This window comes from Schistocerca piceifrons, chromosome 1 (assembly GCF_021461385.2).
Source record: "Schistocerca piceifrons isolate TAMUIC-IGC-003096 chromosome 1, iqSchPice1.1, whole genome shotgun sequence".
In the NCBI taxonomy this organism is placed as follows: Eukaryota; Metazoa; Arthropoda; class Insecta; order Orthoptera; family Acrididae; genus Schistocerca; species Schistocerca piceifrons.
The window spans coordinates 157,188,852-157,320,857 of record NC_060138.1 but is presented as its reverse complement, the minus strand read 5'-3'; the positions used below and the strand labels follow the sequence as shown (position 1 = coordinate 157,320,857).

At 42.1% G+C, this 132,006-nt stretch overlaps 3 protein-coding genes across 3 annotated transcripts; all 3 read left to right on the top strand.

Moving 5' to 3' along the window:
- Positions 1-11,280: 11,280 nt before the first annotated feature.
- Positions 11,281-24,896, top strand: LOC124793298 (trypsin alpha-like). Its single transcript, XM_047258012.1, has 7 exons — positions 11,281-11,379; positions 15,903-16,032; positions 19,580-19,719; positions 22,582-22,670; positions 23,091-23,197; positions 23,432-23,625; positions 24,753-24,896. Exons 1-7 carry the CDS (start codon positions 11,281-11,283, stop codon positions 24,894-24,896), a joined length of 903 nt encoding a protein of 300 aa, XP_047113968.1.
- A 14,014-nt stretch (positions 24,897-38,910) lies between these two features.
- On the top strand, positions 38,911-79,888 carry LOC124793141 (trypsin-1-like). Its single transcript, XM_047258000.1, has 8 exons — positions 38,911-38,959; positions 45,157-45,326; positions 72,745-72,874; positions 75,862-76,001; positions 77,529-77,617; positions 78,038-78,154; positions 78,395-78,572; positions 79,745-79,888. Exons 1-8 carry the CDS (start codon positions 38,911-38,913, stop codon positions 79,886-79,888), a joined length of 1,017 nt encoding a protein of 338 aa, XP_047113956.1.
- Positions 79,889-101,008: 21,120 nt separating this feature from the next.
- On the top strand, positions 101,009-116,871 carry LOC124792984 (trypsin-1-like). The gene is made up of 7 exons (XM_047257989.1): positions 101,009-101,071; positions 109,736-109,865; positions 112,843-112,982; positions 114,515-114,603; positions 115,024-115,130; positions 115,364-115,557; positions 116,728-116,871. Exons 1-7 carry the CDS (start codon positions 101,009-101,011, stop codon positions 116,869-116,871), a joined length of 867 nt encoding a protein of 288 aa, XP_047113945.1.
- Positions 116,872-132,006: the final 15,135 nt, after the last annotated feature.

Below are 132,006 nucleotides of genomic sequence, written 5' to 3'. Positions count from 1 at the left end.
TGTTCCACTCGCGAATAGTGAGTGGGAAGAATGATTGTCGGTAAGCCTCTGTGTTGGCTCTAATTTCTCGAATTTTCTCCTCGTGGTCAAAACGCGAGATGTATGTGGGAGGAGGGGTGGGGTGGGGGGAAGTAACATTTCGTCTGACTCCTCCTGAAATGTGCTATCCCGAAATTTCAGTAGTAAATCTCTCCGTGATGCACAACGTCTCTCTTGTAACGTCTGCCAGTGGAGTTTGTTTAGCATCTCCGTAACGCTCTCTCGCCAGCTAAATGATCTCGTGACAAAACGCGCCGCTTTTCGTTGGATCTTCTCTATCTCCTCTATTAGTCCTAACTGATAGGGATCCCAAATAGATGAACAATACTCATGAATCGGGCAAACAAGCGCCTTACAAGCCACTTCTTTTGTCGATGAGTTATATTTCCTTAAGATTCTTCCGATGAATCTGAGTCTAGCGTCAGCTTTTCCCACTATCTGTTTTATATGGTCCTTCCACTTAAGGTCGCTCTGGATATTTACGCCTAGATATTTTACGGCAGACACTGTCTCCAGCTGTTTGTCATAAACAGTGTAGCTGTACAGTACTGGATTTTTTTCCCTATGTATGCGCAATATGTTACATTTATTTACGTTCAGGGTCGAACGCCAGAATCTGCACCATTCTTCAATTCTCTGCAAGTCGTACTGGAAATTCTTACTATCTTCTGGCGTTGCTACTTTGGTATAGACAACTGCATCATCTGCAATTAGCCTTAAAGTGTATCCGACGCTATCTGCTAGATCATTTATATACATTGTAAACAGCAACGGTCCTATCACACTTACATGTGGTACTCCGGATATTAGGTTTACATCTGTCGATTAGTCCGCCCCGGTAGCTGAGTGGTCAGCGTGACAGACTGTCAATCCCAAGGGCCCGGGTTCGATTCCTGACTGGGTCGGAGATTTTCTCCGCTCAGGGACTGGGTGTTGTGTTGTCCTAATCATCATCATTTCATCCCCATCGACGCGCAGGTCGCCGAAGTGGCGTCAAATCGAAAGACCTGCACCAGGCGAACGGTCTACCCGACGGGAGGCCCTAGCCACACGACATTTCCATTTTTTTATCTGTCGATTTAGTTCCGTTAAGAGCGACGTGTTGAGTTCTATCCACAAGAAAGTCTAGAATCCAGTCGGAGGCTGCTCCGATAGTCAGTAAGCTCGTACTCTTTTCTTAAAGGGCGATGCGGGATGCTGTCAAACGCCTTGCCGAAACCAAGGAACACGGCATCAACCTGAGCGTCGTGAAATTCACGGAGGAACAGACCGAGCTGGGTTTCGTAGGATCTCTGTTAGCGGAATCAATGTTGATCTTTGTAGATATGTTAGTTTTTCAAGAAAGTCATAATTCTTGAGCCTAAAACATGTTAAATAATTCTACAACAGAATGACGTCAACGATATAGGTTTTGAATTGTGTGGATCTGTCTTACGGCCTTCCTTAAAAACGAGAATGGCTTGTGCTTTTTTCCAGTCGTTAGGTATCTTACGTTGCTCAAGCTATCTATAATAAATTATTGCTAGAAGGGGAGCAAGTTCTTTCACATAATCTTTATAGAATTTTACATGTACGTCACCTGGTCCTGAAGCCTCTCCACTACTAAGCGATTGTAGCTGCTTTTCAATTCCGCGATCGGTTATCTCAATATATGATATTTCGGAGTTCGTGCGACGATTGGAAGGGGGGACAGTGTTACGATCTTCCGCGGTGAAAAAATCTTCGGAAGATCGAATTCAGTATTTCGGCCTTCTCTCTGTTATCTTCCGTTTCGATGCCGGTGTTCCCGCTAAGAGACAACAGATGATTTTGACCCACTTACTGGTTTTACATACGACCAAAATCTCCCAGTGCTTTTACTCATATCGGTTAGCAACGTCTTACTTTTAAAATCAATGAACGCTTCTCGTATTGATCTTCTTACGCTTATTTTCGCTTCATTCAGCTTTTGTTCGTCAGCTAGGTTTTTCTTGAATCTGAGATGAAGTGCTCTTTGTTTACGTAGTGTTTTTTAACACGGCTATTAAACCATGGTGGATCTTTCCCATCCCTTAAAACCTTACTTGGAACTTGCTTGTCCAGCGCATATTGAACGATGCTTTTGAATTTTTCCATTTGTTCTTCACATCTTCGTCCTTATCGCCGAATATTTGATGCTGGCTGCTGAGACATTTTGAAGTTTGTATCCTGTCATCCTTCCTAAGCAAATATATGTTGCTACCTTTCGTAACGTTCCTTGTAGGACCCGTCGTCATAGATGCTGTAACAGCCTTACGATCACTGATACCGTCCTCTACATTAACTGATTCGGTAAGTTCAGGTCTGTTTGTTGCCAGGAGGTCTAAGACGTTACCCTCACGAGTTGGTTCTCTAACTATCTGCTCAAGGTAATTTTCGGACAAGACATCCAGAACAACTCCACGCGATTCCCTGTCTCTGGCACCAGTTTTGATAGCATGATACTCCCAGTCCATACCTGGCAACTTGAAATCACCCTCTATTATAACGACGTGAGCAAGAAAATTACTAGCGATATTTTGCACGTTCTGTCAACCACATTATATGTATATACCGTATATTTTGCACGTTCTGTCAACCACATTATATGTATAGAATGTGGTTGACAGAACGTGCAAAATATCACTAGTAATTTTCTTGCTCATATATATATATATATATATATATATATATATATATATATATATATATATATATATATATATATATATATATATAATGCTAAAGTGGCCTAAGTAAAAAAAAATTAGTTTTTGAATTATACCACTCAGTTTACTCACAATGCAAGGAAATTTGAAATTTGTTGCGGAAAAATGGTAAACGATGAGCTCCAAGTACATTCTTCCTCTCAAGCCAGAGTGAAATACGTTCTCGGTAACAGTGATGTAAATCTAGCAGCAAGCCCACGTGGTTTTGTTGTTTTGCATTGTTTATTTAAGTTCTAAAATCAAAAAGGCGTTGTAACAGTGGTAGTAAGTATTAGCACTGTTTTCTTTCTTTAGATTTGTAATATCCAGATGTTATTAAAGCAGAAATTGTGTTGCACTCCATGTTTAAGTCTACGTTAAAACATACACCAATCGAGCAGTGATGTGCCATATTAGATATATAAACCATAAAACTCACCCCTCTCAACAATGCTTCGTGACATGTGACCCAGGCAAAAAGGAACGACGTGATAATCTCCCGTACATCCCTTTGGTGCACCACGCTTTTGTCAACCATCTGACTACTGCAAGTTCGGCTTAGGGATCTGGACATGTTGACTCCTTGGCAGAGGAAGATGATGTGGACGGTGAAGTCAAGTAATGAAACATGCTCCATCACAAAGCCTCTTGAAACAGGAGTAACACAAGAATCACGCTTTAAGAAATTTCAACACTTAGAAACAACCATTTATTTACAATCCGTAGATGTACGCACTTGTGAACTATTAGACAGCTTCAGTACGTAGCGTTATAGCAGATACCAGTAATAATGTAATTATTTTATCTTAACTTGTGCGAGAAAAGTGCATAGCGGAAGCAATAAGAGCAGAGTCGCATATATTGTATCACAATATGTTCATGATTTATAAATAAACTGCAATTATGGGACCGTATTCCAACTCTGGTATTCAACTTCACCAAAACATTTATAAGAAGACTTGTACAACTGATTTATACCACTTTATCTTACACAATGGGTAAAGTTCTGAGAAGAAAAGTGATACTCCAACTTTCAGGGACTATAACAAGGAACTTAAGGTACAAATGACTAAAATGTATGCAGTAAACGTCATTATAACATTTCATTTGTACATTTCATCAAATGAATCACGAATTACTATAAAGCACGAATTTGCACATTAAGAGACATCGGAAATATAATACATTACATAGAGAATGTAGGAGAGCAAACGAAACGAAACAAAAATACTATAGATATTAATTTTATTGTATGAGGACCAAAAAAAGGAAGCATCATTGAGGAATTACCCGAATGCGACGGAATTTGGTAGATGTGACGTTCATTTACAAACAGACAAATGATTGCAATTAAAAAAAGAATGATTTATTCAAGAGACAGAGTTTCACAAACTGAATACGGCAAGAACACGTTGGTCCGCCTCTGGCCCTTATGCTACCAGTTACTCGGCTTGACACTGATTGAAAGAGTTGTTGGACGTCTTCCAGAGGGAAATCGGGAGATCCGGAAATCTTGTTGGCGAAGATAGGATTTGACAAGCAGTAGAAACTCTTGGCGTGTGCGGGCGGGGATTATCTTGCTAAAGTGTAAGCATGCTGCGGCTGACAACCGAAGGTGTCCTGCTATGAAAAGGAATGGCACTCCAGACCATAACTCATGGTTGTCGGCCTGTATGCTGGGCGACAGTCAGGTTGATGTCCCACCACTGTTTGGAGTGTCTCAAAACACTCTTCGGCCTGGAATATCACTTATTGGACTAGTGAGTCCCACTTCGAACTGAGTCCAAATCATCATTCATGGCGCTCTTACATAACAGTTATATGTCGACGATATTTTAAACCCCACTTTATCACCTGCCATGACAAGCCATCCCGAGCTCACATTTCAGCAATATAATGCCCACCTGTCTTCGTGCTTGCCAAATCACTCCTTGGCCAGCAAGGTCGCCATATGGGTCACCAGTTGTGAATGTATGGTGCATTATGGCCAGAACTCTCCAACCAGCTCAAGGTTTTGGTGATATAACGTGCCAGTTGGACATAATTTGGCATAATATCCCTCAGGAAGGCATCCAATAACTCCTTCAATCAGTTCTAAGATCAATAAATACTTGCATAAAAGACAGAGATGGACCAATACTTTACTAACTTGCCCACTATGTAAAGCTCTTTCCCTTCAATAAATCATGAAATATTTCTGAAATTATAATCATTTGTTTGTCTCACATGTACATCACATCTACGGATTTCCGTCCCTCTCGGATAATTCCTTCGTCAGACGTCGTTTTTATTGTCTTCTGAATGTGTAATTGTGTGTATACAATGTAAGTTCGAACATAAATTGTAGCTTGGGGCTACTACCAAATTAAAATATAATTTGTGACGGAGGTGAATTCACGTACTCATGTGGAAGTAATTCTTTCTGATAAACTGGACTTAACTTTCAGTCTCCACAAAGACGTGTTGTCATTATCTTGAGTTCTTCTCATTTCTGTAATGATGTACGGTTTATGAGAGTCCATTTCAAAAGATTAAGGGACTCGAAAAATCAGCAATTTAAATAATTTAATTTAACTTCTTTCTCACTGTCTGTCATCACGGGTTCACCTACACTCATGAGCAAACAAATGACCATCATAATTGGTCAGATAGTAAAAATGTAGTTTGTAACTAATTTAAGTGTAAGCATGAAAAATGTAAAACTATGGAATCTGATTTTCAAAAATTAGGAGTGTGGCTTGCAGAAACATTATACATTTAAACTCAGAATATCCAACTTGAGTATATGCCATAGCCTTTGCTGAGCAGTATATGTAATTGTGTGCAGTGAAGCAAGTGTGTCTAACTTTTTTTTGCAATGTAATAATTGATTTATGAAAAAAACTTTATGTCAGGAATATTTTTGTGTAACTTTCACTCGGTAATATACTATAGTGTCTGAACTTGATGCAAGTAAGCATTACAGAGAGAGAGAGAGAGAGAGAGAGAGAGAGAGGTGGAATTTTATGTAATATTAGTTGGAAATGACATGTGTCATTTCTTAGCAGATGACTGGCCATGTAATGAAACACCCAAGCACACTGACATTAGCTCTCTCTCTCTCTCTGTCTCTCTCTCTCTCTCTCTCAGGCTAGCTGGAGGTCCCTGCTCATGGCCATAGAGCCAGTAGCTGCACTGAAGTCCTCAATACGTTTCTCAGGCGTATGTGTGTTACTAACGATGATGCTTTTATATTTATGCTGTTTCGAATATGACGCAAAAAGTCAGATCGAAATTTTTGAACATACTGTAATATCCATGCTGGTGTAGGTGTGTGTGTGTGTGTGTGTGTGTGTGTGAGACAGAGAGAGAGAGAGAGAGAGAGAGAGAGAGAGAGAGAGAGTGAGAGATAGAGAGAGCGCCAATTAACGCAATTCCGTTGAAGAATCTTACATCACTTATTTTCTGGAAATACTGTAGTACTGTTCATTACTTTTTTAGAATATCACAACAGTTTTGTACGTGTGTGTGTGTGTGTGTGTGTGTGTGTGTGTGTGTGTGTGAGATGGCGCAGTTTACGCAGTTCAGGTGAAAATGTTTTGGAAATACTGTATCACCGACATCACTTTCTACAGCTTATACAATTAAAGTGAAGATGACATATTTTTTTGAAATTGACATCATTTTAGGCCATTATAGTGGAGGCTACGAATTTTTTCGATGAGGACATTTTATGCAATTCAATTGAAGCTTAAGTAGTCTGACAGCTACATTGTGATTGTCTGTCTCATTTTAATGTGATTGGCTGAAGAGAAGAGGGGGAGGGAAGAGAGGAGGGACAAGGTTAGGAGGTTAGACAGTACGAAGCACAACCGGGCTAGTTCTGCCATTTTCTGTGTTTCAATTTCCCACGACAACCACCTTGAATTTTTTAAATTTCCCACCACCGCCATTAGACATTTTTCAGTTTCTCGCCTCTGCCATATTGCATTTTTTTAAAATTTCCCTCCACCGCTACCGTCCACTTTAAAATTTCTTGCCGCCGCCATCTTAGATATTTAGCGATTGCCACTGCTTTAACTGCGGTTCATAGATTTGGTAGGCATACCACTGTCACCTGGCAGTATGGCATCGAAGGCAAGTGTGCCTTCTCTTCAACGCCCAGTGTAAAATGCCTTAGAAATTCCATTTACTTAGCGTCATGCTGTCCTTCTTCACTGTGTATGATGACATATTTCCCATAAATCTGTGGTTTTGCATTCTGCTAAATGGTGTGATCTCGTTTTATCTTAACTGTTAACAAAGTTGATTTCTGTGGAGTCGATGTCTGCTTAAACAATTCACTATAAATATCTCACTGTTAGGTAGAAGTATAGAAATTACAAAGCTACGTTTTGCTAGAAGTAAAATAACATCAAAACTTCGTAAAAATATTGTTTTATTAGTGGATTAACGTCAATGTGGGACAAAGCTGCTTACTGAGTGCATTCCATATTATAAGGCTAATTTTAGGAAGACAACCATTATCACGTCGACGTAATATCCAAAACTGAAACAGGGTGTATACGGGGACAAGGAAAACAAATCGCAGGTTTTTCCCGGATTTCCCGGACAAAAGTAAACCTTCTCCCGGCTGAAAATACCGATCTTCTTTGTTTAAGTGACAGTAACCTTTACCTCGGAACCGTAAAACTTATCAATCTTTGAATGGTTTAGGTTTTACAGACCGGCGTAGAAGTTCCGGGCACTTTAGAAAACGAACACACACCGAAAAAAGAAGGAAAACCACACACACACACACACACACACACACACAGGCGCTTTTGGGACAAGCTTCTATGTGCAGCTACATGTACGCTGCCTATTTTCGTATTACGAAAGTATACATTCGAGTTCCACCAATCACAGCAATTTAGTGAAATCGAGATTGCGATGCTTTTGTAAGCCAGTCGCAGCTCGTAACACGTGATCTCGCCAGCCGCAACATCAATCACTGTTATGAAGCGTTAACACACAAATAGGAAAAATCAATGGTTTTAATTAACGTACATAGTGTAGCTACAAGAAAAATTAAGTTTTCGCTTATAGTATTTGTCTTTTTTGCGTGTGTCACACTTTAAGATACATCACCCAAATGTGCCAGTAAAATTTTAAATAATGACGTAATTGTCTGGTCTTCAAAGTGCTAAGCTTTAAGCGAGAGTGAAACACTCTGTAATTTAAGAAATTCAAAGGACATTCTCGTACGTAACATAATTCACGCTTTTCAAAACACCATTCGCAATGTTTTCCCGCGACCTGTTAGAATTTGTTTCACCAATTATCAGACAACACCAGAAAACAGGCGTTACTGCCCATGCGCAACTACGATGACGTAGTAAGCCCGTATGTTCGTATGTACACAGCATTTACAGATCTTGCATAGCAATCAAGAGATCTTATATTACGTCATAAACGAAACAGGACATCACAAGATACTCCGAAAACATCGGAGTTTGGCAAATAATACTAAAATACATAATTCGGCTTAAAGTGTGTCCAGATTCACAAAGATGTAGGCCCCAAACTGATATAAAGTTTTCGGGACGGAAATTTTCTTGGGGTAGCGGTACTGTATAATCTCATGTTTGGTTCTTTATTATGGCGTAATTCCATAAGTGCCGGAGGATGAAAACGTGCATTTGAAATTTGGCAAATAGTTGAAACTAGCCAATGGTGCAGAATAAAACACTTCGTTTCAAATAAATTTACTGCCACTGCGAAAAAGCCTAATAAAGGCAAGTTTCTTTAGCAGATCGAAAAAAATAACTTCATTGTTCTGCAAGGTGATTAACGCTTGATGTCAAAAACGTGAACATAAAATAAAATCAGAGAACTGAAACTACTAACATATTTTAGCCTTCCGTAATTATGTGAATTATTTTAATTCACTTGATAGCTCCCGGCCACAGAATTATATATATATATATTTTTTTTCATTTAACATGAGAGCTGTAAATAAAGAGTAAATAGCAGAATCACTTAAAGTGGAGACTATTCCCCTCCACACTTCAACTTAGACTGCTCTGCGCGCCAGAAAAATTTTACCGGGTAGCATCTGACTGCTTGTTGGTACTGCTGATACAGCTAACAGTCACACTACTAGTAGGCTGAAGCGGTAGAAGGTACTGCTCATACGCCACTCAACAGCGCACTCGCAAGAGCCCGCTAGCGACTCTTCAAACGAACCTGATGTGAATAGTTGAGACGTCATGGTAATCGGAAGCAGTTTGTTGTTATGAATAATTGCATAATTTTCGTCCTATAGCCTGTAACGCGTTTCGCTGTTGGCAGACGTTTGAGTGTGCACTGTTATCCGTTGTTGTAAATGGCACATATTCTTTGCAACTTAAGTTTTCTTTTTTTGTCTCGTTTGTGTTTTATGGCGGCAGTATTGTTCTGCATTGGCGGGATATAGTAAAATTCTTTGTCAGAGTATCAGTTCTTACCAGTCAAAACTACAAAAATTTAACTAAAAACTAGAGCAATGAAAAATTCCCGGAATTCTAAAAAATTCCCGGAATTCTAAAAAATTCCCGGGTTTTTCCCGGTTTTCTCCCGGATATCCCAGTTGTGCCGGGACGTATACACCCTGTGAAAAGAATTTATTAGCTTATTATCTCAGTTAAATAGTAGAGTACATTAGTTAAGCACCTCATGGTGTTTCCATAAACAATCTGCGACGACTGCTGATGAAAGCTGTTTCATTAATTTCGATGGCGTGCAGGTAAGTACTTATTCCTTCCAAGAACCTGATACAGATTCTTCCTGCTAATTGCTAACGCTCGAAACTACTTCAGATTATGTTGAAACGGTAATCTTCATATCGCCAAGTAGTTGACAGTTTGGGACAAGTCTGATAAATTACTTATAGTTGTTGCGTAACGTAGATGGACTTCAGTTTCAAGGCTTCTTACTAATGCTTGTTTGGACGTCCATGTACCAGTGGCTGCTATGTAACTGCTGTTCATTTTTTCGCATTAAGTGTAGCTTTATTTAGCAAACAGCTCAGGAAATTTGGGCGAACAAGTAAATCAGATCGTTTTAGTACAGAAAGGAAAGCTATAACAGGGAGCTAAACAACATCAGTCTATGTCTCGGAAGGTTTCAAATAATACTACTGTGTCTTCACTTCTTGTCTGCAAGGCTGAGAGTTGCATATGTATATAAATTCAAAGAAGTAGGAAAGCCACATGAGAGAAACTGCTCTTCTAACAACACAATAAAATGTAAAGACACCACAGAAAGCCACAAACAAAGTGCAGTCTTGCGATACACGTCACTTTAACCCAAACACATTACATTTACCCAAGACTGGTAAAACTTCGCCAACTCGGTGTTGCACGAAAAAAATATAAAAATTGCTTGTAAAAGGATTGAACCACAAGTTAAAGAAACAAACAGATGAAGAATACACTTATAACTTTATAGTATGATTATATTATGATACATCACTGTGAAAATGAAACAAGCGAGGTGAATACAGTGCGAACATTAATAAACCTGACAAACTCCAGGGTAGAATTCCTAACTGGAAATGGAAGAAAAAAGGTCCTATGAACATGTATCCGGAAATGCAAGATGCGCGTGCAACGACAACAAATTGTCCTGGAACACTGTACAGAGCTGCATCGCATCCACGTGACAACAGATGTTCTAAATAGCCTCCATAGGGTGCAATGGACGCTTTCGCACGATGCTTTGTGGATTGCCTCAGTCCTTCGCACGTTTCGACCTCTCTCACTATAGCGTCACAAGCATCGTGAACACGCTGTTGAAACGTCTGCACATCAGGAACCGATTCTTCACACACAACGCTTTCCAAATGACCCCTAGAGGTCAAAATCCAGGGGTTTAAGGCCAGTGATCTAACAGGCTCTCCGCTTCCTGTGCAACATCCGGGGAAGCTGTTGTTGATGTGTCCGCGAACTGTAATGCGAAAGTGGTGTAGTACTCCAAACCTGTATATGCACATTTCGCCACCTCCCCGCAGTTCGTCTCCCTGAAAGGAGTCCAAAAAGGGCTTCAGATGTTGTGTGATGTGGTTGGTGTCTTGAGGGTATTTGTTTCGGTATAGCCATGCTGCCTCTCGATCGTATCCACCTGCTTGGCCATTCACACTGACCATATCGTCTTGTTCCTGACGTGCTTATCGGACCGTTATGCTGCTTATAGTACACTGCGTCAACCACGCAGCCTGCAGCACACGAGGAACACACGGCACTTGGCTTCAGGAACTGTCATTCGTCGGCGTCATCTACTGTCGTAAGAAATTCAGTTCTGGAGACATGTTCACAGGACCTTTTTCCCTCCATTTCCAGTCAGGAATTCGCCTCTACAGTTCGTCGGTTTTGTTAATGTTCTCCCTGTATAGGCGTATCGTGAGAGTGGGTAGTGAAGGAAATGAAAAAAATAATATCGTAGATGAAAGAAAATGGTGGAAATTAATATAAACTCCATAACACTGAAAAGAAAACTGCGAATACTGAGATCTAGTGGAGTCATCTGTAGCGCTGAGATGGCTGAGACTCAGCTGTACGGCCGAGATGGACGAGATGTGTTCCTGGTGAACGCAGCTGGCCAGTACTTTTCGGCCGCCTGTCACGATATTCAAGAGGCAAGTGCGGTCTATAATAGGTATGCTGCTAGAATTTCACACGAAAACGCAAAGTGCTGTTCAGGAGCAGGCACGCAGTATCGCGACATTAAGTCACGGAAACCAACGCAAACTGCTACTCTAGAGCAAGTACGCAGTACAGCGACTTTAAGACTAAGGACGCAATGCATACAGTTTCTCACACGTGACTCGTCTAAACGCTCAGTTTTAATGTTCGAGGGTGGTCAGACTGTGAATGATGTTATAAATTGTTGAGTCTGAGGATAAATGGAAGCCTTCTTGGAAGTATTACGTAGAAGATATTGTGTAGAAACTGAATTTTATGAATTTTACTATCTTCACTATAAAATTAATCTTCACTCTCTGTGTCAAACGCGAAACCATATTTATTTCCATTACCTTCACTCTGTTACGTGGTATCATACTGTATTTTGGGGCCACTGTGTGCAATCACAAAGCAGATTGCCAGTTCAAAAAAGGACAGTCATACTGATCTGCTGCGACAGTTCGTGAACTTTTTGTTCCTGGACTGTAAATATATTCCGTTATAAGATTTGTTGTTAATAATATTGTCCCATTGAGAAGTAACTGAAACATTCATACAGTGATCATCAGGCGGAAATACGAACTACTCTTGGATAATACTTCCTGCAGGTTTATACAGAAAGGTTTCCCTATACAGCGTGTATTATTTTCAATAGACTTCCAGCAGAATTCAAAAAAGTAATGCTATACGCCAAGTAGTTAAATCCAAGTTGAAAACTTTCCTTGTGGCGCACTCATTCTATACAAGAGTTGCTCATAGTAGTTGAGAAGTTTTCTCCGTAGAGTTTCATTTACTGGTATACTCTGTCATCGCGGCCTGTTAACCTTGTAATTGAAGTTCATACTGACTGTGAAAGAGTACATTGTATAATAGACTTTTTTGTGTTTTTTAATTCTGTAATTCTTTCGTTTGCAGATTTTCTAATCATAATTCTGTAATATAACGACGCATTTCGTAACAGAGTTACTATAGATCCCTTGAACCTGACAGATAAATAAATAAACAAGTTTTCTGCGTGGTACTTGGAAAGAAGGTAATGTTAAGACGTTTCGACTGATATGCATCGATCGATCTTATCACGTGCCGTAAAGTTCCTGATATTTCACAACCATTTGCGAAAGATTCATTAAGCGCACCAGTGACAATGGGAGCTTTTGCCCTAAGGAATATTTTAACCTGTAGTAATAAAATGGATGTTATGATAGTAGTTCAATTTTCTATTTATAGGAGTTTGTTAGGTGTCTTGGTCGTGACTCATAGTTTCGCCACAGGAAAAAGTCACAAAATTTCGTACAAATGTCTGTCAGCATTTTCATCTGAAGGAACTCTGGGGATATAATTTAAGAGCATTAGCCAGGGAACAGAATATTTTCGCGATCACTACTCTGGGAGCTGTCCAGTGTCCTGATTGGACAACACAGTCATTTTACTGGGTGTTTGATTCTCAGCTTGTTTTGAAGTAAAGATCATTGTACCGAAATAGAGTGAAAAAGAATTTATAGGTGAAGCGCTTTTTTTCTCGCAGGGCTGACTCCTATAGCACGAAAAGAGACGACTGATGAGAATCTTTTGCTCCCATGGTGTAATTTCTTTCCTTTTAATGCTACGTGGCCAGTGTTGCGCTCAGTAGATCCCTGTAAGGAGTTCGTTAGATCTAAGCATCCACGACCCAAACATTTCATTCATTTCCTACTCCAGCATATCTAAAATAAGTGTTTTGCTGCCAATCTGTTGGAAGGCAAATCACACCAATGTCCAACAATATCCTATAAGGAGCGGAAACAGACAGAAATGAAGTCACTCTAAGTGGACACTGAGCTGTTTGGGACTGTGTTGCCGTACGAGTGACAGCACGCTTTCCTATCACATGTTTTACATTGAAATTTACCTATATTCAGGACCCCATGGTAATACTATGAGACGATACAATGACCATAGTAAACTTCAGATACAGATAATCATTATTAATGCGTGTACATGAAAAGAGTTTGCAAAAGATCGCGAATGCTGATGCCAAATAGTCGATAAGGCTTTTAGTGCCATTGAAAGAAATATCAGACACATAAAGACGACGGGAAACGGAGAATGAATGTTCAGTAACCTCTAAGATAGTTACCCCACATTGCAGAACGGTTTTCGCTTGATTATTGACTGCGCCTAGTGAAAATTAATTAAATATTTTTTCCCCTTTGAGAGTTTTCACTGTAAATTTCGGCCTATTCTACGTCAGCGGTTGCGACTGTAATTCTGAATGTCAGGAGCACAAACTTTTACCGTCGATTTCCAACTTTCATACGAGTACTTTCCTCGAACGTTGGAAAGGGATAGCCCTTGTTTTCTCTACTTCTTTCCCGACCTCATGTTTTACTGTGGTAGAATGTATTCCGATTTCTCTAACTTCTCTTAAGTTTCCAGTGGTTCTAGTTTAGAGGGAGTGAAATGGAGAAATAGGTTTGGAATCATATTTTTTCATATATTTTAGTATATATTTTACAGTTTATCTTTTCTGTATTTCTTTTTCTGTACGGGCATGACATGTTCGTCTCTCATTATGTACCATTTTCTGAATGGTTCGAATGGCTCTGAGCACTATGGGACTTAACATCTGAGGTCATCAGTCCCCTAGAACTTAGAACTACTTAAACCTAACTAACCTAAGGACATCACACACATCCATGCCCGAGGCAGGATTCGAACCTGCGCGCTGCAGTCCGGAACCGCGGGACTGCTACGGTCGCAGGTTCGAATACTGCCTCGGGCATGGGTGTGTGTGATGTCCTTAGATTAGTTAGGTTTAAGTAGTTCTAAGATCTAGGGGACTTATGACCTAAGATGTTGAGTCCCATAGTGCTCAGAGCCATTTTTCGAACCTGCGACCGTAACGGTCGCGCGGCCATTTTCTGATTTCAGCAGTAATTTATAATAGATCAGAAGAGCTCGAGACCTGAATTTTTGATTTACGAAAGGTTTAAATTCTTGTCCCTTTCGGATTTCGACAAATAATAATATAAATGTTGTACAACGTTGGTTGTTTTCAGGAGGTTTATATAAAGTTTCCAAATTTAATTAGGTGGATGACTCCTTCCCATGTTATCCAAATAACAATCAGTTTCATATCGTAAATAAACTTAAATTCAGTGTATACACAATTCAGAATATGGAACCACCAGCCGTATAATAAAATGCCGACAGTGAAAATTTTCTGCAGACCGGACCTCGAACCCTGATTTTCCGCTTAATGGCTATCCGTGCACGACTCCGGGGCAGACCAAAAATTCCATATGTCGTCAGCCATGCATGTACAACCTGTACTCGTACATTCACTGTGTATATTTCCGTACAGGCCTAATGGTAAGGCAACCGCTAGCGATGAGCGGGAAATCCAGGTTCGTGTCTCTTTCCGACACAAATTTTCATGGTTGTCAGTCAATTCTACAGCTGATGGTTGCCCATATTCGCAACTACGAATGCATTTTAAGTGTTTCATAAAGGATGTACTCACTGCAGCGCCCGTTGCTTCGGGCATGCACGCAGGTCCAAAGTCCAAAGGATCATTTCATCGTAATTCAGAATAATACAGGCTCTGCAGTATGGTATTAATAAATTTGTTCCCTTTTTGTTATCTATCATACTGATCGTGGTCACTCTCTGATCCAATGATTTTTTGTTATTCTCTTCAGTTAGCGTAAACATTTCATGAAAAATTTAATCTTTAGCTACACTAATTCCCTGTGTTTTGTACTTTTTTTACTATCGTAGTTGTTTGTAACATTTCGAGGCACACTTCCATTCCTCGCTGTAAGTGTAGATAATTTTTTCATTTATTGTTACACTATTTACTGCTGTCCGTTTCCCACACTTCGTTCCTTTTCACTTGCAGGGTTACCAAATGTGTAACTTTATATCATTTATTACATCAGCAGTAGAAATCTCGTGATCACTTCATCCACGGCTACAGGGTCGAGGATGCTGATATGAATGTGTGTTGCGATACTTATCGACAAATACTGGGTTGTCGAGGTCGCCAAGTTGCCACTTGTAATCTAAGCCCTGCGTCACGCTATCAAGTATTTCGATTTCCTGAATTTCGCCATCCCTGGATCAAAAGTGCAAAACTGGGCCCCTGGCACTTAGCGGACCGGTATATAAGGCCGTGTGGTCGCACTACGGGGCATCTCCTCTCCAGACAACAACAGTCGAACATGATGAGGCAGGCCGTTCTGGTGCTGGCGCTCGCTGCCTGCGTGTTGGGTGAGTGGCGTCGCTGCTGTACGATGTCAGGGCACGCAGCCATTCATACAGCTTCTGCTGCTCTGCCTGTGTCGCGAGCTAACGTAGGGAAATCATGAAACAACCGAAACAGTGTTTTTGCAGTATAGGACCTAAGGTTTCTTCTACTTCCACAGTTTCTATTTTCCGCTTGAAGAACGTTTATACTTATTTGTGTTTATTCATGAGAGATGGGCGGTGCCCACAGGTCACTGAGAGTGGTTTTAATTCTGTTTCAGCTGCTGAGCTGCCAGTCCGCCGTATTCCACACAGCGGACCCCACAGGAAGTTCGGCCTGAAGCACGGTCGCATTACCGGTGGCTCAGATGCCTCCCTAGGTAAGTCGCTCCTTCATGCTGTGATGCGTACTCCATAAATAAGAGCGAGCGATGTGGCGCACTTGCTGGCACACTGGACTCACATCTACGTCCAGTTATTAAGACTTATTCTTTCCGCAATTTCTCTGAATCCTTTATGGAAAATGCTCCTTTGAAAACGAACATCGGATTTGCTTCCCCATACTTGATAAATTCCGAGCCTGTGCTTCGTCTCTAACCATCTTAATGTGAGTGAGACCTTAACCTCCAGTCTTCTTTCCTTCCTTCTGATAATGGTACCTGTCAGTCTTCTTATGTGCTAAATCATCAGCCATCACCTCCAACACATGTTATATACTTTAGTCCGTGGACAGTCACTCGTAATAAGCTGCTGTTTTTTTTTTTTTTCGTCTGTCTTCTGAGTTGTCTGATCTGTCCCCTTAGGATTTGCACCAACCTCCTCGTCTAAGTGTAGCACTTACACATAATGTCCTAGTTTACATGTTGGATATATTCAAATCCCCGTTTCTCCCAATAGTTTTGGCCGTAGAAGATATTTCGTAATGTCTTAACACACGTCTTGTCACCGTGTCCCTTCTTCTACTCATTGTTTTTCACATGTGTCGCTCCTCATCAGTTCAGTGGAGAACCTTCTCATTTCCCTTTCAGCCCAGGCCAATCGGTTGAATGCAGTCTGCACTGTAAGTTGGGTTGACGTACAGATTTGGTACGGTGCATGAAGGAGCTACCATGTTTGGACGTTCCTCTGATCACATCGTGAAAGAAGTTGCCCGATCTGTTGATGTATCAGTGCGGACTGTCCTGAGTGTCTACAAGGAATGTGCATTACTATCAGTCACGTAACATGGCGTAACAACAGTGTCACGTAAAATATTCTAACCCACACAGAGCAGAGACAAGGTCGCGACTTGTCAGTAACAATCTGTTTCATACCCAACAGGAATAAATTGCACCTGTCACTAAATGTAGGCTCATCTCAACCAGATTCGAAAAAGAGGAGACTACACGAAATGCATATTCTGAGTCGGCAACTCCACGAATGGTGGCACATAAGATTGTACATCTTGAGTGGGCAGTAGCTGACTGGAACCGTGTAGTGTGATTCGACGAGATGTGATTTCTCGCGTTTTCAAATGATGCAAAGCATCGAGTGCAGCAACAGCCCATTGAGGAATGACAGGGGCCGTGTGTCGAGAATATAGTTTAGCCCGAGGTGGTCCTGTGCAGCTTTTGGGATGTATTTCGTATCTTGTCTTCGGCCACTTACCTAGGTTACAGCGAACGTAAACGGAGATGTTTGTTTCGACACACTTGGTAACAAGGGGTTGCCTTTTCTCGTACATCTTCCTGTTGAGTATCTTGTGTACACTCGATACTCTTGAAAAGACGGCAATCGTATTCACAGGGGTGCACACATACGTTCCTGGCGAACACTCGGGGTTTAAATCAGATCTCGAATGAATCTGTTCATCATTTAATCGCTTCAGATACATGTGGCAAATGTGAAGAAACTTCGGAACTACTTTCCTAGCCTAACCGAGGTAATTATCAAGGCTAGAGGCCGTGCTACATGATATAACGTGAAGACTCCTGATGGTGATAAAGTTTTTGCCCATTATTCTTATATTAAATTGCTAGACACTGGTCTCCTGTATGACTCAGTTTTCATTATACAAACCTACATGAAAACCACTCAGTGCATCAATGTTGACTGTTGCTGGCACCAAACGATTAGCTCTACAATATTACTTTCTATCGTGAGAAAATACCTCCACCTGTGCTTTACCGGAGAGAAAGCTTTTCTGGATATTGCTGTTACATCTTAAGTACCAAGCCTGGTTTGATGCAGCTTTCCATGCTACTGTATCCTGTGCAAGCCTTTGGACCTCCGAATAACTACTGCAACCTACATCCTTCTGAATATGCTTACTGCATTCATCTCTTAGTTTCCCTCAACAATTTTTATCCTCCTTCCCCCCCATCAACACACAAACACACACACACTCATACTTCCCTCGAATACTAAATTGATGATTCCTTGTTGATATCTCAAAATGTCACCTATTGAACGATCCCTTCATTTAGTGAGATTGTGCCACTTGTCTTCCAGTTCCATTCAGTACTTCCATACTCATCTAATCTTCAACATTCTGCTATAGCGCCACATTTCAAAAGCCTGTATTCTCTTCTCGTCTAGACCGTTTATCGTCCATGTTTCACTTTCATTTATGCCTGCATTTCAAATACCTTCTGGAAAGACGTCTTAACACGCAGATCTACATTCGATAGAAACAAACTTCTTTTGTTTAGAAATGCCTACCTTGCTATTGCCAGTCTACATTTCATATCCTCTCTACTTCGGCCATCTTCAGTTATTTTGCTGCCCAAATAACAAATCCCATCTACTGCCTTTAGTGTCTCGTTTCCTTACGTAATTCTCTCAGCGTCACCTGACTTAATTCGAATACATTCCATCAACTTAGTCTTGTTTCTGTTGGTGTTCATATTATATCCTCCTTTCAAGTCACTGTCCTTTCCGATCAACTGCTCTTGCAAGTCCTTTGCTGTCTCTGACAGAATGACGATGTCATAGAAAGACCTCAAAGCTTTTATTTCTTCTCCATGAACTTTAATTCCTCGTAGAAATTTTTCTTTTGTTCCTATCGCAGCTTGCTCATTGTATAGATTGATTAACACCGAGATTAGACTACAGCACTGTCTCACTCCCTTCTCAATCACTGCTTCCAGTTCATGCCCTTCAACTCTTACAACTGCCATCTGGGTTATTTACAAGTTATAAGTAGCCTTTTGCTCACAGTATTTTACCCCTGGTACCTTCAGAATATCAAATAAACTATTACAGTCAATATATCGGAAAGCTTTCTTCACGTCTACAAATTCTATAAACGTATGTGTGCCTCTCCATAACCTATCTTCTACGAGAAGTAGTAGGTTAACCACTGCCTGCCGTGTTCCTACATTTTTAAACAACTTTAGTCTTTTGTAACGAAGTACTGATTACCATGACATTCATAATACAAAATATAACCGAATACAGTCAATCTTCTATCTCTCATAGCAGCTGCGCCCGTAGAGAAACAGTATATCATGCTTATCAGTACATACATGTACTAATCAGTACATGTATGACCGAAAAAGCGGATACCATCTTCATACAGTTAAGGTTGACCGGCCAATGATCTTCTTGAGTGCGGGTGCACCCACGTTACTCAAACTCTTAAGGGAATCGGTAGATTGAGTATGGTGGACAGTAAGTTGGAAGTGTGGGTCTCACGGGGAAAGTGCCAGAGATAAGTCCCTGAAATCGCAGTATCTTCTGTGTCCTCGGTGGCTCAGTCGGACAAAGGATCTGCCATGTAAGCAGGAGGTCCTGAATTCGAGTTGTAAGCAGCTAATGGTCTGGCTTTCATTGTAATGTAATTCTTCGAGAGCTGCAAGATTTTCATACCACGCTTTTATTGCCGATATTGTTGACGTTGCTTCCTGGTTCTGGTAGACGCGCTGAGCCGGCGTTCTGTGTGTGCAGGCCAGTTCCCGTACCAGGTGTCCCTGCAGTGGGTGCAGCTGGGGCTGGCGTCCCACACGTGTGGCGGCTCCATCGTGAGCGCCAGCGCCGTCGTCACCGCAGGCCACTGCGCCGACCCCGCCTTCATCGGGCACTACGAGGTGAGCACGAGGCTGCCTGACGTTTATCAAAACGGAAGGCAGCAAGTAATGACGAAAATATCATTAATGTAGTTAAGTAACTGCAGCCAATCCCAATATATTGTACTGCGGCGAAGAAGGATGTCAGTACATACCCTGAGGTGAAAACAGTCATAGGATAGCTCCTAATACCGTGTCGGGCCTCCTTTTGGCAGGCGTAGTGCCGCAACTGGACGTGGCATGAGCTCAACAAGTCGCTGGAAGTCCCTGCAGAAACACTGATCAAGTATAGCAATCCATAGTGGCGAAAGTGTTGCGGTGCACGACTTTGTGCACGAACTGACCTCTCGGTTATGTCCCACAGATATTCGAAGGGATTAATGTCGGGCAATATGGGTTGCCGAATTATTCGCGCCAGTTGTCCAAAGTGTTCTTCAAAGCAATCACGAACATCTGCGGCCGAGTGACACGGCGTATCTTTGTTTGGGAAGATGAAATCCATGAACGGCTCCAAGCGATCTCCAAGTAACCGAACATAATCATTTCCCATCAGTGATCGGCTGAGTTGGGTTAGAGAACGCAGTCAATTCCATGTAAACACAGACCATTATGGAGCCACCAGCAGTTTGTCCAGTGCGTTATTAACAACTTGGGTCCGTGGCTCGGTGGTTCTGTGCCACACTCGAAATCTACCACTACCAGCTGAATTCGGAACTCATCTGCTCTGGCTATGGTTTTCCGTCGGTCTAGCCTGATCCACCCAGGAGAGGCGCTGTGGGCGATGTCATGCTGTTAGCAAAGGCACTTGATTGATGCGTATCTTGCCACAGACAGTAAATGGCAAGTTTTGCTGCTCTGTCTGCTGCGCGGCACGTTACTTTTTTACCGCCCTGACAGTGTCCAGCAATGTTCATTTGTCTAGCTAAAAGCTGTAGTAGAAAATACTAGACCACTACTGTCTACTGCAGGTCGCAACATACATAGAATTGTCCGGTAAAAGGGATGTGGCTAGCTACTGAAATAAAAGTTTTAACTTGGCAATGTAAATTTTCAGGTGTATTTTTTACGATAAAAATCACAGTTAATACTGCCAAGTCCGTACTAAGCGGCAACACACCGCACAGTTCACACGCACACCACAATCACACACGTAGCCAGTTTATGGTATTTACACCCGTTACCGTAGTTAATAGAGTTCACCGGATCGTTTAATTATGAAAATGCTCGCTCAAATGTTGTGCACTCTGCTTTACACGTAATGCCTGTTCCAGTCTTAGATCGCACAATACGGCACGCGGCTTTAACTAACGGTAAAAGCAATAATTTGATATTCCATCCGAAATTCCACACCGCTTCTACTATACCGTTCACTTAAATACACTTTGTGCTACTTCACGAACTCGTAATTAGCATTTTTCCGCGATTTTACAGTACTTTCGACGGAGCTGCTTTCAATGAGATGTTACTAGTTTGAACCCTCAGCCCCCCGACTGACTTAGATCACACCAAAGGCTTTGTTCCCAGCATAGATTGGCACGAGCCTGCATTTTTCTAATTAGCTGATATCACAAACAGCAAATCAGGTTGCGGTATTATCCCGCGCTAACCCGCGCTTCACTTCAATGACCAATCACAGTAAAACATTTCTTTCTATGGCAATTGTTAAATAAATAAATTTAGAAAAGTATCAAATATAAAATTAATCCTTCTGAAATTTCCGATTAATCTGTGTTCTACTCACGATTTGTTAGTACCATAAACTGACTGCACATTTAATTACAGTAAATCCCCTGTATAGTTTAACTGGTACTTCGTGAATAAACAAAACAATTTTCATTTACTTCTGTTCTTCTTCACTCATACAACACTCACACTGCTAATTACTACACATATAAAACAACTATAATTATGCAAATACATTAAATATTAATCAAACATAACTTTACAATATTGTTTTGACTACGACTGCTAGCACTGCCCGTCAACTGCTGACCTCTGCCGCCTACTAGTACAACTACGTGCAGCTCTGTAACTCAGGTCCATGTCAGCTGGTGACATCTGTCGATGACTCATGCCTATAACGATATCGTCCTAACAAGTGACAGGAGCGATGCGAAGGCGCTACGCCTCGTGTCCTAACGGATACGTTCGTCGTGCGTCCCACATTGATTTCTGCGGCTACTTCATGCCGTGTTGCTTGTCTTCTACCACTACAACTCTCCGCTGTTCTCGGTCGTTACTGAAGTTTCGTCGGCCGCTCCGTTGTCCCTGGTGAGAGGTAAAGTTAGAAATTTGGTATTCTGGGCACACTCTTGACCCTGTGTATCTTGGAATATTGAATTTCCCAAGTGGAACATCCCATGTGTCTAACTCCAGCTACGATTACACGTTCAAAGTCTTTTAATTCTCGTCGTGCGGCCGTAATCACGTCGGAAATCTTTTCACATGGATCACATGAGTTCAAATCAGATGTTGTAGGCGATAGCACCTCCGTCTACATATGTGCATATAGGTATCCCCTGACTTCTGTCACCTCATTGACAACTGTTGGAATAATTTTCGTTTGGGCTATTGGGAATGAATAAGCTAGCCTTAGGTTTTTCGTTAGAGAACAGATTTTACGGCCTCATATTAAGCAACACAGTATATCCAAATTATATTTTGTATTGTGTGTATGATTCATATGAGTGAGAGCACTTACAGTGCGGTTAAGTAATTGTTGCGTCGAACCATTGCATATAGTTCCTGAGAGGGTAGATATGTGTTAGATAGTATAACATAACTCTAGTCCCCTAGTACGTTCGAATGCCCTGACAGCTAACACTGTGCGAAGAAACAGAAATAACTCTCTCTGACTGCGTTGTCTCCTGTCGTGTGTTTCAGGCCGTGGCTGGTATCAACTCCCTGAACTCCAACGGCCAGAGGGTGCGCGTATCCCAGCAGGTAGTGCACCCAGACTACGCGGACGTTGAGTAAGTGTCACACACAAATTCTATATTAAGTGTGGTCTAAACTTGTGTGGAATGGATACGTTACAGCCCGTTATTCTTGGCGGTACTGTTCTTGAAAATGTGACTAAGAGTTATAGTAAAGAGTTGGTTCTGATTACTCAGTGGTATCCATGTGTGGAGTTTGCAAACGGTTTTCATTCTTCCGTAGAGTTTTATTCTCCAGTGCCGCCGGCGAGTACCCAATCATTTAGTCTTATAACAATCGTTAATAACGAATGTCGAGATTATCGCTCTGTCTTTCAGGTTACAGGACTATTCTTGTGGTACACTGTATGACCATTAGTTACTTACCAATATGATATATGTACTGCATATATGCCTGCAATAATGGTTTTTGAACTGACGATGGGTGTTTAATTTAATTTGTCGTTTGTTCTACAGTAATGTCGCCATCAACGACATCGCCGTCTTCCTGCTGCAGTCCAGCTTTTCTCTGAGCGGCAACGTACAGGCCATCTCGCTGCCCACCGCTGGATCCGTCCCCAGTGGTAAGTCAATCACCTCTTCCGGCATGATGGCTATTTATAAAAAAAATGTGTGGACGCTCGAAATTCGTGATTATTTTACTCGTTTTCTCGTTACTTCATCTCATGAATTAGTAACCATCAACAGGAATCAGAATTTTTCGTCCTCTTCTGCTAAAGCTGATTAAAGTATACGGAAACCCGTCATTCGATCACGTGGCGCACTACAGGAGGGTTTACGGCTATTGTTTTTTACAGCTGGTTCGACGGCGACTCTGTCCGGCTGGGGCAGCGTCAGCACGGGTATCATACCCAACTACCCCGACATCCTGCAGTGGGTCGACGTCAGCATCATCAGCAACACCGAGTGCGCGCAGCTGCTGGGCAACAGCCCGCTCAACGATGAGAACATCTGCACCGGCCCCGTCAACGACGGCATCTCCGCCTGCTCGGTACGTAGCAGACCACTGCAAGTCACATGAACAGTTGTGAGCTAAGCGTATTAACCCTTTCGCGTTACATTTGCATTATACGTGCCTGGCCGGCCGCGGTGGTCTAGCGGTTCTAGGCGCGCAGTCCGGAACCGCGCGATTGCTACGGTCGCAGGTTCGAATCTTGCCTCGGGCATGGATGTGTGTGATGTCCTTAGGTTAGTTAGGTTTAAGTAGTTCTAAGTTCTAGGGGACTGATGACCACAGATGTTAAGTCCCATAGTGCTCAGAGCCATTTGAACCATTTTTATACGTGCCTGTAATCTATTTTTACAACATCGGTGGAAACATCTGATACGTCACTTGCGTAGGATAATTTATGCCGTGTCACGTTATATCTGTTTGTATCATGTGTACTTTGTAGATTAGAAAATCAAATATTAGTTACTTGGTCGAGCATGCCGTTTTCTGTTCCGTGTGCCCGAGAATGTACGTTTTTTGGTAATTCATGCTCTTCGAATAATATATGTTTGTGTAATCAAATCGTATGTGATCGATCGACTCATATGCAAAAAAGGACCACGAGCAGGTAAAGCTGTAGTGCTTTCCGACGTAACAAACAAGAGCGGTTAACGACGGTGTTGGCAGCAATGATGGAATGCGGTCAACAGGAGTCGCCATTGTGTATGTTTACCTGCTCGTGCACTGAACCGTCAGTTCTTTATGCGTGATGAGAGTAAGTGAATGCCCTTAGTGATATGGCCCTCCTGCCTGCCAGGCCTACAAATATACCCATAAACTCAAAATGGTTAATATTTCTTATTCACTTGGTGGTGGCACAGTATTAATCTACCTTAGCAGGCGCCATAATAAGAACATGGGTTTGTTCACTATTTCGTCTGCATACGCTAGAGTTTCAACAAGGGACTTCTTTGTGGTAATTCTGGGTAAAACGAATGATCAGTTTGAGAGGAGCCTTACAAACCGCCTGAAATGATGAAGTTTCACTCTCTCCGCAACAAATGAACGTTCGGAGATCTATAAATGTGGAACAACTAATAATAAAGAAGTTAGGACTCATTGTAGAGCGTAGTGTGTGTCGTAGAACGAGAGTGGGTGTGCTGACCACGTGGCTTGGTTTTCTGCAGGGAGACTCCGGCGGACCGCTGGCCCAGGACGGAGCCCTCATCGGAGTCGTGTCTTGGGGCATCGTGCCCTGCGGCTCTGCTGGAGCGCCTTCCGTCTTCACCAGGGTGTCTGCTTTCTTGGACTTTGTCAACCAGTACGCCTGAATACGTCGTGCTGCAATTGTCAACTGATCTCAGACTAGGGTAATAAAAATACTCTAAAAATTTATCTGCGTTCTTCGTTATTGTGTGCCGTTTAATCCACAATTCTCCTAAGTTGTTGGTTGAAACCGGGAAACACATCCGGTTTCAGAATAAGCTTGCATACTTCAGTTTTACTGAAACTGCAAACTCGCATTATAATATTCTCTGCTGGCGTTTTCTTCCCGTTTCCATTCCTTTCAATTCACGCTGCAAAACAAGTTTGCCATGACTCATCTAAAACACATTTCTTATATGCACTAATGGCGGGGAACGCAGCCAGCAACAAAAACCTTTACAAAAGCTTTATTGCACTGCCACGAGAGGTTTCTGAAAGGTATAACCATTTTCGGACGCTACATATGTTTTCTGCTGTGACAGCACAACAAACGTTCTTATGCAGGGCAGGAGCCAATGACGGGCTGCTGACGAACGTAATACTGTAGTAACACAAGGTTAGCCAGCCAGAAACGGTCACGGTAATAAGATAAAGCTTTCTTAAAACCTGCCTGTTCTCCATTAACAACACTTAACTAAATAGCAGCCACGGAATGCAACAAGGTGTAGCGTGGATATAATAAGACTGATATTTATGTTGTACTTGGCCCTGAAAGAGAAGCAACGAAATTGAATTTACGAATCTGAAGCGAAAGTTTTAATCTGTTTTACAAGGGCGTGCTGAAAAGTAATAAATGCGAATATTTTATGTGAAAACTCTTTTAAAGAAAACAAATGTTATTAACATTCTGCATCATCATTCTTAATGTCTACCTATTTATTTCAAAGCATAGACAAATTCCTCCCAACTAGAAACCGGTTTCTCGATGCCGCCACTGTCGAATGTCTGTCTTTGTTGGTAGAGCCACTACTGCACCTTCTGTTGCATCGAATCGTCGCTATTAAACTGAATTCATCGGAGGTGATCTTTAAGTTTTGAAAAGAGAAGAAAATCGGATGGGGTCAAGCCGAGATTGTATGGGAGATGATCGATGTCAGTGAACCCAAGGCGACGGGTTGTTGTACATGTAGCGCTCGTGTGTGGTCTGACATTGTCATGTTAGAGGAGGGAGGGACTCGTGTGTAGATGAACTCTTCAAATTCCATAATCGATTCCGAAACTCGTTTACAGCACTCGGTTTCTCACACACCAACATAGCTAAGTTAAATATGAGTATGTCCATAGGACACGCTACAATTCGAATACCTCTAGTGACAAAGACTGCAAATACGTATGCAGACATGAAGAATATATATATGTAGAATATTAATGACACTTGTTCTATTGAAAAAGCTTTAGGAGGTTTCACATAAATTTGGTGGGACTTTTGTTCAGCATGTTCTCGTAAATTATTGTCATGATAATCAACTGACACATCAATTATTAGTACGCTATTTAAAACAATAACAACACCATGAAGGCATACAGTATACAGAATTCACCTTATCATATAAGTGCACTCTGCAAGGAAACATGATTTTTTTTGTTTGCATTTCACGAAAACACCGTTCGAAAGCAGAGAAACCAAAGAAATGCACATAACTTCGTTTCCGTACCGAAATGAAACGTAATTTAAGTAAAATGTTTTCAAACAAGTTAGGGAAAGAGGCAGTCGACGTTAATTTCTTGTTTTTTCGTTTTTCATGCCGCAAACGGGTACGTGGGCTTTCCAACAGTGGCGTTTCTGACCCAGTTGTAGACGCCGACCGAGCTGAGGTTTCCCTACCACTGTGTCCCCCACTGCTGACGTACGCCAGTCGTTCATCAGCAGTGGATGTGTTCCGTGTACTGAAGGGTGTTGGTGGTGGCAGTACCCAAGCTACTTAAGTTCTTTACACTGTGAGTAATGAAAATTATTACAACAAGTGGTTGCTTAGAAAACATGATGAGTATACGAACTGGAGTGCATGAATACCGAACGAAGCAAGTGCCGAGACCGTCTAAAAATGGCAAACGGCAGACTCGTGGCTCAACAGAAACACTCTTGTACATCTGAATAAGCAGATGTGCAGATTAGGAACAGAATGCGTAACTGCAGGGAAATAGTCGACGAAGAAAGGGCAGAAAGCCCAGAACCCTGCCACTAGTTCATAGATTCAACTGAACGAAGACAGCCGCGCTGGGTTACCTTGCGGCCTGCGGTCCTTGCTATTATTCGCTCGGCTACCCTCATCGGAGGTTCGTGTCCTTTCTTGGGCATGGGTTGTGTTGCCCTTAGCGTGAGTTAGTTTAAGTTAGGTTAAGTAGTGTGTGAGCCAAGGGACCGATGACCTCAGTAGCTTGGTCCCATAGGAACTTACCATAAATTTCCAATTTGAGCGAAGACATTTGAGGGAAATTAACTGAAGGTAGTAGTTTTATTGAAAATTGATAATGTTACTGTTGTCGAAAAAGGAATACTAGTGTTCGGTTGCGTAAATCATATGTCCAGGAAATCCAATGGTTAAATGGAAGTGTACTTATGGACGGGACAGGTTTCACTTCGGCCAAAATCTGCAGAAGCAAATACAAGAACTGCGAGTAACGGAGGAATACAGGCATACGGGAGAAGTCCGGCTGTGTCTCCGCATGTGTGCTGGAGTGGCACAACTGCCACTTAATGGTGTTGATGAAGGGTGCATGTGAATAATGTCCGGCTGGAGTGGCCGAGTGGTTCTAGGCGCTACAGTCTGGAGTTTCGCGACCGCTACGTTCGCAGGTTCGAATCCTGCCTGGGGTATGAATGTGTATGATGTCCTTAGGTTAGTTAGGTTTAAGTAGTTCTAAGTTCTGGGCTCTGATGACCTCACATGTTAAGTCCCATAGTGCTCAGAGCCATCTCAACCATTTTTTGTGAATAATGGAGGAAATGTCCAGCGGAGGAAATTCACAGACTTAATAGTCAATTAAGGGATGGAAAATTCTAGTTTACCAATTTAACTTGAACCGATTTTATGTAGTGGCTTAGGAACACGCACGCGGTCGAAGGATGGCATGGGAATTAAACTCTTCAACAAATCGAGAGCAACTGAATGCGTACTTTCTGCTAAATAAGCTGAAGGAGGATTGCTATATTTGAAATAAAAAAAAAGATTCCACAGGCTTGTCTCTTCAAAAGACAAGAAAAAGAGACATAAGTCAAAATGTTCATTCATTTGCTGAATATTTTACAAAATTGACAGATTTTCTGCTCCTTGGAAGTGAGAGGTTTCTGATTTCGTGACTTTGTCTAGTAACAGTAAATGTCATATTTTATCTCGACCTACACAGGGATTCATTAGCTATTACAGAACAGCAAAAGTTCAGGAATTTATTCAGGCCCCTCTGCTGCAGTGTCTCCCTGAGTCGATAACTCTGACCAAATGCACTCAGGTTTTGCTGGGCCAATTGGTAGATCTTCCATCATAATCCCTACATAGGAAGTCCGACACACTGCCAACCATTTAAGCCAGGATCTGATAGCTGATATTAGTTGAGAGAGTGTAGAAGAAGTGATAGGTTCTCTTCGGTGGTGCGGCGAGTATGATCGACAATTTGCAACATGTGGCATGCCTCAATGCACTGTGGGCGCTGTCAGTGCATTCCAGTAGGAGTCTGGAACTGGCATCGCTGTTCCGAGGGCAGCAGGCAGCATGAGCTGCCACTGCAGAAGTTGGAGACGGCAGCAGGACAGGCGAACCGCAGACGGTGCGTCTGTGGTATCCACGAGACGGGCGACAGCAGACGAACTCACTTGGTAGTCCTTGGCGGACTGCTCAACTCTGTTCAGCCTCGTATATAGCCAACGGGTATGAGGGCTGCAATACATTTTAACAGGTGCCGTCGTGGGTGAACGGCAGCTGTGACAGCGGGCAGTCGCGCCATACAGCCACCAGCAACAGCTTTTGTGGCTGCGTGGCAGTCCACAGGTGCACACAGTACTTCGCACCGTTCAACGTTGGCCAGCAGAAACCGAGACTCGCTGGTTCCAGGTCGCTGTTCAAGTGTTTGTGGGTTCTTCAGTAGAACGTGGCACATCATGCTGGAAGACTATACTCCATCGACCATACGCCACTACAGTTGTAAAGTAAGTAAATAAACATTGAGGGGAAGGACAGAGATTACCCAGGCATGGTTGATATTCCTCGTGAGACTAGAGGTGGTAACATGGGCAATCAAACTGTGTTAGCGCCACATACATGGACGTAAGTGACACCATATTCAGGAAGGAGGAAAGAGTAATAAGAGTGATTTCGGCGTCATGTGTATTGAGTCAAATGACTTCACGCTAGTTCAGAAACTATAGGTGGTGGGAGTGACATACGTTCTGCTGACAAGTGGTCTCTGGACTCCTGCAACGAGGAGGCGTGTGGTAAAGGGGGAATTGTCCCTTTAGAGGGATAAGCGAGATGGTTTATTAATCATAGAAAGTATATTTAAGAGCTTGCGTGCTGAGTATCAAAAATTAGAACCTAAAATTGAAAAGAGTATTAACGACTTATTAAAGCTGAGTTATTTATGATGAGTCGCTAGTCTCGATTAATACATGGTCCAGTCGCATTAATGTGACCACAGCCTAAGTTATGTATCAATGTAATATTACTACTCACAGATGAAAGACAGTAGCTCCAGCAATGGAGGATATCAAGCTTCTGGGTGGATGTGGAAAATGGTACAATCTTTGTCGTAATACGGCAGTGAAGAGATTTATCTGACGTCCAAATGGGCATGATCATTCGCTTTTGGGCCAAGAGAATAAGCATTTCCGAAACGGCTAAATTTGTAAACTGTTCATTCTCCACCGTGGTTGAAGTATGCCTTGCATGGCAAAATGGCTCTATCCATACCAGCACCACGGCAACTGAGATGCCTCGTGGGTTATATATGATGGCTGTGGAGTTGAATAACGCCAATAGACTAGCAACTGTTCAGCAACTCACCAACCGGGTGATCAAGAGTTTAACAACAGTGTCTCCTCAACGACCATTGTGCGAATGTTTTTGTATATGGGCGTCCACAGCAGAGGCCTGGCTCATGGACCCATGCTGACTACTGTTCATCTGTTATCAAGGCTGTAATTTCCACGCCAATACCGCAAATGAACATTCACTGAGTAGCCTGTTCACAGGAATAACGTCCCATGCTCCATCGGACAGAAGCTGTTGTCATGTACAGCGTGAAACGTCTGAAAGCCAAGTGTAGACTGGAAGGGGACGTATTATGGTCTGAGGAATCTTTTTGTGGCATTCTCTGGGTTATCTCGTCCTTCTGGAAGGCACAACGGATCAACACAGTATGCGTCTCTCCTTAGGGAACATGTCCGCTCCTATATTCAGTTTGTTTTTCCTTGGCACTAAGACATCTACAGTACAGCAATGAAGTGTGTCAGATGGCTTGCAATGTTCACGTGTGGTTTGAAGAAGATAAGGATGAATTTACAGTATTCCCCCAGCTACCAAACTCCCCGGATTTAAATACAATCGAAAATTTGTGGGATCATCTGGAACAGACTGTTCACGCATAAAAGGGAAAATTTGATTCGTTGCAATATACAGGGTGAGTCACCAACTTTACCGCTGGATATATTTCGTAAACCACATCAAATACTGACGAACCGATTCCACAGACCGAACGTGAGGAGAGGGGGTAGTGTAATTGTTTAATACAAACCATACAAAAATGTGCGTAAGTATGTTTTTTAACACAAACCTACGTTTTTTTTAAAATGAAACCACGTTATTTTTGTTAGAACATATAAACAAATACGTAATCAGTGCCGTTTGTTGCATTGTAAAATGTTAATTACATCCGGAGATATTGTAACCTAAAGTTGACGCTTGAAACCTCCGACGTTCAGTTGCGTGTTGTAACAAACACGGGCCACGGTCGGCGAGCAGCATCTGCAGGGACATGTTTACGATGACGACCGTGTTTACGAGTGTGGCTATAATGCACTGTTGTGGTTTGGTCTAGCTGTCGCAGTGTCCGCATGTAGCGCTTGCTGCTATTGTTATTCTGCATTCGTCTCCGCACGCAGACCAACTGTAGTACACCGTGTTACCAGACGCCTGTGATAGTGTAGTGTTGTAGGAACTGTGACCATGGTTTATTCGAACTCTGAAAAGGTGGAGATGCTACTCATCTATGGCGAGTGTCGACGAAATGCAGCTGAAGCCTGCCGGATGTATGCAGAACGGTACCCGGACAGAGAGCATCTAACGTGCCGCACATTGCAAAACATCTACCGCCAACTGTATGCAACAGGTATGGTCGTAGCACGCAAACGGGTCCGTAACAGGCCCGTCACAGGAGAAGCGGGTGCAGTTGGTGTGTTAGCTGCTGTTGCCATGAACCCACACATGAGTACACGGGACATTGCGAGAGCCGGTGGACTGAGTCAAACTAGAGTCATGCGCATACTGCATCGTCACCGCTTTCACCTGTTTCATGTGTCGCTACATCAGCAATTACATGGTGATGACTTTAATCATCGAGTGCAATTCTGTCAATGGGCCTTAACAGAGAAAGCGTTGCAGTTCTACCTGTTTACCGATGAAGCGAGTTTCACAACCACGGGGCAGAGAATCTACGGAACCTGCATTACTGGTCCGTGGACAATCCTCGCCGGCTCATACAGGTAGAGCGACAGCGACCGTCGACTTTAAATGTATGGTGCGGAATCATTGGCGACCACCTCATTGGTCCTCACTTATTTGCAGGGGCCCAAACAGCTGCAACATACATCGCGTTTCTACAGAATGATCTGCCAACGTTGCTCGAAAATGTCCCACTGGAAACGCGTCGACGTATGTGGTATCAGCATGATGGTGCACCTGCACATTCCGCAATTAACACTAGGCTGACCCTTGACAGGATGTTCGACGGGCGTTTCATAGGACGTGGAGGACGCATAAATTGGGCAGCCCATTCTCCTGATCTTACACCTCTGGACTTCTTTCTGTGGCGTACGTTAAAGGAGAATGTGTACCGTGATGTGCCTACAACCCCAGAGGATATGAAACAACGTATTGTGGCAGCCTGCGGCGACATTGCACCAGATGTACTGCGGCGTTACGACATTCATTACGCCAGAGACTGCAATTTTGTGCAGCAAATGATGGCCACCACATTGAACATCTATTGGCCTGACATGTCGGGACACACTCCATTCCACTCCGGAATTGAAAACGGAAAACACGTGTATACGTGTACCTCACCCCTCATGGTAATGTACATGTGCGTCAATGAAAAAGACCAATAAAAAGGTGGTAGCATGTGGACGTAATGTGCTGTTCCAGTCTCTTCTGTGCCTAAGGTCCATCACCGTTCCCTTTGGATGCCTACGTAATTCGGTGCTCTCCGATACACACGATCGAACAGCGGAGGAGTGGTACTCAAGCGTCAACTTTAGGTTACAATATCTCCGGATGTAATTAACATTTTACAATGCAACAAACGGCACTGATTACGTATTTGTTTAAATGTTCAGATGTGCTAACAAAACTAACGGGGTTCCATTTAAAAAAACGTAGGTTTGTGTTAAAAAAACATAATTCCGTGGATATTTTTACGGTTTGTATTAACCAATTACACTAGCCTGTCTCCTCACGTTCGGTCTGTGGAATCGATCCGTCAGTATTTGATGTGGTTTACGAAATATATCCAGCGGTAGTGTTAGGTGACTCACCCTGTATAGTTGATGCGGACTGACAATAAATATAAAATAATGCCAAGGACATTTTATTAAATTTAAGGAAGAGATATCTAATTTCATACGTAGTTTAAGTAATGAAAACACGAACGAAATCGAAACCGAAGAAAGGAGAAAAATGAGCCTTTGAAAGCCATTAACATTAAAGTATCAGAACTTACGGGCTTTGATGAGATGGTGTGAAATAAGCAAGCAAAAGCCAGTCTCTTGACAGAAAATAGAGAAGCAGCAAGGCAAGAAGTAATAAGAGCATTTAAGGTTATCCATGCAGAAGAACTACGAAATTAGCAGTACAGAATTAGCTACATATGATCCAAAGGATACCATACACCCTACGGTACTTTTAGAATCGTTTGATGGATTATTACCGCAAGATTGTCATTGCATTAATTTCACTGCAGTTTAAACATCTTATGACTTAGAAATGTCATCTATGATGTTAAACATTGAAGAGCAGACGCGTAGGAATGGGGTACGAGATACAAGAGAGAACAGAAGACATTGTTTCAGCTTAAAGTATCCTTTCAACACAGGATATTCATATCCAGGTGAGCTAACCAGGATCTTTGATGACCGATGCACTAACTTCATAAAGTATTTAAATTATAAAGAATACACTGAGGACGATTTGAGCTTTATAAGTTGTGTATCGAGAGGAAAAGTGATAAGCGGTTGCAGCATTAACGTGTTATAGGGGCTTAATTGTAATGATATTTAAAGTGGTAACTGAAGTGAATACTGGACCACAGTGCTATGGTCTAATTACGTAGTATAAAAACTAGTGTTTGCACTTCTGTCCATCAAAGAAAGAAAGTTTGGTCATAGTGTGTTGTGCAAGGTATTACGGATGCTGTGTGTGGTAGGTGTGTTGTGTTCTGTAACGAGGGGAGCATTGCTTGTCAAAGGAACAGGAGAAAGAGATTCAAAAGGGGCTTATGCTCACGCCCCGTGAGAAGGTTACAGTATTTAGTCTAGGGGAAAATATTGATAATGACGGATGCAATGTCAAACGTGCATACTTCTACTTATTTTAGCAGTGTTATACAAATACTCTTTTTATATTTACACTACTGGCCATTAAAATTGCTACACCAAGAAGAAATGCACATCATAAACGGGTATTCATTGGACAAATATATTACACTACAAGTGACATGTGATTACATTTTCACGCAATTTAGATGCATAGATCCTGAGAAATCGGTACCGAGAACAACCACCTCTGGCCATAATAACGGTCTCGATACGCCTGGGTATTGAGTGAAACAGAGCTTGGCTGGGGTGTACAGGTGCAGCTGCCCATGCAGCTTCAACACGATACCACAGTTCATGAAGAGTAGTGACTGGCGTATTGTGACTAGCGAGTTGCTCGGCCGCCGTTGACCTGACATTTCCAATTGGTGAGAGATCTGGAGAATGTGCTGGCCAGGGCAGCAGTCGAACATTTTCTGCATCCAGAAAGGCCCGTTAGGACCTGCGACATGTGGTCGTGCACTATCCTGCTGAAGTGTAGGGTTTCGCAGGGATTGAATGAAGGGTAGAGCCACGGGTTGTAACACATCTGAAATGTAACGTCCATTGTTCAAAGTGCCGACAATGCAAACAAGAGGTGACCGAGACGTGTAACCAATGGCACCCCATACCATCACGCCGGGTGATACGCCAGTATGGCGATGACGAATACACGCTTCCAATGAGCGTTCACCGCTATGTCGCCAAACACGGATGCGACCATCATGATGCTGTAAACGGGACCTGGATTCATCCGAAAAAATGACCTTTCGCCATTCGTGCACCCAGGTTCGTCGGTGGGTACACCATCGCAGGCTGATAGTCCATGCTGCTGCAAACGTCGTCGAACTGTTCGTGCAGATGGTTGTTGTCTTGCAAACGTCCCTATCTGTTGACTCAGGGATCGAGACGTGGCTGCACGATCCGTTACAGCCATGCGGATAAGATGCCTGTCATCTCGACTGTTAGTGATATGAGGCCGTTGGGATCCAGCGCGGCGTTCAGTAGTACCCTCCTGAACCAACCGATTGCATATTCTGCTAACAGTCATTGGATCTCGAGCAACGTGAGCAGCAATGTTACGATACGATAAACCGCAATCGCGATAGGCTACAATCCAACCTTTATCAAAGTCGGAAACGTGATGGTACGCATTTCTCCTCCTTACACGAGGCATCACAACAACGTTTCACCAGGCAACGCCAGTCAGCTTCTGTTTGTGTATGACAAATCGGCTGGAAACTTTCCTCATGTCAGCACGTTGTAGGTGTCTCCACCGGGGCCAACCTTGTGTGAATGCTCTGAAAAGCTAATCATTTGCATATCACAGCATCTTTTTCCTGTCGGTTAAATTTCACGTCTGTAGCACGTCATCTTCGTGGTGTAGCAATTTTAATGGCCAGTAGTGTATTTAGCTTTATTTACTTACCTGAAGTGACATTGCCGTTTAATTCATTATTTACTAAATGTGAAAAAGAAAGCCGCCTGTTTCATTGGTGGAGAATATTCTCTTACTGATCGATGAACTTACACATTCTATTGTCTAAAATGACCTGATATAATAAGATGAAGGTAAAAAAAATTAGCCTTCTAATAAAAGGCAAGTTAAAAAATATCGGTGGAGAAATGACAGTAGCGTATGAGTGTTACCGAAACTCTGACAGAAAGGAAATAGCAAAGACAGCATGCTTAGAGAGGCTGTGGTCATAGAGTTAACAAAAGAAGGATGATGGCACCATAGACTTTCGGTGTACGTTGTTTTGAAGCTAAAGTGAGCGTGGCCTGCCGCCATCTTAAATAAAACAAAACATTAGCAGGCTACTGTTTACGATTGCGTCTTGTTCATTATTTCTGTCGTGTTCAAGCAACAGTTGTTTTAAATACTAAAATTACGGTGTCTACATGAATAACATAATGTAAGGAAGGCAGTTTCGAATGTTTCTCTGTACTTAAAAGAGTTTGTGCTCTAGTAATACGACTCATTTATCCTCGTAACTTGTTCCTTTTTTTGTTGTTGTTGTTGATATGTTTTGTATAACCAATGATAGCTTAACCTCTGCAACATGTAGGCCTATCTTTCCAACTGTAGCATATTTGCTTCTTTTCCTGGAATATTTCTCACCAGTAAGTCTGTTAGTTTTTGAGGAATGATCAAACATATCGCAGCTCTAATGTACATCTACTTTGATCATCTGATTGGTTTTACATTCGAATTCCATTTTGAGGTTTTCAGTGTATATAATCCTATACCATGCTTTGTGATATAACAATAGTTAGCTACTAGTTAGTTAATTTGATGTTCCATGTACCACTGGCACAATAAATCGTAATGATATAGAATGAGTCACGTTATACTAACACCATTTTTTTTGGATGTGTACCTCAATGCTGCTCATTTATTAGATCTTTGTTTTTTAATTAAAAAGTAATAGGTTTTCGTACTTCATGTCCCTCACCATTTATGCATTACAGTAACAGATAGGCTTCTTCAGAATAGGAGGAGTTATCAGAGAGGAACGTTTTCTGTTTAGTTTCAAATTTAATTTCGCTTTCTGTCGGGCATTTTAAATCAATGAGTAAGTGATCACGGCTTTTCAGGCAGCATTTTGAAACCCTGCTAATGCTACAGACAATGAATGTAGTTTTTTCTTCTGGTGTTGCAAATATGTACATCATTGTTCCTGTTGATGAGAATGGGCTAGTTGTATTAAACTTCATCAGTGATTAACAATATTGTGAAGACTGCTACTGATGCGCCGAGCAGCAGACAGGCACGACGAAAAGAGGTTTAACGTAACTTTTCGGCCAAACCTTTCTTCGGAAGGGAACCAAAGCAAGCGCGCGCCCACACACACACACACACACACACACACACACACACACACACACACACACACACATTCTAATAAACACACACCAAAAAAACACACACATAACCGCTGTCTCCGGCTGTTCCAGCCATAATTTCTTTGCAATAGGAAGGAAAGATGAAGAATAAATAATTATCGACGGGAGTAATTTGGGTCATGACATGCTGCACCAACAACCAGAGCCATTACGTAGCCGTGTGTACAGACAACACCTTTGATACAGCGTGAGTCTTATGTCGGAGCGTTTGCTGTTGGGAAGGCTATGAAAAACACAGGAAAGGAGAGAAAGAACTGACACTAAGTAAAGTCGAGGAAATTTAAAGTCAAATGACAGAAATAAAAACACTACAATAAAAGTAAACAGCACAAACATAATTCATGTCTACAAAAGAAAATGTTCCTTGTATGGCTCAACTTACGAACGAAATGTGGTCCTTTAAACTTTAGATTACGATCGGATCGATTGGCACACCCCTAAACGACGCAAGCTGGTATGTTTAACGAAACAACTACGTCTCCGCACAATCAAAGCACGCAACACGGTCGAAAGTGGACACTGGCACATCAGAATGAGTGCAGCTGGTGTTCCTTCCTGTCCCTCGCTGCTATTTCCCTGAGGGATACCACGTGCCTCTGATATGTAGTGCACACCTTACCAATTTAGGGAGACCCTACAGTTCTCAACACCATCACCCATGTCCATGAAGTCGCAGCGTGCCTTGTCACAGAACATTCCAAGTCTCTGGTTCAATGCATCCACTTGACTGAGCATCAGGGGCCACCATTAGTTCTGGGGACAATGCTGCAAATTGTAAGCTTCAGTGAAACACCATGGGCAAGGCTGGTCTACGCAACCTCCTCTGCAAGTCGCTAGAATGATTCAAGTATGATTTCTGAGCCAAGTCGGCAGGCATCTTTTTTCCAATGCACTTCACGGCGGCCAGGGTGGCCGAGCGGTTCTAGGCGCTACAGTCTGGAACCGCGCGAAAACTAGGTCGCAGGTTCGAATCCTGCCTCGGGTATGGATGTGTGTGATGTCTTTAGGTTAGTTAGGTTTAAGTAGCTCTAAATTCTAGGGGACTGATGACCTTAGAAGTGAAGTCCCGTAGCGCTCAGAGCCATTTGAACCATTTGTTCTGTTTGGGTCAAGCATTCCTTTCTTTTCCTTACTTTAGCACAAGGACGCCTCCTCACGTCACCAGTAACAATACAGGATAGGAATGATCGGTTTTGTTCACAAGGCAACTAACGATGAGAAAGCAGAGATGCGCATCTGGCCACCCTCTGTCTTTTGCGATTCTGGCTTATAGCATGCGGTACCTGTTCATCAGGTTTTGAACCTTTCGCGTTACATACAGATGTTGCACGACGGAGGAGTGACCACTTAACACCGCATTTGCGAGTTCTCGAGTACAGTGATGTGGATCATTGTGGATTAGCGCGTTAAACGATATTCATGAAACCTCCTGAACGAAGAGTGTCACAAATGTGAAGTGATCCTCCTTAAATGAGAAAACCGTTATCTTGCCGTGCTCTGTCCAGTAGTATTTTCCTCATACACAATGCAAATGTTTTTGGCTGCCTCTGCTGCTGTCATCCCTCTATTGAATTCAACACAAGAATATGTCTGAAATGTTGCGATTTCTCTACTTGGCACTCCACTCACACTCACTATCTCCATGTTCGTCAGGATAGAAGTCAGGAGCGGAGGGCGTTGTAAAATGACAATTAATTGAGTGGAATGGACCCAATTTACTCTGGTAATGATGGTACAGTGGTGCCTACGTAGGGCTGAGCAGCCCCAAGAGGGGTTGCCGTCTGTTCATCAGTGAGGCAGAGGCTAGAGGAGCGACTACTTGGGCCGAGGTCAGAAGCTAAGAGAGCGAGGAGCTGTTTCCAAGCCGCCCTCGCCGCTCCCGGCCGCGTCCCCACGTGATCACACGATTAGTCTCTGATTGGAGGGTTGATTCCGCCAACGCGCCTTGCTAGTAGCGTACCCCCATCAGCGCAACCAATCCGTGGGACTTGAGTCTAACCGAGGAGCACGTGGCAGGAATGTGCCGACCATGGTCTTCCGGCCAGCACCTTCCACCACAGTATGCCTAAGCCGGCTACGGCCGAACATTGTGCATTGAAAATTTACTTAATAAAATTTTGTCGGCAATGATCCCTCTTGGGGGGTCTCTTCCCTGCACATCCTTTCCCCTTCCGAAGAAGGCTCCCTGAATGAAAATGAATGAGCCTATTCTAGTTGATTATTCCATTTAAAAAAATATATGATCAATATGTGCAAAAGTACAAAGTGGCCTGAAGGGCCTGAAGGAAGGCTCTTGAATAACAAACTTGTGAAGTTGGTGCTACGGCAGTGGGGCGTCGCCATGATGTGAGTGTGTGCCGGCGGTATCAGTGGTGGTGGGTACCCAGGCGATGATGAGGGGCACCGGAGCACAGCACACTGAAACACTCCACCCTCGTGGGGGTGAGAGAATGCTCCCAGGCCTAACATTCACAAAGGGGTTTTCCCCCGTAATATTACTTTGAGTTCTTAAATCTAGGATTACAATGGTAATTGCCCAAGTGGGTGAATGAGAACTTTACAAAATGACAAAAATTTAAAGGAAAACAAAATGACTTACATGAGGGTTAAGACTCAACAGTTAAATTATGATTCCATAGACTTTACATAGAAATACAAATCCATTACAAAATTAGTTCATTGACCTGACACCTAGACTACAACTTAATTCCAAGGGGGGGGGGGGGCATGCCTGATCGCATGCACCAAGGTTGGCAGGTAGTTTCAGGTGTGATATTCACCTTCAGGTTGTGGGGGTGGTACTACTTCTCGGAAGGAAGTGAAACATTTGCAAAATCCTCTTTTACAGAGTATCCAGGATACTATAATCAGAATCATTACAATGATGATTATCGAACCAGCGCTGGGTAATACAACGGTGGTTAATCGCTTGGTTTGGTGCCAATCAGCAATATGTGAGGCTACTCGGTCAAGAGCAACTTGGTTGTGTTCCTGGGTAAGGGGATGATTGATCGATTGGAGTAGATCTGAATCATTGGTATTCGGTAAATTCTTTAGCTTCTCATGGTGATCGAGTTTAAAAGAGAGTTCAGGAAGGTATAAGGTAAATGTGGGAATGGTGACATGAAAGGTGGAGTGCAATTGAGCTGATATCCTCATAGAAGCAGCATATACGTCACATCTTGAACTATTATACACTAGGCCACTATTATTCAGTGTTACCCGGTACGATTCAGTCTCTGACATTGAACGGTGGCACACCAGGGTGGCGGTGACAGTCTGTGGAACAGCGAACAGAAAACTGTTGCCAACAGGCTGAATTATTGGTTGACGAAGTGAGACTAGAACACGAGGACATGGAGGTGTAGTAGTTTCAGCTAAAAACAGTGACATCTCGCACTCAGTAGTGTTAGTGTGTAAAATTAGCGTGGAGCATAAGTAATGTGTTGTATGGAAGCAACTGGATAGTTCAGCGCGAGTGAGAGTGGCGTGAGTTTGTCGATCCCGACTAACTATTAAAAATTCTTGAGTCTGCCAAACAACATGGTGGTGAAGGGTAGCCCAAGAGACTGGAAAAGTGTATATCTGATAGCACTCGTATTCGCAATTTGCGCACGTGATTGACAAACTCATTCGCATCCGAATACCGTCCGAATTACGGGTAAGTCGGACCTCCAACGCAGCATAGTAAAAGAGGAGGTTGCTTTCAGCTTCCAATGTTGATAACGGTCGACTGCGAGAGAAAGTATTAGTGACCCTAGAAGTAAAAATTTCCTGGCTTACTTGAATAATTCAGAGATGACAGAGGGGGTACAACGCTGTAGCAATAATTACCTGGCAAGTAGCGACGATGGACCCGTTAAGTCACGCTTACTGCTGAAGAAGGCCACGAAGTAGAACCACGGCAGGCAACCAACAGTTTGGCAGCCGTGGGAGTAGCAAGGCGGCAAGAGAATGGTGTAATTCAACACTGAGTATCCGCTGATCAATCACGCGTCAGCAAAAAAGACGCTGAACGCGGTGGCAGTACTACGCAGCGCAGACTAAGCGTAACTCGCTGGAAAAATTTTTCAACCTGCTACGGGACGAAGGCCAAGTGTCGTTAATTAACTTGAGATTTTGTACGAAGAAAGTTTTTATTTTTTTATTAAATGAATAAAATGAGAAGGAATCCTGTGATCGCGGTGTAAACCTGCACAGCCTAGGTACCTCCCATGCATTGGCCACTACGCAGGGGCACCCACCCCGCTAAGGCTCGACACGGCGAGACAGGTGAAGTACTTCATAAATTTCAGAAATAATATTGAGTGGTTTTTCAGCTGTGGAAAACCCGAATGAGGGTAGGACAACTCAAGTTAACTCAATAATCATAGGATCTTTACTTACAGAAGTGGTCAATAGAGAGATTAACTGTACTGAAGTCGGAAATGAATGCTAGCGAGAGCGAGTCTGTTGCTCGTGAATACAGAGGCTGGGCGTGAATCAGTGGAGGCGGCGCAGCGCAGCTTTATCAGCGCTGAGCCGGCAGAGTGCTGAGCTCAGATAACAGCGTCGGAGAGCGCTAGTGGCTCTGCGTCCGAGACTAAGACATTGTAAGTGCAACTTAAAAGTAACAGTCTATTGCAAAGCAATAATAAAAGAATAGCTGATGTCACAAAGACGTTTGATTCCATTTTAACAGAACAACTTAAGTGTTCAACAGGTAAATTGATTACGTCGTTGAGTAAAAGAAACTGCTACTGAACATAATGTACATACGTATGTACTTTCCTTTCCCCTTCCGAAGAGCGGAGGGCATAAACGATAAAAGCCTTGTTTATGTACTTAGTATATGACAATAGAGGTCTGGTAACATCAACAAGTTACACCAAGGTAGTGTGGATATGAACAGTGTGAGTGTGTTGTAAGTTGTTATTGGGCGTATGAAGTGTTGTGTAAATGTGTGACTAATGGTAGCTGATGGCGGATACGAATTGAAGGCCAATAGGTGCTATCAGAGATACTTCCAGTCGAGAAACAATGGAAGTTAAAATGGAATACCGAATATGACACAAAAATAAAGTATAACCATAAAGTGTAGTAACATTAATAATAACTATAAATTGATAACAATAAAACATGACATTGAAGTAGTAATAATTGACAAGAAATAAAATAAAGGGAATATTCCCCGAACATAACTTCCGAATCGGATACGAAATCCGTCAGGGGATGTTTTTTTTTTTTTAGTCGGTTGACGAAGTGCATAAGGTACTAGGGTCAGTAGAATCCGACAGTGTGTGTATATAACAACATTGTTCTTGAAAGTGCAGTTTGCACTGTCAGTTGGTGAAAAGCAACTAATCCGTTCAGCAACGGAAAAGGCTGCCATCTGGGAAACGGTATCTGAATCTTTGGCAGAATCCGATGATTTTGCAATGGAATTGCCATCTAGAAGCAAGTGGCGTTGTATAAAATGTAATAAAAGAGCGTCTGGGGCTCAGTTCATTTGTGGTTGAGTGCCAAAGGCGTAGTGTGAGTGCAGATTATCTCACGGTAATTAATGTATAAATTGTTTTGTGGTCAACCGAGGAGCCTAGGATTCGGTGACGTGTAAGTACAAGTTCGAGGTGCGTATGAGCTACCTGCGAGTGACTCGACTATTAAGTTCAGCAGTGCATTAGTGCAATCTGCAGACTTGGATTGATGATTATATAATTTGCAGGGCAATGGAGCAACCTGCGGACAGTGCTAAGGCAACCTGTCTAATAATTGAGGGGTAGGCAGTGCATTGGAGCTATCTGCGATACCGTGGTTCAGCGGGCCTAAGGGCGTCCGTCTGACTTAATAAGAATTAGTGTAGGCACATGGGTTTCCTGCGATACATGTAATAAAAGTATCAGCGGCGTTATTAGCGACCTGCTGTACTAGGAAAATGTCGACTGTTCAAGCAATAAAAATAGCTCTGAAGCTAGAATAGCATACATGCATAAATAGCGTCACTTTTAGTGCGCGCAGTATATAACACTACATAAAATGAAAATCATGAACTATAAATCACTAGCGCTAGCATAATGACGTAATTAAACACAATGACATACACTCCTGGAAATGGAAAAAAGAACACATTGACACCGGTGTGTCAGACCCACCATACTTGCTCCGGACACTGCGAGAGGGCTGTACAAGCAATGATCACACGCACGGCACAGCGGACACACCAGGAACCGCGGTGTTGGCCGTCGAATGGCGCTAGCTGCGCAGCATTTGTGCACCGCCGCCGTCAGTGTCAGCCAGTTTGCCGTGCCATACGGAGCTCCATCGCAGTCTTTAACACTGGTAGCATGCCGCGACAGCGTGGACGTGAACCGTATGTGCAGTTGACGGACTTTGAGCGAGGGCGTATAGTGGGCATGCGGGAGGCCGGGTGGACGTACCGCCGAATTGCTCAACACGTGGGGCGTGAGGTCTCCACAGTACATCGATGTTGTCGCCAGTGGTCGGCGGAAGGTGCACGTGCCCGTCGACCTGGGACCGGACCGCAGCGACGCACGGATGCACGCCAAGACCGTAGGATCCTACGCAGTGCCGTAGGGGACCGCACCGCCACTTCCCAGCAAATTAGGGACACTGTTGCTCCTGGGGTGTCGGCGAGGACCATTCGCAACCGTCTCCATGAAGCTGGGCTACGGTCCAGCACACCGTTAGGCCGTCTTCCGCTCACGCCCCAACATCGTGCAGCCCGCCTCCAGTGGTGTCGCGACAGGCGTGAATGGAGGGACGAATGGAGACGTGTCGTCTTCAGCGATGAGAGTCGCTTCTGCCTTGGTGCCAATGATGGTCGTATGCGTGTTTGGCGCCGTGCAGGTGAGCGCCACAATCAGGACTGCATACGACCGAGGCACACAGGGCCAACACCCGGCATCATGGTGTGGGGAGCGATCTCCTACACTGGCCGTACACCACTGGTGATCGTCGAGGGGACACTGAATAGTGCACGGTACATCCAAACCGTCATCGAACCCATCGTTCTACCATTCCTAGACCGGCAAGGGAACTTGCAGTTCCAACAGGACAACGCACGTCCGCATGTATCCCGTGCCACCCAACGTTCTCTAGAAGGTGTAAGTCAACTACCCTGGCCAGCAAGATCTCCGGATCTGTCCCCCATTGAGCATGTTTGGGACTGGATGAAGCGTCGTCTCACGCGGTCTGCACGTCCAGCACGAACGCTGGTCCAACTGAGGCGCCAGGTGGAAATGGGATGGCAAGCCGTTCCACAGGACTACATCCAGCATCTCTACGATCGTCTCCATGGGAGAATAGCAGCCTGCATTGCTGCGAAAGGTGGATATACACTGTACTAGTGCCGACATTGTGCATGCTCTGTTGCCTGTGTCTATGTGCCTGTGGGTCTGTCAGTGTGATCATGTGATGTATCTGACCCCAGGAATGTGTCAATAAAGTTTCCCCTTCCTGGGACAATGAATTCACGGTGTTCTTATTTCAATTTCCAGGAGTGTATATTGACAGGAAAATAAAAACACAATGATGTATAATAATAACGCTGTAAGTAGTCGGAACGCTCAACGTTAACATGTAACACTGACCATATGGGGCTGGCTGCTAGGCTTCGTGTGCGTTAGTTTTAAAACTGACGACAACAAATTGAACTGGAAGGACAACTAGGCACAGTTAGGCTTACATCACCGGCTAATTAAAGGCCAAGTACGTATCTCACAATGGATCATCGGCCGTAATTTTGGGGCAAGACTGCAACAAGGGAGAGCAATATCTCGGTGTAAATAGGTGGTAAGATTAAAAGACCGGTACTGTCGGAAGAGGGTACCTAACATGTTGTAGGGGCCTCCTCATCGACAGAAGATGGAAAACAGGATAGAACAATGACCACGGCGATAGAGTAAAATAAATGGGGAGGGCAAAATAACTGCGTAGCAACCAAGGAACAATCGCCCACCGATATACGGCAGCCCGGACGATTGGTCGTTTGTGCCTCGTCAGTAGCGTGAAAAACTCGTGGCATTGCATTGGTTTGCCCATATCTGGCCTTGTCCAGGGCAGATAACGTTAAATGTCCTCATAGTTCGTTGTGTAAGAGGATTAGGGCTGTAGTTTGTACCTTATACAATGAACCAAAGCAGTAGTGAAACTTCACTTATAGGATTGGCAGACTAAGGTATGCAGAATAATGTAAATCGTTAAGAACTTCGTGTGATTTATCCAGCTAATGTGAAACAAAACGAGGAAAAGAATTTAAACAATGAATCACATCTACTTAATATTTATGTTAAGATTTATTGGGATGTTTGAATGAATTTTGTTTGCCGTGTCTTCCGGCTGCATGAAAGAAACCAGCTTGGAGCTGTTAGCGAGCGCGCAGCGCACGCGTAGGTGCGGAGTAGGCACCGGCACGTCAGCGGTCACGTGAGACGGCGTGTAGCCGCGAGACACCGGCCGCTACTGCAGCCACAAATATCACGCGCTTAGCGTGTACCAGAAATAACGATGAATTATAAATTGCTAATTATCTAGAATAAGAGTTTTTTAAAAAGGCTGTTAGTTATATAAAATGATGGTAAATGCATTGTAGTCTGTCATACACGGAAGATAGGGCAGTAATTTGTGGCTTGTTTTTACAGCTACGGACAGCGGCGGCGGCGGCGGCGAGCGTGACTGCATCGCGGACCCTCCTCGGCTCGCGTCCGGCGGCGAACTGCGTCACGCTTGTGGCGCGCTAGTGCGCGGCCACGCACATTCTGCAACGCAGGCGACCGGCTGGCACGCGCATGGCGCGCTGCAGCCTCGCCACGTTCGGTCTAGTTTCCTTTACTTGCTCAGACTCGGCCCCTTTGTAGCACTCATAACTGATGAGTTAATTTTACAACCGTAAGGTGGGTCGCATCCCACTTCTGACACCAATTGTTCGTCAGGATAGAAGTCAGGAGCGGAGGGCGTTGTAAAATGACAATTAATTGAGTGGAATGGACCCAATTTATTCTGGTAATGATGGTACAGGGGTGCCTACGTAGGGCTGAGCAGCCCCAAGAGGGGTTGCCGTCTGCTCATCAGTGAGGCAGAGGCTAGAAGAGCGACTACTCGGGGCCGAGGTCAGAAGCTAAGAGAGCGCGGAGCTGTTTCCAAGCCGCCCTCGCCGCTCCCGGCCGCGTCCCCACGTGATCACACGATTAGTCTCTGATTGGAGGATTGATTCCGCCAACGCGCCTTGCTAGTAGCGAACCCCCGTCAGCGCAACCAACCCGTGGGACTTGAGTCTAACCGAGGAGCACGTGGCAGGAATGTGCTGACCATGGTCTTCCGGCCAGCACCTTCCACCACAGTATGCCTAAGCCGGCTACGGCCGAACATTGTGCATTGAAAATTTACTTAATAAAATTTTGTCGGCAATGATCCCTCTTGGGGGGTCTCTTCCCTGCACATCCAAACGACAAAATGACAATTGTAAACTCAAACAGCAACAGTGAATTTAAATTTAAAAAATGGCAGACGATAAATCAACCCGAAGTAACCGGAACACCGGCATGCAAAATAAAAAGCCACAAACCATAAAATTACAGATTTATTACTAAATTACAGGTTTAGTTATTTTATAACAAACCAAATAGTAACTCAGTACCCACGAACTTCCCCCGTAAAAAGTGACTCTCTCTCTCTCTCTCTCTCTCTCTCTCTCTTTCACTCTCACACACACATACGCACATACACGCAAAAGAATATTAAACTACAAACAGACACCACAACACAAAGAAGAGGCAAACGAGAAACATAGAGCGACAATTGTCAGCATGGCGTAATGTGTTCATAAATACTAAAAATCAGCAAATCTTCCTTACATAGATGGTCCACCCTACTAACATGCAATGACCTAAAATCATAGTATTTGATTTAATTGTTGACGTAGCAAAACGTGCAACTAATATTTCATGTTGCGTTACAAATAATCTGGACGAGACATTGATGTGTGTAAACTATAACAGTAACGTTTTCAGTTGATCTGAAATTTGATCTGAAGATAGCTTATTTTCTCTGCCTCGTGATGACTGGGTGTTGTGTGATGTCCTTAGGTTAGTTAGGTTTAAGTAGTTCTAAGTTCTAGGGGACTGATGACCAGAGATGTTAAGTCCCATAGTGCTCAGAGCCATTTGAACCATTTTTTTGAAGATAGCGTTAGCCGCTGTAAGCCGCTGTAAGTGGTTTGAAAAAGTGTCCAAGCGTATCTTCACACGTGGAAAAGATGTTGTGGCGTTGCAAGACAGCCACGCCACTCGGAAGTAGCCGAAATGCACGCGTTACACACGCCGGCTGGCGTGAGGTCTGAAACAGGATACGTATTGAATGCTATAAAGAAAAATACGTAGCTTCTATCATACTTAATTTTAATCCATCATTGTGGTACATCGCTCTTGACGATACAAATGAGACTCTTTAAATACAAGCACTGTAAGGCTAATGGCGCCTTGCTAGGTCGTAGCCATGGACTTAGCTGAAGGCTATTCTAACTGTCTCTCGGCAAATGAGAGAAAGGCTTCGTCAGTGTAGTCGCTAGCAAAGTCGTCGTACAACGGGGGCGAGTGCTAGTCCGTCTCTCTAGACCTGCCGTGTGGTGGCGCTCGGTCTGCGATCACTGACAGTGGCGACACGCGGGTCCGACATGTACTAATGGTCCGCGGCCGATTTAAAGCTACCACCTAGCAAGTGTGGTGTCTGGCGGTGACACCACAAAAGAAATGCATCAGCTGAACATGCTTGCACACTGACCGACCAGCACGTGTGGGTCAGTAGCCCGGCCACGTGTGTCGCTTAAGTGAGCACCTTTTGGTGTGGTAGCTCTCCTCATTTTCCAAGCTTGCTCGGAAATATTGCAGGATAGCTCCGCCTTATGCGAGACACCGGTGTCGTACATTTGGCGAAATTTCTCTCCAACCAACTATGGCCTCTTAGTTGGCTACTTGGCTGGGTTTTTTGTGGCAATTATCATACGTCAGATTAGATTAGCACTGGAAGGATAGCTTTCCAAGTTCAATCTGAATGGTCTACCTCCTGGGCGTGACCTTGGCGATATGGTGTGGTTTTCTGCTGCCAGTTTTCAAATCAAATATTTTCTTCGTTGACGCGGATCAATGTACTGCGATAGCAGTGTCATTAGAGACAAAGCTTCCATTTCATACACTGTCAAAATATCTTTCTTTTCGAAGAATTTGGATGATATAAAAGTTAAAAAGAAGCCTATATGCGAAACTGTTTGTTACCGACGAGTGAAACGTATTTCGTCTTTTGAAACCCATCGGCGTCATTCACTGAAGTACCTAAAACCACAGAATTTATGTTCTTGTGTTTTCTGAAGTACTTTTTAATCTTTTATCAGATTCTGGAAATACAAGCGCTTCTAAATATCAGATGTAGACAACGCGCCTGTCTACTTCACAGTAGGGTGAAGTTACTGTTTCGCTATAGTGACGGCGGTGACTGGACATGGTATGCTCTGCACAAAATACCGTTAGCGATGGTGGGCTCTACTCATGCATGGCTGTTCAACAGCCGCTTACAATTCATCGACATGAGGTGGGATTGGGGCTAGGAAGTTGTATGTCGCGCTAAAATTACTTTTCTTGCACGGAAAACAAAATATTGAGCATTACCTGCCTAGTAGTGTTCCTTTAGCTTTCGCCTTCGAGGATAATCACGGATATACGAAGGGTCTTATTTATCGCGCCTATACATTTCCAACATGAGAATACCATGATTGTCCTCAGATGGTAAGAAAAATCCGTTGTCTCATCTGAGTTCCGACGTACTCTTTACTGGCCAAATATACATCGACTAATCAGCTGCACATACCTACTTCTAACCTAGGAAGGGAAGTGCACAGGTTCTTGCTCATGTGTTAATCTCTGTGGCTTGTGATGTGTAGTCAAGAGAGGTACTGTATCACACAGTAGTTTTTGCACACGCACCGAAGAAATGGTTCTATGTTGTGTAACTGTTAGTGCATACCAGTAGTCCTGCACTGAAATGACGAATATGCTGAGGTACTATGGCGCGTCTAAAGCTATTACAATACAGGAAAGACGGCGCGGAGAGGTATAACCATTCTTCTCTCAAAGCGACGCGCGACAGATAACATCGCTGGTTGTTATTGTAACCACCGGCGGCGTCAGTTTAAACAAAATAAAAGTATTCCCCATAAACAATTTTCACTTCGCATTATGGATAGCCCTGTACCTATATGGTTTGGAGTGCTTCAGACGTAAGATATTTTTATGAGGTTTACTTATCAGAACAAGAAAAGAGCCACCGATACATCACTTACTATCTATCTATCCGTGCTACGTTTTAGTGGAATCAGTGTTTGTATAGTAATTAAAGTTGAAGTCATAACTAGTACCTGTTGGACTGAACGAACTTTACATTTGTGTATATACCAGGAGGAGGAGGAGGATAATGGTGTTTAACGTCCCGTCGACAACGAGGTCGTTAGAGACGGTGCGCAAGCTCGTGAGGGGGAAGGATGGAGAAGGAAATCGGCCGTGCCCTTTCACAGAAACCATCCCGGCATTTGCCTGAAGCGATTTAGGGAAATCACGGAAAACCTAAATCAGGATGGCCGGCGACGGGATTGAACCGTCGTCCTCCCGAATGCGAGTCCAGTGTGTTTATACCAGGAAACTATGTTTAGAAAACTATGGTCAACAGCAGTATTGGACTGACGAACTATAACGTTCAAAATAAAGATAGCACATATGTACATAAGCTAATTTTAGATTAGACAAAGTTACATCGATAAACAAGGTTATATCACAGTTTGTTTCCTACTGCGGAGTGGAAGTATTCATTGAGGAGTGATAACGATACATGTTACACTTGATACAACTAACACTGTACGTTTACTTGGTACAGAAAAGTTTTTCTACTGTCCATTAGCGGTTATATTGAATCGATTGATCAGAATTTCTGATCTATTTGTCGAGGACGTAGAAATCAATGTATGGGAACAAGACAGAATAAACTTTTCTTATAACGAACAACTTGGATATCAGGCTATAGTTTTATTTCACAATTTCAAGTCAATGTAAGCCTCTTTGTTTTCAACTACGCTGCCGCTGCTCAGACATCAATATTTCCCTATTGTTAGGGCTCCGGATACAGATAAATGAATTTCAATGTTTTCTGATTTGGAAGTGTGCAAAACTTGAATACGTGAACAGGGTTCCGTAATGCTTAAAGGCTTAACGCGCTAAGTTCGATAAATTCTTGAAGGATATAAACAAGCAAGAAAAAAGCGTTAATACTTTTATTTGTCCTTGCTGGGTAGTGCTACCATTAGTTTCTGAATGTTTCATAACTTCGAATTTTACAGATTCTGTTGTGTAAATACAACAATGTAGAACACGGGAGAGTCCAGGTGTGGGCTGATGATGTGCAAAGTAACAAGTAACGGTTTAAATACAGCTGCCCAAGATGGCAGATAGGTTAAGAGAGTAGAATAGTATTCGGGAGCAACGCGTTTCTGGTTTCCATCTTGTCATCCATGGTTTCTCCAAATCTGTGTAGCGCGCGCAAATGGTGGTTGGCCTACGTAGAAAAGGTGGAACTGATAGCCAGTCGGAGACGAGCTACGAGTCGGAGACGAGCTACAAGTCCGTGCACTGCCATGTAACAGATGCATTTTGTGCTGGTTCCGAGAGAGGCTTTTCCTGCCGCTTTCCAATGCCTCGGAAGAATGGATAAATAGCTGGAAATATTCTGGAATTTGTATCAATGATCGCCACCAAGAAATGACACAGTCCAGCAATTCTACCTGCAATTCCACCTAACAACATGCAGTGGCCACCACATTGCGCAATCATTACATCGGAATACTACAATGATGTACAGTGAAGGATCAGCTTAATGGATGTGTTAGTGTGCTCAAATATAAGGTAATTTATATCTGAATTTATGTACCAACCCTGATTTTTCTCCTCATAATAACACCTCTCAGGTTCCTCTCCGTTTGAGCTAAAGTGATATCCGAGTGTCCTTACTAAAAGAACATTAAAGCCCAGTATTTTGCTCATAAATGCCTCTTCAACATAGTAAAAAGAAAGTTAAAGTTAATGTGGCAAGAGAGTGAGTTAAAGTAAATGTTGTTTGCTGAAAATATTCCTATTAAAACTGCTTATTAAAGTGCTGTTGCCAACTTCAAAATTAAAAGTTCTTAAGACTGAGGCTTATAAAGTAAATGATCACATGGTTGTCTGTAGTAAATTCAAAAAGGTGAGTCAGTTTCTTGCAAATTTGGTCAACATTGTGTTTCGCTGTAGTAAAATTGCGAAACTGCAATAGTAGAAAACTATATGTTCATGATTGCTAAGTGTTTGTTTCTCTTGTGTGTTAGAAGTGCATATTAATAGTAATGTTATAAAGACCATTCACTTTGTGTAAGCCCTGAAAGTAATAGTGTGTTTCGGTATATGTTATAATTTTGCAAATAGTTTGTGCTGCTCTAACTGTTGGCTTCAATCTTAAAACATATGTGTGTGTCAGAGTTCATTGCACTCGCGTGTGGTTAAGTCTAGGTTGTGTTTGTCCATTATAGTTACTTATACCTACTTTCTTAAACGAGAACGTTAATCTTTCTCTTGCCTAATTAGGCTGGCGACCGTTTCCCTTATTCTATAAACAGTATAGCTAGGCAAAATTTTTTTTGTTACTGTTCAAATATTTACGTAATTCTGACTTTCATTTCCGATAAGCCACCTCCGTTAGGAACAACACGGTCAACCTAGCAAAATTCCTCTCACTGTTCTGTTGCTTTATACCATTATTAACTAACAAAATAATTCTGTTTTGCAAATTGCCTCTAGTTTTGAGATTATGGTATAACAGTAGCAAACAGGAGTGTTATAAGTGGGCAGTATTAACTAGCATGGCCTTGGGCGCGAATGTGTCTCTTTTCTTAGCTCACCATGGAGCCTTTCAATACGGCCATAAATTAGCTGGTGTTAGGATGTCAGACACAGTGATGATGGGTGCGGATTGTGTGCATGTTTTATAATCCGCCTTTGTTAATAAAACTGTTTAAACTAACTTCTCGTGTTCGCGTATTGGTGTACCTCAAGGACCACCGCTTACAAATCCTTACAAAATATTCATGTAATCATCATCTGGGGTAACAACACAGACTACCCCCTTATACAGTAAGCCACTGTTTAAGAAGGGAGATAAAGAAATAGCATCAAATTTCCGTCCAATTTCACTGTTGCCAGCATTCTCAAAAATTTTCGAAAAAGTAATGTACAGTCGTTCATAACCATCTTATCTCAAATAACATACTGTCAAAGTCACAGTTTGGATTTCTAAAAGGTTCTGATATTGAGAAGGCTATCTACACTTACAGTGAAAATGTGCTTAATTCATTAGACAAAAGATTGCAGGCAACTGGTATATTTTGTGATATGTCAAAGGCATTTGACTGTGTAAATCACAATATCCTTTTAAGTAAACTAGAATATTATAGTGTAACAGGAAATGCTGCAAAATGGTTCAAATCTTATATCTCTGGCAGGAAACAAAGGGTGTTATTAGGAAAGAGACATGTATCAAGCTATCAAGCATAATCCAACTGGGAACTAATTACATTTGGGGTCCCACAAGGTTCCATTTTGGGGCCCTGACTTTTTCTTGTGTATATCAATGACCTTTCATCAGTAACATTACCAGATGCCAAGTTTGTTTTGTTTGCCGATGATACAAACATTGCAATAAATAGCAAATAAAGTGTAGTCTTAGAAAGATCAGCCAATAAAATATTTGTGGACATTAATCACTGGTTCCTAACCAATTCTTTGTCACTAAACTTTGCAAAAACACCCTACATGCGGTTCAGAACTCGTAATGGGTGTCCCAAGAGTATATGTCTAACATGCGATGACAAGAAGATGGAAGAAGTGAACAGTGTTAAATTCTTGGGATTACAGCTTGATAATAAATTCAACTGGGAGGAGCACACCACAGAACTGCTGAAGCGTCTTAACAAATCTCTGTTTGCAATGCGAATTTTGTCAGACATAGGGGATATAAAAATGAAAAAGCTGGCATACTATGCTTACTTTCATTCCATAATGTCATATAGGATTATTTTTTGGGGTAATTCATCAAGCCAAGCTAAAGTTTTCTGGGCACAAAAACGTGCAGTAAGAATTATATGTGGTGTGAACTCAATAACATCCTGCAGAAGCCTGTTTAGGGAACTAAGGATACTAACTACTGCTTCCCAATATATTTATTCCTTAATGAAATTTGTCATTAAAAATATATCACTTTTACAAACCAACAGCTCAATTCATGGAATCAATACTAGAAATAAGAATAATCTTCACAAGAATTTAAAGTCACTTAGTCTTGTACAAAAGGTGTGCATTATTCAGGAACACACATTTTCAATAACTTGCCAGCAGCCATAAAAAGCTTAACAACCAATGAAATTCAGTTTAAGAGAAGCCTAAAGGATTTATTGGTGGCCACCTCCTTCTGCTCCATTGATGAATTTCTTAGAAATACCAACTGATTTGTATATAAGTGCAACATAACTTCTGCACAATTTCAGTGCAGTAATGTGTTCATTGAAAATTTGTGTGTGTGTGTGTGTGTGTGTGTGTGTGTGTGTGTGTGTGTGTGTGAGTGTGTGTGTGTGTGTGTGTGTGTGTGTGTGTGTGTGTAAGTATAATCTATCTTCTGCACCATATCAGTGCAGTAATGTGTTCATTGTAAATAAGTATTACAGTAGTTGTATTACATGTTTATTACCTTACAAATAAATAAAACAACTTTTTTATTTTAAATTCAGTGCATTATTATTTGTAAAATCACTCTTAGTGTTAATTAAAGAATGACAATCATTCAACATGGGACCTGTGGAATGGTACATTAGCTTATTTGTTTTAGTTGTAAATATTTGTCATGTATTGTTGTTTTTCTGACATGTTCCACAACCTGGAGGACCTCACTATGGATCAATTGGAATGAAAGTAAATCTAATCTAAATCTAATCTAAGTATTAGCACTGTTATCCTTCTTTAGATTTGTAAGTTTCAGATGTTATTAAAACAGATTGTCTTCATAAGGGAACTATGCACGCCATGTTTAAGTCTATTTTAAAGACTACACGAATATTGCGGTTATGTCCCATTTAAATACGTCAACCATAAAACTCAACCGTTTCTACACTGCTGTGTGACCTGTATCCAAGGCAAAAAGGAAAGACATGATGACCTCTCGTACATCCCTTGATGCACCAATGCTGTTTTCAACCAACTGACTATTGCACGTTATGCTCAGGAATCTGCACCTGGATATGTTGACCCTTTGGGAGAGGAAGATGATGTGGACGGTGAAAACCAGTAAACAGACATGCTCCACCATGAATTCTCTTGGAAAACGAGTAGTACAAGAATAACGCTTTATGAAATTTCGACATTTAGAAACAACAATTTACTTACAATCCGTATTTGAACGCACTGCTGAAATATTAGTCCGACTCTATAGGTAGCATTCTAGTATCAAAGAGTAATAATGCAATTATTTTAGCTCAAATTGCGAGAGAAAAGTGCATAATGGAAGCAATAAGTGTAGACCCACATACACTGCATCACATTAAGTTTATGATTTACAAATAAATTACAGTTATGGAGATTAAAAGACAGCGTATTCCTACTTAGGTATTAAACTTCACCAAAACGTTTATAAGAAGAGTGGTCCACCTTACCACTTTACCTTTCACTATGACTAAATTCCTGAGGGAATGTGATACTCCAACTTTTAAGGACTACAAGAAGGAATGTAAGGTACAAATAACTAAAATTCATATAGTAAACGTAATTATAATATTACATTTGTACATTTTATCAAATTACTCATGAACTGTTGTAAAGCACGAATTTATATTAAACGGAACGCAAAAATTTCATTTCTTAGATGTGGGAAAAATTATACAACTTTGGCTCTCATTGGCTCGTATATATTAAGAGACTCGGACAATATCATACATTACAGAGAGAATAGGAGGAGAAAAGACGAAACGAAACAGAAATCCTACACATATTAAAACGACATATTATTAACATAAATGTGATGTTTATTTACAAACACACAAATGATTGCAATTAAAAAAAAGAATGATTTATTCAAGGAAAAGAGGTTCACAAATTGAGCAAGGCAATAACACGCTGGTCCACCTCTGGCCCTTATGCTACCAGTTATTCGGCTTCTCATTGGCTGTACTGCCTGCCTTCATGCTTGTCAAATCACATCTTCACCAACAAGGTCGCCAAATCTGTCCCCAATTGCGAATGTCTAGAGCATAATCGGCAGGACTCTCCAACCCGCTCAAGGGTTTGGTCATCTAACGTGCCAGAATGAGATTTTCACTCTTCAGCGGAGTGTGCACTGATACGAAAGTTCCTGACGCATTAAAACTGTGTGTCAGACAGAGACTCGAACTCGGGATCTTTGCCTTTCGCGGGAAAGTGCTCTACCGAAGGTACCGAGTTGAAGACTCGGTCTGACACACAGTTTCAATCTGCCCAGAAGTTTCACATCAACGTACACTCCGCTGCAGTGTGAAAATCACATTCTGGAAACATCCCCCAGGCTGTGGCTAAGCCATGTCTCCACAATATCCTTTCTTCTAGGTGTGCTAGTTCTGCAAGGTTTGCAGGAGAGGATCTGTTAAGTTTGGAGGTTAGGAGACGAGACACTGGCAAAAGTAAAGGTGTGAGGTGGGGGGATGAGTGAGTCGTGCTTGCGTAGCTCAGACGGTAGAACACTTGCCCGCGAAAGGCAGAGGTCCGAGTTCGAGTCTCGGTCCGGCACACAGTTTTAATCCGCCAGAAGTTTCATCTAACGTGCCAGTTGGAGAGAATTTGGCATGATATATCCCAGGTGGAGATTCAAAAACTCCATCAATCAGTGCCAAGATGAGTAACTGCTTTCATAAAGGGCAGAGGTGGACGAACGCATTGCAGACTTGCTCAACTTGCGAAGCTCTTTCTCTTCAGTAATTCATGAAATATATCTGAAATTGTAATCATTTTATTTCTGACGTGTACATCAGATCTACTGATTTCCATCCCTTTTGTATAATTCCTTTGTGATGTGTCTTTTGTCTTGTCTTAGACTGTATGTTAAGTGTGAAAAATCTGAAATGTGTAGTTGTGTGTGAAGAATGTAAATTGTAACTGTAAATTGTAGCTTGGGATTGATACCACCTGAAAATATAAGTGTAATTTGTAATGGAGGTGAATTCACGTACTCACACATAAATAATTCTTCCTAACCGACTGGACGCAACTTTGTCTTCACAAAGGGGTGTTCTCACTCTCTTGAGTTCTTCTGATTTCAGTAATAATGTAGACTTCATGAGAGTGCATGACAAAAGGTTAAGGGACGCGAAAAATTAACAATTTAAATAATTTAACTTCTTTCTCACTGTCTGTCACCACGTGTTCATCTATATCCGTGATCAACAAATAACCATCATAATTGATCATATAGTAAAAATGTAGATTGTAATTAATTTTAGCGTAACATGAAAAATGTAAAACTATGGAATTTGATTTAAAAAAATTAGCAATATGATGTGCAGAAACATTGTACATTTAACCTCAGAATATCCAACTTGCGCATCTGTATATGTAATAGGTTTTGCTGAGCAGTATATGTAATTGTATGCAGTGAAGGAAGTGTGCCTAGCTTTTTTATGTGGTGTAATAAACTTTTTTAAAAAAGTTTGTCTAGAGTATTTTTGTGTGACTTTCACACGGTAATACACTATAGTGTTTGAACTTGATGCAAGTAAGCATTACAGGTAGAATTTTACGTAATATCAGTTGGAATTGACATATGTCATTTCCTAGCGAATGGTTGGACATCAAATGAAACACTCATGCCTACTAACATGAGCTCTCTCTCTCTCTCTTTCTTTCTCCCTCCCTCCCTGTCTCTCTTTTTCCCTCACTCTCTCTCTCTCTCTCTTTCCCCCTCTCCACCTCTCTCTCTTTCCCACTCTGTGTCTTTTTCCCTCTCTCTATCTCTCTTTCCCCCCTCTCTCTTTCCCTCTGTCTCCCCCCCTCTCTCTCTTTCTCTCTCTCTTTCTCTCTCTCACTCTCTTATGGCCATCGAAACAGCAATGAAGCTCGTAATATGTTTCTCAGGCGTATGTGTGTGCGTGTTCGTGCGTGTGTGTGTGTGTGTATATCTGTGTGTGTTTGTGGTGGCAACTCTTTACACAATTCAGGTGAAAATATTTCGGAAATACTGTAGCACTGATAATACTTTCTACAAGTTACATAATTAAAGTGAAGTGACGTTTTTTCTTTAACATGACGTCATGTTAGGCAATTATAGTGAGGTTACATATTTTTTCGATGAGGACATACCTTATATCTTTGAAAATCACGCCATTTTATGCAATTCCAGTGAAGCTTAAGTGGTCTGATAACTACATTGCGACTGGCTGTCTCATTTTAATATGGTTGCCTGAAAAGAAGAGAGGTGGCAAGAGGAGGGGAAGAGGTTAGGAGGTTAGACAGTACGAAGCACAACTGGGCTAGTTCTACCATCTTCTATTTTTAAATTTCCACCACAACCACCTTGAATCCTTTAAATTTACCACCACCGCCATCGGCCATTTTTTAGTTTCCCGCCACTGCCATACTCCATTTTTAAAAATGTCCCACCATCGCTGCCGACCACTTTAAAATTTCGCACCGCCGCCGTCTTAGATATTTAGCGACTGTAGCTGCTTCAACTGAGGATGAAAGATTTGGTAGCCATACTACTGTCGTGACAAGTGTGTCTTCTCTTCAACGCCATGTGTGAAATGCCTTAGAAATCCATTGTGTCGTATTGTCCTTCTTCAATTCATAAGAAGACATATTTCCGACAAGTCTGCGGTTTTGCATTCTGCTAAATGGTGCGATATCGTTTTATCTTAACTGTTGACAAAGTTGATTCCTGTGGAGTCGATGTCTGGATAAACAGTTCACTGTAATTATTTCACTGAAATGTACAAGTATAGAAACTGCAAATCTACATTTTACAAGAAGTAAAATAACACCAAGACTTCTTAAAATACTGTTTTATTAAAGGAGTAACGTCACTGTGGGGTAAAGTTAGCTACTTACTGAATGCATTCCCCATTATAAGGCTAATTTTAATAAGACAACCATTATCATGTCGACGTAATATCCAAAACTGAAAAGAATTTCTTAGCTTATTATCTTAGTTAAACAGTGGAATACATTAGTTAAGAACCTCATGGTATTTCAGGATGATAAACCGGCGCACGACTGCTCATGTAAGCTGCTTCATTAATTTCTCTGTCGAACAGGTGAGTAATTATTCTTTCTGACAGACTGGTGCAGATTTTCCGACTAATTGCTAACTCTCGAAACTACATAAAATTATGTTGAAACTGTAGTCTTTACGTCGACACGTTGTTGACAGTTTCGGACCCGTCTGATAAGTTAATTACACTGCGTAACGTAGATGAACTTCAGCTCAAAGGCCCCTTACTTATGCTTGTCTGGACGACCAGTTACCACAGTGGGTGCTAGGCAACTTTTGTTCATTTTTCCGCATTAACTGTACTTTCATTTAGCGAAGAGCTCAGAAAATTTGGGTGAACAAGTAAAACAAATCGTTGTAGTTCAGAAAGGAAAGCTGTAATAGGGAGCTAAACAAAATCAGTCTTTATTTCGAAAGGTTCTGAATAATACTTCCCTTCTTGTCAGCAAGGCTGTGAGTTGCATATTTAGGTTCAAAGAGAAACATAGGAAAGCCACTTGAGAGAAAGTACCCTTCGAACAACACAATAACATGTAAACACACCACAGAAAACCACAAATAAAGTGCAGTTGTGCGTTAGACGTCACTTTTACCACTCACATTATTTTTACCCAAGACTGGTAAAACTTCGCCGACTCGGTGTTGCATGATAAATATAAAAATTGCTTGTAAAAGGACTGAACCACAAGCTGAAGAAACAAACAGATAAAGAATACACTGAAACTTCATAGTTACATTATGATACATCAATGTGAAAATGAAACAAGAAAGATGCATACAGTGTGAACATTAATAAAACCGACAAACTGAACGGAAGGATTCCTGACTGGAAATGGAAGAAACAAGGTCCTATGAACATATATCCGGACATGCAAGATGCGCGTGCAACGGCAACAAATTGCCCTGGAACACTGTACAGAGCTTCATAGCATCCACGTGACGACAGATGATCTAAATGGCCTCCATAGGATGCAATGGACGCGTTCGCACGATGCATCGCGGATTGCTGCAGTCCTTCGCACGTTCGGATCTCTCTCAGTACAGCGTCACAGGCATCGTGAACACGCTGTTGAAGCGTCTGCACATCAGGAATTGGTTCTGCATACACAACGCTTTTCAAATGACCCCAGTCGTAGATATCCAGGGGTTTAAGACCAGTGATCTAACAGGCCCTCCGCTTCCTGTGCAACATCTGGGGAAGCTATTGCTGGGGAATGGGCGAATTGTAATGCGGAAGTGGTGTAGTCCTCCAAATCTGAACATGCACATTCCGCCACCTCCCTGCTCATTCGTCTGTCTGAAAGTACCCGTGGTCACACAAACGTCAAAAAAGGACTTGAGATGTTGTGCGATGTGCTTGGTGCCTGTGAGGGTATTTGTTTTGGTGTAGCCATGCTGCTAGTTTGTGACACGTGACTCTTGTAAAAGCTAAGTCTTAACGTTAGAGCTTGGTCAGTCTATGAATTATGTCCTAAATTCTTGAGTCTGAGGCTAGATGGAATCCTTCTTGGAGTATCATATAGAAGATACTGTGCAGAAACCGAATTCTACTATCTTCTCTATAAAATTAATCTGCACAGTCTGTGTCAAACGCGAAACCACCTTTACTTCCATTACCTTCACTCTGCTATCTGGTATCATATTGTATTTCGGGGGCTCTCTGTGCAATCACCAAGAAGGTTACCAGCTCAAGAGAGAGCGATCAAACTGGTCGGCTGCGACAGTTGGTGAACTTTTTGTTCCTGAACTGTAGACATATTACATCATAAGATTTATTGTTGACATTATTGTCTCATTCAGAAGCAACTCAAACACTTCATGTAGTGATCACTAGACGGAAAAACTAACTTCACTTGGATAATACTTTCTTGAGGTATACACAAAAAGATTTGCCTATTCAGCATGTATCATTTTCAACAGATTTCCAGCAGAATTAAAAAAAGTAATACTAAACCCGAAGTATTTAAATCCAAGTTGAAAAGTATCCTTGTGGCGCACTCATTTTATTCTATACAATAGTTGCCCACAGTAGTTGAGAAGTTTTCTCCGTAGTGTTTCATTTTCTCGTATACTCTGTCACCGCCGTCTCCCAGACCGGTAATTGAAGTTAATACTGGCTGTGAAAGCCTACACTGTATAATTCAATTTCTTGTGTTTTTTAATTCTTTCCATTACAAATTTTCTAATCTGCAATCTGTAATGTAACGACGCATTTTGTAACAAAATAACTCTGGCTCTGCTGGTCCTGAAAGATAAATAAATAAACACATTTGCTGCGAAATACGTGGAAAGAAGGTCATGTTACGATGTTTCGACTGATATGCATCGATCGATCTTATCACGTACCGTAAAGTTCCTGATGCTTCATTACCGTTTATAAAATCTACATTAAGCGCACCAGCGACAGTGGGAGTGTCTGCCCTAAAGAATATTTTAACCTATAGTAATAAAATGGATGTTATGATAATAGTTGAATGTTCTATTTATAGGTGTTGCTGTTACAGCATCATGGCCGTGACTGATAGATCCGCTGCCAGAAAAAGTCATGAATGTCGTACAAATGTCTGTCAACATTTTTATCTTAAGGAACTCTGCGGATAGAATTTAACAACCTTAGCCAGGGAGCAGAATATTTTCGACACCACCACCCTAGGAGCTATCCAGTGTCATGATCAGACAACGTAGTCATTTTACTGGGAGTTTGATTCTCGTTAGCTTGTTTCGAAGTAAAGATAATTGTACTGAAATACAGTGAATAAGAATTTACAAGTGAAGCGCTTTTTTAGTTATAGGGCTGACTCCTGTAGCCTGAACAGAGACGCTTGATAGGAAAGTTTTGCTTCCATGGTGTAATTTTTCTCGATTTAATGGTTCGTGACCAGCGTTGCACTCAGGACAACCCTGTAAGGGGTTCGTTACATCTAATCGTCCACGAGCCAAACATTTCATTCATTTTCTACTCCAGCATATGTAAACTATGTGTTTTGCCGCCAATCTGTTGCAAGGCCCATCACACAAATATTCAAGAATATCCGATAAGGAGCGGAAACTGACAGAAATGGTGTCAGTGTTTTTGGACATTGATTGAGCTGTTTGAGGCTTGTGTTGCCGTACGATTGACAGCACGCTTTCTTGTCACATGTATTACAGTGAAACGTACCTATATCCAGGACCCCATGATAATCCTGTGAGAGAATACAACGAGGATAGTAAGCTTCAAACACAGATCATCAATATTAATGCGTGTACATGAAACGAGCTTGCAAAAGATCGCGAATACTGATGCCAAGTAGTGATAAGGCTTTTGGTGCTAGTGAAAGAAATATCAGGCACATAAAGACTACTGGACACGGAGAATGAATGTTCGGTAACCTCTAAGATAGTTACCCCACATTTAAGAACGGTTATCGCTTGATTATCGAGTGCGCCTTGTGAAAATCAATTGAACATTTTTGCGTCTGAGAGTTTTCACTCCCCATTTCGGTCTATTCTGCGTCAACGGTTGGGACTGAAATTTTGAATGTGAGGAGCACCAACTTTTACCGTCACTTTCCAACTTTCATACGCGTATGGAAAGGGATAGCCCCTGTTTTCCCTATTTCTTTCTCGACCTCCTGTTTTACTTTGGAGGAACCTATTCCGATTTCTCTAACTTCTCTTCAGTTTCCAGTGATTCTCGTTTAGACGGAGTGAAATAGAGAAATAGCTTTGGAATCATATTTTTTTCATATTTTTAGTATATATTATCCAGTTAATTTTTTCTGTATTTCTTTTTCAGTACGGACACGATATGTACGTCTCTCACTATGTACCATTTTCTGATTTTGTATACTGGTACTCAACAGTAAATATTAGTCGATCTGAAGAGCTCGATACGGGAATTTTGTTTTACGAAAGGTTTAAATTTTTGTCTGTTTCGGATTCCGACAAATAATAATATAAATTGTCTTCAACAGTGACTGTTTACAGGTGGTTTATATCAAGTTTCCAAATTTAATCAGCTGCATGACCCTTTCCCATGTTATCCAAATAACAATCTGTTTCACACCGTAAATAAACTCAAAGTCAGTGTATTCACAATTCCGAATATGGACAACCATCAGATGTATAATGAAATGCCGACAGTGAATATTTGTTGCTAACCGGACCTGGAACTCTGATTTCCCGCTCATCGCGAGCTGTCACCTCACCATTTGGCTATACGTGCACGACTCACGGGCAGACAATAAATTCCATTCGTCTGCCATGAATCTACAACCTGGACTCATGTATATTCCCGTACAGGCCTAATGGTAAGGTGACCGCTAGCGATAAGCGGGAAATCCATTTTCGTGTCCCTTTCCAGCACAAATTTTGATTGTTGTGAGTCCATTCTACAGCTTCAAATGGTTCAAATGGCTCTGAGCACTATGCGACTTAACTTCTGAGGTCATCAGTCGCCTAGAACTTAGAACTAATTAAACCTAAATAACCTAAGGACATCACACACACCCATGCCCGAGGCAGGATTCGAACCTGCGTCCGTAGCAGTCCCGCGGTTCTGGACTGCAGCGCCAGAACCGCTAGACCACCGCGGCCGGCACCCTTTTTTAAACAAACGAACAAACCAACCTCCGGAAATCCGACCGGGATGGATGTCCAAAGGAACTTCGCATCGTAATTCGGAACAACACGGGAACTTCAGTATCGTATAAATAAATTCGTTTCCTTTTTGTTATCTATGATACTGATCGAGGTCAGTGTTATCCAACGGTTTTCTATTATTCGCTTCAATTAGTGGAAACATTTCACGAAAGATTTAATCTTTAGCTACACTAATTCCCTGTGTTTTGTACGTTTTTTTATCGCAGTTGTTTACAACATTTGGAGGCACGCCTCAGTCTAATTCTAGATAATTTTTTTCGTTCATTGTTACGCTATTCACTTCTGTCCGTACACAACACCTCGTTCCTTTTCACTTGCAGGGTTAATAAATGTATATCTTCATATCATTCATAACATCAGCAGCAGAAACCTTGTGATCAGTTCATCCACGGCTACTGCGTTACAGGGGAACCGATACTGATATGAATGTGTGTTGCGATACTTACCAAGATCGCCAAGTGGCCACCTGTAATCTAAGCCCTGCGTCACGCTGTCAAGTATTTCAGTTTCCTGAATTTCGCCATCGCTGGATCAAAAGTCCAAAAGTCCAAATCTCGGCCCCTGGCACTTAGCGGATCGCTATATAAGGTCGTATGGTCGCGCTACGGGGCATCTCCTCTCCAGACACCAACAGTCAAACATGATGAGGCAGGCCGTTCTGGTGCTGGCGCTCGCTGCCTGCGTGTTGGGTGAGTGGTTGTCGCAGCAGGAGATATTTTTGTCTCTGTTGTACGATGTCAGGGCAGGCAGCCATTCCTACAGCTTCTGTTGTTTTGTCTCTGTCTCTAGCTAACGTAGGGAAGTGGTGAAATAACCGAAGTAGTGTTTTCGCAGTATAGGACCTAAGTTTTCCTTTACTTGATTCTGTTCTCCTTTTTTTTCCTACTTTTTTTAAAGAGGATAATCTAAGTACTTTAATGTTCTAGGATAAGAAGTGTTCCGTTTGTATTTGAGCAGTAAACGCATTATAAAGTCTTCAGCGTAGTGGACGTCAACGGTCCTCTTAAAGACTTACACACCGCATTAACAGGGTGTTTCAAAAATGACCAGTATATTTGAAACCGCAATAAAAATTAAACGAGCAGCGATAGAAATATACCGTTTGTTGCAATATGCTTGGGACAACAGTACATTTTCAGGCAGACAAACTTTCGAAATTACAGTAGTTACAATTTTCAACAACAGATGGCGCTGCAACCTATACCTTTCACAAATCACTTACCTCACAAAAATCTCCGTTACTCGAACTACTGCAATACGGCGAGCGCCACTACTGCCAGCTAAATAAAAGATTCAAACTACTGAAGGCACTAACTACTGATAGGCATAGTTAGCAAATGAAAGAATTTAATAGAGAACAAACAATGTATTTACCTTAATAGTCATAATATATATATTAGTTCATGACATCCAGTGTTACAAATTTCGAAACTCCGCCATCTCTCTCCCCACATCCACCACTACTGGCGGCTCACCTCCAACTGTGCAACGCTACGCGCTGTTCACATCCAGCTGCCCAACACTACAATGGCAGACAACAATGCAAACTAGCCACAGACTGCACACAGCTCAGCCAGTGATTTTCATATAGAGCGCTACGTAACGTTGCCGATAAGAAAACATAAACAGCCTACTTACATAGCCCCCATGCTCCCCACAAAAAATTTTACAAATTGTTTTGGACAGTGGCCAATAATGATTTGAAAAAATTTTTCATAATTACAATAACAAAGATATCAAATGCACACACTTATTTATACAATGTTAGTCAAAACCTAAAATTTTCTCACAGTCCATAAAGACACTCCAGATTGTTCATCACAGTAAAATTTCAGTGTTTTTTTTTTTTTTTTTTTTCGAAGTCTGAGCAGTAAAAGAAAATGCACACAGAAGTAGTGGATTTCCATGCAGTCTTGAACAAGTAGTGTTGTCCTTCCAACGGAAAGACAGTGCTGACTCTTGACGTGCAGACAGGTAATGGGTCACAACAGAGCAAACCCACAACAGAGTCAGTCGAAGTTTTGAAGAATATTGGTAGGTAGGTCATCACAGAGTAGACCCACTGTAGTCCTGGTAGAGATTACGGTATTGGTGGGCTACCAGAGGTGCAGACCCACTGCAGTACTTGTAGAAAGAATGGTATTGGTGGGTCATCAAAGGTGTAGACCCACTGTAGTCCTTGTAGAGATGGCCAGCAGCCATCTGCTGCGACTGTGCAGGTGCACAATCACCATCGAAGAGTCTTGCAGAGAAGATAGCAAGTCCATAAACCACCACTTGTACACTCACAAAGTTTTTGGAATTGTCCTTAGAACCAGCAATGCTGTTATCCAGTCCCTTGCTGAATTATTAACACACATGCAAACACTAACAGTCCCAACTTCTCACATATTGCCCATATACTATAACCAACAGAAACGTGTGCAATGAAATGTAACTTACAAGTTACTTAATTTGATGAACTGGTGTCAATTACAATTGAAATTTATGACATGAGAATACAATTACAAAGGTACAGAAAACATCATTAAAGAACATAACAATATAGATAACATTTGTAGTGCAGGCTTTACAAAAGAATAGAAATAAGCATATACATCAATGTTACAGGAATTATGACATAAGTAAATACATAAAAAATCAGAATAAATTTTGAAACATCAACTTCACACATGAGCATTAAAACAAAACAGAATAAATAATGTCTAAGCATATTTACAAAGAAAATAACATATTATTAATGCCAATTATATTTGAGGATAACAGTATTCCTCATCATAGTGAATGTAGCTTAGTATTAGAAGAAGAAAAAATTCTATGAAACTACACAGAGACAGGAAGAAAACAAATACACAAGGGTACGCAAACACATAGTGGGATAACACAAAAGGAAAGGACAGGGTTCGCTTTCAGTGTAACATTTGGTACTGCAGTCCAACCCAAAACTTAATTCCATAGATCGTTCGTCTTATTTCAACCTTTGCTTCCACCAAAAAAATCCTATCCAAGCATGCTTTCTGTATTTTTCTCGTATAACCTCTCAGTGCATTTCTTCAACTTCATCACAACTCATTCTCTTATCTAGTCTACCTTCTCTTAAGCTATCTTAAATCTACTGAGCTCAGATGCTAAGCTAAGGGACGAGGCAATGCAGCAGCACAAAACAATTAACACAAACATCAATGACAAAAAATTTAAATAGGCAAAGCAATTGCAATATTACAACTAATATAAGGCACTGTGCAGCAAACAAGAAAAATAAATCAGTAGTAAACTGGCTTAGCAGAGTAATACAAAGTCAAATTCAGTAACACTATGCCTGGCAAACAGCAGCAGAAATAACTTATATCTAAACATGACATAGCTCAAGCACAAAAAAAACCTTACACTAAAGACAACAGTTAGACAAGGGAAATGTATATTCAGATCTTAATGTCTATGTAATTAAAGTGGTGCACTATAAAAACTAATTCTACAAAAAAATTACCCAGTAATTGAAAAGAAAATTATGTATGCAAGTCCTGTGAAGGGAAATGTCTTTTTGTGCTCCTTCGTTTTTTTTAAAGTTATTGTTTACTGGATCTGCAGGCATAAAATATCTATATTAGTACATTCATAAAATTTTATTTTAACCAATGCTGCAGTGCAGCTAGAAACTAGATATTAAAGAAAATGAGCAAATATGTACAAAGGACGGCATGAAACATCATTCATTAGCCATATGGCATTTCATAAGGCAGTAAAAATTCTCTCAATTCTCGAGAAAGACGCTTGTCATAATCAGGCGTGCAGATGTAAGTATCTTTCCAAGTAATGAGCGTGTCATATTTGCGGTGCTTTCTACAAAGGAATGTCAATAGCGAGGATAATGGCCTCCCTTTTTTTTTCTACCTGTGCCTCTGGAAAGGCACTAATGGCTTTTTTCCAGGCGACGCACAGCTGGCCGCTCAAGACGCATTATGTCAAGGTCACTTGGCTTTCTTACCGAAATATTTACAACACCAGTTTGCAATACAGTGACAGTCTCATATAAAAATATTTCACAGGTCAAGAATCTGCGTTGCTAATGTGTAGAAACAAAATCTTATGAATATAACAGTGTCCAAAAAATTTTCGTCGGCATTGTAATACATTCACGCATTTACACACATTTCATAACTCTTAAAGTACTGTTCTTGGTTTCCAACAACCTTTTTCACAAACCAGAGTCCCTAACCACTACTCATTATTCCTTACCTTATTCGTCGACACTTCTTCAATATTTCATCATAACAGATACGTAACATAATCAAATAACTCATATAGCATCAGCCTATTAATCATAACCATACCTCAGCAGCATAATACACATCGTCGTCGTCATAATAACATCATAACACCTCAGTCAAATCTCAAAATCGTCATAGCTTCAATAATTTCAAAACCTAAAAAAAAAATTCTCTGCTCATGTCAATAGTGTCATCTGCCTCAAACGTACTTTAAAAATCGTGATCCCATACCAAATATATCATTCAAAGCTCTCATAATATCACAATGGTTCTGAAAAAATATGAACAGTTCACAAAGTACAGACAAAATACAATTTCGTAAGTATGAAGTTATCCAACTGCATAATTACGTAAACATCTGTCACTGATGTAATAAAAAAAGTTTCTTTCTCTGTTAAATGATCAGATAGCTGTGTGATTCTGTTAGAGATATATGGTACCGATGTGTAAAGTTGTATAAGCAAATACCATATTAGCTAGGGCTCCTTGTGCTTGCCAAACACATGGTACACAAAGTAGGCGTGTACCCCTTGAGGATTAATGTAATTATACCCTCAGGTGTTACAGATTACAGCAATGGAATGAAATGTATCACGGAAAACCTTTGTAGCATTGTACTTCAAATATCTTTAAAAATAAATGTTTTAAGTACAAAATTAATCACTCAAATATGTGTACTGTAGCGCTAAACTGTGCGTCTTGTTGTAAGATAATCTCTGTTGAAGTGTCAAAGTTATCGTCCTCCGAAAGCTAAGTTCTGAAGAAGTCAATGTACTTACCTCATGATAAACAAAAGTGAAATGCATTGCGTATAGATATTTTACTTATTACACTTATTGTTGTGATGATGAAAGTACTGTGCTGTAACGTATTGTTGTGCTACGGAAAAGGCTGTCTCCTTGTAGCTATACCACAAAAGTTACTACTAAAACATGTTTTACTTTGCAGAAGAATTCAGAAAAAACTGTGCAGATATAAAACAGATACACCGCAAAAGCAACATTGTAAATTGTCACTCATTAGTAACGTCGTGATATAATTGTGTAGCTGTTACATAAACTAACCACTGTGTCATCTGGTATCTCTCAGAAAGTACTTTAATACAGAATGTATTTTCAAGTAAACCAAAATGTTGCATTAGAATCTCATTAGCAGTACCAGTATATGTTCTAAGTATGTAAGCCTTATAGTCGTTACGTAATCGTGCAACTAACAAGCAAGAATGTACACACACAATAACACTGTGTTGTCTGTTCACAATAACAATGCATTCGTAATTTCTGTTTAAATAAGTTCTCTTGGTTCTTGATTGGATATTTAACTTCAGACATTGTTGCATGTTAACAGATTCTTAAGTATACAAGTAACGTGAAGTGAAACGTTTTATGACAAAGACAAAGTTAAAAAGCAGCTTATCTTTCAATAAACGGTTTTACATGTGAAATGTGGTATAAACCTTTACTCTTCCTAGTACGCAGAGTTTCAACTTCAACGCAATTATCATGTGGTATACGTCGGTAAAAGATACTGGAATTTTTCTCAAGGTTAGCGTCTATGTTATTTTTCCTTGGGCCAGCCGGCGCACGCGGCTACCTGCGGTCCGAGTCATTGTCTGTTCCTTTGTTCGCGCGCGTCGTTATTGGGATTTGGAGGTCTAACTTCTACAAATTCATGTTGTCGAAAGTGCCCTGCTCTGTTTGAATCCCGCTAGTTCTGATGAAATTCAGGTCTGTCGTTATGATTACCTCGTCTGTCGTCATGTCGGTAGTTCCTGTAGTTTCTTTCTTGTCGGTTAAGTGATGGAGAATTTCTCCCTGAATTATCACTGCATGGTGGACCGTTGCATCTGAAGTTATTCTGTCTCCCGTGATAATAATTTTTCCGGTTGCCAAATTGTCTATTTCTATGATTGTCTCTGTCTTATTCATTACTATTGCCAGTGGTTGTCATATGGGTGGTGTATGTTTTGTTCACGATTTGCGTTGTAGGAATAGGCTTGTCGTTGCCAGTTATTGTTTCTGTCGTCACGGAATTGTGACGGATGTGACCCGTAGTGATTGTTTTCCTGTTTTCGCATCCCGCGGCTGTCTGTGTCAATTTATAATTCTTGTAAGAGTCCCTGAAAAGCTTCAATGTCGTCTTTGCAACGTCCTGCCAAAATAATATTTCTTAAATGTTCAGGAAATTTCATTAAGCAAATGGGGATGAGTTCTGAAGGGCTATATGGGTTTAAAAGATACTGATTCTTATGCAACATGTCTTCAAAATATTTCATAAGACTGGAAAATTCAGATTGTTCGAAACGTTTCATCATTATGATGCCATGTTTTACTCGGTCTTGTGTGGCTTGAGACCAATATGCTGAGAGGAAGGCATGGTAAAATTCTCCTTCACTGTGGCAATCGTGAATGACCGATCACATTCTTACAGCTGGTTCATTCTCTAAATAGCCACACATAAATTCTAATCTGTGTTCTAATGACCAGTTGGGAGGAAAACAATGAGAGAATTGATGGAGCCATGTTTGTGGATGAATGTCGTTGCCAGAATTCTTAAATGTTTTGAATTTACGTGTAGTAATGAACAGCTTATAGTCGAAATCATCGTGTCGGCGAGTCGCACATCGCTCATTGTTACTTCGTTTCGGCGGTTCCATCTCAAAATCCAATGCGCCATGCAAATTTCTTTCATAATTTCCAAAGTGTCCTGTGTTATTATTTTGTGGTTGTTCCGTATTTCTATGTCCCTCTTCCCGTACTGGAGCGCGAGTGTCCTCTGAAATATGTAATTCTTGTATTACCTGCGTCAACTGATCTTGTAGTTCCCGGATTTCTCTTTTGTACTGCGTATTGATTTGATTTTGATTTTGTTTGAATTTTCTATTTTGTTCATTCTCTTCTGTGTCAGTGAAGGCTATGGGTCTTGTGTCATTCAGATCATCATCTACCTTTGTAGATAAGTTAGTGACCTGATCCGGAAGTTCGGCTACTTTCTCCGATAGTGAACAAATTTCCTCAGTGTGTTTTTCTGAACCAAGTTTCAGAGTGTCCATTTGTGTTGAAATCGAATCTACTGTGTCCTTTAAGTTTTCCTGAGTTTTTGCAAGTTGCGTAACCAAATCGGTAGATGAAACTGAGTCCATTTTAGCTTGCAAGGTCTCATGATTTTCATGAACAATAGTTTGCAGTTCTTTTATGGCTGCTTCGTGATTCTGCAATGCATTTTCATGACGCGAAAAAATAGGTTGAAAATGCTCACAAATTTGTGTTTTTACGTCATTACAGACTTTTTGACATTTCGATTCAATGTTATGTAACTCAGTAGTTAAATCTTCACGTGTTTGTTCGAGAGTTTGTTCCATGTGTCTAACTTTTGAAGCTTTTGCTGTGTTTGTCTCTGATTTCGTTCCATTGTGTGTAACTGTTGCTGTGTTTGTCTCTGGTGTTGTTCTATTGCGTCTAACTTTTGAAGATTTTGTTCCATTGTGTCTAACTTTTGAAGATTTTGTTCCATTGTGTCTAACTGTTGCTGTGTTTGTTTCTGATTTTGTTCCATTGTGTCTAACTTTTGAAGCTTTTGTCCCATTTGTTGCATTAATTGTAATAACAATGCACTGGTGTCTGAAACATGTTCCTCAGTGCTTTTCAGCAGTGAATTTGCACCGGCAACATTCACATTTTGACAAGCGGAAAATGTGTCTCGACTCATTTGTGAAAACGGTGAGAACCCAAAACCTGAGTCTGCAGTATTTGCAATATTGTGTTCTGTCATTCCCGATTCCTGAGGCGAGCTGTTGCCGACCGATCTATCGATAATGCTTCCCTGTTCACTAATTGTTTCACTGCCTACGCCATTGTTTGCCGCCCGCTCCATTTCCCTATGTACAATTACCAAGTTACTACTTCGAATGTCTGTTAATTCACTACACAGTGGTGTTGATAAGCTACGCTCATCGTCACTATTATTTCTCAGTTTACTTTGGAGCCTAGTGTTACGTTTTTCACACGCCATTATTGTCACAATATTTCACACGACAACACAGAAAAGCACAATTTGAAGAGCAAAAATAAGAGAACACATAAACATAGCACTGAAAATAATATCTAGTTAATTGCAAGCGCAGCTGCGAAATACTTGGTGCAAATCTAAATGCATGCCACAACTGTGTACAACAATGAAAAACTACAACTACAAAGGAAATTCTCTCTATAATTACGCGCTAGCAATAAACAAAATCTACACTAATTACACAAACTACAAGAAAAAATCAGAAGATTCCAGTGAGGTATCCTAGGCTAAGGGTCGACATATGAAACGTCCCCTTAGAAGAATTATACATGATTGTGCTTAAAGTGACACACAATATTTTTTAGCGCAACGCAATCTGACTTTCAAAAATCCCTACAAAAGAATGGGCCTGACTAACATTAACCTATATCTTTCACAAATCACTTACCTCACAAAAATCTACGTTACTCGAACTAATGCAATACGGCGAGCGCCACTACTGCCAGCTAAATAAAAGATTCAAACTACTGAAGGCACTAACTACTGATAGGCATAGTTAGCAAATGAAAGAATTTAATAGAGAACAAACAATGTATTTACCTTAATAGTCATAATATATATATTAGTTCATGACATCCAGTGTTACAAATTTCGAAACTCCGCCATCTCTCTCCCCACATCCACCACTGCTGGCGGCTCACCTCCAACTGCGCAACGCTACGCGCTGTTCACATCCAGCTGCCCAACACTACAATGGCAGACAACAATGCAAACTAGCCACAGACTGCACACAGCACAGCCAGTGATTTTCATATAGAGCGCTACGTAACGTTGCCGATAAGAAAACATAAACAGCCTACTTACAACTTGTCACTTCATAAGCAGAACGACAGTACCCATGTGGGCCAATTCTAGCTTTTAGCAGAAGATGAGAAGTACAGTGGGACGGTATCCCAATGAGAGTATTTTTAGTGGTGCCAAACGAAGAAACTTCTTTTAAAGCTAATAACTGCTGCGACAGTAGATCCCTGCAGCAGTGACCACACACCTGGTGGTAGTCCCAGCATCATTTAGTATGTACTTGTGCGACACTTAGTGTCGACAGTTACATTCAAAGAACAATTCAGTCGGGCAGTACATCAGCTACAGTAATCCACAAAAATTTTAGACAGCTTTGGCGAAGAAATGTTGATATGAATAGTGAGACGGTATTCTCACCTTGCCAAACTGATGGGTCGGCAGCGAATGAAGACTAGATTCCTCTGTGGAGTGATCGGAGATTTGCCAAGCAGTGTAACACCAGTTACTCTACAGCAGTGGTGTACGGGACACTTATCGTGTTGACTTTAGCCGTACGATCTACACAGTGTCGCAAAGTGTGACAAGTAGGTGAAATGCTGATTTGATGACGTTGAGGAAACGCGATCTCTTTCGACGGTGCAGTACTGTTATCCAGAGACATTTGGTATTTTAGTCATAGGAGAGTACGTAACCTTCCATTCGGAGCGTATCTGTCGCCGGTTGTACTGATATTGGTTAAGCAAACTAAATTTCTTTCGAATTGTTTTCTTGATTTTCTTTTCCATAAAGGAAATAATATTGTAGATTAAGTAATTATAATATTTATTGGATTGAATTTAAATTAATTCGAAAACAAAACCGAAGAAAATGGGGAAAAACAAGGCGGACGTATTCTTAATATTCCTTAAAATTTTTATATTTGTTGTGAGAATTATGAAATATTAAAATCGAGAAAAAGTATGTAATGAACGACGAAGGCAACATCATGTTATTTATTTATTTCTGGCTATGTACCAACAAGGAAAATACCACACAATTCTCGATTTACGATAAGGCTTCTGTAGTGTTAAAGTGATAGAATTAGGTGTAACGCACATTTCCAACTTGAAGAGCGTTTATACTTATTTGAATTTATTCATGAGAGTTGGTCGATGTTCACAGGTAACTGAAAGTGGATTTAATTCTGTTTCAGCTGCTGAGCTGCCAGTCCGCCGTATTCCACACAGCGGACCCCTGAGGAAGTTTGGCCTGCAGCACGGTCGCATCACCGGTGGCTCAGATGCTTCCCTAGGTAAGTCGCTCCCTCATGTCGTGATGCGTACTCCATAAATACCAGCGAGCGATGTGGCGCACTTGGTGGCACACTGGGTTCACCTCTACGTCCAGTTATCCAGATTTAGGCTTTCCGCGATTTCTCTACTTCCCTTCTGGAAATGCTCCTTTGAAAAGGAACAACCGATTTACTTCCCCATCCTTGATAAATTCCGAGCCTGTTGTCCGTCTCCAATCATCTTAATGTGGATGAGACCTTCAACTCCAGTCTTCTTTCTTTCTTTCTCCCAAAGGTACCCATCTGTCAGCCATCACCTCCAAAACATGTTATATACTTTTGCACGTGGACAGTCACTCGTGATATGCAGCATTTTCTTTTTCTCGTCTGTTTACTGAGTTGCCTGATCTGTCCCCTTAGGACGTCCTCAGGCGCGCCAACCTCCTCGTCTAAGAGCAGCACTCAGACACAGTGTCCTAGTTTATATGATGGATATGTTCCTGTCTCCGTTTCCCGAAACAGTTTTGGCCATAGAAGATATTTCGTGCTGTCGTAACACACGTTCTGTCACCGTGTCCCTTCTTGTAGCTAGTAGGTTTCACTTGTATCTTTCCCCATCAGTTCTGTGGAAAACCTTCTCATTTCCCGTTCAGCCCAGTCCAGTCGGTTGAATGCAGTCTGCACCGTAACATACGTTGACGTGACGTGCCCGTTGAGCTCATATCACATTACTATACACTCGTCTCCTGTATGACACTGTTATCTATATATAGGACTACGTGAAAACCACTCAGTGCATCAATGTTGACTGTTGCTAGCACCATGTGATTAGGTCTACAATATTACTTTCTATCGTGAGAAAATACCTCCACCTGTGCTTTACTGGAGATAAAGCTTTTGTGAATATTGCTATTACATCTTCAGTCCGAAGACTGGTGTGATGCAGCTCGCAGCTCTCGATGCTACTGTATCCCCCCCCCCCCCCCCTCCCCCCGCTTCCATCAACACACACACACATACTTCCCTCCAATACTAACGAGATGACTGGGTGTTTGTGTTGTCCTCATAATTTCATCATTATTCAAAATAGTGGCGAGATTGGACTGAGCACATATTGAGAATTTTTACGAGCGCGGATAACCGCGCAGTTGAGCGCCCCACAAACCAAACATGATCATAATTATCATCATTCAATACTAAATTGATGATTCCTTATTGATATCTCAGAATGTGCCGTATTGACCAGTCCCTTCTTTTAGTCGGATTGTGCGACTTGTCAACCCAGTTCTATTCAGTACCTCCATATTGTTTGCGCTATCTACTCATCTAATCTTCAAAATTCTGCTATAGCGCCACATTTCAAAAACCTCTATTCTCTTCTCGTCTAAACTGTTTATCGTTCATGTTTCACTTTCATTTATGTCTGTAATTCAGACAAATACCTCCTGGAAAGACTTCCTAACACGCAAATCTATACTCGATGGTAACAAACTTCTTTTCAGAATGAGATTTTCACTCTGCAGCAGAGTGTGCATGATATGAAACTTCCAGGCAGATTAAAACTGTGTGCTGGACCGAGACTCGAACTCGGGACCTTTGCCTTTCGCGGGCAAGTGCTCTACCAACTGAGATACCTAAGCACGACTCACGCTCTGTCCTCACAGCTTTGCTTCTGCCAGTACCTCGTCTCCTACCTTCCAGACTTTACAGAAACTCTCCTGCTGCGAACCTCTGTAGTAAGGCTATCTTCAGCTATTTTGCTGCCCAAATAGCAGATCCCACCTACTACCTTTAGTATCTCATTTCGTAACGTTATTCTCTTAGCATCACCTGATGTAATTCGACTACATTCCATTATCTTTGTCTTGTTTTTGTTGGTGTTCATATTAAATCCTTCTTTCAAGTCACTGTCCATTCCTGTCAACTGCTCTTTCAAGTCCTTTGTTGTCTCTGACAGAATGGCCATGTCATAGAAAGGCCTCAAACTTAATATTTCTTCTCCCTGAACTTTAATTTCTCCATAAAATTTTTCCTTTCTTCACTGGCTGCTCAATCTACAGACTGATTAACACCGAGGACAGACTACAGCACTGTATGACTCCCTTCTCAACCATTGCTTCCATTTCATGTCCCTCGACTTTTACAACTGCTGTCTGGTTTATTTACAAATTGTAAGTATCCTTTCACTCACAGTATTTTACCCCTGATACCTTCAGAATTGCAAATAACGTATTCCAGTCAATATCTCGGGAAGCTTTCTTCACGTCTACAAATGCCATAAACGTAGGTGTGCCTCTCCTTAGCCTATCTTGTAAGAGAAGTCGTAGTTTAAGCATTGGCTCCCACATTTGTATACAAGTTTAGTCTTTTGTAACGAAGTGCTCGTTACTATGATATTCATAATGTAAAATACAACCACATACAGTCAAACTTCTACCTCTCATGGCAGCTGCACCCGTACAGAAACAGTACATAATGCTTGTAAGTACATACATGTTCTTATCAGTAGATACATGTCCGAAAACAGATGCCATCTTCACATAGATAATGCTTACCGACCAACGACCTTCTTCAGCGCGGATGCACTCACATTGCTCAAATTCGTACGGGAATCGGTAGATTGACTGTCGTGAGTAATGAGTATAGTGGGCAGGGGAACTATAAATGTAGTGTGTCGACAGTAAGATGGAAGTGTGGGTCCCATGGGGAGCGTGCCAGAGATAAGGCCCTGCAGTAGCACAATCCCGTGTGTCTTCGGTGGCTCAGCCGGATAGAAGATCTACCATGTAAGAAGTAGATCCCGGGTTCGAGTCCCGGTCGGGGAACACGTTTTCAACTGCCCCGTTGATATTTATCAACGTCTGTAAGCAGCTAATGGTCTGGATTTTATTGTAATTTCACTCTTCGAGAGCTGCAAGATTTTCATACTAATCTTTTATTGCCGATATTGTTGACGTTGCTTCCTGGTACTGGTAGACGCGCTGAGCCGGTGTTTTCTGTGTGTGCAGGCCAGTTCCCGTACCAGGTGTCCCTGCAGTGGGTGCAGCTGGGGCTGGGGTCCCACATGTGTGGCGGATCCATCGTGAGCGCCAGCACCGTCGTCACCGCAGGCCACTGCGCCGACCCCCCCTACATCGGACACTACGAGGTGAGTACGAGGCTGCCTAACGCTTATCAAAACGGAAGGCAGTAATTTATGATGAAGTTATCGTTAATGTAGTTAAGTAACTGCAGCCAACCTCGGTATATTGTACTGCCACGATGAAGGATATTAGTACATACAACGAGGTGATAAAAATCGTGGGATAGCTTATAATACCGTGTCGAGCTTCCTTTTGCTAGGCGTAGTGCCGCAACTGAACGTGGCATGGACTCAGCAAGTCCCTGGGAGTCCCTGCAGAAACACTCTCTCATGCCGAATCTACACGACTCCATAACGGCGAAAGCGTTGCCGATGTCGGACTTTGTGCACGAACTGAATTCTCGATTATGTTCCATAAATGTTCGATGGGATTCATATCAGGCAATGTGGTTCGCCATATCGTTCGCTCCAGTTGTCCAAAATGTTCTACAAAGCAATCACGAAAAACTGCGGCCGAGTGACAACGCATGTCGTTGTTTGGAAAGATGAAATCCATGAATGGCTGCAAGTGATCTCCATGTAGCCGAACATAACAATTTTCCGTCAATGATCGGCTGAATTGGTTAGAGAACCCAGTCCATTCGGTGTAAACACAGGCAACACCATTACGGTGCCACCACCGGTTTTTCCAGTGTCTTATTAACAACTTGGGTCCATGGCTTGGTGGTTCTTCGCCACACGCGAGACCTACCATCCCTCTTACTAACTGATCTGCCCAGGCCATAGTTTTCCGGTCGTCTAGCCCACTTCCGCCCAGGAGAGGCGCTGTGGGCGATAGCGTGTTGTTAGCAAAGACGCTTCTTGCATTGCCCCGTTAACGGATACACCCCACATTGATTTCTGTGATTATTTCGCACTGTGTTACTTGTCTGCTAGCACTGCAACTCTACGAGGACACCGGAGTTCTCGGTCGTTAATGAGAGGTATTGTTAGAAATTGACCTTGTGTATCTGGGAATATTGAATTCCCTAACGATTTCCGCAGTGGAACGTCCCATGTGTCTAACTCCATCTACGATTCCACGTTTAAAGTCTTTTAATTCCAATCGTGTGGCCCTTAACGCGTCGGTAATCTTTTCACATGGATCACATGAGTACAAATCAGACCGTGTAAGCGATAGTACATGTGTGCATATCGGTATACAATGACTTCTGTCATCTCAGTGTGCTTCACCCTTCACTCACAACTGTTGGAATCATTTCTGTATTGCCTATTGGGAATGGAGAAACGTAGGTCTTTAGCTACACAACAAATTTTACGGTCTCATATTAAGCAACACAGAATGTCCACATTGTCTTCTCAATTGTGCTGAGTCATACTCCATGTGAATGAGACCACTGTATGCGTCGGTAAGTCATCTGTCCAATTGTTGCGCCGAAAAATTGCATACAGTTCCTGAGAGGGTAGATACGTATTAGATAGTATAACATAACTCTAGTCCTCTAGTACGTTCGAATACCCTGACAGCTAACACTGTGCGAAGAAACGGAAATGACTTTCTCTGACTTCGTTGTCTTCTGTCGTGTGTTTCAGGCCGTGGCTGGTATCAACTCACTGTACTCCAACGGCCAGAGGGCGCGCGTATCCCAGCAGGTAGTGCACCCAGACTACGCGGACGTTGAGTAAGTGTCACACACAAATTCTATATTAAGTGTGGTCTAAACTTGTGTGGAATGGATACGTTATAGCCTGTTATTCTTGGCGGTACTGTTCTTGACAATGTGCCTAAGAGCTATAGTAAAGAGTTGGTTCTGATTACTCAGAAGTATCCAAGTGTGGAGTTTGCAAACGGTTTTCATTCTTCTGTAGAGTTTTATTCTCCAGTGCCGCCGGCGAGTTCCCAATCATTTAGTCTTATAACAATCGTTAATAACGAATGTCGAGATTATCGCTCTGTCTTTCAGGTTACAGGACACTGCTTCTGGTACACTGTATGACCATTAGTTACTTACCAATATGATATATGTACTGCATATATGCCTGCAATAATGGTTTTTCAACTGACGATGGGTGTTTAATTTAATTTGTCGTTTGTTCTACAGTAATGTCGCCATCAACGACATCGCCGTCTTCCTGCTGCAGTCCAGCTTTTCTCTGAGCGGCAACGTACAGGCCATCTCGCTGCCCACCGCTGGATCCGTCCCCAGCGGTAAGTCAATCACCTCTTCCGGCATCATGGCTATTTATAAACAAAATGTGTGGACGCTCGAAATTCGTGATTACTTTACTCGTTTTTTCGTTACTTCTTCTCATGAATTAGTAACCATCAACAGGAATCAGAATTTTTCGTCCCTTTCGGCTAAAGCTGATTAAACTATACGGAAACCCGTCATGCGATCACGTGGCGCACTACAGGAGGGTTTACGGCTATTGTTTTTTACAGATGGTTCGACGGCGACTCTGTCCGGCTGGGGCAGCATCAGCACGGGTATCATACCCAACTACCCCAACATCCTGCAGTGGGTCGATGTCAGCATCATCAACAACACCGAGTGCGCGGAGCTGCTGGGCGACAGCCCGCTCAACGATGAGAACATCTGCACCGGCCCCGTCAACGACGGCATCTCCGCCTGCTCGGTACGTAGCAGACCACTGCAAGTCACATGAACAGCGGTGAGCTAAGCGTATTAACCCTTCCGCGTTACATTAGCATTATACGTGCCTGGCCGACCGCGGTGGTCTAGCGGTTCTAGGCGCGCAGTCCGGAACCGCGCGATTGCTACGGTCGCAGGTTCGAATCCTGCCTCGGGCATGGATGTGTGTGATGTCCTTAGGTTAGTTAGGTTTAAGTAGTTCTAAGTTCTAGGGGACTGATGACCACAGATGTTAAGTCCCATAGTACTCAGAGCCATTTGAACCATTTTTATACGTGCCTATAACCTATTTTTACAACATCGTTAGAAACATCTGATACGTCAGTTGCGTAGGATAATTTATGCCGTGTCACGTTATATCTGTTTGTATCATGTGTACTTTGTAGATTAGAAAATCAAATATTAGTTGCTTGGCCGAGCATGCCGTTTTCTGTTCCGTGTGCCCGAGAGTGTACGTTTTTTGGTGCACTATTGTCCGTTTGTAGCATCCGATACGTCAGTTTATTAGGGTAATTCATGCTCTTCGAATAATATATGTTTGTGTAATCAAATCGTATGTGATCGATCGACTCATATGCAAAAAAGGACCACGAGCAGGTGAAGCTGTAGTGCTTTCCGACGTAACAAACAAGAGCGGTTAACGACGGTGTTGGCAGCAATGATGGAATGCGGTCAACAGGAGTCGCCATTCTGTTGTGTATGTTTACCTGCTCGTGCACTGAACCGTCAGTTCTTTATGCGTGATGTGAGTAAGTGAATGCCCTTAGCGATATGGCCGTCCTGCCTGCCAGGCCTACAAATATACCCATAAAATGGTCAATATTTCTTATTCACTTGGTGGTGGCACAGTATTAATCTACCTTAGCAGGCGCCATAATAAGAACATGGTTTTGTTCACTATTTCGTCTGCATACGCAAGAGTTTCAACAAGGGACTTCTTTGTGGTAATTCTGGGTAAAACGAATGATCAGTTTGAGAGGAGCCTTACAAACCGCCTGAAATGATGAAGTTTCACTTTCTCTGCAACATATGAACGTTCGGGGATCTATAAATGTGGAACAACTAATAATAAAGAAGTTAGCATTCATAGTAGAGCGTAGTGTGTGTCGTAGAACGAGAGTGGGTGTGCTGACCACGTGGCTTGGTTTTCTGCAGGGAGACTCCGGCGGACCGCTGGCCCAGGACGGAGCCCTCATCGGAGTCGTGTCTTGGGGCATCGTGCCCTGCGGCTCTACTGGAGCGCCTTCCGTCTTCACCAGGGTGTCTGCTTTCTTGGACTTTGTCAACCAGTACGCCTGAATACGTCGTGCTGCAATTGTCAACTGATCTCAGACTAGGGTAATAAAAATACTCTAAACATTTATCTACGTTCTTCGTTATTGTGTGCCGTTTAATCCACAATTCTCCTAAGTTGTTGGTTGAAACCGGGAAACACATCCGGTTTCAGAATAAGCTTGCATACTTCAGTTTTACTGAAACTGCAAACTCGCATTATAATATTCTCTGCTGGCGTTTTCCTCCCGTTTCCATTCCTTTCAATTCACGCTGCAAAACAAGTTTGCCATGACTCATCTAAAACACATTTCTTATATGCACTAATGGCGGGGAACGCAGCCAGCAACAAAAACCTTTACAAAAGCTTTATTGCACTGCCACGAGAGGTTTCTGAAAGGTATACCCATTTTCGGACGCTACATATGTTTTCTGCTGTGGCAGTACAACAAACGTTCTTATGCAGGGCAGGAGCCAATGACGGGCTGCTGACGAACGTAATACTGTAGTAACACAAGGTTAGCCAGCCAGAAACGGTTACGGTAATAAGATAAAGCTTTCTTAAAAGCTGCCTGTTCTCCATTAACAACACTTAACTGAATAGCAGCCACGGTATTCAACAAGGTGTAGCGTGGATATAATAAGTCTGATATTTATGTTGCACTTGGCACTGAAAGAGAAGCAACGAAATTGAATTTACGAATCTGAAGCGAAAGTTTTAATCTGTTTTACAAGGGCGTGCTAAAAAGTAATAAATGCGAATATTTTATGTGAAAACTCTTTTAAAGAAAACAAATGTTATTAACATACTGCATCATCATTCTTAATGTCTACCTATTTATTTCAAAGCATAGACAAATTCCTCCCAACTAGAAACCGGTTTTAAAAATGGCTCTGAGCACTATGGGACTCAACATCTGTGGTCATTAGTCCCCTAGAACTTAGAACTACTTAAACCTAACTAACCTAAGGATATCACACACATCCATGCCCGAGGCAGGATTCGAACATGCGACCGTAGCGGTCGCGCGGTTCCGGACTGTGCACCTAGAACCGTTAGACCACCGCGGCCGGCAGAAACCGGTTTCTTGATGTCGCCACTGTCTTTGTTGGTAGAGCCACAACTGCACCTTCTCTTGCATCGAATCATCGCTATTAAACTGAATTCATCGGAGGTGATCCTCAAGTTTTGAAAAGAGAAGAAAATCGGATGGGGTCAAGCCGAGATTGTATGGGAGATGATCGATGTCAGTGAACCCAAGGCGACGGGTTGTTGCACATGTAGCGCTCGTGTGTGGTCTGACATTGTCATGCTAGAGGAGGGAGGGACTCGTGTGTAGATGAACTCTTCAAATTCCATAATCGATTCCGAGACTCGTTTACAGCACTCGGTTTCTCACACACCAACATAGCTAAGTTAAATATGAGTATGTCCATAGGACACGCTACAATTCGAATACCTCTAGTGACAGAAGACTACAAATACGTATGCAGACATGAAGAATATATATATGTAGAATATTAATGATACTTGTTCTATTGAAAAAGCTTTAGGAGGTTTCACATAAATTTGGTGGGACTTCTGTTCAACATGTTCTCGTAAATTATTGTCATTATAATCAACTGACACATCAATAATCAGTACGCTATTTAAAACAATAACAACACCATGAAGGCAAACAGTATACAGAATTTACCTTATCTTATGAGTGCACTCTGCAAGGAAACATGATTTTTTTTGTTTGTATTTCACGAAAATACCGTTCGAAAGCAGAGAAACCAAAGAAATGCACATAACTTCGTTTCCGTACCGAAACGAAACGTAATTTAAGTAAAATGTTTTCAAACAAGTTATGGAAAGAGACAGTCGACGTTAATTTCTTGTTTTTTCGTTTTTCATGCCGCAAACGGGTACGTGGGCTTTCCAACAGTGGCGTTTCTGACCCAGTTGTAGACGCCGACCGAGCTGAAGTTTCCCTACCACTGTGTCCCCGACTGCTGACGTACGCCAGTCGTTCATCAGCAGTGGATGTGTTCCGTGTACTGAAGGGTGTTGGTGGTGGCAGTACCCAAGCTACTTAAGTTCTTTACACTGTGAGTAATGAAAATTATTACAACAAGTGGTTGCTTAGAAAACATGATGAGTATACGAACTGGAGTGCCCGAATTCCGAACGAAGCAAGTGTCGAGACCGTCTAAAAATGGCAAACGGCAGACTCGTGGCTTAACAGAAACACTCTTGTACATCTGACTAAGCAGATGTGCAGATTAGGAACAGAATGCGTAACTGCAGGGAAATAGTCGACGAAGAAAGGACAGGGCCTGTTTTCCAAGTTTTAAACGGGAAATTCAAGATTTGAATGATAAAAGTTTAGATTTGGTCGCAAGTATGCCAGGTTACGAGAACTCCAAGACTGCGAAAACCCAGAACCCTGCCACTAGATCATAGATTCAACTGAACGAAGACAGCTGCGCTGGGTAACCTTGCGGCCTGCGGTCCTTGCTATTATTCGCTCGGCTACCCTCATCGGAGGTTCGTGTCCTGCTTTGGGCATGGGTTGTGTTGCCCTTAGCGTGAGTTAGTTTAAGTTAGGTTAAGTAGTGTGTGAGCCAAGAGACCGATGTCCTCAGTAGCTTGGTCCCATAGAAACTTACCACAAATTTCCAATTTGAGCGAAGGCATTTGAGGGAAATTAACTGAAGGTAGCAGTTATATTGAAAATTGATAATGTTACTGTTGTCGAAAAAAGAATACTAGTGTTCGGTTGCGTAAATCATATGTCCAGGAAATCCAATGGTTAAATGGAAGTGTACTTATGGACGGGACAGGTTTCACTTCGGCCAAAATCTGCAGAAGCAAATACAAGAACTGCTAGTAACGGAGGAATACAGGCATACGGGAGGAGTCCGGCTGTGTCTCCGCATGTGTGCTGGAGTGGCACAACTGCCACTTAATAGTGTTGATGAAGGGTGCATGTGAATAATGGCCGGCTGCAGTGGCCGAGCGGTTCTAGGCGCTACAGTCTGGAGTTGCGCGACCGCTACGGTCGCAGGTTCGAATCCTGCCTGGGGCATGAATGTCTGTGATGTTAGGTTTAAGTAGTTCTAAGTTATAGGGCACAGATGACATCGCGTATTATGTCCCATAGTGCTCACAGCCATCTCAACCATTTTTTGTGAATAATGGAGGAAATGTCCAGCGGAGGAAATTCACAGACTTAATAGTCAATTAAGGGATGGAAAATTCTAGTTTACCAATTAAACTTGGAACGATTTTATGTAGTGGCTCAGGAACACGCACGCGGTCGAAGGATGGCATGGGAAACTAAACTCTTCAATAAATCGAAAGCAACTGAATGCAAACTTTCTGCTAAATAAGCTGAAGGAGGATTGCTATATTTAAAATTAAAAAAAGATTCCACAGGCTCGTCTCTTCAAAAGAGAAGAAAAAGAGCCATAAATCAAAATGTTCATTCATTTGCTGAATATTTTACAAAATTGGCAGATTTTCTGCTCCTTGGAAGTGAGAGGTTTCTGATTTCGTGACTTTGTCTAGTAACAGTAAATGTCATATTTCATCTCGACCTACACAGGGATTCATTAGCTATTACAGAACAGCAAAAGTTCAGGAATTTATTCAGGCCCCTCTGCTGCAGTGTCTCCCTGAGTCGATAACTCTGACCAAATGCACTCAGGTTTTGCTGGGCCAATTGGTAGATCTTCCATCATAAACCCTACATAAGAAGTCTGACATACTGCCAACGATTTAAGCCAGGATCTGATAGCTGATATTAGTTGAGAGAGTGTAGGAGAAGTGATAGGTTCTCTTCGGTGGTGCGGCGAGTATGGTCGACAATTTGCAACATGTTTCATGCCTCAATGCACTGTGGGCGTTGTCAGTGCATTCCAGTAGGACAGGCGAACCGCAGACGGTGCGTCTGTGGTATCCACGAGACGGGCGACAGCAGACGAACTCACTTGGTAGTCTTTGGCGGCCTGCTCAACTCTGTTCAGCCTCGTATATAGCCAATGGGTATGAGGGCTGCAATACATTTTAACAGGTGCCGTCGTGGGTGAACGGCAGCTGTGACAGCGGGAAGCCGCGCCATACAGCCACCAGCAACAGCTTTTGTGGCAGCGTGGCAGTCCACAGGTGCACACAGTACTTCGCACCGTTCAACGTTGGCCAGCAGAAACCGAGACTCGCTGGTTCCAGGTCGCTGTTCAAGTGTTTGTGGGTTCTTCAGTAGAACTTGGCACATCATGCTGGCAGCCTATACTCCATCGACCATACGCCACTACAGTTGTAAAGTAAGTAAATAAACATGGAAAGGAAGGACAGAGATTACCCAGGCATAGTTGATATTCCTCGTGAGACTATAGGTGGTAACATGGGCAATCAAACTGTGTTAGCGCCACATACATGGACGTATGTGACACAATATTCAGGAAGGGGGAAAGAGTAATAAGAGTGATTTCGGTGTCATGTGTATTGAGTCGAATGACTTCACGCTAGTTCAGAAACTATAGGTGGTGGGAGTGACATACGTTCTGCTGACAAGTGATCTCTGGACTCCTGCAACGAGGAGGCGTGTGGTAAAAGGGGAATTGTCCCTTTAGAGGGATCAGCGAGATGGTTTATTAATCATAAAAAGTATATTTAAGAGCTTGCGTGCTGATTATCAAAAATTAGAACCTAAAATTGAAAAGAGTATTAACGACTTATTAAAGCTGAGTTATTTATGATGAGTCGCTAGTCTCGATTAATACATGGTCCAGTCGCATTAATGTGACCACAGCCTAAGTTATGTATCAATGTAATATTGCCACTCACAGATAACAGACAGTAGCTCCAGCAATGGAGGATATCAAGCTTCTGGGTGGATGTGGAAAATGGTACAATCTTTGTCGTAATACGGCAATGAAGAGATTTATCTGACGTCCAAATTGGCATGATCATTCGCTTTTGGGCCAAGAGAATAAGCATTTCCGAAACGGCTAAATTTGTAAACTGTTCATTCTCCACCGTGGTTGAAGTATGCCTTGCATGGCAAAATGGCTCTATCCATACCAGCACCACGGCAACTGAGATGCCTCGTGGGTTATATATGATGGCTGTGGAGTTGAATAACGCCGATAGACTAGCAACTGTTCAGCAACTCACCAACCGGGTGATCAAGAGTTCAACAACAGTGTCTCCTCAACGACCATTGTGCGAATGTTTTTTTATATGGGCGTCCACAGCAGAGGCCTGGCTCATGGACCCATGCTGACTACTGTTCATCTGTTATCAAGGCTGTAATTTCCACGCCAATAGCGCAAATGGACATTCACTGAGTAGCCTGTTCACAGGAATAACGTCCCATGCTCTATCGGACAGAAGCTGTTGTCATGTACAGCGTGAAACGTCTGAAAGCCAAGTGTAGACTGGAGGGGGACGTATTATGGTCTGAGGAATTTTTTTGTGGTATTCTCTGGGTTATCTCGTCCTTATGGAAGGCACAACGGATCAACACAGTATGCGTCTGTCCATAGGGACATGTCCACTCCTATATTCAGTTTGTTTTTCCTTGGCACTAAGACATCTAGAGTACAGCAATGAAGTGTGTCAGATAGCTTGCAATGTTCACGTGTGGTTTGAAGAAGATAAGGATGAATTTACAGTATTCCCCCAGCTACCAAACTCCCCGGATTTAAATACAATGGAAAATCTGTGGGATCATCTGGAACAGACTGTTCACGCATAAAAGGGAAAATTTGATTCGTTGCAATATACAGGGTGAGTCACCAACTTTACCGCTGGATATATTTCGTAAACCACATCAAATACTGACGAACCGATTCCACAGACCGAACGTGAGGAGAGGGGGTAGTGTAATTGTTTAATACAAACCATACAAAAATGTACGGAAGTATGTTTTTTAACACAAACCTACGTTTTTTTAAATGAAACCACGTTAGTTTTGTTAGAAAATATAAACAAATACGTAATCAGTGCCGTTTGTTGCATTGTAAAATGTTAATTACATCCGGAGATATTGTAACCTAAAGTTGACGCTTGAAACCTCCGACGTTCAGTTGCGTGTTGTAACAAACACGGGCCACGGTCGGCGAGCAGCATCTGCAGGGACATGTTTACGATGACGACCGTGTTTACGAGTGTGGCTGTAGTGCACTGTTGTGGTTTGGTCTAGCTGTCGCAGTGTCCGCATGTAGCGCTTGCTGCTATTGTTATTCTGCATTCGTCTCCGCACGCAGACCAACTGTAGTACACCGTTTTACCAGACGTCTGTGACAGTGTAGTGTTGTAGGAACTGTGACCATGGTGTATTAGAACTCTGAAAAGGCGGAGATGATACTCATCTATGGCGAGTGTCGACGAAATGCAGCTGAAGCCTGCCGGATGTATGCAGAACGGTACCCGGACAGAGAACATCTAACGTGCCGCACATTGCAAAACATCTACCGCCAACTGTATGCAACAGGTATGGTCGTAGCACGCAAACGGGTACGTAACAGGCCCGTCACAGGAGAAGCGGGTGCAGTTGGTGTGTTAGCTGCTGTTGCCATGAACCCACACATGAGTACACGGGACATTGCGAGAGCCGGTGGACTGAGTCAAACTAGTGTCATGCGCATACTGCATCGTCACCGCTTTCACCTGTTTCATGTGTCGCTACATCAGCAATTACATGGTGATGACTTTAATCATCGAGTGCAATTCTGTCAATGGGCATTAACAGAGAATGCGTTGCAGTTCTACCTGTTTACCGATGAAGCGAGTTTCACAAACCACGGGGCAGTGACTCTACGGAACATGAATTACTGGTCCGTGGACAATCCTCGCTGGCTCATACGGGTAGAGCGACAGCGACCGTGGACTTTAAATGTATGGTGTGGAATCATTGGCGACCACCTCATTGGTCCTCACTTCATTGCAGGGGCCCAAACAGCTGCAACATACTTCGCGTTTCTACAGAATGATCTTCCAACGTTGCTCGAAAATGTCCCAATGGAAACGCGTCGACGTATGTGGTATCAGCATTATGGTGCACCTGCACATTCCGCAATTAACACTAGGCTGACCCTTGACAGGACGTTCGACGGGCGTTTCATAGGACGTGGAGGACGCATAAATTGGCCAGCCCGATCTCCTGATCTTACACCTCTGCACTTCTTTCTGTGGCGTACGTTAAAGGAGAATGTGTACCGTGATGTGCCTACAACCCCAGAGGATATGAAACAACGTATTGTGGCAGCCTGCGGCGACATTGCACCAGATGTACTGCGGCGTGTACGACATTCATTACGCCAGAGACTGCAATTGTCTGCAGCAAATGATGGCCACCACATTGAACATCTATTGGCCTGACATGTCGGGACACACTCTATTGCACTCCGTAATTGAAAACGGAAACCACGTGTGTACGTGTACCTCACCCCTCATGGTAATGTACATGTGCGTCAGTGAAAAAAACCAATAGAAAGGTGTTAGCATGTGGACGTAATGTGCTGTTCAAGTCTCTTCTGTACCTAAGGTCCATCACCGTTCCCTTTGGATCCCAACGTAATTTGGTGCTCTCCGATACACACGATCGAACAGCGGAGGAGTGGTACTCAAGCGTCAACTTTAGGTTACAATATCTCCGGATGTAATGAACATTTTACAATGCAACAAACGGCCCTGATTACGTATTTGTTTAAATGTTCAGATTTGCTAACAAAACTAACGGGGTTCCATTTAAAAAAACGTAGGTTTGTGTTAAAAAACATAATTCCGTGGATTTTTTTACGGTTTGTATTAACCAATTACACTAGCCCCTCTCCTCACGTTCGGTCTGTGGAATCCATCCGTCAGTATTTGATGTGGTTTACGAAATATATCGAGCGGTAGTGTTAGGTGACTCACCCTGTATAGTTGATGCGGACTGACAATAAATATAAAATAATTCCAAGGACATTTTATTAAATTTAAGGAAGAGATATCTAATTTCATCCGTAGTTTAAGTATTGAAAAAAACGAACGAAATCGAAACTGAAAAAGGAGGAAAATGAGTCTTTGAATGCCATTAACACTAAAGTATCAGAACATACGGGCTCTGATGAGATGGTGCGAAATAAGCAAGCAAAATCCAGTCTCTTGACAGAAAATAGTGAAGCAGCAGGGCAAGAAGTAATAAGAGCATTTAAGGTTATCCATGCAGAAGAACTACGAAATTAGCAGTACAGAATTAGCTACATATGATCCAAAGGATACCATACACCCTACGGTACTTTTAGAATCGTTTCATGGATTATTACCGCAAGATTGTCATTGCATTAATTTCACTGCAGTTTAAACATCTTATGACTTAGAAATGTCATCTATGATGTTAAACATTGAAGAGCAGACGCGTAGGAATGGGGTACGAGATACAAGAGAGAACAGAAGACATTGTTTCAGCTTAAAGTATCCTTTGAACACAGGATATTCATATCCAGGTGTGCTAACCAGGATCTTTGATGACCGATGCCCTAACTTCATAAAGTATTTAAATTATAAAGAATACACTGAGGACGATTTGAGCTTTATAAGTTGTGTATCGAGAGGAAAAGTGATAAGCAGTTGCAGCATTAACGTGTTATAGGGGCTTAATTGTAATGATATTTAAAGTGGTAATTGAAGTGAATACTGGACCACAGTATTACGTAGTATAAAAACTAGTGTTTGCACTTCTGTCCATCAAAGAAAGAATGTTTGGTCATAGTGTGTTGTGCAAGGTATTACGGATGCTGTGTGTGGTAGGTGTGTTGTGTTCTGTAACGAGGGGAGCATTGCTTGTCAAAGGAACAGGAGAAAGAGATTCAAAAGGGGCTTATGCTCCCGCCAAGTGAGAAGGTTACAGTATTTAGTCTAGGGGAAAATATTGATAATGACGGATGCAATGTCAAACGTGCATACTTCTACTTATTTTAGCAGTGTTATACAAATACTCTTTTTATATTTACACTACTGGCCATTAAAATTGCTACACCAAACAGAAATGCACATGATAAACGGGTATTCATTGGACAAATATATTACACTACAAGTGACATGTGATTACATTTTCACGCAGTTTAGATGCATAGATCCTGAGAAATCGGTACCGAGAACAACCACCTCTGGCCATAATAACGGTCTCGATACGCCTGGGTATTGAGTGAAACAGAGCTTGGCTGGGGTGTACAGGTGCAGCTGCTCGGCCGCCATTGACTATCCTGCTGAAATGTAGGGTTTTGCAGGGATCGAATGAAGGGTAGAGCCACGGGTTGTAACACATCTGAAATTTAACGTCCATTGTTCAAAGTGCCGACAATGCGAACAAGAGGTGACCGAGACGTGTAACCAAAGGCACTCCATACCATCACACCGGGTGATACGCCAGTATGGCGATGATGAATACACGCTTCCAACGAGCGTTCACCGCTATGTCGCCAAACACGGATGCGACCATCATGATGCTGTAAACGGAACCTGGATTCATCCGAAAAAATGACCTTTCGCAATTCGTGCACCCAGGTTCGTCGTTGGGTACACCATCGCAGGCGCTCCTGTCTGTGATGCAGCGTCAAGGGTGACCGCAGACATGGTCTCCGAGCTGATAGTCCATGCTGCTGCAAACGTCGTCGAACTGTTCGTGCAGATGGTTGTTGTCTTGCAAACGTCCCTATCTGTTGACTCAGGGATCGAGACGTGACTGCACGATCCGTTACATCCATGCGGATAAGATGCCTGTCATCTCGACTGTTAGTGATACGAGGCCGTTGGGATCCAGCGCGGCGTTCAGTAGTACCCTCCTGAACCAACCGATTGCATATTCTGCTAACAGTCATTGGATCTCGAGCAACGTGAGCAGCAATGTTACGATACGATAAACCGCAATCGCGATAGGCTACAATCCAACCTTTATCAAAGTCGGAAACGTGATGGTACGCATTTCTCCTCCTGACACGAGGCATCACAACAACGTTTCACCAGGCAACGCCAGTCTACTTCTGTTTGTGTATGAGAAATCGGCTGGAAACTTTCCTCATGTCAGCACGTTGTAGGTGTCTCCACCGGCGCCAACCATGTGTGAATGCTCTTAAAAGCTAATCATTTGCATATCACAGCATCTTCTTCCTGTCGGTTAAATTTCACGTCTGTAGCACGTCATCTTCGTGGTGTAGCAATTTTAATGGCCAGTAGTGTATTTAGCTTTATTTACTTACCTGAAGTGACATTGCCGTTTAATTCATTATTTACTAAATGTGAAAAAGAAAGCCGGCTGTTTCATTGGTGGAGAATATTCTCTTACTGATCGATGAACTTACACATTCTATTGTCTAAAATGACCTGATATAATAAGATGAAGGTAAAAAAATTAGCCTACTAATAAAAGGCAGGTTAAAAAATATCGGTGGAGAAGTGACAGTAGCGTATGAGTGTTACCGAAACTCTGACAGAAAGGAAATAGCAAAGACAGCATGCTTAGAGAGGCTGTGGTCATAGAGTTAAAACAAGAAGGATGATGGCACCATAGACTTTCGGTGTACGTTGTTTTGAAGCTAAAGTGAGCGTGGCCTTCCGCCATCTTAATAAACACAAAACATTAGCGGGCTACTGTTTACGATTGCGACTTGTTCATTATTTCTGTCGTGTGCAAGCAACAGTTGTTTTAAATACTAAAATTACAGTGTCTACATGAATAACATAATGTAAGGAAGGCAGTTTCGAATGTTTCTCTGTACTTAAAAGAGTTTGTGCTCTAGTAATACGACTCATTTATCCTCGTAACTTGTTCCTTTTTTTGTTGTTGTTGTTGATATGTTTCGTATAACCAATGATAGCTTAACCTCTGCAACATGTAGGCCTATCTTTCCAACTGTATCATATTTGCTTCTTTTCCTGGAATATTTCTCACCAGTAAGTCTGTTAGTTTTTGAGAAATGATCAAACATATCGCAGCTCTAATGTACATTCACTTTGATCATCTGATTGGTTTTACATTCTAATTCCATTTTGAGGTTTTCAGTGTATATAATCCTATACCATGCTTTGTGATATAACAATATTTAGCTACTAGTTAGTTAATTTGATGTTCCATGTACCACTGGCACAATAAATCGTAATGATATAGAATGAGTCCCGTTACACTAACATCATTTTTTTTTTGAAATGTACCTCAATGCTGCTCATTTTTTAGATCTTTGTTTTTTAATTAAAAAGTAATAGGTTTTTGTACTTCATATCCCTCACCATTTATGCATTACAGTAACAGATAGGCTTCTTCAGAATAGGAGAAGTTGTCAGAGAGGAACGTTTTCTGTTTAGTTTCAAATTAAATTTCGCTTTCTGTCGGGCATTTTAAATCAATGAGTAAGTAATCACGGCTTTTCAGACAGCATTTTGAAACCCTGCTAATGCTACAGACAATGAATGTAGTTTTTTCTTCTGGTGTTGCAAATATGTACATCATTGTTCCTGTTGATGAGAATGGGCTAGTTGTATTAAACGTCATCAATGATTAACAATATTGTGAAGACTGCTACTGATGCGCCGAGCAGCAGACAGGCACGACGAAAAGAGTATTAACATAACTTTGCGGCCAAACCTTTCTTCGGAAGGGAACCAAAGCAAGCGCGCGCACACACACACACACACACACACACACACACACACACACGCATTCTAATAAACACACACCAAAAAAACACACACATAACCGCTGTCTCCGGCTGTTCCAGCCATAATTTCTTTGCAATAGGAAGGAAAGATGAACAATAAATAATTATCGACCGGAGTAATTTGGGTCATGACATGCTGCACCAACAACAGAGCCATTACGTAGCCGTGTGTACAGACAACACCTTTGATACAGTGTGAGTCTGATGTCGGAGCGTTTGCGGTTGGGAAGGCTATGAAAAACACAGGAAAGGAGAGAAAGAACTGACACTAAGTAAAGTCGAGGAAATTTAAAGTCAAATGACAGAAATAAAAACACTACAATAAAAGTAAACAGCACAAACATAATTCATGTCTACAAAAGAAAATGTTCCTTGTATGGCTCAATTTACGAACGAAATGTGGTCCTTTAAACTTTAGATTACGATCGGATCGATTGGCACACCCCTAAACGACGCAAGCTGGTATGCTCAACGAAACAACTACGTCACCGCACAATCAAAGCGCGTAACACGGTCGAAAGTGGGCACTGGCACATCAGAATGAGTGCAGCTGGTGTTCCTTCCTGTCTCTCGCTGCCATTTCCCTAAGGGATACCACGTGCCTCTGATATGTAGTGCACACATTACCAACTTAGGGAGACCCTACAGTTCTCAACACCATCACGCATGTTCATGAAGTCGCAGCCTGCCTTGTCACAGATATTCCAAGTCTCTGGTTCAATGCTTCCACTTGACTGAGCATCAGGGGCCTCCATTAGTTCTGGGGACAATGGTGCAAATTGTAAGCTTCAGTGAAACACCATGGGCAAGGCTGGTCTACGCAACCTCCTCTGCAAGTCGCTAGAATGATTCAAGTATGATTTCTGAGCCAAGTCGGCAGTCATATTTTTTTTCCAATGCACTTCATCACGGCCGGGGTGGCCGAGCAGTTCTAGGCGCTACAGTCTGGAACCGCGCGAAAACTACGGTCGCAGGTTCGAATCCTGCCTCAGGCATGGATGTGTGTGATGTCTTTAGGTTAGTTAGGTTTAAGTAGTTCTAAGTTCTAGGGGACTGATGACCTTAGAAGTTAAGTCCCATAGCGCTCAGAGCCATTTGAACCATTTGTTCTGTTTGGGTCAAGCATTCCTTTCTTTTCCTTACTTTAGCACAAGGACGCCTCCTCACGTCACCAGTAACAATACAGGATAGGAATGATCGGTTTTGTTCACAAGGCAACTAACGATGAGAAAGCAGAGATGCGCATCTGGCCACCCTCTGTCTTTTGCGATTCTGGCTTATAGCGTGCGGTACCTGTTCATCAGGTTTTGAACCTTTCGCGTTACATACAGATGTTGCACGACGGAGGAGTGATCACTTAACACCGCATTTGCGAGTTCTCGAGTACAGTGATGTGGATCATTGTGGATTAGCGCGTTAAACGATATTCATGAAACCTCCTGAACGAAGAGTGTCACAAATGTGAAGTGATCCTCCTTAAATGAGAAAACCGTTATCTTGCCGTGCTCTGTCCAGTAGTATTTTCCTCATACACAATGCAAATGTTTTTGGCTGCCTCTGCTGCTGTCATCCCTCTATTGAATTCAACACAAGAATATGTCTGAAATGTTGCGATTTCTCTACTTGGCACTCCACTCACACTCACTATCTCCAAACGACAAAATGACAATTGTAAACTCAAACAGCAACAGTGAATTTAAATTTAAAAAATGGCAGACGATAAATCAACCCGAAGTAAACGGAACACCGGCATGCAAAATAAGAAGCCACAAACCATAAAATTACAGATTTATTACTAAATTACAGATTTAGTTATTTTATAACGGGCCAAATAGTAACTCAGTACCCACGAACTTCCCCCGTAAAAAGTGACTCTCTCTCTCTCTCTCTCTCTCTCTCTCTCTCTCTCTCTCTCTCTCTCTCTCTCTCTCTTTCACTCTCACACACACATACGCACATACACGCAAAAGAATATTAAACTACAAACAGACACCACAACACAAAGAAGAGGCGAACGAGAAACATAGAGCGACAATTGTCAACATGGCGTACTGTAAACAGTACAAACCAAAATACACTGAACAGTGGAAATGAGGTGTTAAGTTTAAATGTGTTCATAAATACTAAAAATCAGAAAATCTTCCTTACATAGATGGTCCACCCTACTAACATGCAATGACCTAAAATCATAGTATTTGATTTAATTGTTGACGTAGCAAAACGTGCAACTAATATTTCACGTTGCGTTACAAATAATCTGGACGAGACATTGATGTGTGTAAACTAATAACAGTAACGTTTTCAGTTGATCTGACATTTGATCTGAAGATAGCTTATTTTCTCTGCCTCGTGATGACTGGGTGTTGTGTGATGTCCTTAGGTTAGTCAGGTTTAAGTAGTTCTAAGTTCTAGGGGACTGATGACCAGAGATGTTAAGTCCCATAGTGCTCAGAGCCATTTGAACCATTTTTTTGAAGATAGCGTTAGCCGCTGTAAGTGGTTTGAAAAAGTGGCCAAGTGTATCTTCACACGTGGAAAAGAAATGCGCTATCAGCTGAACATGCTTGCACACGGACCGACAAGCACGTGTGGGTCAGTAGCCCGTCCCCGTGTGTCCCTTAAAAGAGCACCTTTTGGTGTGGTAGCTCTCCTCATTTTCTAAGCTTGCTCGGAAATATTGGAGGATAGCTCAGGCTTATGCGAGACACCGGTGTCATACATTAGGCGAAATTTCTCTCCAACCAACTATGGCCTCTTAGTTGGCTACTTGGCTGAGTTTTTTGTGACACTTATCATACGTCAGATTAGATTAGCACTGGAAGGATAGCTTTTCAAGTTCAATCTGAATGGTCTACCTCCTGGGCGTGACCTTGGCGATATGGTGTGGTTTTTTGCTGCCAGTTTTCAAATCAAATATTTTCTTCGTTGACGCGGATCAATGTACTGCGATAGCAGTGTCATTAGAGACAGAGTAAAAGCTTCCATTTCATACACTGTCAAAATATCTTTCTTTTCGAAGAATTTGGGTGCTATATAAGTTAAAAAGAAGCCTATATGCAAAACTCATTGTTACCGACGAGTGAAACGTATTTCGTCTTTCGAAACCCATCGGCGTCATTCACTGAAGTACCTAAATCCACAGAATTTATGTTCCTGTGTTTTCTGAAGTACTTTTTAATCTTTTATCAGATTCTGGAAATACAAGCGCTTCTAAATATCAGATGTAGACAACGCGCCTGTCTACTTCACAGTAGGGTGAAGCTACTGTTTCGCTATAGTGACGGCGGTGACTGGACGTGGTATGCTCTGCACAAAATACCGTTAGCGATGGTGGGCTCTACTCATGCATGGCTGTTCAACAGCCGCTTACAATTCATCGACATGAGGTGGGATTGGGGCTAGGAGGTTGTATGTCGCGCTAAAATTACTTTTCTTGCACGGAAAACAAAATATTGAGCATTACCTGCCTAGTAGTGTTCCTTTAGCTTTCGCCTTCGAGGATAATCACGGATATACGAAGGGTCTTATATATGGCGCCTAAACATTTCCAACATGAGAATACCATGATTGTCCTCAGATGGTAAGAAAAATCCGTTGTCTCATCTGAGTTCCGACGTACTCTTTACTGGCCAAATATACATCGACTAATCAGCTGCACATACCTACTTCTAACCTAGGAAGGGAAGTGCACAGGTTCTTGCTCATGTGTTAATCTCTGTGGCTTGTGATGTGTAGTCAAGAGAGGTACTGTATCACACAGTACTTTTTGCACACGCACCGAAGAAATGGTTCTACGTTGTGTAACTGTTAGTGCATACCAGTAGTCCTGCACTGAAATGACGAATATGCTGAGGTACTATGGCGCGTCTAAAGCTATTACAATACAGGAAAGACGACGCGGAGAGGTATAACCATTCTTCTCTCAAAGCGACGCTCGACAGATAACATCGCTGGTTGTTATTGTAACCACCGGCGGCGTCAGTTTAAACAAAATAAAAGTATTCCCCATAAACAATTTTCACTTCGCATTATGGATAGCCCTGTACCTATATGGTTTGGAGTGCTTCAGACGTAAGATATTTTTATGAGGTTTACTTATCAGAACAAGAAAAGAGCCACCGATACATCACTTACTATCTATCTATCCGTGCTACGTTTTAGTGGAATCAGTGTTTGTATAGTAATTAAAGTTGAAGTCATAACTAGTACCTGTTGGACTGAACGAACTTTACATTTGTGTATATACCAGGAGGAGGAGGAGGATATTGGTGTTTAACGTCCCGTCGACAACGAGGTCATTAGAGACGGAGCGCAAGTTCGTGAGGGGGAAGGATGGAGAAGGAAATCGGCCGTGCCCTTTCAAAGAAACCATCCCGGCATTTGCCTGAAGCGATTTAGGGAAATCACGGAAAACCTAAATCAGGATGGCCGGAGACGGGATTGAACCGTCGTCCTCCCGAATGCGAGTCCAGTGTGTATATACCAGGAAACTATGTTTAGAAATCTGCAGTCAACAGCAGTATTGGATTGATGAACTATAACGTTCAAAATAAAGATAGCACATATGTACATAAGCTAATTTTAGATTAGAATAAGTGACATCGATAAACAAGGTTATATCACAGTTTGTTTCCTACTGCGGAGTGGAAGTATTCATTGAGGAGTGATAACGATACATGTTACACTTGATACAACTAACACTGTACGTTTACTTGGTACAGAAAAGTTTTTCTACTATCCATTAGCGGTTATATTGAATCGATTGATCAGAATTTCTGATCTATTTGTCGAGGACATAGAAATCAATGTATGGGAACAAGACAGAATAAACTTTTCTTATAACGAACAACTTGGATATCAGGCTATAGTTTTATTTCACCACTTCAAGTCAATGTGAGCCTCTTTATTTTCAACAACGGTTTCGCTGCTCAGACATCAATATTTCCCTATTGTTAGGGCTCCGGATACAGATAAATGAATTTCAATGTTTTCTGATTTGGAAGTGTGCAAAACTTGATTACGTGAACAGTGTTCCGCAATGCTTAAAGGCTTAACGCGCTAAGTTCGATAAATTCTTGAAGGATATAAACAAGCAAGAAAAAAGCGTTAATACTTTTATTTGTCCTTACTGGGTAGTGCTACCTTTAGTTTCTGAATGTTCCATAACTTAGGATTTTACAGATTCTGTTGTGTAAATACAACAATGTAGAACACAGGAGAGTCCAGGTGTGGGCTGGTCATGTGCAAAGTAACAAGTAACGGTTTAAATACAGCTGCCCAAGATGGCAGATAGGTTAAGACAGTAGAATAGTATTCGGGAGCAACGCGTTTCTGGTTTCCATCTTGTCATCCATGGTTTCTCCAAATCTGTGTAGCGCGCGCAAATGGTGGTTGGCCTACGTAGAAAAGGTGGAACTGATAGCCAGTCGGAGACGAGCTACGAGTCGGAGACGAGCTACGAGTCCGGGCACTGCCATGTAACAGATGCATTTTGTGCTAGTTCCGAGAGAGGCTTTTCCTGCCGCTTTCCAATGCCTCGGAAGAATGGATAAATAGCTGGAAATATTCTGGAATTTGTATCAATGATCGCCACCAAGAAATGACACAGTCCAGCAATTCTACCTGCAATTCCACCTAACAACATGCAGTGGCCACCACATTGCGCAATCATTACATCGGAATACTACAATGATGTACAGTGAAGGATCAGCTTAATGGATGTGTTAGTGTGCTCAAATATAAGGTAATTTATATCTGAATTTATGTACCTACCCCGATTTTTCTCCTCATAATAACACCTCTCAGGTTCCTCTCCGTTTGAGCTAAAGTGAAATCCGAGTGTCCTTACTAAAAGAACATTAAAGCCCAGTATTTTGCTCATAAATGCCTCTTCAACATAGTAAAAAGAAAGTTAAAGTTAATGTGGCAAGAGAGTGAGTTAAAGTAAATGTTGTTTGCTGAAAATATTCCTATTAAAACTGCTTATTAAAGTGCTGTTGCCAACTTCAAAATTAAAAGTTCTTAAGACTGAGGCTTATAAAGTAAATGATCACATGGTTGTCTGTAGTAAATTCAAAAAGGTGAGTCAGTTTCTTGCAAATTTGGTCAACATTGTGTTTCGCTGTAGTAAAATTGCGAAATTGCAATAGTAGAAAACTATATGTTCATGATTGCTAAGTGTTTGTTTCTCTTGTGTGTTAGAAGTGCATATTAATAGTAATGTTATAAAGACCATTCACTTTGTGTAAGCCCTGAAAGTAATAGTGTGTTTCGGTATATGTTATAATTTTGCAAATAGTTTGTGCTGCTCTAACTGTTAGCTTCAATCTTAAAACATATGTGTGTGTCAGAGTTCATTGCACTCGCGTGTGGTTAAGTCTAGGTTGTGTTTGTCCATTACAGTTACTTATACCGACTTTCTTAAACGAGAACGTTAATCTTTCTCTTGCCTAATTAGGCTGGCGACCGTTTCCCTTATTCTATAAACAGTATAGCTAGGCAAATTTTTTTTTGTTACTATTCAAATATTTACGTAATTCTAACTTTCATTTCTGATAAGCCACCTCCGTTAGGAACAACACGGTCAACCTAGCAAAATTCCTCTCAGAGGGTAATACTGTTCTGTGGCTTTATACCATTATTAATCTAACAAAATAATTCTGTTTTGCAAATTTCCTCTAGTTTTGAGATTATGGTATAACAGTAGCAAACGGGAGTGTTATAAGTGGGCAGTATTAACTAGCATGGCCTCGGGCGCGAATGTGTCTCTTTTCTTAGCTCACCATGGAGCCTTTCAATACGGCCATAAATTAGCTGGTGTTAGGATGTCAGACACAGTGATGATGGGTGCGGGTTGTGTGCATGTTTTATAATCCGCCTTTGTTAATAAAACTGTTTAAACTTACTTCTCGTGTTCGCGTATTGGCGTACCTCAAGGACCACCGCTTACAAATCCTTAAAAAATAATCATGTAATCATCATCTGGGGCAACAACACAGACTACCCCCTTATACAGTAAGCCACTGTTTAAGAAGGGAGATAAAGAAATAGCATCGAATTTCAGTCCCATTTCACTGTTGCCAGCATTCTCAAAAATTTTCAAAAAAGTAATGTACAGTCGTTCATAACCATATTATCTCAAATAACATACTGTCAAAGTCACAGTTTGGATTTCTAAAAGGTTCTGATATTGAGAAGGCTATCTACACTTACAGTGAAAATGTGCTTAATTCATTAGACAAAAGATTGCAGGCAACTGGTATATTTTGTGATATGCCAAAGGCATTTGACTGTGTAAATCACAATATCCTTTTAAGTAAACTAGAATATTATAGTGTAACAGGAAATGCTGCAAAATGGTTCAAATCTTATATCTCTGGCAGGAAACAAAGGGTGTTATTAGGAAAGAGACATGTATCAAGCTATCAGGCATCATCCAACTGGGAACTAATTACATGTGGGGTCCCACAAGGTTCCATTTTGGGGCTCTTACTTTTTCTTGTGTATATCAATGACCTTTCATCAGTAACATTACCAGAAGCCAAGTTTGTTTTGTATGCCGATGATACAAACATTGCAATAAATAGCAAATAAAGTGTAGTCTTAGAAAGATCAGCCAATAAAATATTTGTGGACATTAATCACTGGTTCTTAACCAATTCTTTGTCACTAAGCTTTGAAAAAACACCCTACATGCAGTTCAGAACACGTAAGGGGTGTCCCAAGAGTATATGTCTAACAAACGATGACAAGAAGATAGAAGAAGTGGACAGTGTTAAATTCTTGGGATTACAGCTTGATAATAAATTCAACTGGGTGGAGCACACCACAGAACTGCTGAAGCATCTTAACAAATCTCTGTTTGCAATGCGAATTTTGTCAGATATAGGGGATATAAAAATGAAAAAGCTAGCATACTATGCTTACTTTCATTCCATAATGTCATATGGGATTATTTTTTGGGGTAATTCATCAAGCCAGGCCAAAGTTTTCTGGGCACAAAAACGTGCAGTAAGAATTATATGTGGTGTGAACTCAAGAACATCCTGCAGAAGCCTGTTTAGGGAACTAGGGATACTAACTACTGCTTCCCAATATATTTATTCCTTAATGCAATTTGTCATTAAAAATATATCACTTTTTCAAACCAACAGCTCAATTCATGGAATCAATACTTGGAATAAGAATAATCTTCACAAGAATTTAAAGTCACTTAGTCTTGTACAAAAAGGTGTGCATTATTCAGGAACACACATTTTCAATAACTTGCCAGCAGAAGTAAAAAGCTTAACAACCAATGAAATTCAGTTTAAGAGAAGCCTAAAGGATTTATTGGTGGTCAACTCCTTCTACTCCATTGATGAATTTCTTAGTAATACTAACTGATTTGTATTTAAGTGCAACATAACTTCTGCACCATTTCAGTGCAGTAATGTGTTCATTGTAAATAAGTATTACAGTAGTTGTATTACATGTTTATTACCTTATAAATAAATAAAAAACTTTTTTATTTTAAATTCAGTGCATTAGTATTTGTAAAATGACTCTTAGTGTTCATTAAAAAATGACAATCATTCAACTTGGGACCTGTGGAATGGTACATTAGCTTATTTGTTTTAGTTGTAAATATTTGTCATGTATTGTTATTTTTCTGACATGTTCCACATCCTGGAGGACCTCCTCACTACGGAACAATTGGAATGAAAGTAAATCTAATCTAAATCTAATCTAAGAATTAGCACTGTTATCCTTCTTTAGATTTGTAAGTTTCAGATGTTATTAAAACAGATTGTCTTCATAAGGGAACTATGCACGCCATGTTTAAGTCTATTTTAAAGACTACACGAATGTAGCGGATATGTCCCATTTAAATACGTCAACCATAAAACTCAACCCTTTCTACACTGCTGTGTGACCTGTCTCCAAGGCAAAAAGGAAAGACATGATGACCTCCCGTACATCCCTCCGATGCACCAATGCTGCTTTCAACCAACTGACTATTGCACGTTATTCTCAGGAATCTGCACCTGGATATGTTGACCCTTTGGGAGAGGAAGATGATGTGGACGGTGAAAACCAGTAAACAGACATGCTCCACCATGAATTCTCTTGGAAAACGAGTAGTACAAGAATAACGCTTTAAGAAATTTCGACATTTAGAAACAACAATTTACTTACAATCCGTATATGAACGCACTGCTGAAATATTAGTCCGACTCTATAGGTAGCATTCTAGTATCAAAGAGTAATAATGCAATTATTTTAGCTCAAATTGTGAGAGAAAAGTGCATAATGGAAGCAATAAGTGTAGACCCACATACACTGCATCACATTAAGTTTATGATTTACAAATAAATTACAGTTATGGAGATTAAAAGACAGCGTATTCCTACATAGGTATTAAACTTCACCAAAACGTTTATAAGAAGAGTGGTCCACCTTACCACTTTACCTTTCACTATGAATAAATTCCTGAGGGAAAGTGATACTCCAACTTTTAAGGACTACAAGAAGGAATGTAAGGTACAAATAACTAAAATTCATATAGTAAACGTAATTATAATATTACATTTGTACATTTTATCAAATTACTCACGAACTGTTGTAAAGCACGAATTTATATTAAACGGAACGCAAAAATTCATTTCTTAGATGTGGGAAAAATTATACAACTTTGGCTCTCATTGGCTCATATATATTAAGAGACTCGGACAATATCATACATTACAGAGAGAATGGGAGGAGAAAAGACGAAACGAAACAGAAACACTATACATATTAAAACGACATATTATTAACATAAATGTGATGTTTATTTACAAACACACAAATGATTGCAATTAAAAAAAAGAATGATTTATTCAAGGAAAAGAGGTTCACAAATTGAGCAAGGCAATAACACGCTGGTCCACCTCTGGCCCTTATGCTACCAGTTATTCGGCTTCTCATTGGCTGTACTGCCTGCCTTCATGCTTGTCAAATCACATCTTCGCCAACAAGGTCGCCAAATCTGTCCCCAATTGCGAATGTCTAGAGCATAATTGGCAGGACTCTCCAACCAGCTCAAGGGTTTGGTCATCTAACGTGCCAGAATGACATTTTCACTCTTCAGCGGAGTGTGCACTGATACGAAAGTTCCTGACGCATTAAAACTGTGTGTCAGACAGAGACTCGAACTCGGGATCTTTGCCTTTCGCGGGAAAGTGCTCTACCGAAGGTACCGAGTTGAAGACTCGGTCTGACACACAGTTTTAATCTGCCAGGAAGTTTCACATCAACGTACACTCCGCTGCAGAGCGAAAATCACATTCTGGAAACATCCCCCCGGCTGTGGCTAAGCCATGTCTCCACAATATCCTTTCTTCTGGGTGTGCTAGTTCTGCAAGGTTTGCAGGAGAGGATCTGTTAAGTTTGGAGGGTAGGAGATGAGACACTGGCAAAAGTAAAGGTGTGAAGTGGGGGGATGAGTGAGTCGTGCTTGCGTAGCTCAGATGGTAGAACACTTGCCCGCGAAAGGCAGAGGTCCGAGTTCGAGTCTCGGTCCGGCACACAGTTTTAATCCGCCAGAAGTTTCATCTAACGTGCCAGTTGGAGAGAATTTGGCATGATATATCCCAGGTGGGGATCCAAAAATTCCATCAATCAGTGCCAAGATGAGTAACTGCTTTCATAAAGGGCAGAGGTGGACGAACGCATTGCAGGCTTGCTCAACTTGCGAAGCTCTTTCTCTTCAATAATTCATGAAATATATCTGAAATTGTAATCATTTTATTTCTGACGTGTACATCAGATCTACTGATTTCCATCCCTTTTGTGTAATTCCTTTGTGATGTGTCTTTTGTCTTGTCTTAGACTCTATGTTAAGTGTGAAAAATCTGAAATGTGTAGTTGTGTGTGAAGAATGTAAATTGTAACTGTAAATTGTAGCTTGGGATTGATACCACCTGAAAATATAAGTGTAATTTGTAATGGAGGTGAATTCACGTACTCACATATAAATAATTCTTCCTAATCGACTGGACGCAACTTTGTCTTCACAAAGATGTGTTCTCACTATCTTGAGTTCTTCTGAGTTCAGTAATAATGTAGACTTCATGAGAGTGCATGACAAAAGGTTAAGGGACACGAAAAATTAACAATTTAAATAATTTAACTTCTTTCTCACTGTCTGTCACCACGTGTTCATCTATATTCATGATCAACAAATAACCATCATAATTGATCATATAGTAAAAACGTAGATTGTAATTAATTTTAGCGTAAACATGAAAAATGTAAAACTATGGAATTTGATTTAAAAAAATTTGCAATGTGATGTGCAGAAACATTATACATTTAACCTCAGAATATCCAGCTTGAGCATCTGTATATGTAATAGGTTTTGCTGAGCAGTGTACGTAATGGTATGCAGTGAAGGAAGTGTGTCTAGCTTTTTTATGTGGTGTAATAAAATTTTTATAAAAAAGTTTGTCTAGAGTATTTTTGTGTGACTTTCACGCGGTAATACACTATAGTGTTTGAACTTGATGCAAGTAAGCATTACAGAGAGACAGGTAGAATTTTACGTAATATTAGTAGGAATTGACGTATGTCATTTCCTAGCGAATGTTTGGACATGAAATGAAACACTCATGCTTACTAACATGAGCTCTCTCTCTCTCTTTCTTTCTCCCTCCCTCCCTCTCTCTCTTCCCCCCTCTGTCTTCCACCCCTCTCTCTCTTTTTCCCTCACTATCTCTCTCTCTCTTTCCCCCTCTCCACCTCTCTCTCTTTCCCACTCTGTGTCTCTTTCCCCCTCTCTATCTCTCTTTCCCCCTCTCTCTCTTTCCCTCTGTCTCCCCCCCTCTCTCTCTTTCTCTCTCTCTTTCTCTCTCTCTCTCTCTCTCTCTTATGGCCATCGAACCAGCAATGAATCCCGTAATATGTTTCTCAGGCGTATGTGTGTGCGTGTGCGTGTGTGTGTGTGTGTGTGTGTGTGTGTATCTGTGTGTGTTTGTGGTGGCAACTCTTTACACAATTCAGGTGAAAATATTTCGGAAATATTGTAGCACTGATAATACTTTCTACAAGTTACATAATTAAAGTGAAGTGACGTTTTTTCTTTAACATGACGTCATGTTAGGCAATTATAGTGAGGTTACATATTTTTTCGATGAGGACATACCTTATATCTTTGAAAATCACGCCATTTTACGCAATTCCAGTGAAGCTTAAGTGGTCTGATAACTACATTGCCACTGGCTGTCTCATTTTAATATGATTGCCTGAAGAGAAGAGAGGTGGCAAGAGGAGGGGAAGAGGTTAGGAGGTTAGACAGTACGCAGCACAACTGGGCTAGTTCTACCATCTTCTATTTTTAAATTTCCACCACAACCACCTTGAATCCTTTAAATTTACCACCACCGCCATCGGCCATTTTTTAGTTTCCCGCCGCTGCCATACTCCATTTTTAAAAATGTCCCACCATCGCTGCCGACCACTTTAAAATTTCGCACCGCCGCCGTCTTAGACATTTAGCGACTGTAGCTGCTTCAACTGAGGATCAAAGATTTGGTAGCCATACTACTGTCGTGACAAGTGTGTCTTCTCTTCAACGCCATGTGTGAAATGCCTTAGAAATTCCATTGTGTCGTATTGTTCAATTCATAAGAAGACATATTTCCGACAAGGCTGCGGTTTTGCATTCTGCTAAATGGTGCGATATCGTTTTATCTTAACTGTTGACAAAGTTGATTCCTGTGGAGTCGATGTCTGGATAAACAGTTTCACTGCAATTATTTCACTGAAATGTAGAAGTATAGAAATTGCAAATCTAAATTTAACAAGAAGTAAAATAACACCAAGACATCTTAAAATACTGTTTTATTAAAGGAGTAACGTCACTGTGTGGTAACGTTAGCTACTTACTGAATGCATTCCCCATTATAAGGCTAATTTTAGTAAGACAACCATTATCATGTCGAGTTAATATACAAAACTGAAAAGAATTTCTTAGCTTATTATCTTAGTTAAACAGTGGAATACATTAGTTAAGAACCTCATGGTATTTCAGGATGATAAATTGGCGCACGACTGCTCATGTAAGCTGCTTCATTAATTTCTCTGTCCAACAGGTGAGTAATTATTCCTTCCGACAGACTGGTGCAGATTTTCCGACTAATTGCTAACGCTCGAAACTACATAAAATTATGTTGAAACTGTAGTCTTCACGTCCACACGTTGTTGACAGTTTCGGACCCGTCTGATAAGTTAATTACCCTGCGTAACGTAGATGAACTTCAGCTCAAAGGCCTCTTACTTATGCTTGTCTGGACGACCATTTACCACAGTGGGTGCTAGGTAACTGTTGTTCATTTTTCCGCATTAACTGTACTTTTATTTAGCGAAGAGCTCAGAAAATTTGGGTGAACAAGTAAAACAAATCGTTGTAGTTCAGAAAGGAAAGCTGTAATAGGGAGCTAAACAAAATCAGTCTTTATTTCGAAAGGTTCTGAATAATACTTCCCTTCTTGTCAGCAAGGCTGTGAGTTGCATATTTAGGTTCAAAGAGAAACATAGGAAAGCCACTTGAGAGAAAGTACCCTTCGAACAACACAATAACATGTAAACACACCACAGAAAACCACAAATAAAGTGCAGTTGTGCGTTAGACGTCACTTTTACCACTCACATTATTTTTACCCAAGACTGGTAAAACTTCGCCGACTCGGTGTTGCATGATAAATATAAAAATTGCTTGTAAAAGGACTGAACCACAAGCTGAAGAAACAAACAGATAAAGAATACACTGAAACTTCATAGTTACATTATGATACATCAATGTGAAAATGAAACAAGAAAGATGCATACAGTGTGAACATTAATAAAACCGACAAACTGAACGGAAGGATTCCTGACTGGAAATGGAAGAAACAAGGTCCTATGAACATATATCCGGACATGCAAGATGCGCGTGCAACGGCAACAAATTGCCCTGGAACACTGTACAGAGCTTCATAGCATCCACGTGACGACAGATGTTCTAAATGGCCTTCATAGGATGCAATGGACGCGTTCGCACGATGCATCGTGGATTGCCGCAGTCCTTCGCACGTTCGGGCCTCTCTCAGTATAGCGTCACAGGCATCGTGAATACGCTGTTGAAGCGTCTGCACATCAGGAATTGGTTCTGCATACACAACGCTTTTCAAATGACTCCAGTCGTAGATATCCAGGGGTTTAAGACCAGTGATCTAACAGGCCCTCCGCTTCCTGTGCAACATCTGGGGAAGCTATTGCTGAGGAGTGGGCGAATTGTAACGCGGAAGTGGTGTAGTCCTTCAAATCTGAACATGCACACTCCGCCACCTCCCTGCTCATTCGTCTGTCTGAAAGTACCCGTGGTCACACAAACGTCAAAAAAGGACTTGAGATGTTGTGCGATGTGCTTGGTGCCTGTGAGGGTATTTGTTTTGGTGTAGCCATGCTGCTAGTTTGTGACACGTGACTCTTGTAAAAGCTAAGTCTTAACGTTAGAGCTTGGTCAGTCTATGAATTATGTCCTAAATTCTTGAGTCTGAGGCTAGATGGAATCCTTCTTGGAGCATCATATAGAAGATACTGTGCAGAAACCGAATTCTACTATCTTCTCTATAAAATTAATCTTCACAGTCTGTGTCAAACGCGAAACCACCTTTACTTCCATTACCTTCACTCTGCTATCTGGTATCATATTGTATTTCGGGGGCTCTCTGTGCAATCACCAAGAAGGTTACCAGCTCAAGAGAGAGCGATCAAACTGGTCGGCTGCGACAGTTCGTGAACTTTTTGTTCCTGAACTGTAGACATATTACATCATAAGATTTATTGTTGACATTATTGTCTCATTCAGAAGCAACTCAAACACTTCATGTAGTGATCACTAGACGGAAAAACTAACTTCACTTGGATAATACTTTCTTGAGGTATACACAAAAAGGTTTGCCTATTCAGCATGTATCATTTTCAACAGATTTCCAGCAGAATTAAAAAAAGTAATACTAAACCCGAAGTATTTAAATCCAAGTTGAAAAGTATCCTTGTGGCGCACTCATTTTATTCTATACAATAGTTGACCACAGTAGTTGAGAAGTTTTCTCCGTAGTGTTTCATTTTCTCGTATACTCTGTCACCGCCGTCTCCCAGACCGGTAATTGAAGTTAATACTGGCTGTGAAAGCCTAGACTGTATAATTCACTTTCTTGTGTTTTTTAATTCTTTCCATTACAAATTTTCCAATCTGCAATCTGTAATGTAACGACGCATTTTGTAACAAAATAACTCTGGCTCTGCTGGTCCTGAAAGATAAATAAATAAACACATTTGCTGCGAAATACGTGGAAAGAAGGTCATGTTACGATGTTTCGACTGATATGCATCGATCGATCTTATCACGTACCGTAAAGTTCCTGATGCTGCATTACCGTTTATAAAATCTACATTAAGCGCACCAGCGACAGTGGGAGTGTCTGCCCTAAAGAATATTTTAACCTATAGTAATAAAATGGATGTTATGATAATAGTTGAATGTTCTATTTATAGGTGTTGCTGTTACAGCATCATGGCCGTGACTGATAGATTCGCTGCCAGAAAAAGTCATGAATGTCGTACAAATGTCTGTCAACGTTTTTATCTTAAGGAACTCTGCGGATAGAATTTAACAACCTTAGCCAGGGAGCAGAATATTGTCGAGACCACCACCCTAGGAGCTATCCAGTGTCATGATCAGACAACGTAGTCATTTTACTGGGAGTTTGATTCTCGTTAGCTTGTTTCGAAGTAAAGATAATTGTACTGAAATACAGTGAATAAGAATTTACAAGTGAAGCGCTTTTTTAGTTATAGGGCTGACTCCTGTAGCCTGAACAGAGACGCTTGATAGGAAAGTTTTGCTTCCATGGTGTAATTTTTCTCGATTTAATGGTTCGTGACCAGCGTTGCACTCAGGACAACCCTGTAAGGAGTTCGTTACATCTAATCGTCCACGAGCCAAACATTTCATTCATTTTCTACTCCAGCATATGTAAACTATGTGTTTTGCCGCCAATCTGTTGCAAGGCCCATCACACAAATATTCAAGAATATCCGATAAGGAGCGGAAACTGACAGAAATGAAGTCAGTGTTTTTGGACATTGATTGAGCTGTTTGAGGCTTGTGTTGCCGTACGATTGACAGCACGCTTTCTTGTCACATGCATTACAGTGAAATGTACCTATATTCAGGACCCCATGATAATCCTGTGAGAGAATACAACGAGGATAGTAAGCTTCAAACACAGATCATCAATATTAATGCGTGTACATGAAACGAGCTTGCAAAAGATCGCGAATACTGATGCCAAGTAGTGATAAGGCTTTTGGTGCTAGTGAAAGAAATATCAGGCACATAAAGACTACTGGACACGGAGAATGAATGTTCGGTAACCTCTAAGATAGTTACCCCACATTTCAGAACGGTTATCGCTTGATTATCGAGTGCGCCTTGTGAAAATCAATTGAACATTTTTGCGTCTGAGAGTTTTCACTCCCCATTTCGGTCTATTCTGCGTCAACGGTTGGGACTGAAATTTTGAATGTGAGGAGCACCAACTTTTACCGTCACTTTCCAACTTTCATACGCGTACGGAAAGGGATAGCCCCTGTTTTCCCTATTTCTTTCTCGACTTCCTGTTTTACTGTGGAGGAACCTATTCCGATTTCTCTAACTTCTCTTCAGTTTCCAGTGATTCTCGTTTAGACGGAGTGAAATAGAGAAATAGCTTTGGAATCATATTTTTTCATATTTTTAGTATATATTATCCAGTTAATTTTTTCTGTATTTCTTTTTCAGTACGGACACGATATGTACGTCTCTCACTATGTACCATTTTCTGATTTTGTATACTGGTACTCAACAGTAAATATTAGTCGATCTGAAGAGCTCGATACGGGAATTTTGTTTTACGAAAGGTTTAAATTTTTGCCTGTTTCGGATTCCGACAAATAATAATATAAATTGTCTTCAACAGTGACTGTTTACAGGTGGTTTATATCAAGTTTCCAAATTTAATTAGCTGCATGACCCTTTCCCATGTTATCCAAATAACAATCTGTTTCACACCGTAAATAAACTCAAAGTCAGTGTATTCACAATTCCGAATATGGACAACCATCAGATGTATAATGAAATGCCGACAGTGAATATTTGTTGCGAACCGGACCTGGAACTCTGATTTCCCGCTCATCGCGAGCTGTCACCTCAACATTTGGCTATACGTGCACGACTCACGGGCAGACAAAAAATTCCATTCGTCTGCTATGAATCTACAACCTGATGGCTCGGCAGCGAATGAAGACTAGATTCCTTTGTGGAGTGATCTGAGACTTGTCAAGCAGTGTAACACCAGTTAATCTACAGCACTGGTGTACGGGACACTTATCGTGTTGACTTCAGCCGTACGATCTACACAGTGTCGCAAAGTGTGACAAGTAGGTGAAATGCTGATTTGATGACGTTGAGGAAACGCGATCTCTTTCGACGGTGCAGTACTGTTATCCAGAGACATTTGGTATTTTAGTCATAGGAGAGTACGTAACCTTCCATTCGGAGCGAATCTGTCGCCGGTTGTATTGATGTTAGTTAAGCAAACAAAATTTCTTTCGAATTGTACTGTTATCCAGAGACATTTGGTATTTTAGTCATAGGAGAGTACGTAACCTTCCATTCGAAGCGAATCTGTCGCCGGTTGTATTGATGTTAGTTAAGCAAACTAAATTTCTTTCGAATTGTTTTCTTGATTTTCTTTTCCATAAAGGAAATAATATTGTAGATTAAGTAATTATAATATTTATTTGATTGAATTTAAATTAATTCGAAAACAAAACCGAAGAAAATGGGGAAAAACAAGGCGGACGTATTTATAATATTCCTTAAAATTTTTATATTTGTTGTAAGAACTATGAAATATTAAAATCGAGAAAAAGTATGTAATGAACAACGAAGGCAACATCATGTTATTTATTTATTTCTGGCTATGTACCAACAAGCAAGGAAAATACCACACAATTCTCGATTTACGATAAGGCTTCTGTAGTGTTAAAGTGATAGAATTAGGTGTAACGCACATTTCCAACTTGAAGAGCGTTTATACTTATTTGAATTTATTCATGAGAGTTGGTCGATGTTCACAGGTCGCTGAGAGTGGATTTAACTCTGTTTCAGCTGCTGAGCTGCCAGTCCGCCGTATTCCACACAGCGGACCCCTCAGGAAGTTTGGCCTGCAGCACGGTCGCATCACCGGTGGCTCAGATGCTTCCCTAGGTAAGCCGCTCCCTCATGTCGTGATGCATACTCCATAAATACCAGCGAGCGATGTGGTGCATTTGGTGGCACACTGGGTTCACCTCTACGTCCAGTTATCCAGATTTAGGCTTTCCGCGATTTCTCTACTTCCCTTCAGGAAATGCTCCTTTGAAAAGGAACAACCGATTTACTTCCCCATCCTTGATAAATTCCGAGCCTGTTGTCCGTCTCCAATCATCTTAATGTGGATGAGACCTTCAACTCCAGTCTTCTTTCTTTCTTTCTCCCAAAGGTACCCATCTGTCAGCCATCACCTCCAACACATGTTATATACTTTTGCACGTGGACAGTCACTCGTGATATGCAGCATTTTCTTTTTCTCGTCTGTTTACTGAGTTGCCTGATCTGTCCCCTCAGGACGTCCTCAGGCGCGCCAACCTCCTCGTCTAAGAGCAGCACTCAGACACAGTGTCCTAGTTTATATGATGGATATGTTCCTGTCTCCGTTTCCCGAAACAGTTTTGGCCATAGAAGATATTTCGTGCTGTCGTAACACACGTTCTGTCACCGTGTCCCTTCTTGTAGCTAGTAGTTTTCACTTGTATCTTTCCCCATCAGTTCTGTGGAAAACCTTCTCATTTCCCGTTCAGCCCAGTCCAGTCGGTTGAATGCAGTCTGCACTGTAACATACGTTGACGTGACGTGCCCGTTGAGCTCATATCACATTACTATACACTCGTCTCCTGTATGACACTGTTATCTATATATAGGACTACGTGAAAACCACTCAGTGCATCAATGTTGACTGTTGCTAGCACCATATGATTAGCTCTACAATATTACTTTCTATCGTGAGAAAATACCTCCACCTGTGCTTTACTGGAGATAAAGCTTTTGTGAATATTGCTATTACATCTTCAGTCCGAAGACTGGTGTGATGCAGCTCTCCATGCTACTGTATCCATCCCGCCCCCCTCCCCCCCCCCTTCCATCAACACACACACACATACTTCCCTCCAATACTAACGAGATGACTGGGTGTTTGTGTTGTCCTCATAATTTCATCATTATTCAAAATAGTGGCGAGATTGGACTGAGCACATATTGAGAATTTTTACGGGCGCGGATAACCGCGCAGTTGAGCGCCCCACAAACCAAACATGATCATAATTATCATCATTCAATACTAAATTGATGATTCCTTATTGATATCTCAGAATGTGCCGTATTGACCAGTCCCTTCTTTTAGTCAGATTGTGCGACTTGTCAACCCAGTTCTATTCAGTACCTCCATATTGTTTGCGCTATCTACTCATCTAATCTTCAAAATTCTGCTATAGCGCCACATTTCAAAAACCTCTATTCTCTTCTCGTCTAAACTGTTTATCGTTCATGTTTCACTTTCATTTATGTCTGTAATTCAGACAAATACCTCCTGGAAAGACTTCCTAACACGCAAATCTATATTCGATGGTAACAAACTTCTTTTCAGAATGAGATTTTCACTCTGCAGCAGAGTGTGCATGATATGAAACTTCCAGGCAGATTAAAACTGTGTGCTGGACCGAGACTCGAACTCGGGACCTTTGCCTTTCGCGGGCAAGTGCTCTACCAACTGAGATACCTAAGCACGACTCACGCTCTGTCCTCACAGCTTTGCTTCTGCCAGAACCTCGTCTCTTACCTTCCAGACTTTACAGAAGCTCTACTGCGAACCTCTGTAGTAAGGCTATCTTCGGCTATTTTGCTGCCCAAATAGCAGATCTAACCTACTACCTTTAGTATCTCATTTCGTAACGTTATTCTCTTAGCATCACCTGATGTAATTCGACTACATTCCATTATCTTTGTCTTGTTTTTGTTGGTGTTCATATTAAATCCTTCTTTCAAGTCACTGTCCATTCCTGTCAACTGCTCTTTCAAGTCCTTTGCTGTCTCTGACAGAATGGCCATGTCATAGAAAGACCTCAAACTTAATATTTCTTCTCCCTGAACTTTAATTTCTCCATAAAATTTTTCCTTTCTTCACTGGCTGCTCAATCTACAGACTGATTAACACCGAGGACAGACTACAGCACTGTATGACTCCCTTCTCAACCATTGCTTCCATTTCATGTCCCTCGACTTTTACAACTGCTGTCTGGTTTATTTACAAATTGTAAGTATCCTTTCACTCACAGTATTTTACCCCTGATACCTTCAGAATTGCAAATAACGTATTCCAGTCAATATCTCGGGAAGCTTTCTTCACGTCTACAAATGCCATAAACGTAGGTGTGCCTCTCCTTAGCCTATCTTGTAAGAGAAGTCGTAGTTTAAGCATTGGCTCCCACATTTGTATACAAGTTTAGTCTTTTGTAACGAAGTGCTCGTTACTATGATATTCATAATGTAAAATACAACCACATACAGTCAAACTTCTACCTCTCATGGCAGCTGCACCCGTACAGAAACAGTACATAATGCTTGTAAGTACATACATGTTCTTATCAGTAGATACATGTCCGAAAACAGATGCCATCTTCACATAGATAATGCTTACCGACCAACGACCTTCTTCAGCGTGGATGCACTCACATTGCTCAAATTCGTACGGGAATCGGTAGATCGACTGTCGTGAGTAATGAGTATAGTGGGCAGGGGAACTATAAATGTAGTGTGTCGACAGTAAGATGGAAGTGTGGGTCCCATGGGGAGCGTGCCAGAGATAAGGCCCTGCAGTAGCACAATCCCCTGTGTCTTCGGTGGCTCAGCCGGATAGAAGATCTACCATGTAAGAAGTAGATCCCGGGTTCGAGTCCCGGTCGGGGAACACGTTTTCAACTGCCCCGTTGATATTTATCAACGTCTGTAAGCAGCTAATGGTCTGGATTTTATTGTAATTTCACTCTTCGAGAGCTGCAAGATTTTCATACTAATCTTTTATTGCCGATATTGTTGACGTTGCTTCCTGGTACTGGTAGACGCGCTGAGCCGGTGTTTTCTGTGTGTGCAGGCCAGTTCCCGTACCAGGTGTCCCTGCAGTGGGTGCAGCTGGGGCTGGCGTCCCACATGTGTGGCGGATCCATCGTGAGCGCCAGCACCGTCGTCACCGCAGGCCACTGCGCCGACCCCGCCTTCATCGGGCACTACGAGGTGAGTAGGACGCTGCCTAACGCTTATCAAAACGGAAGGCAGTAATTTATGATGAAGTTATCGTTAATGTAGTTAAGTAACTGCAGACAACCTCGGTATATTGTACTGCCACGATGAAGGATGTTAGTACATACAACGAGGTGATAAAAAGCATGGGATAGCTTATAATACCGTTTCGAGCTTCCTTTTGCTAGGCGTAGTGCCGCAACTGAACGTGGCATGGACTCAGCAAGTCCCTGGGAGTCCCTGCAGAAACACTCTCTCATGCCGAATCTACACGACTCCATAACGGCGAAAGCGTTGCCGATGTCGGACTTTGTGCACGAACTGAATTCTCGATTATGTTCCATAAATGTTCGATGGGATCCATATCAGGCAACGTGGGTCGCCATATCGTTCGCTCCAGTTGTCCAAAATGTTCTACAAAGCAATCACGAAAAACTGCGGCCGAGTGACAGCGCATGTCGTTGTTTGGAAAGATGAAATCCATGAATGGCTGCAAGTGATCTCCATGTAGCCGAACATAACAATTTTCCGTCAATGATCGGCTGAATTGGTTAGAGAACCCAGTCCATTCGGTGTAAACACAGGCAACACCATTACGGTGCCACCACCGGTTTTTCCAGTGTCTTATTAACAACTTGGGTCCATGGCTCGGTGGTTCTTCGCCACACGCGAGACCTACCATCCCTCTTACTAACTGATCTGCCCAGGCCATAGTTTTCCGGTCGTCTAGGCCCCATGCGCCCAGGAGAGGCGCTGTGGGCGATAGCGTGCTGTTAGCAAAGACGCTTCTTGCATTGCCCCGTTAGCGGATACACCCCACATTGATTTCTGTGATTATTTCGCACTGTGTTACTTGTCTGCTAGCACTGCAACTCTACGAGGACACCGGAGTTCTCGGTCGTTAGTGAGAGGTATTGTTAGAAATTGACCTTGTGTATCTGGGAATATTGAATTCCCTAACGATTTCCGAAGTGGAACGTCCCATGTGTCTAACTCCATCTACGATTCCACGTTTAAAGTCTTTCAATTCGAATCGTGTGGCCCTTAACGCGTCGGTAATCTTTTCACATGGATCACATGAGTACAAATCAGACCGTGTAAGCGATAGTACATGTGTGCATATCGGTATACAATGACTTCTGTCATCTCAGTGTGCTTCACCCTTCACTGACAACTGTTGGAATCATTTCTGTATTGCCTATTGGGAATGGAGAAACTTGCTTTAGGTCTTTAGCTACACAACAAATTTTACGGTCTCATATTAAGCAACACAGAATGTCCACATTGTCTTCTCAATTGTGCTGAGTCATACTCCATGTGAATGAGACCACTGTATGCGTCGGTAAGTCATCTGTCCAATTGTTGCGCCGAAAAATTGCATATAGTTCCTGAGAGGGTAGATATGTATTAGATAGTATAACATAACTCTAGTCCCCTAGTACGTTCGAATGCCCTGACAGCTAACACTGTGCGAAGAAACGGAAATGACTCTCTCTGACTGCGTTGTCTTCTGTCGTGTGTTTCAGGCCGTGGCTGGTATCAACTCACTGAACTCCAACGGCCAGAGGGCGCGCGTATCCCAGCAGGTAGTGCACCTAGACTGCGCGGACGTAGAGTAAGTGTCACACACAAATTCTATATTAAGTGTGGTCTAAGCTTGTGTGGAATGGATACGTTATAGCCTGTTATTCTTGGCGGTACTGTTCTTGACAATGTGCCTAAGAGTTATAGTAAAGAGTTGGTTCTGATTACTCAGAGGTATCCATGTGTGGAGTTTGCAAACGGTTTTCATTCTTCCGTAGAGTTTTATTCTCCAGTGCCGCAGGCGAGTTCCCAATCATTTAGTCTTATAACAATAGTTAATAACGAATGTCGAGATTATCGCTCTGTCTTTCAGGTTACAGGACTCTGCTTCTGGTACACTTTATGACCATTAGTTACGTACCAATATGATATATGTACTGCATATATGCCTGCAATAGTGGTTTTTCAACTGACGATGGGTGTTTAATTTGATTTGTCGTTTGTTCTACAGTAATGTCGCCATCAACGACATCGCCGTCTTCCTGCTGCAGTCCAGCTTTTCTCTGAGCGGCAACGTACAGGCCATCTCGCTGCCCACCGCTGGATCCGTCCCCAGTGGTAAGTCAATCACCTCTTCCGACATAATGGCTATTTATAAAAAAATGTGTGGACGCTCGAAATTCGTGATTATTTTACTCGTTTTCTCGTTACTTCTTCTCATGAATTAGTAACCATCAACAGGAATCAGAATTTTTCGTCCTCTTCTGCTAAAGCTGATTAAACTATACGGAAACCCGTCATTCGATCACGTGGCGCACTACAGGAGGGTTTACGGCTATTGTTTTTTACAGCTGGTTCGACGGCGACTCTGTCCGGCTGGGGCAGCGTCAGCACGGGTATCATACCCAACTACCCCGACATCCTGCAGTGGGTCGACGTCAGCATCATCAGCAACACCGAGTGCGCGCAGCTGCTGGGCAACAGCCCGCTCAACGATGAGAACATCTGCACCGGCCCCGTCAACGACGGCATCTCCGCCTGCTCGGTACGTAGCAGACCACTGCAAGTCACATGAACAGTTGGGAGCTAAGCGTATTAACCCTTTCGCGTTACATTAGCATTATATGTGCCTGTAACCTATTTTTACAACATCGTTAGAAACATCTGATACGTCAGTTGCGTAGGATAATTTATGCCGTCTCACGTTATATCTGTTTGTATCATGTGTACTTTGTAGATTAGCAAATCAAATATTAGTTATTTGGCCGAGCATGCCGTTTTCTGTTCCGTGTGCCCGAGAATGTACGATTTTTGGTGCACTATTTTCCGTTTGTAGCATCCGATACGTCAGTTCTTTAGGGTAATTCAAGCTCTTCGAGCCGGCCGTGGTGGTCAAGCGGTTAAAGGCGCTACAGTCTGGAACCGCGCGGCCGCTACGGTCGCAGGTTAGAATCCTGCCTCGGGCATGGATGTGTGTGATGTCCTTAGGTTAGTTAGGTTTAAGTAGTTCTAAGTTCTAAGGGACTGATGACCTTAGAAGTTAAGTCCCATAGTGCTCAGAGTCATTTGAACCATTTGCTCTTCGAATAATATATGTTTGTGTAATCAAATCGTATGTGATCGATCGACTCATATGCAAAAGAGGACCACGAGCAGGTGAAGCTGTAGTGCTTTCCGACGTAACAAACAAGAGCGGTTAACGACGGTGTTGGCAGCAATGATGGAATGCGGTCAACAGGAGTCGCCATTCTGTTGTGTATGTTTACCTGCTCGTGCACTGAACCGTCAGTTCTTTATGTCTGCTGGGAGTAGGTGAATGCCCTTAGCGATATGGCCGTCCTGCCTGCCAGGCCTACAAATATACCCATAAAATGGTTAATATTTCTTATTCACTTGGTGGTGGCACAGTATTAATCTACCTTAGCAGGCGCCATAATAAGAACATGGTTTTGTTCACTATTTCGTCTGCATACGCAAGAGTTTCAACAAGGGACTTCTTTGTGGTAATTCTGGGTAAAACGAATGATCAGTTTGAGAGGAGCCTTACAAACCGCCTGAAATGATGAAGTTTCACTTTCTCCGCAACATATGAACGTTCGGGGATCTATAAATGTGGAACAACTAATAATAAAGAAGTTAGCACTCATAGTAGAGCGTAGTGTGTGTCGTAGAACGAGAGTGGGTGTGCTGACCACGTGGCTTTGTGTTTCTGCAGGGAGACTCCGGCGGACCGCTGGCCCAGGACGGAGCCCTCATCGGAGTCGTGTCTTGGGGCATCGTGCCCTGCGGCTCTGCTGGAGCGCCTTCCGTCTTCACCAGGGTGTCTGCTTTCTTGGACTTTGTCAACCAGTACGCCTGAATACGTCGTGCTGCAATTGTCAACTGATCTCAGACTAGAGTAATAAAAATACTCTAAAAATTTATCTGCGTTCTTTGTTATTGTGTGCCGTTTAATCCACAATTCTCCTAAGTTGTTGGTTGAAACCGGGAAACACATCCGGTTTCAGAATAAGCTTGCATACTTCAGTTTTACTGAAACTGCAAACTCGCATTATAATATTCTCTGCTGGCGTTTTCTTCCCGTTTCCATTCCTTTCAATTCACACTGCAAAACAAGTTTGCCATGACTCATCTAAAACACATTTCTTATATGCACTAATGGCGGGGAACGCAGCCAGCAACAAAAACCTTTACAAAAGCTTTATTGCACTGCCACGAGAGGTTTCTGAAAGGTATACCCATTTTCGGACGCTACATATGTTTTCTGCTGTGGCAGCACAACAAACGTTCTTATGCAGGGCAGGAGCCAATGACGGGCTGCTGACGAACGTAATACTGTAGTAACACAAGGTTAGCCAGCCAGAAACGGTTACGGTAATAAGATAAAGCTTTCTTAAAAGCTGCCTGTTCTCCATTAACAACACTTAACTAAATAGCAGCCACGGAATGCAACAAGGTGTAGCGTGGATATAATAAGACTGAAATTTATGTTGCATTTGGCACTGAAAGAGAAGCAACGAAATTGAATTTACGAATCTGAAGCGAAAGTTTTAATCTGTTTTACAAGGGCGTGCTAAAAAGTAATAAATGCGAATATTTTATGTGAAAACTCTTTTAAAGAAAACAAATGTTATTAACATACTGCATCATCATTCTTAATGTCTACCTATTTATTTCAAAGCATAGACAAATTCCTACCAACTAGAAACCGGTTTCTCGATGCCGCCACTGTCGAATGTTTGTCTTTGTTGGTAGAGCCACTACTGCACCTTCTGTTGCATCGAATCGTCGCTATTAAACTGAATTCATCGGAGGTGATCTTTAAGTTTTGAAAAGAGAAGAAAATCGGATGGGGTCAAGCCGAGAATGTATGGGAGATGATCGATGTCAGTGAACCCAAGGCGACGGGTTGTTGCACATGTAGCGCTCGTGTGTGGTCTGACATTGTCATGCTAGAGGAGGGAGGGACTCGTGTGTAGATGAACTCTTCAAATTCCATAATCGATTCCGAAACTCGTTTACAGCACTCGGTTTCTCACACACCAACATAGCTAAGTTAAATATGAGTATGTCCATAGGACACGCTACAATTCGAATACCTCTAGTGACAGAAGACTGCAAATACGTATGCAGACATGAAGAATATATATATGTAGAATATTAATGACACTTGTTCTATTGAAAAAGTTTTAAGAGGTTTCACATAAATTTGGTGGGACTTCTGTTCAACATGTCCTCGTAAATTATTGTCATGATAATCAACTGACACATCAATAATCAGTACGCTATTTAAAACAATAACAACACCATGAAGACAAACAGTATACAGAATCTACCTTATCTTATAAGTGCACTCTGCAAGGAAACATGATTTTTTATTTTTGTATTTCACGAAAACACCGTTCGAAAGCAGAGAAACCAAAGAAATGCACATAACTTCGTTTCCGTACCGAAATGAAACCTTTTTTTAAGTAAAATGTTTTCAAACAAGTTAGGGAAAGAGGCAGTCGACGTTAACTTCTTGTTTTTTCGTTTTTCATGCCGCACACGGGTACGTGGGCTTTCCAACAGTGGCGTTTCTGACCCAGTTTTAGACGCCGACCGAGCTGAGGTTTCCCTACCACTGCGTCCCCCACTGCTGACGTACGCCAGTCGTTCATCAGCAGTGGATGTGTTCCGTGTACTGAAGGGTGTTGGTGGTGGCAGTACCCAAGCTACTTAAGTTCTTTACACTGTGAGTAATGAAAATTATTACAACAAGTGGTTGCTTAGAAAACATGATGAGTATACGAACTGGAGTGCACGAATTCCGAACGAAGCAAGTGCCGAGACCGTCTAAAAATGGCAAACGGCAGACTCGTGGCTTAACAGAAACACTCTTGTACATCTGACTAAGCAGATGTGCAGATTAGGAACAGAATGCGTAACTGCAGGGAAATAGTCGACGAAGAAAGGGCAGAGCCTGTTTTCCAAGTTTTAAACGGGAAATTCAAGATTTGAATGATAAAAGTTTAGATTTGGTCGCAAGTATGCCAGGTTATGAGAACTCCAAGACTGCGAAAACCCAGAACCCTGCCACTAGTTCATAGATTCAACTGAACGAAGACAGCCGCGCTGGGTAACCTTGCGGCCTGCGGTCCTTGCTATTATTCGCTCGGCTACCCTCATCGGAGGTTCGTGTCCTGCTTTGGGCATGGGTTGTGTTGCCCTTAGCGTGAGTTAGTTTAAGTTAGGTTAAGTAGTGTGTGAGCCAAGAGACCGATGTCCTCAGTAGCTTGGTCCCATAGAAACTTACCACAAATTTCCAATTTGAGCGAAGGCATTTGAGGGAAATTAACTAAAGGTAGCAGTTTTATTGAAAATTGATAATGTTACTGTTGTCGAAAAAAGAATACTAGTGTTCGGTTGCGTAAATCATATGTCCAGGAAATCCAATGGTTAAATGGAAGTGTACTTATGGACGGGACAGGTGTCACTTCGGCCAACATCTGCAGAAGCAAATACAAGAACTGATAGTAACGGAGGAATACAGGCATACGGGAGGAGTCCGGCTGTGTCTCCGCATGTGTGCTGGAGTGGCACAACTGCCCCTTAATGGTGTTGATGAAGGGTGCATGTGAATAATGGCCGGCTGGAGTGACCGAGCGGTTCTAGACGCTACAGTCTGGAGTTGCGCGACCGCTACGGTCGTAGATTCGAATCCTGCCTGGGGCATGAATGTGTGTGATGACCTTAGGTTAGTTAGGTTTAAGTAGTTCTAAGTTCTAGGGCACTGATGACCTCACATGTTAAGTCCCATAGTGCTCAGAGCCATCTCAACCATTTTTTGTGAATAATGGAGGAAATGTCCATCGGAGGAAATTCACAGACTTAATAGTCAGTTAAGGGGTGGAACATTCTAGTTTACAAATTAAACTTGGAACTATTTTATGTAGTGGCTTAGGAACACGCACGCGGTCGAAGGATGGCATGGGAAACTAAACTCTTCAACAAGTCGAAAGCAACTGAATGCATACTTTCTGCTAAATAAGCTGAAGGAGGATTGCTATATTTGAAATTAAAAAAAGATTCCACAGGTTTGTCTCTTCAAAAGAGAAGAAAAAGTGCCATAAGTCAAAATGTTCATTCATTTGCTGAATATTTTACAGAATTAACAGATTTTCTGCTCCTTGGAAGTGAGAGGTTTCTGATTTCGTGACTTTGTCTAGTAACAGTAAATGTCATATTTTATCTCGACCTACACAGGGATTCATTAGCTATTACAGAACAGCAAAAGTTCAGGAATTTATTCAGGCCCCTCTGCTGCAGTGTCTCCCTGAGTCGATAACTCTGACCAAATGCACTCAGTTTCTGCTGGGCCAATTGGTAGATCTTCCATCATAAACCCTACATAAGAAGTCCGACATACTGCCAACCATTTAAGCCAGGATCTGATAGCTGATATTAGTTGAGAGAGTGTAGGAGAAGTGATAGGTTCTCTTCGGTGGTGCGGCGAGTATGGTCGACAATTTGCAACATGTGGCATGCCTCAATGCACTGTGGGCGCTGTCAGTGCATTCCAGTAGGAGTCTGGAACTGGCATCGCTGTTCCGAGGGCAGCAGGCAGCATGAGCTGCCACTACAGAAGTTGGAGACGGCAGCAGGACAGGCGAACCGCAGACGGTGCGTCTGTGGTATCCACGAGACGGGCGACAGCAGACGAACTCACTTGGTAGTCCTTGGCGGCCTGCTCAACTCTGTTCAGCCTCGTATATAGCCAACGGGTATGAGGGCTGCAATACATTTTAACAGGTGCCGTCGTGGGTGAACGGCAGCTGTGACAGCGGGAAGTCGCGCCATATAGCCACCAGCAACAGCTTTTGTGGCAGCGTGGCAGTCCACAGGTGCACACAGTACTTCGCACCGTTCAACGTTGGCCAGCAGAAACCGAGACTCGCTGGTTCCACGTCGCTGTTCAAGTGTTTGTGGGTTCTTCAGTAGAACTTGGCACATCATGCTGGCAGCCTATACTCCATCGACCATACGCCACTACAGTTGTAAAGTAAGTAAATAAAGATGGAGGGGAAGGACGGAGATTACCCAGGCATAGTTGATATTGCTCGTGAGACTAGAGGTGGTAACATGGGCAATCAAACTGTGTTAGCGCCACATACATGGACGTATGTGACACCATATTCAGGAAGGAGGAAAGAGTAATAAGAGTGATTTCGGCGTCATGTGTATTGAGTCAAATGACTTCACGCTAGCTCAGAAACTATAGGTGGTGGGAGTGACATACGTTCTGCTGACAAGTGGTCTCTGGACTCCTGCAACGAGGAGGCGTGTGGTAAAAGGGGAATTGTCCCTTTAGAGGGATCAGCGAGATGGTTTATTAATCATAAAAAGTATATTTAAGAGCTTGCGTGCTGATTATCAAAAATTAGACCCTAAAATTGAAAAGAGTATTAACGACTTATTAAAGCTGAGTTATTTATGATGAGTCGCTAGTCTCGATTAATACATGGTCCAGTCACATTAATGTGACCACAGCCTAAGTTATGTATCAATGTAATATTACCACTCACAGATGACAGTATCTCCAGAAATGGAGGATATCAAGCTTCTGGGTGGATGTGGAAAATGGTACAATATTTGTCGTAATATGGCAATGAAGAGATTTATCTGACGTCCAAATGGGCATGATCATTCGCTTTTGGGCCAAGAGAATAAGCATTTCCGAAACGGCAAAATTTGTAAACTGTTCATTCTCCACCGTGGTTGAAGTATGCCTTGCATGGCAAAATGGCTCTATCCATACCAGCACCACGGCAACTGAGATGCCTCGTGGGTTATATATGATGGCTGTGGAGTTGAATAACGCCAATAGACTAGCAACTGTTCAGCAACTCACCAACCGGGTGATCAAGAGTTTAACAACAGTGTCTCCTCAACGACCATTGTGCGAATGTTTTTGTATATGGGCGTCCACAGCAGAGACCTGACTCATGGACCCATGCTGACTACTGTTCATCTGTTATCAAGGCTGTAATTTCCACGCCAATACCGCAAATGGACATTCACTGAGTAGCCTGTTCACAGGAATAACGTCCCATGCTCCATCGGACAGAAGCTGTTGTCATGTACAGCGTGAAACGTCTGAAAGCCAAGTGTAGACTGGAGGGGGACGTATTATGGTCTGAGGAATCTTTTTGTGGCATTCTCTCGGTTATCTCGTCCTTTTGGAAGGCACAACGGATCAACACAGTATGCGTCTCTCCTTAGGGATCATGTCCACTCCTATATTCAGTTTGTTTTTCCTTGGCACTAAGACATCTACAGTACAGCAATGAAGTGTGTCAGATAGCTTGCAATGTTCACGTGTTGTTTGAAGAAGATAAGGATGAATTTACAGTATTCCCCCAGCTACCAAACTCCCCGGATTTAAATACAATGGAAAATCTGTGGGATCATCTGGAACAGACTGTTCACGCATAAAAGGGAAAATTTCATTCGTTGCAATATACAGGTTGAGTCACCAACTTTACCGCTGGATATATTTCGTAAACCACATCAAATACTGACGAACCGATTCCACAGACCGAACGTGAGGAGAGGGGGTAGTGTAATTGTTTAATACAAACCATACAAAAATGTACGGAAGTATGTTTTTTAACACAAACCTACGTTTTTTTAAAATGAAACCACGTTCGTTTTGTTAGAACATATAAACAAATACGTAATCAGTGCCGTTTGTTGCATTGTAAAATGTTAATTACATCCGGAGATATTGTAACCTAAAGTTGACGCTTGAAACCTCCGACGTTCAGTTGCGTGTTGTAACAAACACGGGCCACGGTCGGCGAGCAGCATCTGCAGGGACATGTTTACGATGACGACCGTGTTTACGAGTGTGGCTGTAGCGCACTGTTGTGGTTTGGTCTAGCTGTCGCAGTGTCCGCATGTAGCGCTTGCTGCTATTGTTATTCTGCATTCGTCTCCGTACGCAGACCAACTGTAGTACACCGTGTTACCAGACGTCTGCGATAGTGTAGTGTTGTAGGAACTGTGACCATGGTGTATTCGAACTCTGAAAAGGCGGAGATGATACTCATATATGGCGAGTGTCGACAAAATGCAGCTGAAGCCTGCAGGATGTACGCAGAACGGTACCCGGACAGAGAGCATCTAACGTGCCGCACATTGCAAAACATGTACCGCCAACTGTATGCAACAGGTATGGTTGTAGCACGCAAACGGGTCCGTAACAGGCCCGTCACAGGAGAAGCAGGTGCAGATGGTGTGTTACCTGCTGTTGCCATGAACCCACACCTTAGTACACGGGACATTGCGAGAGCCGGTGGACTGAGTCAAACTAGTGTCATGCGCATACTGCATCGTCACCTCTTTCACCCGTTTCACGTGTCGCTACATCAGCAATTACATGGTGATGACTTTAATCATCGAGTGCAATTCTGTCAATCGGCCTTAACAGAGAAAACGTTGCAGTTCTACCTGTTTACCGATGAAGCGAGTTTCACAAACCACGGGGCAGTGAATCTACGGAACATGCATTACTGGTCCGTGGACAATCCTCGCTGGCTCATACAGGTAGAGCGACAGCGACCGTGGACTTTAAATGTATGGTGTGGAATCATTGGCGACCACCTCATTGGTCCTCACTTCATTGCAGGGGCCCAAACAGCTGCAACATACATCGCGTTTCTACAGAATGATCTTCCAACGTTGCTCGAAAATGTCCCACTGGAAACGCGTCGACGTATGTGGAATCAGCATGATGGTGCACCTGCACATTCCGCAATTAACACTAGGCTGACCCTTGACAGGATGTTCGACGGGCGTTTCATAGGACGTGGAGGACGCATAAATTGGCCAGCCCGTTCTCCTGACCTTACACCTCTGGACTTCTTTCTGTGGCGTACGTTAAAGGAGAATGTGTACCGTGATGTGCCTACAACCCCAGAGGATATGAAACAACGTATTGTGGCAGCCTGCGGCGACATTGCACCAGATGTACTGCGGCGTGTACGACATTCATTACGCCAGAGACTGCAATTGTCTGCAGCAAATGATGGCCACCACATTGAACATCTATTGGCCTGACATGTCGGGACACACTCTACTCCACTCCGTAATTGAAAACGGAAACCACGTGTGTACGTGTACCTCACCCCTCATGGTAATGTACATGTGCGTCAGTGAAAAAGACCAATAAAAAGGTGTTAGCATGTGGACGTAATGTGCTGTTCCAGTATCTTCTGTAGCTAAGGTCCATCACCGTTCCCTTTGGATGCCTACGTAATTCGGTGCTCTCCGATACACACGATCGAACAGCGGAGGAGTGGTACTCAAGCGTCAACTTTAGGTTACAATATCTCCGGTTGTAATTAACATTTTACAATGCAACAAACGGCACTGATTACGCATTTGTTTAAATGTTCAGATGTGCTAACAAAACTAATGGGGTTCCATTTAAAAAACGTAGGTTTGTGTTAAAAAACATAATCCCGAGCATTTTTTTACGGTTTGTATTAACCAATTACACTAACCCCTCTCCTCACGTTCGGTCTGTGGAATCGATCCGTCAGTGTTTGATGTGGTTTACGAAATATATCCAGCGGTAGTGTTAGGTGACTCACCCTGTATAGTTGATGCGGACTGACAATAAATATAAAATAATGCCAAGGACATTTTATTAAATTTAAGGAAGAGATATCTAACTTCATACGTAGTTTAAGTAATGAAAACACGAACTAAATCGAAACTGAAGAAATGAGAAAAATGAGTCTTTGAAAGCCATTAACACTAAAGTATCAGAACGTACGGGCTTTGATGAGATGGTGTGAAATAAGCAAGCAAAAGCCAGTCTCTTGACAGAAAATAGAGAAGCAGCAAGGCAAGAAGTAATATGAGCATTTAAGGTTATCCATGCAGAAGAACTACGAAATTAACAGTACAGAATTAGCTACATATGATCCAAAGGATACCATACACCCTACGGTACTTTTAGAGTCGTTTGATGGATTATTACCGCAAGATTGTCATTGCATTAATTTCACTGCAGTTTAAACATCTTACGACTTAGAAATGTCATCTATGATGTTAAACATTGAAGAGCAGACGCGTAGGAATGGGGTACGAGATACAAGAGAGAACAGAAGACATTGTTTCAGCTTAAAGTATCCTTTCAACACAGGATATTCATATCCAGGTGTGCTAACCAGGATCTTTGACGACCGATGCCCTAACTTCATAAAGTATTTAAATTATAAAGAATACACTGAGGACGATTTGAGCTTTATAAGTTGTGTATCGAGAGGAAAAGTGATAAGCAGTTGCAGCATTAACGTGTTATAGGGGCTTAATTGTAATGATATTTAAAGTGGTAATTGAAGTGAATACTGGACCACAGTGCTATGGTCTAATTACGTAGTATAAAAACTAGTGTTTGCACTTCTGTCCATCAAAGAAAGAATGTTTGGTCATAGTGTGTTGTGCAAGGTATTACGGATGCTGTGTGTGGTAGGTGTGTTGTGTTCTGTAACGAGGGGAGCATTGCTTGTCAAAGGAACAGGAGAAAGAGATTCAAAAGGGGCTTATGCTCACGCCCCGTGAGAAGGTTACAGTATTTAGTCTAGGGGAAAATATTGATAATGACGGATGCAATGTCAAACGTGCATACTTCTACTTATTTTAGCAGTGTTATACAAATACTCTTTTTATATTTACACTACTGGCCATTAAAATTGCTACACCAAGAAGAAATGCACATGATAAACGGGTATTCATTGGACAAATATATTACACTACAAGTGACATGTGATTACATTTTCACGCAGTTTAGATGCATAGATCCTGAGAAATCGGTACCGAGAACAACCACCTCTGGCCATAATAACGGTCTCGATAAGCCTGGGTATTGAGTGAAACAGAGCTTGGCTGGGGTGTACAGGTGCAGCTGCCCATGCAGCTTCAACACGATACCACAGTTCATCTAGAGTAGTGACTGGCGTATTGTGACTAGCGAGTTGCTCGGCCGCCATTGACCAGACGTTTCCAATTGGTGAGAGATCTGGAGAATGTGCTGGCCAGGGCAGCAGTCGAACATTTTCTGCATCCAGAAAGGCCCGTTAGGACCAGCGACATGTGGTCGTGCACTATCCTGCTGAAATGTAGGGTTTCGCAGGGATTGAATGAAGGGTAGAGCCACGGGTTGTAACACATCTGAAATGTAATGTCAATTGTTCAAAGTGCCGACAATGCGAACAAGAGGTGACCGAGACGTGTAACCAGTGGCACCCCATACCATCACGCCGGGTGATACGCCAGTATGGCGATGACGAATACATACTTCCAATGAGCGTTCACCGCTATGTCGCCAAACACGGATGCGACCATCATGATGCTGTAAACGGAACATGGATTCATCCGAAAAAATGACCTTTCGCCATTCGTGCATCTAGGTTCGTCGTTGGGTACACCATCACAGGCGCTCCGCTACGCTACAGAATTCAGGGCTACGCTACAATTCAATTTATTTGTGAAAATACAATGTACAATCTCCTACAAATTTCACATATTCACAAGTACCTTTACCTTTAATCCATATAAAAACAGTTTCATTAACAGATATCTTACGTCTATTACGTGTATACAAGGAAAAGGGTGAGGGTGACATATACGTTGATTTGCCAAAGTCTTTATTAGCATTTTCAGTAACATGATATGTTCGGTATGCTATGATGTCACGATGAACAAAGCCTTCCAGTCCGGATACATTGGGTACCCCTGTTCCACCACGTACAACAGCGAATGTTAGCCATCCATTTCCGTGGGTAAACGAATCATTGATGTCGATGCTGAAGTTCAGTCTGCATCCACAAGAGACTGCAGGTCCGTCCAATAGAGAGTGTGCAGCAACAGATTTGATGGTATTCTTTTTCTTGTCGGCGGCGGATGTAGTCATTTCAACGTCTTCAATTGCCATCCATTTCCGTGGGTAAACGAATCATTGATGTCGATGCTGAAGTTCAGTCTGCATCCACAAAAGACTGCAGGTCCGTCCAATACAGAGTGTGCAGCAACAGATTTGATGGTATTCTTTTTCTTGTCGGCGGCGGATGTAGTCATTTCAACGTCTTCAATTGTTTTGTATATGGTCTGTCTTGCACGGCGACGGCGACTGTATCTTCTGTATGGCATCTTGGCAGCGTTCAATGCAGTTGCCTGTGCAGCAGCAGCAGCGCGAATGATCCGCTTCGCGGGCAGCGCTCGCTTTTGTAGCCGCGCAGTGGCGCGGCGAGAGATAAGGGACGATCAACAAAGCTTTCCAGTCCGGATACATTGTGTACCCCTGTTCCACCACGTACAACAGCGACTGTTAGCCATCCATTTCCGTGGGTAAACGAATCATTGATGTCGATGCTGAAGTTCAGTCTGCATCCACAAAAGACTGCAGGTCCGTCCAATAGAGAGCGTGCAGAAACAGATTTGATGGTATTCTTTTTCTTGTCGGCGGCGGATGTAGTCATTTCAACGTCTTCAATTGTTTTGTATATGTTGAATTGTATGCTATGATGTCACGATCAACAAAGCTTTCCAGTCCGGATACATTGGGTACCCCTGTTCCACCACGTACAACAGCGACTGTTAGCCATCCATTTCCGTGGGTAAACGAATCATTGATGTCGATGCTGAAGTTCAGTCTGCATCCACAAAAGACTGCAGGTCCGTCCAATAGAGAGTGTGCAGCAACAGATTTGATGGTATTCTTTTTCTTGTCGGCGGCGGATGTAGTCATTTCAACGTCTTCAATTGCCATCCATTTCCGTGGGTAAACGAATCATTGATGTCGATGCTGAAGTTCAGTATGCATCCACAAAAGACTGCAGGTCCGTCCAATACAGAGTGTGCAGCAACAGATTTGATGGTATTCTTTTTCTTGTCGGCGGCGGATGTAGTCATTTCAACGTCTTCAATTGTTTTGTATATGGTCTGTCTTGCACGGCGACGGCGACTGTATCTTCTGTATGGCATCTTGGCAGCGTTCAATGCAGTTGCCTGTGCAGCAGCAGCAGCGCGAATGATCCGCTTCGCGGGCAGCGCTCGCTTTTGTAGCCGCGCAGTGGCGCGGCGAGAGATAAGGGACGATCAACAAAGCTTTCCAGTCCGGATACATTGGGTACCCCTGTTCCACCACGTACAACAGCGACTGTTAGCCATCCATTTCCGTGGGTAAACGAATCATTGATGTCGATGCTGAAGTTCAGTCTGCATCCACAAAAGACTGCAGGTCCGTCCAATAGAGAGCGTGCAGAAACAGATTTGGTGGTATTCTTTTTCTTGTCGGCGGCGGATGTAGTCATTTCAACGTCTTCAATTGTTTTGTATATGTTGAATTGTATGCTATGATGTCACGATCAACAAAGCTTTCCAGTCCGGATACATTGGGTACCCCTGTTCCACCACGTACAACAGCGACTGTTAGCCATCCATTTCCGTGGGTAAACGAATCATTGATGTCGATGCTGAAGTTCAGTATGCATCCACAAAAGACTGCAGGTCCGTCCAATAGAGAGTGTGCAGCAACAGATTTGATGGTATTCTTTTTCTTGACGGCGGCGGATGTAGTCATTTCAACGTCTTCAATTGTTTTGTATATGGTCTGTCTTGCACGGCGACGGCGACTGTATCTTCTGTATGGCATCTTGGCAGCGTTCAATGCAGTTGCCTGTGAAATATTCTAAGTCCCTTATCTCTCGCCGCGCCACTGCGCGGCTACATAAGCGAGCGCTGCCCGCGAAGCGGATCATTCGCGCTGCTGCTGCTGCACAGGCAACTGCATTGAACGCTGCCAAGATGCCATACAGAAGATACAGTCGCCGTCGCCGTGCAAGACAGACCATATACAAAACAATTGAAGACGTTGAAATGACTACATCCGCCACCGACAAGAAAAAGAATACCATCAAATCTGTTGCTGCACACTCTCAATTGGACGGACCTGCAGTCTTTTGTGGATGCAGACTGAACTTCAGCATCGATATCAATGATTCGTTTACCCACGGAAATGGATGGCTAACAGTCGCTGTTGTACGTGGTGGAACAGGGGTACCCAATGTGTCCGGACTGGAAAGCTTTGTTGATCGTGACATCATAGCATACCGAACATATCATGTTACTGAAAATGCTAATAAAGACTTTGGCAAATCAACGTATATGTCACCCTCACGCTTTTCCTTGTATACACGTAATAGACGTAAGATATCTGTTAATGAAACTGTTTTTATATGGATTAAAGGTAAAGGTACTTGTGAATATGTGAAATTTGTAGGAGATTGTACATTGTATTTTCACAAATAAATTGAATTGTAGCGTAGCCCTGAATTCTGTAGCGTGAAGATACACGTAATAGACGTAAGATATCTGTTAATGAAACTGTTTTTATATGGATTAAAGGTAAAGGTACTTGTGAATATGTGAAATTTGTAGGAGATTGTACATTGTATTTTCACAAATAAATTGAATTGTAGCGTCAAGGGTTACCGCAGCCATGGTCTCCGAGCTGATAGTCCACGCTGCTGCAGACGTCGTCGAATTGTTCGTGCAGATGGTTGTTGTCTTGCAGACGTCCCTATCTCTTGACTCAGGGATCGAGACGTGGCTGCATGATCCGTTACAGCCATGCGGATAAAATGCCTGTCATCTCGACTGTTAGTGATACGAGGCCGTTGGGATCCAGCGCGGCGTTCAGTAGTACCCTCCTGAACCAACCGATAGCATATTCTGGTAACAGTCATTGGATCTCGAGCAACGTGAGCGGCAATGTTACGATACGATAAACCGCAATCGCGATAGGCTACAATCCAACCTTTATCAAACGTGATGGTACGCATTTCTCCTCCTCACACGAGGCACACACGAACGTTTCACCAGGCAACGCCGGTCAACTGCTGTTGGTGTATGAGAAATCGGCTGGAAACTTTCCTCATGTCAGCACGATGAAAGTAAGATGGAGGTAAAAAAATTAGCCTACTAATAAAAGGCAAGTTAAAAATATCGGTGGAGAAGTGACAGTAGCGTATGAGTGTTACCGAAACTCTGACAGAAGGAAATAGCAAAGACAGCACGCTTAGAGAGGCTGTGGTCATAGAGTTAAAAAAAGAAGGATGATGGCACCATAGACTTTCGGTGTACGTTGTTTTGAAGCAGAAGTGAGCGTGGTCTGCCGCCATTTTAAATAACACAAAACATTAGCAGGCTACTGTTTACGATTGCGTCTTGTTCATTATTTCTATCGTGTGCAAGCAACAGTTGTTTTAAATACTAAAATTACAGTGTCTACATGATAACATAACGTAAGGAAGGCAGTTTCGAATGTTTCTCTGTACTTAAAAGAGTTTGTGCTCTAGTAATACGACTCATTTATCCTCGTAACTTGTTTCTTTTTTTGTTGTTGTTGTTGATATGTTTCGCATAACCAATGATAGCTTAACCTCTGCAACATGTAGGCCTATCTTTCCAACTGTAGCATATTTGCTTCTTTTCCTGGAATATTTCTCACCAGTAAGTCTGTTAGTTTTTGAGTAATGATCAAACATATCGCAGCTCTAATGTACATCCACTTTGATCATCTGATTGGTTTTACATTCGAATTCCATTTTGAGGTTTTCAGTGTATATAATCCTATACCATGCTTTGTGATATAACAAAAGTTAGCTATTAGTTAGTTAATTTGATGTTCCATGTACCACTGGCACAATAAATCGCAATGATATAGAATGAGTCCCGTTATACTAACATCATTTTTTTTTGGAAATGTACCTCAATGCTGCTCATTTATTAGATCTTTGTTTTTTAATTAAAAAGTAATAGGTTTTTATACTTCATATCCCTCACCATTTATGCATTACAGTAACAGATAGGCTTCTTCAGAATAGGAGGAGTTGTCAGAGAGGAACGTTTTCTGTTTAGTTTCAAATTTTATTTCGCTTCCTGTCGGGCATTTTAAATCAATAAGTAAGTGATCACGGCTTTTCAGACAGCATTTTGAAACCCTGCTAATACTACAGACAATGAATGTAGTTTTTTCTTCTGGTGTTGCAAATATGTACATCATTGTTCCTGTTGATGAGAATGGGCTAGTTGTATTAAACTTCATCAATGATTAACAATATTGTGAAGACTGCTACTGATGCGCCGAGCAGCAGACAGGCACGACGAAAAGAGTATTAACGTAACTTTTCGGCCAAACCTTTCTTCGGAAGGGAACCAAAGCAAGCGCGCACACACACACACACACACACACACACACACACACACATTCATATTCATATAATCATACACACAAAAAACACACACATAACCGCTGTCTCCGGCTGTTCCAGCCATAATTTCTTTGCAATATGAAGGAAACATGAACAATAAATAATTATCGACGGGAGGAATTTGGGTCATGACATGCTGCACCAACAACCAGAGCCATTACTTAGCCTTGTGTAGAGACAACACCTTTGATACAGTGTGAGACTGATGTCGGAGCGTTTGAGGTTTGGAAGGCTATGAAAAACACAGGAAAGGAGAGAAAGAACGGACACTAAGTAGAGGAAATTTAAAGTCAAATGACAGAAAAAAAAACACTACAATAACAGTAAACAGCACAAACGTAATACATGTCTACAAAAGAAAATGTTCCTAGTATGGCTCAACTTACGAACAAAATGTGGTCCTTTACACTTTAGATTACGATCGGATCGATTGGCACACCCCTAAACGACGCAAGCTGGTATGTTTAACGAAACAACTACTTCTCCGCACAATCAAAGCACGCAACACGGTCGAAAGTGGGCACTGGCACATCAGAATGAGTGCAGCTGGTGTTCCTTCCTGTCCCTCGCTGCCATTTCCCTAAGGGATACCACGTGCCTCTGATATGTAGTGCACACCTTACCAACTTAGGGAGACCCTACAGTTCTCAACACCATCACACATGTCCATG

Bases quoted from the DNA above. Each gene is read 5' to 3' on its own strand.
- LOC124793298 (XM_047258012.1), top strand. From the start codon at position 11,281: ATGGCTGAGACTCAGCTGTACGGCCGAGATGGACGAGATGTGTTCCTG. The intron at 19,720-22,581 runs GTGAGCACGAGG...CGTGTGTTTCAG, and splicing joins CCTTCATCGGGCACTACGAG to GCCGTGGCTGGTATCAACTC. The intron at 23,626-24,752 runs GTACGTAGCAGA...GGTTTTCTGCAG, and splicing joins ACGGCATCTCCGCCTGCTCG to GGAGACTCCGGCGGACCGCT.
- LOC124793141 (XM_047258000.1), top strand. From the start codon at position 38,911: ATGAGGGGCACCGGAGCACAGCACACTGAAACACTCCACCCTCGTGGG. The intron at 72,875-75,861 runs GTAAGTCGCTCC...CTGTGTGTGCAG, and splicing joins TGGCTCAGATGCTTCCCTAG to GCCAGTTCCCGTACCAGGTG. The intron at 78,155-78,394 runs CACCTCTTCCGG...TTCGACGGCGAC, and splicing joins GTCCCCAGCGGTAAGTCAAT to TCTGTCCGGCTGGGGCAGCA.
- LOC124792984 (XM_047257989.1), top strand. From the start codon at position 101,009: ATGAATAAATTCCTGAGGGAAAGTGATACTCCAACTTTTAAGGACTAC. The intron at 112,983-114,514 runs GTGAGTAGGACG...CGTGTGTTTCAG, and splicing joins CCTTCATCGGGCACTACGAG to GCCGTGGCTGGTATCAACTC. The intron at 115,558-116,727 runs GTACGTAGCAGA...GTGTTTCTGCAG, and splicing joins ACGGCATCTCCGCCTGCTCG to GGAGACTCCGGCGGACCGCT.